General features: G+C 31.7%; 9 protein-coding genes, 2 non-coding genes and 1 pseudogene across 19 annotated transcripts in view; 4 read left to right on the top strand and 8 right to left on the bottom strand.

Annotated features, from left to right (window-relative positions):
- Positions 1-2,760: 2,760 nt before the first annotated feature.
- On the bottom strand, positions 2,761-5,696 carry LOC114191651 (protein VAPYRIN-LIKE-like). Its single transcript, XM_028080956.2, has one exon. It carries the CDS (start codon positions 4,424-4,426, stop codon positions 3,020-3,022), a length of 1,407 nt encoding a protein of 468 aa, XP_027936757.1. The 5' UTR covers positions 4,427-5,696; the 3' UTR covers positions 2,761-3,019.
- Positions 5,697-21,758: 16,062 nt separating this feature from the next.
- On the top strand, positions 21,759-25,206 carry LOC114191547 (gibberellin receptor GID1B-like). 7 transcript variants are annotated; one of them, XM_028080776.2, is made up of 4 exons: positions 21,759-22,319; positions 22,989-23,894; positions 24,009-24,046; positions 24,798-25,206. In XM_028080776.2, the coding sequence occupies exons 1-3, from the start codon at positions 22,281-22,283 to the stop codon at positions 24,024-24,026; spliced, it is 963 nt and encodes a 320-aa protein (XP_027936577.1). In that variant the 5' UTR covers positions 21,759-22,280; the 3' UTR covers positions 24,027-24,046; positions 24,798-25,206. The 7 variants fall into 7 exon arrangements, 5 of the variants coding, with proteins under 5 accessions (XP_027936577.1, XP_085532288.1, XP_027936576.1 ...); XM_085676162.1 differs by lacking the exon at positions 24,798-25,206 and adding an exon at positions 24,578-24,791; XM_028080775.2 differs by lacking the exon at positions 24,798-25,206 and adding an exon at positions 24,236-24,470 and having other exon boundaries at positions 21,760-22,319.
- A 3,925-nt stretch (positions 25,207-29,131) lies between these two features.
- On the top strand, positions 29,132-35,034 carry LOC114190490 (transducin family protein / WD-40 repeat family protein). Of its 2 annotated transcripts, none has more exons than XM_028079396.2 (10): positions 29,132-29,379; positions 30,217-30,745; positions 30,815-30,934; positions 31,033-31,110; positions 31,301-31,477; positions 32,330-32,407; positions 32,716-32,891; positions 33,469-33,627; positions 33,938-33,998; positions 34,479-35,034. In XM_028079396.2, the coding sequence occupies exons 2-10, from the start codon at positions 30,317-30,319 to the stop codon at positions 34,677-34,679; spliced, it is 1,479 nt and encodes a 492-aa protein (XP_027935197.1). In that variant the 5' UTR covers positions 29,132-29,379; positions 30,217-30,316; the 3' UTR covers positions 34,680-35,034. The 2 variants fall into 2 exon arrangements, with proteins under 2 accessions (XP_027935197.1, XP_085531997.1); XM_085675871.1 differs by having other exon boundaries at positions 29,253-29,379; positions 30,258-30,745.
- A 1,687-nt stretch (positions 35,035-36,721) lies between these two features.
- On the bottom strand, positions 36,722-38,442 carry LOC114190491 (uncharacterized). Its single transcript, XM_028079397.2, has one exon. The coding sequence runs from the start codon at positions 38,185-38,187 to the stop codon at positions 36,997-36,999; it is 1,191 nt and encodes a 396-aa protein (XP_027935198.1). The 5' UTR covers positions 38,188-38,442; the 3' UTR covers positions 36,722-36,996.
- A 16,746-nt stretch (positions 38,443-55,188) lies between these two features.
- Positions 55,189-58,124, bottom strand: LOC114190595 (histidine-containing phosphotransfer protein 1-like). 2 transcript variants are annotated; one of them, XM_028079544.2, is made up of 6 exons: positions 57,879-58,124; positions 57,446-57,576; positions 57,282-57,350; positions 57,129-57,200; positions 55,571-55,643; positions 55,189-55,457 (listed from the first exon to the last, which is right to left on the bottom strand). In XM_028079544.2, exons 1-6 carry the CDS (start codon positions 57,942-57,944, stop codon positions 55,416-55,418), a joined length of 453 nt encoding a protein of 150 aa, XP_027935345.1. In that variant the 5' UTR covers positions 57,945-58,124; the 3' UTR covers positions 55,189-55,415. The 2 variants fall into 2 exon arrangements, with proteins under 2 accessions (XP_027935345.1, XP_027935346.1); XM_028079545.2 differs by having other exon boundaries at positions 55,189-55,451; positions 57,879-58,113.
- Positions 58,125-61,007: 2,883 nt separating this feature from the next.
- Positions 61,008-64,917, bottom strand: LOC114189604 (receptor-like cytosolic serine/threonine-protein kinase RBK2). The gene is made up of 7 exons (XM_028078217.2): positions 63,798-64,917; positions 63,051-63,302; positions 62,818-62,972; positions 62,480-62,559; positions 62,256-62,391; positions 62,013-62,162; positions 61,008-61,609 (listed from the first exon to the last, which is right to left on the bottom strand). The coding sequence occupies exons 1-7, from the start codon at positions 64,147-64,149 to the stop codon at positions 61,502-61,504; spliced, it is 1,233 nt and encodes a 410-aa protein (XP_027934018.2). The 5' UTR covers positions 64,150-64,917; the 3' UTR covers positions 61,008-61,501.
- A 10,063-nt stretch (positions 64,918-74,980) lies between these two features.
- Positions 74,981-75,783, top strand: LOC146884751 (uncharacterized; annotated as a pseudogene).
- A 15,677-nt stretch (positions 75,784-91,460) lies between these two features.
- Positions 91,461-94,262, top strand: LOC114191944 (putative LRR receptor-like serine/threonine-protein kinase RKF3). Its single transcript, XM_028081410.2, has one exon. The coding sequence runs from the start codon at positions 91,799-91,801 to the stop codon at positions 93,671-93,673; it is 1,875 nt and encodes a 624-aa protein (XP_027937211.2). The 5' UTR covers positions 91,461-91,798; the 3' UTR covers positions 93,674-94,262.
- An 18,314-nt stretch (positions 94,263-112,576) lies between these two features.
- TRNAH-GUG (transfer RNA histidin (anticodon GUG)) lies at positions 112,577-112,648 on the bottom strand. Its single transcript has one exon. It is a non-coding gene; the product is annotated as a tRNA-His (tRNA).
- Positions 112,649-113,164: 516 nt separating this feature from the next.
- Positions 113,165-117,400, bottom strand: LOC114192132 (uncharacterized). Its single transcript, XM_028081741.2, has 4 exons — positions 115,734-117,400; positions 113,966-114,173; positions 113,750-113,879; positions 113,165-113,659 (listed from the first exon to the last, which is right to left on the bottom strand). The coding sequence occupies exons 1-4, from the start codon at positions 116,531-116,533 to the stop codon at positions 113,397-113,399; spliced, it is 1,401 nt and encodes a 466-aa protein (XP_027937542.1). The 5' UTR covers positions 116,534-117,400; the 3' UTR covers positions 113,165-113,396.
- A 9,429-nt stretch (positions 117,401-126,829) lies between these two features.
- TRNAS-UGA (transfer RNA serine (anticodon UGA)) lies at positions 126,830-126,911 on the bottom strand. The gene has a single exon. It is a non-coding gene; the product is annotated as a tRNA-Ser (tRNA).
- A 7,831-nt stretch (positions 126,912-134,742) lies between these two features.
- The window catches only part of LOC114192006 (putative E3 ubiquitin-protein ligase RF298), a 4,413-nt gene continuing 199 nt past the window's right edge, over positions 134,743-138,956 (bottom strand). Inside the window, exons 1-4 of the mRNA XM_028081511.2 lie at positions 138,928-138,956; positions 138,607-138,655; positions 136,427-138,344; positions 134,743-135,509 (exon numbers count right to left, since the gene is read on the bottom strand). The exon at positions 138,928-138,956 is cut by the window's right edge and continues 199 nt beyond it. Of these exons, the coding sequence (XP_027937312.1) occupies positions 134,970-135,509; positions 136,427-138,344; positions 138,607-138,655; positions 138,928-138,949 (2,529 nt within the window). The 5' untranslated portion in view covers positions 138,950-138,956 and the 3' untranslated portion in view covers positions 134,743-134,969. The remainder of the gene's footprint in view (positions 135,510-136,426; positions 138,345-138,606; positions 138,656-138,927) is intronic.

Raw genomic sequence — 138,956 nt, 5'->3', positions numbered from 1 at the left:
TTAAAAGTTGTTGTTATGTCATGATCTACTGTGCAAGCATAAATTGTTCTTTTTTCCAATGCATCCTGACAATCAAATTATTATATTTAAAGTTTTTAGTAAAAATGTCAATGAAATTGAAAAATTGACATATGAGAATGAGAGACAAATATATTAGAAACTTAATTACTCATGATATTATCTCTTTTGACTTTGTCAGGTTAGAAAGAAATGTTGCAGATCTGCTTATCAAAAGGTTGATGCATCAACAACAAATATTTGAGTCGTCGAGGGGAATGAGATTATAGCCCATAAATTAGTTGCAACAATGGACACTCATCTCCACATGAATGGCGATCCCATGGAATGGAGTTCAATGGGTAACAACAAAGTTGTTGTTGACTAAAGTACACCAAATAATTTGATTAAATTTTATGTCTCATTTCTATGGCGAGGTGTACTATAAATTGTGGCAATAATAAGGTTGAGGTATGTGCATTAATATGCTTATTTTATAAAATACCTTTTAATAAACCCAATGGTTGAGGTATGTGCATTATTATGCTAGTTTTATAAAATACCTCTTAATAAACCCAATGACAATTATTGTAGGGGTGTGAGTCACAAACCACCCTTTGAGGGTTTACCTAGTGAGTGTGATGGTGGGGCCGCCATTGTGAGACATGGGCAAGTCTCTAAGTGACACTCATGAAACAAGATACATGCACAAGGCTGTAACGTGCACCCACTGATTAGAACCTATAATGAACACTGATATTGTATGTATTATTTACTAAAACCCGGCCATAGGGGATGTAGGTCAAGACAATCAAGTCTCTACATTTTCTCGGGTGAAAGTTTATAAGAACTAGGTGTAAGGGTCAGACCCGGAAGGTTCCTTACACTAAACTACAATATTTTGTTTAAAAAGATAATATATTTTTTATTTTATTTTATTTTTTAAATTATGTGGGGATTGTTAGAAATATTTTAATATAATTTAAAAAATAAATAATTAAAATAAAAATTCTACTGTTACTCATGTTTTTATAGACCTTTAATTTATGGGTTAATGTTTTTTATGGCTAACAACTATATTCTTATTACTATTTACTTCTTTGTCTCCCTTTACTACCTATAAATACCACCTAGGTGCATGAGGAAAGACACAACAACAGGGACAACAAACACTAGAGTTTTTCTCCAAAAGTGTTCTTCTTTTCTTATCTATATTATTTTTAAGGCAGTGGTGTTCATAAGGTTCGGAGATCCTTCGCTGCACTCGATCGATCTGACGAGTTGTTGTATCTTGAAAGAGAAACGCATATGATTTGAAACACATATGAGTGTGTATTTGTTTAGCCCTGTGCAGTAGGAGCATTTTCTCTCTAAAGATAACACTATGCGTGCCTCAACCTAGGATATTTCTACTCCTTACCTTTTATCTTTTATTTATTATTGTTATTATAATTGTTGATCTTTGATTAATATTAATTGATTTATATATATGTCTTAGTATTATTATTGATTTAATAATTATTATTATATCATTTTATATTTTTATTAGTACTAGTGTTATTTGAGTAATATATATATATATATATATATATATATATATATATATTTTGTTAAAATACGATTTATAAAACATTACAAAAATATATAAGAGTGAACTAATTATTAAAGATGTAATAATCAATATATTATTAATATATGTATAATAATTTAAGTCTACCCAAAATTATTAATTTTATCAATCATGGATATATAATTATTGACTTTTTATTCATATGACAAAGTAATTTCCTATAAATGTCATTGGATAGTAGTAACTGGTATGATATGATATTGACTTTTACCACCAAATACTTTTGTTCATATGACTTATTATTTATATATAGAATTTAGAAACTCGGTGAAATCCTTAACTTATCACACAATACATGAACAACTTGGTAGTACCTCCCTAGTTACTACATGTTTATTAGTTAGAATGATGTCACTTTTGTCATTATTTACCAACATTACAACATGTTAAATCTACTACATAATGCACATTTAATTTAAAGCAACTAATTTAAAGAAAGAGGAATAACACTTTAGATGTGAGTATGTTGCTTAGGTAACAACTCACATTACTTGAGCGATAAAGTTTTCTCTTAAAGATACAATATATTGTTTGAACTTTATTTGAGTGCTTGAGTGATACATTTATGGAAAACAAAATTGAGTAATCCTCTACCTCACTTAAGGGATTAACCAACATTTGATTACTCAAGTTTCTCATGGAGAGAGAATCAATACTTAATCTATGTGTGCATCAGGTCACTGAGTCCCAAAATCTACACACAAACTCTGTTTTTTCATTATTCGAGTGACCAATCTCATTTCAGTAACGAGAGTTCAAAAGGAAAGAAAATTGTTGTAGTGTATCTTTTGCTAAGATTTGAAGCTTGAGTAGGGAGCTTATTGCTCAGATGAAAGTAAACCCTAATAAAAAGTTGGACCAAATAATATAACTTTCTTAGTTAATGAAGCTTGTAAAACTCTAGTATACTCGCACGCAGTATGAGTAGAAAAAGAATAAAATATTTAAAGTAAAAAAAATATATATAGAAATTAGTGAAGTGTAACGGCAAGCCATTTAAGAACTCGATAACCTTTTACAAGCTTCATACTCGGCTGTGTGGCTAATGTGCCCAATGAAACGAAAATCTTAAGAAGTTGCTCAAACCATAGAAGGCTTATTCGGCAATGTGATATGAAAATGATACGGTGAAATGAAAATGTAATCAACACTTCATTTAACACAAAATCTTCTGGTCTAAATACTCAACCCAAATCTACATTGCTTCTCCAAATACACTTACCAAAATAAACATAAATGAATGATATTAGATTATCAATTTCGTTTATCGTTATTGTTGAATTGGATTTGTACAGTTTTTTTTCTCACATCTCATATATCATTTCATCAAGAAGCAATCACCAAGGACATTCCACACTACACATTATATATACAGAAAACAGAGATTTGGATTCAGTGATACATTAGTGTGTTAGATTTAGAAGGAAGAGAAACCTGATTTTGAAAAGAGTCGAACAAGTTAAGAGGGTGAGCAGCAAGATAGGGAAAGGACTTGAGATGTGATTGAGAAGCACCGTGAGCGATGAAGAAGAGTGCAAGTTGCAAATGCCCTGCCTCTGCAGCACAATGCAAGGGAGTGTAGCCAGCATCATCCACAGTATCAACCTCAGCACCGTGTTCAAGCAGCACCTTCACGCTCTTTATTCGACCCTTGAACGCAGCCCAATGCAGTGGGCTCCACCCGTTCTGGTCCCTCCCGTTCACACTCGCCCCTTCCCCCAAACACCTCTTCACGCCCTGAACATCGTCGACCCTCGCCGCACGCATCAGCGCGTCGCCCAACCCCAGCAAATCCACCAAACGCCGGCGCGCGTGGGACTCTTCACTCTCCGCCGCAACACACAACGCCGTTCTCCCCTCCCTGTCCTTCACGCACTTCACGTTTGAGCATTCTAACAAACACTCCACGGCCTTCACGTGTCCCTTCCACGCCGCGTAATGGAGCGGGGTCCTCCCCTTATAGTCCACGCGATTAGGGTTTCCTCCCATCGAGACGCAGAACTCGATAACCCTCACGTGCCCCTCCCTCGCCGCCACGTGAATCGGAGTCCTCCCCTCCGAGTCCACCGAATCCACCTCCAACTCCTCGTCGCAACGCTCCAACAGAAACTCCATCACGTCGATTCGGTCCGTCGCCGCGGCCTCGTGCAGAACTGACTCCTCGATCTTGCAACCCGAAGCTTCCAGAAGCTTCACCACGTCGAGGCTCCCGGACCTGATTGCCGGTGGCATGAGGGACTCTGTCGTCGCGGTGGCGTCCGCGCCGGCGTCAAGCAAGTAGGCGACGGCGTCTGCGCTGCCGTTTTCGACGGCGGGTTTGAGCAGTCCCGTGAGCTGCGATCTCGTGCACGCGGATATGGCTTTGGTGAAGAGGTTGTGGGATTGGGGTTTATGGGAGATGAGGTATTCGGCGACGTGGGGTCCGACTAGGGAGATGGTTAAGACGGCGTCGCGGAAGACGTGGGGGCCGGGTTTGGAGAAGAGGCGGCGGAGATGGTCGACGGTGGCCTTTCCGGTGGGGAGCATGGTGGCTCGGACGGTGATGGCATCGGGAGGATCGGAAAGAGGGGGTTGGTCGGAGGTGTGGGAGAGGTGAAGGGTGTATGATGCAGAAGAGAGTGGTGGAATTGTGGAAAAGTGTTTGTTGATGGAGAATAGAGATGGGTTTGTGGTGGTTAGAGACACTGCCACTGACATGGTGTGCATGAGATTCGTTAGCTTGAAGGAGGAGCTGCACTTTTGTCCCTTTAAGAACATCACCTCGACTTCCTTTGCTTCTGCTTTCACTAGCCTGTCCATCTTCAATCTGGTTGATTGATGGATTGATTCTGACTTTGAACTTTAAAGGATGCTTGCTTGAACGAAGGTGATTGATTCTTTCGCTGTCTATTTAGTCTATGTTTTTTGGAATTAATTACTAGACACTGATCTGTTAATTAATATATGTGTGGCATGCTTGTTGGTTGGGGTGTGACCGTGACAGGGAAGGAGGGAGACGTTGACCATGACTGCTTGAAACAATGGAGAAGGGTGGAATAGTACTGCGGCGCTTTTGAATGTGTTGAAGCATTTTTAGCCACGACTCGAGACTCAAGAATGCTATTCTTATTCAATTGCATAAGACGCGGACAATAGTTGCCTGATTTGAAGAATTTGCCAGTAAGTTCATCTATTCTGGTTAAAATATTTATTTTTTAATGAAAAATTCAATTTCAATAAAAATTTAGATCGGAAATATTTTTAGGAAAAGCCTCCGATCGAGTTAGTTAGTGATTATGAGTAGGTCTATGAGGATCATCGGTTTGAGTTTGAACGAGTCATTCAATATCATCGTTGCTGTGTTTAAACGGGTAACTTAATATCATTGTCCGCGTACTTTTGCGAACTAGATACACTTTTAATACATTGTTTCTTATCAAACTGGACCACTAAGATAGATAGTGGCCCTCGGATAGATAGGGTGTCAGGCAACCTGCTTTAGAAACCAAGCATATCCAATGTGCGGGATCTACTACCTAAAAACTTTGTTAGAACAATAATGGTCTCATCATCTATAAATGAATATATTAGAATTGATTTGGGTTGTTTGTTACTCAATAATTCAAATGATCGAGTACTAGACAAACAACCAAAAGTCAGTATTCAAGTGTGTTTATTTACTGCCAAGTATATTTTCTATTATTTAACCTTATTATGGAGGCCCTAAAGCCTGTAAATCTTCTGCACGAGGATTTTCTTTTGGTCTTTGTCAACTAATCAAAGCTTATTGTCAAGGAGTCTACGAGTTTGCAAAGGAGACTTCGTCTTTGCATACCTCGATTGCAGTGACGCATTTCCTTCTGAGAAGAACACAACTCATTATGAATGCTATGTTTTGGAGTCCCCCAATAATTTTGAACTTGAACATTTTAGAGCCAATTGTTGGATAGGTAAAACTTTTCCTACTTCTGCAAATTCAAACAATGAGGAATCAAACTAGTGCCACTCCGTTGGAGGATGATGGCGAGACTTCCACCTTGCAGCGAGTCATGTCAGCCATGAATGACCTACGACAATTTAACGAAAAAAAGACAAAAAAAGAGCAGAGGCAACCTGACAAGCAGAAGAAGCACTCCTTAGGGAAGCGTAGGAGTCTCGCCTCCATGTAAAAGAAGCTTTGGAGGCTCATGAGCAACTGATCACATCTTCGTAAGATGCTAAAAAAGGCAAGGCGGGGACATCAGTGTTCTGGTGAAGAAAGAAATCGCATCTAGTCTTTACACTCCTATGACAACCCCACATTAATACTCTGATCCAAATATTTGAGGGAAATATTGGCTTGAAACTATGGACATCAGGTTGTCTAATTCGAGTAATCCAAAATTGTCATTAACTATGACATCTACCATTTTTACTGTTGAGGGAAGAATCAATAAAGTCAACTAAGCTTGCCTTGATTGATTTTCACCTCAGCATAGACTAAGTAACAAACACTACAAACTAAAAGTGACAAATTGACATATATCTCTACCTATATATAAAGAGGATTCTCCTCTTTTGTATACACAATTCATATTCTTATTTTACCTTTTATAATATAATTATTGTTAATCGTCTTTTTAAGAATAATCGCAATTTTAAAATTTGTTGAATAAAATTGTCATTTTTTTTCTTTTTTGTTTCTTCATCATATTTGTCAAGATATATATAACTTTGATGACAAATAAAATTTTACTTTACATATTAACTTAATCAATTTACAAATATTAATAACTTAAGTTATAATACAAATACTTAAAAATTGCTGACACACAGTTGCGACAACACCTGTGTTTCCACTAGTAATAATTAATGAAGACTAAGAAGACCTAGAGTTATATCAGACCTCATGGTCCCTACAACTTTTGCCTTTGCAATTCAATAGATGGTTATCATGAACATTGCGGACTTGATTCACGATTTGAAAGTTGTCCCATGTGTACGACAGACAAGCTACTAACTCAGGCAAATTCATGGTGTGACTCGGAACCCTAACACTTATTAACAAGTTAATTTTGTAGGATTGAGTTAGGTTTAAAGATCACTTTTTAACATGGTATCAAAGCCATGTATGTTTATTCTAGCGAAGTTTGTTGTTTGTTGGAAATATTGTTCTACCGATTGTCGGACCATTATCTGACCACCCATTAATGTTTAGTCCCAACTCAAGATGTATATATATGCCTTGAACATAAGGGAGTGTGTTGGAAGTCTCATATGAACTAGTGATAAGGTTAATTTGCAATATTTAAGTAGGTGCAAACTTGATCTTATAAGCCAGTTTAATAAGGTTGAGTTAGACTTAAAATCTACTTAACAAATCCCTTAAATTTTCAGATTTGGGTATCAAAATGGCTTGTCGTACAAAGTGTAAAGACCAAAAGCTATTTCTTAGTTCACCAAAACACTTACACCTCTGCGTTGGACTTTTGAGATCTGCAATAGCTTTACAACAATTATCAAAGGAAACTTAGACCTAAAGGCAATCTGACAAAGAAAATGATGAAACTTTTTAATTGAGTTGTTACCAAATTTAGATTTCTCTAATGTCTAATTGTTCCTAGAGTATTATGTGAGTATTGAAATTCCAAGAAGGAGGGGAGGTTAGGCTGATTGAATTGGCTAATTAAAAACTTAGGTAACTTTTGAAACCTTAAAACACCTTTAACTTGAATCAGATCAACCACGAAATGAGGATGCAAAAGCTACTGGATTGCACACTTTTAATCGATCAAAAATAGGGACAGTCGGCTAATTTCATTAAACAGTTAACAGTGCTTAGTAAATCAACATATCAAAACATCAAATCAGTCGACTGAAAAACTAGGAAATTTGCAGAAATTTGAATTTGCAGTTTAAACCAAAAAGAGCATGAAAGACTTATCAAGATTGATTCAAATGAGTAATACAAATATGAGTCAAGCTTCAGATCATGCTAGAACACACAAGAACAATTACAAGATGGTTCAATTCAAATTTCTTGAAACTTTAAAGTACAAAGCAAGAGAGAAGAGTTAGAGGCAAGCACAAGAACACAAGATTTTTATACTAGTTCACTCAAATTTGAGCTACATCCAGTTTGTCAAGGCAACCTAAGCCTAACTTGTAGTATTTCAAAAGATTTACAAAATCCACAAGATTACACTTTCAAAATATACAAAAATACAACCTAAGACCCTTGAATCCCACAAGTATCAATACAAGTACAGCAAGACCACCCTTGCATACCTGGAAAACCACCAGGAACTACCCAGAAACTTGAGAAAGACCAAACCTGGATGAAATCTCTCCTTAGCCAACCAAATCTTTTTCTTCAAGTTCCAAAACTAAGCAAAATTGCTCCAAAAAAAGATCCAAGATCAATCTCTAATGGTTGCACTTCTCTATGATCAAAAGAGAGTTTTCCACATAATATCCAATGATTTCACGGTCAAAATGGTAAGTCTTACCCCTCGCTCGAGAAAAACAAAACTTATAGTCAATCTGTTAACAAATTCAACAGGTTGATTTTTCATTCAATTGTTGATTTCACATTACGTGAAATCAGTCGATTAAAAAATAAATCAACTGATAGAATACGTAAGTCATTCAACAGATTAAAAGAAACCATTTAACTAGTTGAAAAACAATTCAAAAGATTAAAAGACACCAATAAGACCCTATACATCTATAGAATGGTAAATGGTCTACACTATGAGCACCAATCTTCAAGCTTGTTTTCTTCATGAGTAATCTAGATATAGCACACACACGAGGCTTGAACAACACGTGAAACATCAAATCTTCACAGCATCATCAATTTAATCATGTCTCCAACATGTTCCAATGCAATGAATTTATGTATCTTCATCAAATCTTCAAACACCAAATCATCAAGATCATTTGTGCTAACTATCCTAATATATTTTAGGAATTTAAAAAAGGAGTACAATGCATATTATATGTCTAATAAAATAGCAACTATGAAGGCATTCTTTCATTTTGATACTAATGTCAAAGTGGACATTACATAAATCAAGCTCAATAATACGATGGATCTTAGGTTTTCAACAAACACTCACTAAGACAACTATAATGTTCGTTTTGCGCAGAAGACAATGTCCTGACCTGAAAACCTTGTGTGAATACGACAGAATCTTGATGTGGTTTTAGATGAACACTCTTGGCTACGTGTTGTTGAGTTAGCTTCTAGTGGGAGTCCACAATACTTTATATATATGAGTGAGAACACAAGAAACATAGACATCCCTACAACACAACGACAACTTCGATGACAAGGAGGAGGTGTTCAAACAAATTGAAAGGATTTGGGTGTTCCTAGGATGGACTTTTAGAGACAAAATATGGAAATGTTTGTCGAAGTAGAAATTGATAAAAGAAACAAGTAGCAACCCTTTGGTAGAAGTGAAGTAATCTCTTTCTCCGCAAAAGTTTGAGCCTCATTATGGTGTTGTTTCTTGTGCCTTAAACCTCTCCAAGCATTACAAAATATTTGCGAATCATAGTTTGTCATATGTACATGTGTAAAACCATCTGCAGTGAACAATGTGACATTTCCTTACCCATCACGCCACAACTAATGACCTTGTGTCCCGTTACAATGAATGTTCTAGAACTAGTCTCCCACCATTTCGCTCCCTTAGACAAGTTTGGACTAGGTTAGTTGGAGCTTATCCAGTCTTCTCGTCACATTTTCTCGAGACTGAGGGTTGTTTACCCTTAGGAAAACTCTTATAGACAAATTCCAACTAGGTAGTCAAATTCAATCACTTTGTTACCTAGGCTCTAGATTGAGGGTTTGTGAACCCTCTGGAAAACCCTCTGGCAAATTGTGACTAGGTTAGTCGACACTTGTCGATTATAAGTCAATCTTTCAGGCTCATTGATTGTCTTTGAGAGAGCACTCAGAACCAGTTTACAAACTACACAAACTCTTGATACCAGTTGCGAACCAAACATATCGAACATGCGAATTCACTACCTAAAAAGTTGCTTAGATACCAACATCTATAAATAAATGGAAAATTAGTATAATAAGTCATTGTGAATGATCTGATCTGATCTGAAGTTGTACTGTAGTTATTTGGTCTTCACGAGGGATATTCACATGAAATTCAAGAATTCCGATAATATCTTTCACGATCAAGCAAATCCTTATTTACCATTAAATGATAATTACGAAGTGAATATGGACTATTAATGAGTTTCTTATTCATGTCATCGTTTTAAGAATATTTTATTAAGACAATAAAATCAATATAATAAAACTATATTTTTAGGGAAATTAGGAGTGACAAATTCCTTATTATTGTGACTTAATTACACACCCAAAAAAGAAAACTTTATTTTAAATATGGGAGATTCCAGACCCAAGAGTTCAAGACTCTAAGATCGAATGTTCTAACTTAAAGGGTCTCCTGAGTTTTTAACTAGAACCAAAAGTTAGCCAGCAAAGTTTGATCTAGAACACGTTCGGTTTTCGAAACGTTGGGCACGGGTGAGGAGAAGAAAAATAAAGCTCTTGATTAGTTGGATTGGATTGTCATACTACTAGTACTGTGCCCTCTGAAAGTGAAAACAGGGCATCCGTGTAAACCGTCAAACAATATTCTCTACAGACAGTTTTTGGCCGCATCTGAAGGCAACTACCAACTTGATTAGTAGTTAATAGAATAATGCAGTGGTTGCAACCTCAAGGATCTTATTTTTTTTCTTTTTAATACAATTATGTCATTCTCAGCAGCCTTGTGTCAATTCTTTTTATTATTTTTAAAGACATAAAAAATCAGTGCACCAATGGAATATGTGAGAATTTCCTCCGACGTGATGCAAGTTTTTGCGACATTCGAAAAATGAATTCCCACGAATATTGTCAGCGTAAAAGGCATCTCTTTTAAACAGTTGACCCGGCAATCCTTTGGATTTATGAAGTCTGTTAACCTTGCTTGGTGAAGCATAATTTGTGGTTCATTTCTATTTTGATGAGCATCTTATTATTAAACCTTTCTTTATGTTGATTAAATATAATATTGAAAATGCACAAAAGCACAGATATTTGTATTTATTCTCACATTGTGAGGCCCTTAAATTTGGACAAACTGCGGCCTGAGTTTATATACTATACTGTCAACACTCAGGAAATCAACTTCTTTACATGTCTGTCGTAATGGTCCTACGGGGTTCATTTTTTTAGCATTATTTTTTTTCTTCTGTTGAAGAAGCTTTTATTTTGGGATTAAATTGAACTTTGTATACTTGGGATCGGAAACTACGTAGTAAATTCAGCCGATACATAGTCGTGTTATCTTTTCGGCTGCATCCCTTCATAACGGGACAATCGTATGCGTGGCATACATCACTCTGATTCATCTACTAGCATGGCACGCAGCATATTCAGCAAATAGTCTATTGAATACAGATATTCACAACACTAACCTTTGTTGTACGGCCATGTTCGAGAGTTTGCCACAAATCTAGCAGGTAATGTCATGTATTGCCATTAAGTGTTTTTAGAATTTGAACTTTTGATCTTGGCTTTCAAGCAAAGGTTGGATAGCAGAGAAAACCTGTAGATACATTATAAAGGCCTCTTGGATATGTTACTTCTCATGAAGCTTCTGAAATAAAGTACCAAGCTTCTCTTGGTATGTGAATGCTGGCTAGACTATTTTCAGACTATGTACTGGATTTATAACAAATTTGGTACTTACATGCCTTTGCTATCTCTTGAAGAAACATATCATGCATCAACATGACTAAGTAACCCATTCATTTACAATTTTTCTCCGATATTTTCGGACACCAGTTAAAATTAGCGCCTTCAGCTGTTTGTCGGGGTAACTGGATTTTGTTTATTTGCAAGTGATCGGTGTGAAATTTTTTTATTCGACAGATAATTTTTATAGTTGTGAAGTGTTAAACCGTTTCTAATGACTGCACTTCATTGTCTCTAGGTTCCAAACCCTTTCACTTTATTGCCTTTTCGACATAATTTGCCTGGCCAAATCAATGTGTCAAGTGCCAATTTGCAGATCCCAATAGCTGCATTGGGATGAATAAATCAGACGTGGTAATTTAAGTAGTTATGTTTTCTTTAATTAGTTATGAACAAATTTGCAGATCCCATATGTTTCATTTAAATGAAATGGAAACTGAATGAATCTGTACGAAGAATACATCCGATGCGGTAATTTTATAATTAGTAAAATATATTTTCTATCCATCAACTTTCATTAAAAATTGAAATTAGTCCTCTTTTAAATCTTTGAATCAATTTGGTTCTTTAATCCTGTAAATTCGTAGACTTAATTATTTTAATCAAATTGTATTAAGTTGACGTTTTAAGCTTATTTCATTATAGTATTTTAAGTTGTTTACACTGTTTGACATTTTTTCGCTTTAATGTTAGTTGAGAAAGGCGTTTGAAAGGTCATATAAACTTAAAATAAGTTAGTTTAAATGATTAAGATCACACATTTATAAAGATAAGAGACTAAATTGATTGAAGATTTTGAAGATGGATTAATTTTAATTTTCACTAAAAGTTGAAGGACAAAAAACATATTTAATTCTTCTACAATTAGTTAGTGTTATATCATCCAATGATGTTATTTTTTCAAATATTGTAATATTTACTTTAAAACATCTATCGAAAATCACTTATTATCAAATTTTATTTTATAAAATTCACATATTTAGAAAGATGAGAAACTAAATTGATTGAAGGTTTTAAAGATGGACTGTTGAAGGACCAAAATCATATTCAACATTTTTATAATTAGTGTTATATTATCCAATGATGTTATTTTTCCAAACCTTTCTATAATTAGTGTTATATTATCCAATGATGTTATTTTTCCAAATATTGTAATATTTACTTTAAAACATCAACCATCTGAGTGAATATCACTTATTGTCAAACGTTTTCTCATTGAAAAATTCGGGAAATTAATGAACTTCGGTTAATAAAGAAATAGTGAGGACGCCAGTAGCTCAGTTTTATTATCATATTAGTCATTAATTATTTTTTCTAGGGCATGTTGTTGTTTAACCTTACGAGGTTTTAATTGAAATGTTATTCCCACACATGAGTCGAAATATGTTTGGTGGTTTCTTTTTATATTTTCGGAATTTTTAGAATTTTGAAAGTAAAAGAAAAATAAAAATATAATGGAAGTTGGAGCGGAGTTAAATAATAATTTTCATGTGAAATAACTTTTTACCACATTAACATGGAATAAAAAGTATTCAAAATAATGGACTACAACTTTTCCAAAAGTAAATATTTAGAAATATTTTTTGTAACATCCTAAGAAACTTGAATATTTACAATTTTCATCCCAAACCGTCATAAATTACAATGAAATATATCTAAAAGTTCCTTTAGAATAATGAATTAAAATATACCTGAGATTAATTCCACTTCTAGCTTAACTTTGTCTATCTTTCAGAAATTGATCAGTGTCTATGGTAATGGATTAAACTAGACTTACTTCTTAATTATATGCTATGAGCATTATAATATATTATCAACATATACATATTAATAATCGTTAATGAATGAATTTTATTTATATATCTTTGAAAATATTAAAGAAATAAAAAAAATATTAGTAAAAGAAATATCACCATTAAAAATTACATACAATTTAATTTTATATTTTATTTAAGCATGTGAAATTAAATTGTTTTAAAATAATTAATTGAAAACTTGTCTTTATAATCCAATTTATTTAAATTTGTGTCTTAGTGTAACACCCTATTTAATTTATAATCATGATTAAAGGAAGTGTCACACGGATAATACAAAAACACAGTCCTGGAGTTTAAACACTACTCCATACAATAACCAAGACACACAACTATGTCACAACTAAACCAGATACAATGTTCATCAGTAATCAAAATAGAAAATTAAAAGACAGACTAGTACATGGGCCCTAGCCCCAAAAAAAGAAAGTCCAAAGCAGTAGAATGTAGTCCAAATGGCTAAGCAGCGGAATCATCTCTTCCTTGTTGACCTCGAGTACCTCTCACATATGCTCCCATCAATAAATTGATGATCATCGCAAAAGTAGAAGAACAACATACAAAGCAATAAAACAAACAAAGGGTAAGCTAGAGTAGAAACAATTTATCAAGTCATTACATGCTATTACACAATCCAAACAATATTCATCAACCAATCATGTTATGACTTCTCAAGCAATACACTAGACTCAGACTCAACTCATCCGGATTACATATAATTTGGTTGGATTCAGCTAATGCTTTGCGGTGGATACCTCTGCTCACCCCCGAGCTATGTGTTACAAGTGTTACAATGAATCAATCCCCCACACACAAGGTTAGCCCTTAATAAGTTTCAGGCCTCCTGCTACTCTTACCACAGGAGTTAGTCTACTCTAAGTGAGACTAACTGACTCCTTAGAGGGTCAGGATGCAACCTTACCTTGAATACTTACCAAATTATATAGATGGGACACCATCATGAATCCCCACTAATAGGGGTCATGAAATTACGTCCCGACCACTGAAGCACGATCAAGAAGTCTCACCTAGAGACTCGTGGATTTACGTATTGACAACATACCAATCACATTCCAAACAAACAAATAATATTGATCATGCATTTAACATCTCACGCTATCCTTTGTAACCCATCCTCATTCATATTCCATGTTGATTTCATACCATCCCATTCTTCCCAATTTGGGGATATAGAACTTTACCTCATACCAATACCATGCCATCAATGTAACATTATTGTTCATAACGAATTCATGACCATATATATAACCAACCATTTCATTGAAATCACATACCGAGATTTATCCAAGTTCATCATTCACAATCCATGAATCACATCACTCATGTAAATTCATTCATCTCATACTTTATAAATGCATACCAAGACATACATATATCACAAAATAGTATTCATCCCAAATAAATGAGTGCCAACATTTAAGTACCTGTAATTCCATACAATCAAACATAACCCACAACCATAATTCTTACACCAAAAATCCTAAGAAAATTTATTATCACAAAACCAAAATAATTGCAGTAATGCGTGACACATTTCTCAAGTTACAGACATCTAATCGACGATCCAACCGGTCAAACCATAAAATAGCATGTTATGAACCAAATGTCAAAATGTGAGCTCAATCCAACGGTTAATGAGTCGGGAAAGTCAATTTTACTAAAACTGCGCATATCAGAAAAATACACAGTCGTCCAGCGACCAAGTCAACTCGCCCAGCGACTGCACGACGCATCCAGAATACAAAAAATAACGTCAAATATCACAGTTTCATGAATATTTGAACCCCTAACTCAGAAATATACCAAAAACTAGCGTTTTTCCCAATCTTTTCTCATATTTCACAAAACATTACTCGCATAAAATAGAAATAAAAACCCTAGCTTCCTTTACTTGGAAATAAGCTAGCGGGAAGTTCCGACACTTAAGCGAATGAGCACTACAGCTCCAGGAGCAGGTTTAAGAGCTGAAAATCTCAATACAGAGGGAGCACGAGATTATTACGAGGAACCCTACCGACGAAAGAAAGAGGTTAAACTCAGTTTAACTTGGATAGATCCCAAACCCTAGCAGAGCGTTTTGTTGAGAAGGAGAGAGTGTAAGGGAACTGTGTTTGCAAGAATGCAGCAGTGAGAGGGGGTTTGACTGCCTTAGGGACCTTGGACACCTTATGGACGAGCCCTTATGCCCATTAGATTAGGGGTAACCCTTTAAAATTATGGCAGAATAAAAAAAAGAGGGTTTTACACTAAGAAAAATCAACTGTATTTACACTAATTTTTTATTATCAAATTTTATTTTAATTATACTTTAAAATTAATTTTTATCAAAAATTTTATTTTAAAGCATTGCTTTAAAAAAATTATTTTGGATTAAAAAATGAAAAAAAATTGTAAATATCTTTTTGTGATACCTTATAATTAAGAGGTTAAACAATGAGATAGAGAGTGAATATGACTTATATCAAGAGTTGTCAACTTGACTTGATGTTTCATGTGAGTCCTAATCTATCCTTGAAAAACTTTTCGTTTAGGTAGTCCTCAATTTAGGGACCAAAAGTCTTAGCCTCCAAAGTTTACTTGAAAGTGGGTTTAATCCCACTACAAAACTTTAATTATTTTTTAAAGACAATACCTTAGGTTCGAATCAAATATTAAAATAGGCTAATCCGAAATATATATATATATATATATATATATATATATATATTCTTATTCCTTCGGTATTAACAAATATAATACACAACAATGAGTCTTAACTAAAGTAGTAAAATCTGATAAAAATAAAATAAATTTTTACCGCAAATTTGAGAAATTTTTGATTACTTTTAACACTTAATCTTAACCTATAACTGGTGCCTACAACATACAAGTGTTTTTTTTTTCTTTTTCTATAAAATTAAAATAATTGAATATGTTTTCAAATAAATGAGTTTTAAATTTGTTTTAATAATAATAATATATAGGTATGATGAAGAAAAAAAACATGATAACATAATAAAATTAATAATTTATTCATTAAAAAGGAAGATTTACTAAAAACATATATATATATATATATATATATATATATATATATATATATAAATTATTCGGTATTAAAATGAGTAATAATAATCAAATGATTATGGCTTTAGGAATTTGTTTAAAATAATACTAGGATAAATAAATATTTAAAACGAATAATTCTAGACCCATGCGGGCATACCTTTTTATTTTTCTTTTTTTGTCGTGAAAATTTTTAAAATATTTATTCATTTTTTATTAATTTGCTATATGAATTTTTTAAAATTGTATTAAAAAGTTAAAATTAAGTAATATATTTAATTATAATATTTAAATATGGCTACCAGTATTAATTTGATTATTAAATAATAAATAAGTTTTAATGTATATTATTTAAAAAATAAAATTATAAACAATAACAAATATATTAAAATATAAAATAGAATAGAAGTTAAACATAATATTTATTAAAATATAAAATAATAATAATTGTTGAAATTGAATTTCGTAAAGTTGAATATAATCCAATGATAAAATACAAATAATAAAATATATATTAAAATATAAAAAAGTAAAAAACAGATAAACATTAATTAATATTAAAAAATTTAACAACAATAATGATTGAAATTAAATATACTCATATGAAAAATATTATAGTAATTAATCTTTATTTTAATATTAGAATGGATAAAAATAAACAAAATATATCTATAAATTAAAAAATATATATCAACTATATAAAATTATAATAAAAGTAACGAAACTAAATAAAACGCTAATAGTTAATTAAATTAAAAATATGTCTATAATAAAAAATTGCAGTAAATACATATCTGTATTAAAAAGATTAAAATTAAATAAAGGTATAATAGTTATTAAAATTAAAACAATGTCAATAATATAGAATCTTAAAAAAATTAGTTAATTGTATTTTTAATAATAAAATAAATAAAAAATAAAAAATTTACAAATAAAAAAAGTATATACGTAATAAAAGTATAGAAATTAAATAACATTAATAATTATTAAAATAAAAAATCTAATTATTATATAAAATTGCAATAAAAACATATCCGTAGTATAAACATTGAAATCAAATAAAACCATAATTTTATTAAAATTAAAAATGATAGAAAATATATTATTATCCAATAATTAAGCCAATTAGAAAATACCCTCCTATAATCATGCTGATCAAAATCTATGTAATTAGAATTAACAAATATTCTCTAATTATACATAGCATTTGATAGCATTTTGTACTTGTGTATAAATAACCATCATATTGTCTATGATAGCTTTTGTTTACACTATATTCATATATCCCTAAAGTTAGAAAATTAAATTGAACCAAAACTTTAAAGATTAATTAATTTTAATTTTTACTTAAAATTAATGAAACAAAAACATATTTAAACTTTTTTTTTTCTAAGTAGGTAAAATATGGGAGTTGGAATAAGTAAGGGAATGGCTAGTTTAGGTATTATTCAAAGTCATGAAAGAAATTGGAGGTGTAAAAAGTAAAAAAAGGAATCAAATAGAAACTCCCTTGGGATTTGGTGTATAATCGGTAATTTCTTTTTCACCTTAACATTTTTCATGTTCACCTTACAAGGGTGGTTAAAAGACAAAATTGTCCACTTGGCTACCATCGTCACCCCTTTTCTGTCTTTCTTTTCCTCGTCACCGTCACCTTTGTTTATGCGTTATGTCATGAATAAACTCGATGAATTAAGTGTTCTAAATTTATAATCCAAAGGTAACTTTTATGCATAGAAAAAAAACTTTAGGATTGTGTAATATGGAAGGCAACGAGGACTTATATTAAAAAAAGTTTGACTTTGTTAAACTAAGAGAAAGAGTGAAATTGATTTTAAAGCTTTTTTTAAATAGTTTTTTTCTTTAAATAGTTCTCAGTTTTAAAAATAAGAGTGGTATAATCTTAACAATCTTTATTAATAAAAGAGTTAATATAAAGGAAGAGAAAAAGAACAAAAATTTATACCCGTTTCATATCAATCATTGATATTACATTCAATATCAATTTTTTCACTCTTAAAAAATTGGTATTACTAAAAAAAAAAAGTTTGTACACTCTATCCTATAACACAAACTTGAAACAATAACAAATAAACTCTTGACTCACTCAAGAGAATATCAAACCAAAAGGATGTCAACCCTTAATTTACTTAGGATATTAAATAAAATATACGCCTTATCCACTCTTGAATCACTTCAAGAAGATAGATGTCCTATATACTCTTGAATCATCTTAAAAGAATATTAATCTGACTCATTCTTTAATCCTAACCTTATCAATACTTGTAAAAAAAAAATACAATAAGCACTACAAACACTCTAGAATAACAACAATCCAAAAGCATTACTAGAATCCTCCAACAAATCAACAACACATGTATCAAATCTACAACATACTTTAGAAAACAAAATGAAATATTTTACCACAACAAAAGCAATATTAATCTTGAAAAATCAACACAACTTTTAAATACTTTTAGATCTTTAAAAGCACTTGAAAATTATGTAAAAACAGAAAGAATGTCAATTTGTTTCACTCTTGTATGATTGTAAAAGTTACTTAAAATATTTGAAGTTAATATTTATTTAGAGTTGACCTTTAAAAGCCTTAACGGGTTTCTCCTCTGAAAGACACAAACAAAACAAAGAAAACTAAACTTTTAAACTTGATTCTTCATTGACATCTTTAATTATCCATCAAACACTTAAATCTTCATAACATCTTCGAACATCATCAAAACAGCTTGAGACTTTAAAGGTATTTGTCTATATAAATATATTATACAATTTAAAAGTCAACAAATATTTCCAATGACATTCAGTAGCCACTTCCAAATTACACAATTCACAAAATTATTTTTATGAAAAAATGACTTTCAAATACTATTATCCAAAAGTTATTTTTCATGTGAAATATAACTTTCGACTGTATAATTTGGAATGAAAAAACAGATTGCACTATGTGAAGTAAAAAATGTTTTTAAATTACACAATTTAAAAATAAAAATTAATTTTCAGATTGTACAAATCAAAAATGATTTTTAATTATCTAAAAGTAAATTTTATAAGGTGAAAGTACATATGAAGGTTAGAAAAGTATTTTTTATTTATTTATAAAAACTATCCATTTGAAAAGAAATTATGTATTTATAAAAGTACATATGAAGGTTACAAAAGAAATGCCATGTATAACAATTTGACAAGAAAAACTATTCAAGGCCGTTAATTTTTATTTTTTTTTTAAATCGACATTCTCATTTTACACCTACATTTTCTTTGAGCAAAGAACGTCAAAATTGCAAATGAATAATATTGTATTAATTTTTTTAATAAATTATTAAAATTCTTCACTAATAAGACTATAATATTGATATGAAAATACATATTGCATGAAATACTTAATAGGTGATTTAATGAAAATCTTCAAAGTAACAAGTGATAGAGATATACATCACAAATCTATCAAAAAGATCTGTCCTGAATGAATATATATATATATAGATATATAGATTTGATAAGAAAATTGATAAAATCTTTAAAAACACGGTTTTAAATTAATTATATAAAATAGGAATTTATTTTAAACAAACAATGCACGAAATAAAATACTAATTATACTAAATTGTAGATCAAAGAACCAAACCTAACAAATATAACTAAAACAACCTTTCGCTTATGCAAGAAATTTCAGTATAAAATTTTAACGAGTAAACTATCAATTTCTTCTCAAAGAATTATTAGTTTTTCTTTAAACCATTTCTAAAATAAAAAAAAAATTCAATTTCTTAGGTATTAGTAATTATACGAAAAATACTTAACACATTGAGAAATCTTTAATCATGAAAACAAGTTATATAAATTAAGGCAAGTCATCTTTAAGAAATAATGCGTGAACATTTAATATCAAAACAATTAAATTAAATTATTTGAGATTACAATAATCTTATTTGTAGTCTATATTAATTAACAAGTAAAACACTTTGAATTTGAGATTTGATATGGTTGATTACCCTCTAATTTAAGTCATATAAGCTTTTCAGTTTTGAAGTTCAAACAAAAGTTATTCTGTTTATTTTATTTCAACATTCATAACTCGGATTTTAAAATGAATTTTACGTGTTCACGTTACTTATTTTTATTCTTTCCAATTTAAACATCTCATACACATTCAATAATTTTAATCAGAATCTCTTAAGATTTTTAGTTATATCCTGACTTTTTATAAATAAATTATTCAATAAACTATAATTATCTTATTAATGAATTAATTTAATTACAAAATTTAAGATATTTTATCCTATTATTTTATAAAATATTTTGAAAATAATGCAACCTGAGATGTCATGTTGTGTGTGAGATTTTTTCACCTCATACCACCTTTACCTATTGAACATTCATACAAGTCCTTAACTTTATTCGGAGAACATAAAACTAAATATTAAAAAAATAAGAATATAGAAATTTGAAAATTGTCTATTCATTTCTCCAATGTCTTGTGCTAGATAAGCAACCACGTTTTACTTTTTCTCGTATATTGTTCCAACAACTCATGTTAGATATGATCTTATCCTAATTAAGATATGTGTTGCATATGCTCTTAACGTAGAACTATGCATCATCAGTAATATTTCAATATTATTTCCAATTTTTAGAAACTTACGACTGTACATGATTTGAAAATTATAATGTTCAATTCAGTTATATAATTCTAAAGCAAAAAATACAAATAAGAGACAGATCATGATAAAAGAGTTTATCGAACATAAATTACTAGTCAATTTAAAATCTTATCATTTAATTGTTTTTATTAAAGACGTGGCTAAAAGCCCACCATAAAAAAGCTATACAGCACACGACAAAAAAGGGAGCAGCTCCGGAAGAGTCCTCCATAAGAAGACGAATTAGAGAAGCTTTTTTTTTTTTTTTAATTATCATCATTAAAATTAAAAAAATGCATCTAAAATTGTATTCTAAAACCAAATTGATTTTATTAACATGAAATACAACAATTCAGACTAAAAAAAAATATTTTGAATTTACTGAGTGAAATAAGTTAAAAGAACATCTTACTTTATTTTCATTACCTTTTCTTCCTAAACCAAACACTAAGAATATTGGATAATATTCTCTTTATCTGGTTGTTTATAGCAAATGCTTGGGCTTCTAAAATTGGTAACGTACACGTCCCTTGCATCTGCGAGAAAAAAAGGTATATTTTTCGATATTACAAACGTTGATAAGGTTGCTGTTGTTGTTCTTTTTTTTTAAAATAAAAAGAAAAACTTTAACAGAACAGAACAGAAGACACACGTATGTAAACAAGGCCAAAACGGGGTTGTCAATAGCCATCAAGAAAGGTTGTGTACAGAAGCTTGTACGTCACAAGTCATTTCTCCCTGGCTCTCAATACACCAGCATACAGACAAAACAGGGAAAAGGGATAAAAGAAAAATAGCGACTGAAATGATTTTTCCCAAACGCCACAACCAATTAAAAAACACCCCATTATTATTTTCTTAAGATATATACTCTTATATTTAAATGGTGGGTCCCATTTCAACAGTTTAATTCGGCCGCCAGCTTTGTCGTCTCTTTCGTCTCCGTCCATCCCCGTCGTTCCTTTGCGTTTGACTCTCTTCCTCCTTCTTCATTCTCTCTCTCTCTCTCTCTCTCTCTCTCTCTCTCTCTCTCTCCACCACCCTCCTTCTTATCGTTCTTTTCCTCTTCCTCATATTGTGATCTCTTTTCCTTCGTCACTCAGTTTTCTCTGTTTTCACACACTTCAAACTCTCCTTTTCTTTCTTTAACCGACAAATCAATCCAAAGGGACTGATAACCCGTTACTCGTTAACCCCCCACCACCGTTTATTCTTTCTTTTTTTCGCCCAAGGTCAGAGCTTTTTCTCTCTCTTCAACCGTTTTTCATTGTTATGAGGCGGCTTAAGAGGTTGGGCATCGTGACTTGAGGATCACTATTGCTTTTTTGAGTGGATTTGGTTTTTTCGTCTTCGGTGAAGAGGTAAGGGAGGTGAGAACAGAGATGACTGGCACCGATGAAGTCAACCTCAGTGAATCTAAGGTAACATAACATCTATCTGTTTTTTTTTTTTTTTCTACTTTCTATTGTATGTTTGCCTTGTTGTATATGTTTCTGCGACTTCCTTGGTTTGTTTATGTTGATTGCGTGACGAGGGGTGTTGTTGATTTTGGGGGAAAGTTTTAATCTTTGGCTTCAATTGAAAGGCCAATGACTGAAAACGTATCTCAGTTACAGGGGGAAGTCTCTGTCTCTTTTATTACCTTTCTGGGTTTGGTTAATAATCATGGTACTCGTGGGATTAGGAGGATGCTGTTTTTGGGATTGTTTAGGTTTTTTCTTGTACTTAGTATTTCGTCCATGTAGGCCTCTTGTTTCTTTTTCTGGAAAGTTGGGAAATTCGAGTTTGATTTGGTGGCGCAAGGCGAAAATTCCTCTTTTTTCCTGAAGATTTCTAAGGCTCGTACCCTTTTGTAATCGTTGTTTCTGGTCTAATTTGTCAGCTTTTCTCTTGTTGATCTGCTAACAGTGTTATGATATTTTTTTGCCTGGTGCCCGTGTTATCTAATTAGAGGGGAGAAGCTTTCAGCTTAGTGACCTAGTTACCTGAATAGGAGGAATCAATCAAGAGTCTGTTTTTAATTCTCACTACCGTGTTAGTTGATACGGATAAGGTTCTAAGTTCTAATAATATGTTCAATCTTTTTGTAGAGTGTTGTTCCACTCAATACCTGGGTGCTTATCTCCAATTTCAAGCTTGCTTACAATCTACTAAGACGTGCTGATGGAACGTTCAATCGAGAGTTGGCAGAATTCCTGGACCGCAAGGTCCCGGCCAACGCAATTCCTGTGGATGGGGTATTCTCTTTTGATCATGTTGATCGAAACACCGGTCTATTCAATAGGGTGTATCAAGTAGCTCCTCAAAAGGAAACTAGGTGCAACATAATAGAGCTGGAGAAGCCCCTGAGCACAACAGAGATCGTTCCTGTTATAATATTCTTCCATGGTGGAAGCTTCTCTCATTCATCTGCTAACAGTGCTATCTATGACACTTTCTGCCGCCGCCTTGTGAACCTTTGCAAGGCTGTGGTGGTTTCTGTAAACTACAGGCGATCGCCGGAGCACCGTTATCCATGTGCCTATGATGATGGCTGGGCTGCCCTGAAGTGGGTTAAGTCCAGGAAGTGGCTTCAGTGTGGAAAGGATTCGAAGGTTCATGTGTACTTGGCCGGCGATAGTTCTGGTGGTAACATTGCTCATCATGTGGCTGTGAGAGCTGCTGAAGAAGATATTGAAGTGCTAGGCAATATTCTTCTTCACCCACTGTTTGGTGGGGAGAAGCGAACTGAGTCAGAGAAGAAACTTGATGGAAAGTACTTTGTGAGGCTGCAAGATCGTGATTGGTATTGGAGGGCTTTTCTTCCAGAAGGGGCAGATAGAGATCATCCAGCTTGTAACCCATTTGGTCCCAATGGTAAAAATCTTGCAGGCCTCAAGTTGCCTAAGAGTCTTGTTTGTGTGGCTGGTTTGGATCTTCTCCAAGATTGGCAATTGGAATATGTGGAAGGTCTCAAGAATTGTGGCCAAGATGTCAAACTTCTTTACCTTAAGGAGGCAACTATCGGTTTCTACTTCTTGCCTAATAATGATCATTTCTATATCCTCATGGAGGAGATAAAGAACTTCGTCAATCCTAACTGTTAATATACTACTTAACCTTACTTACAGGATCCCATACATAACTAAAAGCCTGACATTTCAACTGGGTAATCTTCTTTTTTTTTTTTCTATTTTTGTATCTTATCCTTTTCTCTTTCCCTACTTTATAGTGGTGGTGTGTAGTTATTATATAGTTATGTAGTGTTACTCACTGTCATAACATCCATGGTGGTAAATCTGAGCTTTGTGTGACTGGTAGACTACTGCGTCATGTTATCTGCTCTTGTCGTTTGAAGGGTAGCATAAATCAGTCTCGGGAGATTGAAGTGGCAGAGTTCAGTTCATTAGCAAATGAACCCTATTTGACTTTTTCAACCTCAATAGCAGGAGGAGATATTGCTCGGTGATCACTTTGGTTCAGTGAATGCATTTGATTTATGTTGTATAACATATTATTGAATGGGAACTGGAGCAAATCCCATCCTGTTATGAACTTGTATGTTATATAAATGTCATGCTTGTTTTAAGTTAGATTTTGCTTTGGGAAGAAGCTATATATACTGCATCCTGTTTAATTCAAGTTAAGCAGTTTCATCTCGTTGATACCAATATCACAAGGAATGTGTTTTGGCTGACAGGTTTGCTTAAAATAAAAACTCAGGTTTTCTATTTTCTTTGTCTTTCCTTTCCTGTTCCAAGGACCATCTTCATGACCAAAGAACTATGGTAATGGCTGAATATGGAATTATCAACTAAGGTGAAGTGTAGAAGATACAAAGTGGTTTGAAAGATGAAGAGTGTGAATTATTGTGTGGATTTTATTACAATTATTTTCATTTGTGTTGGGTTGAACGTTAGATTCGCTTCCAAAAGTTGATACCAAAGTCCAAGATGGAAAAGGGAAAGGAGTTTTGTCTGGTGTGTACTTAATCATAATGAATAATGAAACGTGTAATGGAAAGAGTGGGTGGGTGGGAGGAGGACCATCCTCGGTCCTTTGATGCCTTGGCAAATCTCATTTCATCCACAAAAAGAGATGAAAACAAGAACTTTCACAAGAACTGTGGAACAATCATGCCATGAGTATGGAGACCAACAGAAATCATGACCCATGTCTGCATTGGAAAGCATTATAGTCCACGGCTTCCTGCTCCACCTCTCAACTGGTTCAATCTTTAGATGCAATTTTTTTTTATGCAATTCTATGAACTTAAATTTTTAAACTGCGAGTTTTTCATTCCACGATCAAAGAGTGTGTAATTTTTTACTTTGAATTCTACTTAAGATTTTCATTCAGCATCAATGAGGTTAGAATATGATGAATTGATATGCAGTATCACATTTTTGGTGATAATAAGATTTTTGGGTTATCACATCCTTAAGGAGCCAACGCTTAATAGATTTCTGTTTCTACTTAATAAATTAGTATTCATTTTCTCAAATTTGTACAGTAGTCTTGCTTATAAAATTAACATTTGACAAGTAAAGATATATATTTTTGGAGGGTTATGCTGATAATATATCTTCTCTATAAAATTTCCAAAGCGTGTATCAATTGATATTGGTGTTTAGAGGTTCCATAGGTATTCTTAGAAAGGTTTTTTATACCTTAAATTGTTTGGTCTTCTTTGTCAAGACATCAAACATATTTTCAATTGTTGGAGGACTTTATACTTTTGTTTGTTCTTATTTGTCAAAACATTAAATAGATTGTAAGAAGGCTGTGTTTTCTGGCAAACTGAATATATACATATTTTAAAATAAAATTAGAGGTGTAGTGTATACATAACAAATTTTCTACAAATCTAAACAATAAATATGTATTTTATGTTTATATTATTAACATATAAATAATTCATATCAATATATACTAAATATAAAAACATATAAAATATTTTTTATTTTGCATATGTTACTTCTCACTTAGTCCATATATCAATTAATGTTGTGTTTGAATTGAGGTGTGGATTTGGGAGAGTGAATTTGTGTTGATTTGGAGGACTTGTTTGAATTAGAAGAAAGATGATATGATTTGGATATGAGTGAAAAGTTTATGAAATTTGATGTATGATGTGATTGATAAAATTTAATAAATTATAATTTTTAATAAAATAAATTATATGATTACCATTTTATCTTCAATGTAAATAGAAGAAATGATACTTAAATAAAAATAAAAATATTATTTAAAATAAAAAAAATATAATTTATTCATATTATAATTAATAACTTAAGATAATTATTATTATTCTTAATTATAAATTGAAAGAATTTATAATATAGACGGTTTAATTTTAGCTCCATATTTATTTAAATATATTTTATTTTATAGAATTAATTTATTTATAAAAGATGTTTATTTGAATAATAATAATATTATTATTATTATATAATACTAATTATTATAATAATTAAAATTAAAATTATATATATAATAATAATATACGGTGTTATTAATATTCATATAATTAAATATAAGTAAATTAAATTGTTAAAAAAAAGAGACAATAAAATAATTTTAATATAATGATTTGACTTTTTCTGCACATCTCTCTATTTAAGAGAGTGTCAAATTTTGCAACTCACTTGTAATTCCGCACTCTCAAATTAGTGTAAACAAGTAGATCTGAACATACTTTCAAGTCACTTTTCATTTGTATGAAAAGTACTCATGCGAATCCAAACACAGCATAAGTGAATGAAACTTTTCTTGACTGAACTTATTAAAAATATAATTTAGGAAGATTAAAAAAAAAACTTGAAAGAAAAGTTGTTAATAAATATATCATACATATATACATATAATCACTGCAAGAAACTATTAAAATTATTACATAGTAACTAATTTTATGACGAAAAAAAATGTTTAGAGCCCAAATTAGAAATCAATTTCCTAATTATAAATTAATTTAGAGATCAATTCCTTTAGTAGTAAAAAACATATGTAATTAATGCTAGTGACTAATTTAAGAACCAATTTATAATGTAAACTATTTTAGTTATCACTTTAGATACTAATTATAATTTTTTGAAATTATTCTAATTATCAATGACTTTTAGTTTATAAATTGATATCTAAATTAGTCACTATAGTAACTAATTATTTTTTATACAATTTTGTTACTAAAATTAGTTGTTAATCAAATATTTTCTTATAATATAGCTCATTAAATATTATATTATGAAATTTTAGATTTTTGGATGAAAAGAAATAAATGTGACAATATCAAATTATAACTTTCTTTTTTTCATAATAATTTTTTTTTTTACAATCAAGTTATATTTCAAAAATCTAGTGTCTTAATTTCTGTCAATTCTGCAAATAGTATCACCGTTTCTTATCTTCATTATTATTTTCTTGTTAATTATTAATACTTGTCATTTAAAATGTAACCTACTACAACATACACGCAAGTGGGACTCATTTAAATTATTAGACCAATTCATAAGATTTAGAGGAGTTTAATTGTTTGTTTTCATTTGAAGATATATGAGAGTTTCAATTTCTTTTAGCTTTTGCTCAATCTTAATCATTTACTAGCAGAAATAATTTTTTTTTTCAAAAAAAAAAAAAACAGTGCATATATTGTATTTGTATATAATTAGTGCACACTAAAGAAAATCACTCTTATAAATTCATAATAACTCACCTATTTATTATATAAAAAAGAGATATTTAATGGATTATTATTTAGAAAATCAACCCTCCTTTAATACATTTATGGATTGATATTTGAACATTTTTTTGGTATAAATTATTTAATTTAGAATTAAAAATATTTTTAGTCCTTAAAATTTTGACACAAAATTATAATTTATTTGTTCTAAACTTTAATATAATTTGATTTCAAAATTTTTATATAGTTTAGCAAAAATTTAAAAATAAATAAATATAGTTTTTATAACATAATTTTATTATATTTTAATATGAATATTTAAATTGTTTGTACAATTTAAAGATTTAGAATTTAGGATTTGATAACTGAACTATATCAAAATTTAAAATAACAACAAATTTAAATTTTAAGTCAAAATTTATAAATTTTAAATATATTTAACCCTTTAATTTATAATAACAATAAAAATAATAATTTCCAACGTCATATTATAAATTTTTGTTTTTATATAAGTAGACTCCATGTCCTGTATGAGATATTTGCTTATTAAAAGAATAAAACATCTTGATTTAAACTCTATTTAAACAGTGCGAGAAAAGAAAAAATTGTATCTATTTCAATTAAATCTAATATTAAGATCTATGAAGGTAAAGCCTATATTCATAAAATAAAAATCAAAACATTTTCATCTTTTAATTTTCATTATTTTTCATCCACATATTTCTCTCCACGTGCTATCTTTTCCTATCTTAAACAAAAGCTCAAAGTAAATTCACGGGAAGTGCTTTATTTATAAATATTTTTCTCACAAATAAATAATGTCATTCATACATTCTAGACAATAGACAAACTCTACAATTTTGATGTTTGTCTCAATCATTAATCCGAAGATAATCGCACTTAAATCAAAATTATTTTGGAACTTTTGTCTTGATAGCTTTATTTAAAAATTTTGCACACTATTCTCACACTTTTTTACTCCCTTGATTTCAATTTTAACTAATTTGTACCACCCATATTCAATAAAAGATATTTGTTCTCTTGAAATTAGATGACACAAAACTAAAACCCTAGAACAAAATAAAATCCGCAGTAGATTGAAAAATAATAGTTTAATGAACATGTACTTAGCGCAGAAAGGAGTAGTATATTACTCATCTTTTGCAAGTTTCAGAATTTGAAATTTCTCGAAAGCTTTTAGTATAAAAAAAGAAATTTATTTTTACTATAAATACACTTTTAACCTTAATAATATATGTTTTCAATCTTTTTTTAATTTTGTTATAGTTTAACAAATAAATAATTACAAATACATGTGAATGCCTGCAAGTAACATGGATTTAATAACTTTTCTTTTCTCAAATTCATAAGCTACTGTTTACCACTGAGTTTAACTTTTATACAATGTTAGTTAAGGATTTAAAATATTGTCTTTTACCCAAAAGTTATTTATAATACAAATACTATTCCTTTTTAACTAATCATAATTAAATATGTTTGTAATATTTAAATTAAAGCGTATTGATAATAGAAATAAGAAATAAAAAAGAAAGTTGTGGATTTTTGAGTTTTGCGGCTTCTTTCTCCCTGCACATGCAAGGTAGAGAATTTTCTAACCCTTCACCCTCACTCACCCACCCACTTTATCCAATATTTAATGGTAACAGTGACATTATGCATATATCTTCGTTTGGAGGATTGATTGGATTTTATTTGTGTGCCCAAAGCAGAAAATCCCTCTAATGTTACCCTTTTGGTTGCATATATTCCTCAGAATCGTCCCTCACAAACCTTAAATCACTCTCAGCCAAAGCTCTTCAGAGGTATCACTTGTCACCATTCACTATACTATTTATTATTATGTCAAAAATCTCCACCGTGAATGCTTTCTCTAATTGATTTTTATTCATATTAATTGGGTCTCTCCATGCCACTCTACACCAATTCATTTGTTTGACGTTTCTGTTGACTTTTACTTGTTCTAATGATGATTTTACCTATTCGTGGTGGAATTTTTGTTGTTAGGGATAAGGGGAATTGGAGGATAAGTCCTAATTGATTCTGTTTTTGATTGTTTTCTCGTTAAATTTTAGTTTCTGAGGATGTCCATGATGTTTCTGGGACATGGAAAAGGGTTTTGAGTCCCGCGAGGTGGTCTTGTTTTAGTTTCGTATATACTCTTCAGAATTAGGAACGTCATGCTGTTTACGAAATTGCCTTGCTCTCTGAACCTTATATGGGTAGTGGAAAGTTTATTGGATTTTTGTCAATTTAGTGCCTCAAAACACGATAAACCCAACCAATCCAATCTATGTTGAAAAAGGTCATGTTTAGGAGAAGAAAATAAGAAAGTAAAACCAATACTTATTTTCTTATCTCATAAATTAAAATTAGTTTAGCAGAAGTTAAAATCAGTTTTTGGATAAGCTAAAGGAGAGCCTTAGCCTGGAGAGCTGTTCCAACCAAATCAATACTAACGTGTAGAAGTTTTTCTCTCAGGGAAAGAGCTTAGCTTGAGTCAACTGTAGTGTTTAACTTTCTACGGGAAAAATGAAACAGATTTATCTTTGTTTCATCTTTTTTCCTTTGCTAATAATGGTTTCTAATTATTTATATATGAAAATTAAATCTAAAAATTTACTCACTTTTTGTGGCTATAGCTTCTTTGTTTGTAGGTCTGATGAACACAGATTTTTTGAAGATTTTGCAAAAATAAGATGCTCCAGCATTACAAAGTTTTGTGTATTTCTGTGAATAGTTATGTATGCCACAGCCAGTGCACTTTACATTGACGAAATGGGTTATGCTATGAGTAGACTAGAGATAGATTCTGATCATTGTGAAGATGGAAATGCCATCCATGAAGAGTCTAGCAGTGGACAATCTAAAAGACCATCGGCATTTCTGGACAATGAAATTGCTCAGATAACAAAGCTGAAGTCAAACCCCCATCAACAATTAGTCCAAGTTGGAACTGGAAGGCCGCAGTTGCCTGTTTCTCCTGTGAAGATGTTGGCAGGTCGGGAATCAAATTATTCAGGACGGGGAAGGTTTTCTTCAGCCGATCGCTGCCATCTTTTGAGCAGATATTTACCTGTAAATGGTCCCTGGCTTATTGACCAAATGTCTAGTCGGGCATATGTATCCCAGTTTTCAGCTGATGGTTCTCTTTTTATTGCTGGGTTCCAGGTAAAATGTTTTCAGCTTCAACCTGAAAATGCATGCTATAGTTTTGATTACATTTAAATCACTTTGCAGGGAAGTCATATAAGAATATACAATGTGGACAGAGGTTGGAAAGTTCAGAAGAACATTTTAGCTAAAAGTTTGAGATGGACAATCACTGATACATGTCTTTCACCTGATCAACGCTACTTGGTAAGTTAATAGGTTCTACGTCCTTTTAGTCCTTTTGTTTTCTGTGAAGGTACTATTATCCGGCTTTTTCTTATGGCATCTGCACTCTTCAATTTCAGGCTTATGCCAGTATGTCACCCATTGTACACATTGTAAATGCCGGATCTTCTGAAACAGAGTCCTTAGCCAATGTTACAGTATTCACATCTAACACTACTCCTTTTTTAGAATTTCATAAATAGTGCAATTCTTTTAGAATGCTATAAAATATTACAGAGTAATAGATAATGAAAAATTGGATTTCAGTGTATCTATTGGTGTATGGATTCTGTTTAGTAATATTCCTTTTCCTATTTGTAATATACTTTCATTTCTTCTAATATGCAGGAGATACACGATGGTTTAGATTTTTCATCAAATGATTATGGAGGGTACTCATTTGGAATTTTCTGTGTGAAATTCTCGAAGGATGGAAGAGAAATAGTTGCTGGAAGTAGTGATAATTCTATATATGTGTATGATCTTGAAGCAAATAAGATCTCACTTCGAATTTTAGCACACACGGTATTGCTACTAGGCACAACTGTATTTATTTAGTTTCATATGGTTTGGGCTATTGTTTGATATCTATTGGTTTATGAAGTTATGTTGCTGAAATAATTAAGTTTCCTGATTCATAATATAATTGCAGTCTCGACAGATAGAATTGATTGTGTATTCTGTACGGTGGATTGCTCTACTGGTTATAAACCATTTTATGTATTGGCAGTGCCTTTACGGTAGTGCCTGTGAAATTCTATTTGAGGTTTTCTGTCAATGATGTATTCGTAAATAGATCATAAAATTTACAAAAAATGTGGAGAATGTGGGTAGACTTTTGTATCCTAAGGTGGAACCTCAATTTCATTCCTAACTTATTTTTGAGCATTCAATTCTACTTGTTTTCTTCGCTGGCTTAAGTTCAGAACTCAAGATCGTTTGAGAGAATAAGCTTGATTATAAAATATGGAATTACCTCTTGTAATGCCTAAGTTCCTGCACTATCGTTTTGGCTGAGGGATTTAAGGTCTAATAATCCTCTATTTAACTTTGAAATATATGGAAGACTAACAAATATGATTCACTATGTTGGTGTAGAAGAAAAGAAATAGATAATCCAGAGATGGTACGGATGATATGGCTGGATAACCACACTTATTCTTAGTATCCCTACCTTCTCCAAGCTATAAAAAACAATAGAAAAAAAATGTCCAAGTCAAAAGAAGAATCGGATTGGACTTATGTGATATGTCTTTCTTCTTTTTTTGGTTTTGGTTTTTGTATCGAAATTATTTTCCTGTTGCTCTGATCTCTGATGGTTCAAAAATATTAACCATCATAGAGGTTCTAACATTTGGTTTTCATTTTATGTTGCAGTCTGATGTGAACACTGTATGTTTTGCTGATGAAACTAGCCATCTTATTTACTCCGGGAGTGATGATAGTTTTTGTAAGGTTTGTTCAACACCATACGATGGTTTTTTCCTGTCAATATATTATGTTCTTTGTCCTTGAATATCCACATCTTTTTATTTTAAATGGAAGTGGTGGCACCTTTTTACACAGGAAGTCATTCTCATAGTCATAGTCATACAAGGTTAAATAAATAATGAACCTGAAAGTTGTTTCTAGTTAAGTGCGGTAGTTCTTCTCTTTGGCCATAGTCACTAATTGCAGAAATTCCATGAATAATCACTAGAGTTGTTTTAGTTTGTCTTCTGATTGTTGGTGAAGAACAAATTGTAATGTACAAATTTGGTTAGGTCTGGGATCGGCGTTGCTTAAATGCTAAAGCCAAGCCAGCAGGGGTACTGATGGGACACCTTGAGGGCATTACATTTATTGATACTCGTGGAGATGGGCGTTATTTCATTTCAAATGGTAAAGATCAAACCATCAAGCTCTGGGATATACGCAAAATGTCATCCAATGTTACCAGGTATGCTCCCCACCCACCAATCCACCTCTAATATTCTGATGTGCACATTTCTTCTTAACACGTGTGTGGAATAAAAAACATGACTTAAGGTCATACTAGGATAATACTAGCTGATGAGTTTTGCAATGCTGGTGATGTTTAACAAGATACAGATTCGGTTATACCAACATTTCCTTAAGGTATCATGTTGGAGTTTGATTTTATTTAATTCTTAAAAGAATATATAAGTTAATTATGATATATTATCTGATTATAAGGCTGATTTTTTTTTTTTTGAATTATCTATGAAGCATTCTCACTACATTTTTTTCAATGCAAAATACTGGAAGTTTTATATAATTTTGTTATAGAATGACGTGTCATGTTGGACTCATGCTTCTGTCTCTATTTGTGTTTGCATACTTGTGTGGGTAATTGGAGCTCTTAGAATGATTTTCAGAATTCAGTCTTGCATGTGATATTTATAGATTTTTAACCTAGCTAACGATATCTGTTCCTCTCCGGGATTATGATGTTTCTTGATGAAATTGTTGTTAATTCATTGACGTACTATAACAGAATTTTCTTTCTATTCCAGCAATCCTGGGTATAGAAGTTATGAATGGGATTACAGGTGGATGGATTATCCACCCCAAGCAAAAGACTTGACTCACCCTTGTGATCAATCAGTAGCTACTTATAGAGGTCATTCAGTCTTGCGCACTCTTATCCGCTGCTATTTCTCACCAGCTTTTAGGTGAGCACTAAGGTGGCCTTGCTCTGTAATTCTTCTTCACTTTCTTGTCATGGTCCTCTTTTGATCTTTTTCTTAAAGCTTCAATTATTTGTCATAGTCAACCAAACTGTTTGTAAAAGTGTGCTTGGTTTTTTGAGGGGGAAGAATAAAACAAGTTCCGTCAGGTTCATATTTGGACCAGCATGCAGCTTTCTTAACATATTAATTATTTTTCTTTTAAACTGGTTTTCTTTAGCAATATCTTTTGGCTTCTATATCGTTAGGGGATTTGATTAAAGTTGTTAGACTGATATTATCCTTAAATTTACAGCACTGGGCAGAAGTACATCTATACTGGATCACACAACGCATGTGTTTACATATATGATTTGGTATGTAATTTAATTTCTTCTGCTCTAGCATTATATCCATGTTGTATGATTGGCACAACATTATTTAGTTACAAGTTAACAAAAAGTATATTTCATAACCAATTTGATGACATTAATATCTATTATATTAAACGGTAATCCACCCATTTTATGTCAATCCTTGTTAATTTTTTGAAGCTAAAAAATTATTATGTATTTGAACATGAGTGATAATACTAAGGTTTGATTCTTCATTGCCCGTAAATGGCTTGCCTAAAACGATACAGATCACGTGAACACCCTTTCGTACTCCACTACATGGCTACTGTTAATGAATTTGATGGGGAAGAGCGGTGTAACGTGATGTATATTTTCTTGGGCACTATGCATGAACAAACTATATCAGATTGAACTGCTGTTTGCTTATTTTACAAAGAAACAACACGGACAAAAAGTTCAAGCTGGTTCTCTTTTGATGGTAATTTTGATAATTTACTACAGGTGAGCGGAGCTCAAGTTGCGACACTGAAGCACCATAAATCACCTGTGAGAGATTGTAGTTGGCACCCCTTCAACACCATGCTTGTCAGCTCCTCTTGGGATGGAGATGTAGTGAAATGGGAATTTGCTGGGAGTGGTGATAGACCAGCCTCTTTGAATAAGAGGGTATGGACACGACACTTCTATGATGAATACATGTGATGTCCGTCGAATTAGTTATGGAATGCTCTGGGGATGCATACCCTGTTGTTAATGAACATGTATAGGACGTTTCGACATAATAAGGCATGACATGAACAGCCAGAAGGTCTTGGTACATAAATAACCATGTAAATTAAGATTGGAATTGATTCATTAGTACGCTATGCCTGGAACAAATTATTAGTATTGTACAATGTGTCATTAATTGGTGCGGTCTTCTTGTGGTGAACCTAGACTCCTGTCCTGCATGGTTCTTTGGCTGAATCATTTACACGTACACTGTACCCCTAATTATTGGGGTTCGCCTTTTGTATATATCAGGAATAAAGCTAATAATGCTTATGGTTTCTTCCAAGTTAGGCCGTTCTCCTTCAGATAGCTGTAAAGCAATAGAAAAACAGTGACAGCATATATTTGCCCAAACGCCACTGCCAAGATGCCAATATCACTGTGGTTGTGCCGTTGTGGATATCATGGGAATCTTAACTTGGTTTCATCCTTTGTTTGTCTTGTCTTGGTGATTTATCTAATTATTTTGTTTGTCATGATAACTTGGTTCCTTGATTTTGATAGAGCTCATAATAATTGTTATAGAGGAGCAGGTTGATTTATTTATGCCTGCCTTTTAAAAGCAAAAGTGTTCCAAAAGTTATGAGTCTTAACCTTTCAAAGAATAGAGAAATTTCTCATGTTATTGGCCTTAGATAGCTTTTTCTTCCAAAGGGCCACACTTCCGAAGGCGCTATCTTAACAAATGGTAAAACTACGGGGGACCCTCTCTCTGCTGTCTGGTTATTGGTAAAGCAAAGATGTTATTCTAAGCCACAAACAAATTATAAAATGATAAAACGTGAGATTCCACAAAGGAAACGAGTGAGATGTCGAGTGAATTAAGTACACCCAGTACGATGAATGCAACAAAACATAGAAGGATTGGGTTGGGGCCTCCAGCACAAAAGGGCTACATGTTTCCATTTGTTTTTGGCGACAACGGTCTGATACAATTTTAACAAATAATTTATTATTTATAGGCAAATTGCAAAAGATTGTTATTTACTATTCCCCAGAAGGTTTTGCATGTGAAGATTAGAGTACCGAGAAAATTCTCGGACGATTGGCTTCAAAAAGTAGAAGTTGAACTTGATAATAGATTTAATCATATATTAGCAGATATAGACATGCATTATGCCAACGTATTTGACGTATTACCCGAACATCCAATCTAATTAGGCAACAACACGAGACAGACAGTTAGATATATATAATTGGCTGTGGGTTAGGTTTTGTTATTAGTGTTAGGTTGTTTTTCTCCTTGTTTTCATTCACATTTATTTAGCTTTTTTTATTATGCTTTGACATTAGCTGCTTCAACCCTACCTATTCTCAGTTCTTTTTTCTTGTTTTTTCACATTTGCTTTTTACCGTGATGATTCCTTTGTCGCCACACTCGCACACACAGGGAGGAAAAAGAGAAATAGTGTCAGTCCAGACAGAAGGCTCAAAAGGCTTACAATTGCAATGCAAAAAAGATATCCCCAAAATGGTTGTCGTCCCTACAACCATTTTCCATTGAAGGGAGCAGCGACTCGTGCCCATGGAAAGCTTAAAAAGCTGAAGAAACGGTAATTGCACCGAATGGCCACCACTCCACTTCCCCCAAAAAAGGATAGATACAATCTGAAATTTGTGATCATGAGTCACACAACTCTTCTAAAAATAAACAACAAAAAATGATGGAACAATAACCAATTGGCATTGGTATACATGCATCACACCAAATTTTACATCTCCACTGTGATCAAATATGTACCAAAATTATGAATAGACAGGTGCCAATGCCATACCATTATGTAATCATTAGAAGCTTCCACCACGACACTAGCAAGCAGCATTTTAAATGAGCATAAAAGAATGAAAAAAAAACAAAACCTTTCCCAATGGCAAGATACCAGTGATGACAATAAAACTAAAAAAGATAATGCAAATATTAAGTCACAGTAGATGGCATAATAGAGCTTTAATTGATCGAAATAACCTGATAATAATAATCAATAATTTTTGCTTTGTTTTTCATAATGGACTAATCATATTACATTAGTAATATAGATAATGATCATAACATATATGATTTGAGAAGCTCCTGGAGCAAAAAAGCTAAATTATCTAAATCTAATCCAAAAATATTCACAATATTCTCATTATTCATCCCCGAATAACTACCACAAAATTAAATAATAATGAATCAGAAAGGCAAGAAGAGAAATAAGGAAGAAGAAAAGAGGTAAGAAATTGACTTGATGGGTCGGGTCGGGTCGGATCAGGTTTTCAACTGGTTGCATTGCGCAGTAGGCCTAGTTTTCTGCTTGCCAGCCCTCAAGGGGCAGGGTGTCTCAACGGGCGGGACCATGCAATTATACTGCAGACACAGGGAGCTTCTCTCTGGAATCACCGCCGTTGGGCTTATCTCAATCCCCGTCAGATAGTTATGCTGCAAGTAAAGTATCTGAATGCTCGCGTCCAGCAACCGCTCCACGAAGCTAGCCGGTACCCGACCCGAAAATCGGTTGTTATTCAGGTACAGGTACTGCACGCTCGCCAGCATTGGCGATATCTGACCGGACAACCGGTTGTAACTAAGATCAACGGTCGGGATGGACACCTGCTCAACGGGCTGGACCAGACCCGAGAACTGGTTCCTCTCCAGCTGCAGATTCGTGAGCGGGAAGGAGAAGATCCGGTCCGGGATTGGGCCCGTGAACTGGTTGAGACTGAGGTCCAAATAGTTAAGCTGGTCGAGGCGGCCCAGGAGGCGGTCCATTGGGCCGGTGAGCTGGTTCCAGGCCAGGGAGAGGTACTGCAGAGAGGGAGGGAGCGAGTTGGGAGGGAGCGAACCGGAGAGAGAGTTATGCTTTAGGTCGAGCCGTGTTAAAGTGTGCGACTCGAACCGGGGGAGCGAACCGGAGAGGCGGTTATGGCAGAGGATCAGGTTAGTCAGCTCCGGTAGGGATCCCACGGTTGGAGGAATGCGTCCGGTGAGTTGGTTGTAGCTGAGATCGATGGTTCTGAGGCTGCGTAACCCGCCGAGCTTGGTCGGAATTTCGCCGGAGATGAAGTTGCGGTTGACGCCGAGGAACCTGAGGTTCTTCAAATCGGAGAGGGATTCTGGTAGAGGACCGTAGATTCTGCCGGGGACAACGGTGAACTCCGCGAGCGAGGAGAGCTTGCCGAGGGCGGGGTCGAGGCGGCCGGTGAGTCCGGGAGAGCCCGCCCTGGGATCGCCGAGGTTGAGGGAGATGACCCTGTCGGAGTCGCAGTAAACCCCGGCGAAGTTGCATGGGTCTGCGGTGAAATCCCAGGAGGAGAAGAAATGGGAACCAGGCATGTCTTCGAGGGCTTTACGAATGGATTGCAGAGCGAGGAAATCGGCAGGGTCTAAAATAGCCTCCACGTGTAGAAAAGAGAAGAAAATGAAAAGGAGAACAGCACCAACATTTTTGTAGGTGGCCATTGAAGCCCCGGTGAAGGAAGAAGCAGAAAATAGGGTTTTATAGAGAAAAGAGGAAGCTGACTGAAGAAGAGATTTTTTTGTGGTTGAATGGAACTGGAACTGGAACAACCAACATCTAATAGTCAAAGGCCTTATTTAAAGAGGGCGATTAGGCTTGCAAGAAAAGCAACTCTCACTGCACCACACCACTGTATCAGAATGAATGAAGAAATGAATCTTTTTGTGTTGGCTTCTCAGAGAAGGAGCAATGTGATGGCAATGGTAATCACTACCAAAAGCTCCTGCTTTTTGCTTTCTTGTACTTCCTACACTTTCTCTTCCAACCAACCAAACCTCCGATTAATCAATAATATTTCTTTTTTATTATTTTTTCTTTCTCGGGAACAGTTACATCAAACGGTTGTCCGAGCCTATCTGGCCTCCGAGCCTCAGCCTCGCCTCCCACGTCATCCTCTCCGCGCCTTTGCTTCGGCTCTTGTCTCTTCCGAACCATTAGCTATAGCAGCTGTCAAAATGATTGGATCGCTTCGACACGTGTTTCTCCAACCAAAGATTATGTGAGAAGGGACGCTGCAAGTCTTTTGCTAATATATTAAAAACACACAATTCTTTCATAAAATAGTCATTTATTAAAGATAAAATTAAACATAAGCATTAATATTTTTCTTTAATTTCTTTGAGAGAAACTAGTCGTATATATGAAGAAAATTAATTTTCTTTTTAAACAAGAGCAAACAAAAGACTAATATTTTTTCCTATGTCCTTTTTGGGGTTTCCTTGCCGTCTACTCCATTAATTTTTTTTACACTAAAATAATTACCAATGTAGAAGTGAGCCAAAAAGGCCAAAAGCTGGGGGCAAGGAAAGTGTGGGGCTTTCGAGTGAGTGACAGCTAAGCTATGAAGTTAGGATTATTTAATTTCACCCAATTCTTCTTCAAAGCTTCTTCTATACAGTTTCCTTCACTTTACTTCATCATAAAAATAATAAATGTGTATTCCTTTGTTTTGCTTCCATCTCTGTGTTCATTTCATTTCACGTACCGCAAAATACGATTCTTTCAATACATCAGGATTCAGGAGTTTCATTTCATACACTTGATGCGTAGCAGCATAAATGTCATTAACTAGACACTGAATTTACCCTGATCATTAAGTCTTCCTACCCCAATCTGCATAACATTAAAAATCAAGCTAATTTCACAAAATAGCCATGACTAGAAAGAAACAATTTTTCTATTCTCTTTTCCTTTTAACTTTGTTGTGATATGTGTACAGTGTGGAAATAAACCAACAAACACTTTTTACCCCTTTTTCTCTGTTTCCCTTTGATCAAAGGAGGTGGTTTGAAGGTGAAGTAAGCCAAGTCAAACACATTTTTGGTCAAAGATATGCATGCTCCAAAGCTTGTTTCGCAATTCACCAATTACCGTGTACAACGATGAATTTATTCCCCCTTTTTATTTTTGGGTACAGAATTTAAGTCAACATAACAGAACCAATGCAGCTATTTCATGTGCTAGGGAAAGTTTGTTTCGTTTTCCTAAATTGTTCACCTTTTCTTCCTTCCTTATATTTTCACTATCCTTTCCTTTGCTAAAACTATCTCAGCTCTATTTGCGTGGGTCAAAAGCTATACAGCTGTAAAATCAAGTTACACTTTTAACTCCCCCAAAAAAAATTGAAAGCAACCCCAAATATGGCTATTTGAGGTTGCACTAGAAGTAGATACAAAACATATGGTGAAGTTTGTCAAAAGTCTCGAAATCAGTTTTCATTTTTCACCACCAGATTAACTACTCTGACTCAGATATATTAATTATTCCAGCAACAATGTTCCTAACCATTACCCTGTGACTAATGGTTGGAGAGTTAGTTTAATAACATACCCAACTAAAAACTCTGAATTCTGAATTTTACCCCTGTTTTATCTTTTCTACTACACATTTTTTCGTCAAGAGCAAGTTTTGTCCCAACCCACAAGAAAGTTGTATGAACTTTTTGAAATCGGTGAAAAAATGTTATCTCAAACAAAAAACATAGATGTATGTAGCAAAACACAACCTGTCTAGATATTAATATTGTCGATAAAAATGTGCTCCTCAAACTCAAATCCAGCCAAACAACATAGAGACAAATTAGAAAGAATTTTTATTTTACGAAATGTAAGAGAATAATGTCTGTGATGAATTTGGTCCCAAGAAAATGCCAGAATTCATATATATGCGTGTAGGTGTCCAATTAAAACCACACGACATCAATTATTTAACATATAATATGGTGAGAGGCAGCTCTGAGAAAAAAAGAAAAAAATCCACATGACCCCAAATGGTCCTGTTTGAAGTTTCGCACACCAACCACAACAACCAAAACACCTACTTATTCTGGTACATGTAGTGTCTAATTTAAGGACTTTGAGGCTGTGCCTTTTGAGACTTGCGTGGTGATTACTCCACTCTAGTGTGTTCATCCCGCATGCTTATTAATGTAACTTTCTAGTACTGTCTTTTTCTTCCAGCTCTCTCCTTTCATCCCACTAGCTTAGTTTTAACCCTATTAATTCTCAATCATGTTACTTTTCCTACTCAACATTGGTAAGTTTAGTTCGATGTACATCACGAAAAAGTTTGAAGGAACCTTGATGGTATAACTTAAGTGTTGTTATTACATTGGATATGTGTTTGGTTTCACAATTGAAACTTTTAATGTCTAAGTTTCGACTGTAAAATGGAGAAGTTGTTTAAAATATTTATAGTTTGATTCAACATGTAATACATCTTAATTACTGTCCAAGATTTAGATTGCATTATTTCTATATTGACAACTATTATAGATTTGAGAATCTATTTAATATTTTTCTTTTATGTGGATCAGATATCCTTTTGATAATAGTGAGAGACTAATCATTTTATGACAGGGATTAGTCATGAGTTTTGTCCCCTCCCTCAAAATATCTATCATAATCAAGAATTTTAGTTCTTTAGATACTTAAAAAGGTTAACTATTTACTAAATGTCTTAGCTTATTTTATTTGACTTTTTTAAAATAACTTTCTTGTCAGTCAACTCTGACACTTCAGGCTTGATGATAAATATTTGTAACCAAATGATTAAAATTTTTAGATAAATAAGACTAGAAAAGATAAATGGGAAAACAAAAAATAAAGAAAATTTAAATTAAAAATATAAATAACTTTCATAACTTTAATTTTCTTTTATCAGTCACTTTAACTTTTCACTCTCATTTATTTATTTATTATTTATTATATTTTTCTTTCCTAAATGTAATATTCCATTTAATATAATAAACAACTAAATAAAATATTATATGTTTTGATAAAACAAAACAAATAGTTACGAGAATATAGAATATTTGTACAATTATCCAAAAGAAATAACTATAAAATATAATATATAGAAACTAAATCAAAACAACTCAGTTTAAAAAAAGGGAACTAGCTATACATAAGGACTCCCCGCTACTCGATAGGCTCATTGCTATCTATTAAAGAGGTATCTTCACCTGCTTCCTCTTCTATTCACATCATTTGGTGATCAAACAAAGTCAACACTACAACCACAACACATGGTAAGCTAGTGTATTAAAGAAATATTCATATACTTATATTAATTCATGCAAAAAACATACAAACACAATATAAATCACATCAATGTCTAATTTCACACAAGCAGTTGACATTATACTTAATTATCCAGATACATGCCATAGATATAAAATTTACCGGAAGTATGCACCTATGATGGTTCCTACACTCTGCAGAGTCTAACCTCAAGGGGTTATCACTCAACCATACACAAGTTCAATTCTATATGCATAGGGCCAAATATGTTCCAAGAATAGGATCTTCTATTACTCTCATCACATATATCGAGTGTAGACATTTAATTTATATTTATATACAAATATCAAAATTCGTTTATATATGTACTAGCAAGGCATGATAAGGCTTCTGTGTTAGCATTTTTTTATTTTCATAGAAATTGAAGTTAAGATCAATAAAGAATATATAATTAATTTTTAAAATAGTTGTTAAATGTAAAATTCAAAAAATAAAATATGTACCCAAAAGAAGTTTTTAAAATAATAGTTAAACACGAAAGATATTTTTAGAATAACGGTTAAAGATAAATTATTTAAAAAATAACTAATTTTTAAAATAATAATTAAAGTTTAAAACTAAAAAAATGAAATGTGAACCAGAGGATATCTTTATATATATATATTATTTAAAATAAACGAATTTGCTGCATTTATCAACTAAAGAGTAAACATGACAACTTAAAATTAAAATTTGTCAATATTTATTTAAATTTTGTTTAATGGATATTGTATATGAATCTTTGATTCCGGAAAGTATACCTCCAAAGTTGTGATCTTGATGTATTTTTCCAATTTGACGATAGATATTTTTAAGAGAGAGGGTATAATGGAAACTCATGTGAGAGGCTGCAGCATGGCCAGTGGTAAGATTCAATCTTGTTGTTGATTTTGTAAAAAAATAAACAATAGTAAAAATGTGTATAGGTATGATATTTTTTAATTTGTAAATAGTAATTTTAATTGGACTTGTATTTGTAATCTGTTTGGGCTTTCATGGCCCAATTCTCTGTTATGACTTTTCTTTGGACCGATCAGCAGCGTTATTGTTGGGCCAGGTCACCGCAGCAAATGGGGTGCTTCTTCCCGCACCTCTCTATTTTTCATGGGCTATACTATGCAGCCGCAATCGTGTCATCCTCCTTGGACCAGTCTGTAACCGTCAGCAACCCAATGTGCAGTTTTGTTCTTCTTGGGCTATTCTATGCAGCTATACAAACAAGCCATTAACTTGGCCTGTTTGATCTTGTTCTAGGAGGGCCAACATGATTGTGGCCATTTCTTCTAGCACTCCTTTTCTACCTGCACCCCTAACATTTATAATACCCCTTGTGCCCTCATACAAATTAAAAACCCTAATTATTTTCTCTCTCTATCTTTTCTTTCTCATTATCGTTAACATTCAATTTCGTCTTACTTAATAAAAATCTTTCAAAAAAAAAAAAATATAACAAATAATAATAATAATAACAAATAAGTAATAGTAAAAATAAAATAGAGTTAATAAAAATAATCAAATAAAAGTTGCTTCGAAAATTTTAAATTTCTTTTAAAAAATAAATATAATAATAATAATAATACTCTCACATCACACTGTCTCTGCCACGTGACACAATGTCAGATTGACACGTGATAATTTTAAAAAAAAATTATAAAAAAATTAAAAAAACCACGTGTCGTGACACATAGTTAACACCATCAGTTTACTACTAATGGAAAAAAACCTGATTGTAACGATTTTTTCAAAATAGGGACTTCATTGAGTCAAATAAAAATGAGGAGACCTACTTACAATTTCGCTACAAAAATGGGAACCTCTGAAATGATTTAACCTAATAAATAAATAAGTTTTGGTTTAATTTGACCCAATTCTTCTTCAACATTTTCAATCTCTCATTTTGTATTTTTCTTGTACACTTTGATTCTTATTTTTGCAGCCCAATATATTTTATCTACCCACACCACCATTTTTTTTTTGCAATTAATAATAGTTCAATGTTTTATATTCTCACCCCACTCTTTGCTCTAACACCTTTATTCCAGATAAAGAAAGTAGTGATATGATCCTAATAATTAGGAACAGTATATCTCTTATAATAATTATAATCAATTTTCCTGACCACGTTTGATTTTGTGCTATGAGTTTGTGATACATCAATTCCACATAAAGAAAGTAGTGATATGATTCTAATAATTAGGAGAAATATATGTTCTAATATTTAGAATCAATTTTTATTTGATACTCTGATTCTACTGCGATTTGATTCCCATAATGTGATAATATCACGACCAATCCTTTCCTTTTAGAGTTTTTTATAATAAGGGCTGACTTTATTGTGAGATTACTTTATATTTATGGTATTCTCTATATAAACACATCAAGCTAAGGAAAGAAAAAGTTTTTTTTATAGACCTCTATCTTAACCTAAATACATTTGCTTTTTTTTCAGTAACCCTCGCATATTGAAACCCACTCACCATTCACACAAACCACGCCTCCTTTTTCATTGCATCGCAACATCGAAACCTTAGATCGTTGCTACCTTCTCTCTTAAAGACTCTTGGAGACGCGACAATCCTTGTCAGTTCCGTTTCAAGTATTTTGAAGCCTCACTTATGCTTTGTTTTGTTTTTGAGATTAAATCGATGTGATTTAAATAGATTTTGTGTTGTTTTGTGGCTGAGTTGAATGTTTTTTTTTATTTATCTTCTTGTCCACTTGGTTGGAAGGGTAATGTGGACTTATGCCTACTATGATTGCAAAGTACATACAAAGTAAGGGCTAGTACATCCATAAAGATCTCCCACTCTTCCTTACAAGCCAGATGATGTAGATATTGCTCAAAATACCCTTGTGTAAGCCCCTGCACCTGGTTTCACCAACCTATTTTCCAACTCTTTAAGATGCAACTTCATAATGTTCGCAATACTGGAAACAGACACATGGCGCCCCAAGTGTTGGTAATGGGTCGTGCCCTCTAGTGGTAGGTCCAAGATCTATTCAAACTCCTCTACAGTTGGGTCCAACTAGAAGTCTTGAAATGTAAAGCATCTGAGTAGGGAGTCATAATGCTGTGATGGTAGAAAATTGTACATTCACCTCCATCAAGTTCAACAAATTTCCATATCTCTTCCTGAAAGCTTCCCTCTAATAGTCTTCAATTTCCTTCCCAAATTTACCAAACCTACTAGGTTCCCTCATTGAATCATTAAACATGGTTTTTTCCTTAATATGGAAGGATCAAATTGTTGTATACTCTCAGATCCCATATTAATTTCCATCTTTTATTATATTGACCGAATAACCCTATGATTACACCTAAGCTACCAAGCCAACAAATGATGAATGTTTATAATGGATGAAGATATGGAGACATAACATAGTGTACAAAGTAAAATGATATTATTCACAAGAAAAATAGGTGGAAATAGGTGTGAAAATACTAATGAAGAGAACAGACTTTGGTTGGGGTTCTCATGATAGCCAAACACGAAGTATGTCTCAAGTGGCCCCTCTAATTCTAAGTTACACTCGGACTAAGGTATAGGGTCCCACTCATGATATGCATAATGTATGTGTGTGAATGGAGAATGAAATGCATACCCAAACCTCCACCTGCAAACAATAAGTAAAATCCAGGTAGATATATATAACAATGTCGTCTATCATAGGATTGAATATTCAGGCATACAAATAAGTAATATAAACAAATATTTCAATCATAAAAAATGGACAATAAATAAATAAAAATAAATAAAAAATAAAAAAAGCATACAAAAGAACAAAAAAGGGAAAGAAAACATTTGAAACAACTACATAAATTTTATACATTTAATTAAATGACCTGACTCTCCAAGTTCTCCACTGAAGTCGCCATCCATCGCAACCAAAATCGCGAGGGACTATGAACAAAAAGGTTAAATATACATATATACATTATAACTTATAACCACATAATGGGGGCCCACCGTATCATGCTTATTTCTAATTTGATTTTGACGTATGATAAGCTACAAGCATATACAATGAAGCTCCAAATTGAAACTTATAAAATCAAACATGACATAATATAAAAGGAAAATAATTTTTTGACAACTAAATTTTGACAACTTTCTCTTACAACCTAAGATAACATCTTTTAAGTGGTTTCCCATTTTTCCATTTTAACATTTCTCTATATTCCAAAACCAATTAGAAGATGTCACCTTAAGTTGTGAGAGAAAGTTATTAAAATTTAATTGTCAAAATATCATTGTCCAATATAAAAAGTAAATAAATTGAACCCCAATCAAAACCACATCCAAAGGACTAAACTACCAAAAAAAAAAAAAACTAACCACAATGACAATTAAACATTAATATACCATCACTAATCACAATTAAACCTCAATACCTCAATATTTAATCATTCAAACCAAACACAATAACTCCTTTAACAAATCACATATCATGACTCCCAAAGTGCAATCACAATGAACATAAGTCAACATTACCCTTCCAACCACGTGGACAAGAAGCATAATCTAGTAAATAAATAAAAACAAACATTTAACTCAGCCACAAACAACATAAAATCTATTTAAATCTCATTGATCAAATCTCAAAAACAAAACAAGGCATAAGTGAGGTTTCAAAATACCCATGATGAAACTGGTAAGGAACGTCGCGACTAGAAGAGTCTTCAACAGAGAAAGTAGAAACGATCTAAGTAGGGATGTCAACGGGGCGGGTAGGGTACGAGCAGTAGGTCCCTCGTACCCTACCCGCTGGATAAATATTCAACCCGTACCAGTACCTATATCTGTCAGGTATCCGTTATGCGGGTACCCGCCTATTTTTTTCATATCCGCGGATATCTACGGGTACCCGTGGATATTTGCAAAATTATTTAAAAAACAAATATTTAATCATAAATTCAAATAAAATATATCACTGTTATAAATTTTAAATAAAGTTCAAATAAACTCAAGTTTATACAAGCCCAAATAATTGTAAAAGTAAATATAAAATGACGTTCAACACAATAGAAATTTTTTAGTTAGTGCTTTGATCAACAAACTCACTTTCTTCAATTGATTCCTGACAAATAAACAAATAATAAACCTCAATTGTCACGTGTCAAGTATTCTTATTTTGATTCCATCATTTGACAACAAGCATACCATAAACGTCATTGTCTATATAAGGTTTGATGTATATGTCCAATTTCAAAGAAAGGAAAGAGAAGAATGTCAAGGGGTGTAAGTTTAGCAGATACGAGTATCCACGGGTACGGATACTATGATACCCGTACCCGCCCCATTAACATGCGGGTATCAAAAATACTCGTACCCGTGGGTAGCGGATATCCATTTTTAATATCCGTTTTCTACCTGTTGCGGGTTTTATCTGCGGATACCCCCGTGGATACGGATTTTTTTGACATCCCTATATCTAAGGTTCTGACTAGGGATCTCAACGGGACAGGTAGGGGTAGTAGCTCCCCCGTACCCTACCCACTGGATAAATATCCGCCATGTACTCGTTACCATATCCATTGGGTATCCGTTATGTGAGTAACCACATAATTTTTTAATATCCACCGGTACCCGTAGGTATTTACAAAAAATAAAAATAAATATTTATCAACATTTTTTAATCGTAAATTCAAGTAAAATACAATACATAACATTCATAAATTTTAAACAAAATCCAAATATTATGGTACCCGTACCCGCCCCGTTAACATGCAGATATTAAAAATACCCGTATCCGTTACCCATGGGTATCCATTTACAATATCCATTTCTTACCCGTTGCAAGTTTTATCCGCGAATACCCGCATATACGGATTTTGTTGACATCCCTAGTTTTGACGCAGCTATACATTGAAAAAGGAGGCGTGGTTTGTGTGAATTATGAGTGAGATTTTAGTATCCGAATGTTATCTAAAAGAGCAACTATATTTGGGTTAAGAGAGGTATCTAAAAAAAATCTTTTTTTCTCAGCTTGATGTGTTCATATAGAGAGTATCATAAATCTAATAATCTCACAATAAAGCCATAGTTGATTACAAAATACTCTAAAAGATAAGAATTTGACCTAATATTATTATATTATGAGAATCAAATTATAGAAAAATCAAAACATAAAATCAAACGTGATAAAAAATTGATTTTAAATATTAGAAGAGATATTTGCGGGTCTATATCAATAGCTCAAATCTCACGAATTCGGTAATTATATCTGAGGTCCAAACTAGATAATCTGAAATGTGCTCAAATCTGGAACATATTCTCAAATCCGGAACATGAATGCATAATGTTAAAACTACCTCAGATCGCTACCTCTCATCGGCGTCAACGTCAAGGATTTTCCCCCTATGCAAGGACCTTTCCATGGCCGCTTCACCTTTCCATGGCCGCTAGAGACATTGTCGCCATCGATACCAACCACCACCAAAGGTATCACTGACTTCGTCCTTCAACCATCAGCCTCCATGTATTCTTCCATGCAAAAACTCAGAGAGAAGTAGTCACTGCCAACCATTGCTGCTCCAGCAACGTAACCAGATCATCATCACCAACGTCACTTTCGTCACCATCATTGGGTGCTACCAGCACCATCGTCGCCGACAGTTTCTCTTCAGCTAGATTGCTTGCGATCTTTGTCTTCTTTCTTTAAACGCAAATCCCTCCGTTGTCGCCCTAGGGTAGTGGCTACCGCACCTCCTCGCCACCGCCATTAGATAAAGTCGTCATCGATGACAATATCGGATTCAGGATTGTCTTCTGAATTACCCAATTCAAAATTCAAAATTCACCGGTACATATCAGATTAAGTAATCCAGAATAATCTCCAAGATCTGGTACCACATACCATATTGGCCAATCCACAAAGCACATATGCATATCATTAAGTAATCCTGAAAATTATGAACATGATTTAGTTAATGGATTTGTTGTGAGAGTTGTTTGCAGTGGCGAACACCATCACCCCCTCCGATTCATCACCATCTTCAAACCATCACCATCTCCTTTTTTATATTGTATAAGTCTAAACTACTTTACACCATTTATCTCTATGTTGTTTTGCTACAAAGGTGTCTTGTAATTCATTAACACGAGGGATGACCAAACGACACTGAGAGAAGAGGCAACCAATGCAGCTCTAGCAATCCATGGGGGTATGCGAAATCTAATGGAGTAAAGAATGTTTGCTACTAATGCATATATAAACCATGGAGAGAGTGTTGTTTCCAGCTATGTGGAGCTTCTTTCTCCTCAAATAGGTCCCTACTTTGTAGTTGTCGGCATAATTTTAGTATATCACTAGTGCAAAAATGGGATATTAGATCAGGCATATTAGATCGGTTGTGCAGGAACCGATCTAACGATTCACGCGATGACAATTTTGAAAATAACTTCATTTACATTAGATCGGTTGTGTGGAGAAACCGATCTAACATGTATACATTAAATCGGTTTAGTGGGGAACCGATCTAACCTTCTTTTTTTAAATTAAAAAATACATACGCTTTTTAATATTAGATCGGTTAGCATTATAACCGATATAATGTTTTCTGCATAAACCTGCGAAATTCTTTCTTCTCTTTCGCACCTCACTATGCATTTGCTTCCACTGTTCATCTTCTCCATTTTTATCCACTGTGCATCATCGTGCCTCACACACATTTGTTTTTTTCTTCGTTTGTTGCACCACGAAACCCTCTCCATTTTGCTATACTAGCCTCCACGCCACGAACTACCACCTCCGCGCCACAAATTGCCACCACCTCCACGCCACGAACTGCCGTTGTTGCCGCACCACGAGCCTCCGCTGTCGTCACACCACGAACCACCATTGTCACCGTGCCACGAACCATCGTTTGTCGCACCACGAACCACCGTTCGTCGCACCACGAACCACCGTTCGCCGCACCATGAACCGTCGTTGTGGACAAAAATCCCTGTCTCGTGTGGAAGCTGTCGCACCTTGATTTCGTCGATGTCGCTGCACCTTCGTTGAAGTTGCTTTAGCTCCTAGCAGCGCTGTTTGACGTTCTACCTCCATTTTGAAGTTGCTTGACCGTTTGCCGCACCATGAACCGCCGTTGTGGACAAAAATCCCTGTCTCACGTGGAAGTTGTCGCACCTTGATGTCGTCGATGTCGCTGCACCTTCGTTGAAGTTGCTTTAGCTCCTGGCGGCGCTGTTTGACGTTCTACCTCCATTTTGAAGTTGTTTGAGCTATTGCCACCGTCGCTTTATTTGTTCTATTTTTCGATGCCTCTCTTACCTCCATTAGAATATTACCATCACTTGCATCGATAAAAGTCAGTTCCTCCAAACTTCATTCATTACATTGAAATTGTTGGTTGCCTTTTTAGGATTTGAATCTTGTTCAATGCATTAAATTGGTTCTTGGAATTTTGGTGCACATAAAACTGGTCAGTTCCTTAAAACAATTTACATTGAAATTCAAAGCATAAGAGTGGATTTTTTGCTTGTGGCTAGTTTTATGAACTTGATCTTTTATCAAGTTCATTCATTTATCTATTTGCAGAAGCAGTTAAGTGTACCGGTTGAGTCACTAAATATAATAAAAGTATTTATCACATCAATGATATTTATTTAAACCAACTTCTCATGTCGTGTAGTAATGGATCGAAGTTGGATGAATGCAATTCGAATTAGTGATGTCTATGAGAATGGCGTTGAAGAGTTTCTAAAATTTGCTGAATGACACAGGACTGCCTTGAATGAAAAATATTTTTGTCCCTGTGTTAATTGTTTGAACGGGAGACGACAAGAAGTTAAGTTGATACGAGAACATCTTTTATGTGATGGTATCCTAAAGAGTTATACAACGTGGACCTGGCATGGCGAAGTTGTACATCTTCCAACCTTATCTCAAAGTCAAGAGTTTAATCCATATTGTGAGGATCACATGGAAGATATGATTGAAGATATTGGACAAGGAAATTTTTGTACAACACACGTGTATGATTCATTGAAAGATGAATCATGAAAGACTTTATATCCTGGTTGTACGAGTTTCACTTGTTTGTCAGCGACACTAAGATTATTTAACATTAAAGCCAAAAATGGGTGGACTGATAAAAGTTTTAGTGAGTTACTAGAACTGTTGCATCTAATGCTCCCGAAAGGTAATACATTGTCAACTCGTCATTATGAGGCAAAAAAGATATTATGTCCGATGGGTATGGAGTACTAGAAAATTCATGCTTGTCTCAATGACTGTATTCTTTATAGAAAAGAGTTCAAAACATTAACTAAGTGTCCCAGATGTGGAGTATCACAATACAAAGTTAAGGATGATGATGACGATGAAGATAACATGAAGAAGGGTCCTCATGCAAAAGTGTTATGGTATCTTCCAATCATACCTCGATTTAAGCATTTATTTGCTAATGTTGATGATGCTAAAAACCTTATGTGGCATGCAAATGGAAGAAAAAGTGATGGATTGTTACACCATGTAGCTGATTCACCCCAATGGAAGAAAATTGATACTCTCTACCCACAGTTTGGGAGTGATCCAAGAAATTTGAGGCTTGGTCTTGCAACTGATGGAATGAATCCTTATGGTAATTTAAGTAGCAAGCATAGTTCATGGTCGGTTTTGTTGATCATTTATAACTTGCCTTATTGGTTGGTTATGAAGAGAAAATACACTATGTTATCTATGATGATATCTGGACCAAAGCAACCTGAAAATGTTTGTATATATAAGTTGTAATTAAGTTTATTTACTAATTTAGTCTCAAATTAGAAATGACAAAATTGGATCGTTTAAAAAAATATGGGTACTAATTTGAACCAAAAATTTAAAATAGAGGACTAAATTGAAAACAAGTTTTATCACTGCCATGTGTCATGATTGTAAACTGTCATGTGGCACGACAATAACCTGACACGTGGCAAATTATAAATTTTTAGAAAAAAAAATTAAAAAATTCCACAGCTTGACACGTGTCCTATACTGACACAATGTTAACTCTAACTTAAAGGAGATGACCAAATTGAACCCTTTTAAATAATTAGGGTACTAAATTGAACCAACCAAAAATATGGAGACCAAATTAAACTAAACCAAAAATTAGGGGACCAAATCAGTAATTATACCATAATTCAATTTGCAAAGGTAATGGAAATTGACTTAAATTCAAATGTATTATAAATATTTCATTATTTTGATTGTTGATTTGTGATGGTAAAACTGTGATTGCATGATCAAATTGATTTATTGATTTTCTATGACTATGAATTCTTGATTGTTTGATCAATTGGCATGATTGTTAATTGTGAGTAGTTGAAATTTGAATGTATATCTTTCTTGATGTGTCCCGTTAGATTTGGTATGAGAATTTAGTTTGGTGAATTTGGTAATACTGACTTAGGTAAATGGTTAACATGTTTTGGTTAAATTTTGAATTGTGAGAAGCATGGAAACTTTAGTTTTGACTATTTGTAGGGATATGTGAGATCTTCGAATTGTGATAATTTGACACTATTTGAGTTAGGAATGTTAAATGAGGATTAACTCAAGAAGTGTCAAATTACTCAATTAGAACTTAGAGAGGAAGATTTCACTGTTGGTATACCACCGGAAGCCGTTGTAGTCCATTGGGAGCCATTTAGACAATGACCACTGACTTTCGCTAGGCGCCATTTTTTAACTTTCGGGCATGCTCAAATCAGGGGTTGTAGTGTTAAGCACCACTTTTCTAGCGTCGGACGCCACCCTATTTTTCTGGTTTGCGTCATATTGGAAAAAAATGGGATCCCGCTTCGTTAACTATTTGATCAAGCTGAAATTTTGACAACAAGTCTTAGACACATGAATTGTTGCTTTGACTAGTGGGATCTTTGATTAGAGGTATGTAGTTAGAAATGTTACTCTCTTATGTTTGTCCTATTTTAGGTTTTCCTTTTGAGAAAAACACTTCTTATTCATGGTTTTGGTTCGACTTGGAGTAAAAGAAGGTATATGATTGTCTATGGAATTGTTGATGGATTAATTGATGAATATGCATGTGTATAATGATGTATGAAACTGTGATGACGATGATGGGTTTGTTAATGGATATGAGCATGTATCAAAATATATAATATATGATGATTGTAATTAATCACGAACATAATAATACTTAATATGGATAAATACAAATACGAGTGATTTTTGGTATTTTGAATTTGATGTGAAATCATGTTTGTGGATGAAAGTATGAGTTTGATGTAATTCCAATAACCTTGCAGGGAGATTCTATGGTGGCATTCCTTTAGTGTATGCATTGATGCAACAGTGAGTATTAAAGGTTTATCCTAATACTCTAATACTTATTCAAAACTCATGTAAAGTAGAATGAGTTATGTGGTGAGAGAGGCAGAAGGTATTATCATTAAAGGGACTAACCTTGTGTGTATCAACTTAGGTAGAGCATGTCAAGTTGAGTAGTATTCTTTTTATTACCACAAGCGCAAAAGCCACTAAGAATCATACATCAGTGCCGAGATCTGAATACTTAAGTCTAGAGAGTCTTAAATTGTATGTTTGATTTTTCTATGAATGTTTGAAATACAATACTTTGTGATGAAATCAATTTAATTGTTATATGCTAATTTATTTTATAAACTATTTTACCCTTTCTTGTGTTTGTTGGTCTTCTTTTACAATAATCACCTTTACTGGTGTGAGTAGGTGAGGAAATATGTGTGGATTTATCTTAGGAGGAAGATGTTGATGCAACTATATATACATATAGGATCGTGAGAGCTAGGTTTAGCTCCTATCTTTTGAGAGTTTTGAAAGTGGTTGTAGTTATGTGGTTAAGTTTTAGTTCCTCTAAGTAGGTTGATGTAAAACCTTTTATATGCTAGTACAAATTTTGGATAATCAGTGATGTAAACTTTTATTTAGTAGTATTGCCCTATTAAATGGAATGTTGCACGAAATGATCTTATCAAAATCATTTTGATATTTGAATGCGCATAATTTTTTTTACATATATAATAAATTTAATTTAATTTTCTAGTTTCATAAAATTAATTTATCCATTTTAAGATAATATTAAAAAATTATATAAGATAACTAATATATATATATATATATATATATATATATATATATATATATATATATATTAAAAACTACAACTGTAATAAAAGACAAATATCAATGTCATTTAAAATCAAATGATCCTTCTATTAATATATATATATATATATATATATGGTTTTATAAAAGAACAAATATCTTTAATTATATAATAAGTTGCATTAAAAATTATCATATTTATAAATTTAATTAGACATATTTTGATATGTACAATGAGGAACATAGTTTTTATCTGTGTAATATATTGTGAAAAAAGTTATAAAAAAATTAAATTAAAATTACTATAAAATAATATTTTAAATATAAGAATTTAAGTCAAATATCCATAAATTAAATAATAATATTTTAAATATAAGAATTTAAGCCAAATATCTATAAAATTATAGATTAAATTTTATATGACAGTGAAATAAAATAATATATAAAATTAAAATAATTAAAAATGAATAAAATATATAATTTAATAATATTTTAAAATTTTCTTTCTAAATTCATAAAAAATAAAAGATTATACTACAATAATACTAGAAGATAAATATCAAAGTATTTTAAATTAGTCATTCTCTTAATTCAATAAAAAAATCCTATATTCATATTATTTATCCATATATTTTATTTTATATATAATTTTATAAATATGAATAACTTTAATTATATAATAGGTTGTAGTAAAATATTTTATATTTAATTAAATGTATTTTTTAATATGTATAGAATGGGAAAAAGAATTCATATTTATGCAATATATTGTAAAAAAATTAAATTAAAAGTATTATCAAATTATATTTTGAATATAGTAATTTAGGTTAAATATTCATATACTAAATGACAATTTTATATATTATAAAAGTAACTTTTAAAGATTTTAGTTTATATGACAGCAGAATAAAATAATATATAAAATTAAAATAGTTAACAAGTAAAATATCCAATTTTATATTTTAAAATTTTCTTTCTAAATTTATAGTCATTAAAGGATAATATTTCTATTATATATATATATATATATATATATATATATATATATATATATATATATATATATATATATATATATATTTAAAATAAACAAAGTTTACTGCTGCATTTATTATAACATAAAAATTAAACATGCAAACTTATTTGAAGGATTTTTGTACATACATAAAAGTTAATATAAAAAATATATATTTTTTAAATTTTATTATATAGAGTCTTCTAAAAATTTTATACTTTTATGAATAAAATTTTGACATTCAATGAATATACCAAACTTTAACCATGGCAACTAAAATTTATCTAACATGATTAGAAAAGAATCTTATAGTGTATATATGAGACAAACTAGGCAAGAAATGTTATTCATATCACCACTGTCCCATGGTTCAAACTTTCGACGTAATTGCGAACTAATAGTCCAGAAAATGAGAAAAAAAAAAAGAAAAACTCAATTACTCCATGAAAAACTTCACTTCGATATATTTTCATTGGTTGTGACAATTATCTCTGCATTATGAGAAAGAACCTCCACCAGCTTTAATATCTTTCTGCAGCTACAATAATCAATAAAAAAAAACTTAATTAAATATATTAGAACTTAAAAAATTCACGAAATTCAGGTTATCTGTCTTCAGATAAAATTATAATGAAATATTATCGCAGTTACCCTGAATAAATACTGAAGACCGTTTTTCAGTAGAGAATATTCCTGTTGTAATTGTTGCAGACATCTCATACACCTACACCAACACCATTTTCTTTATAATAAAACACATATCAATTATATTTTAAGATTTTAAGACTCAACGAACAATATATACATTATAAGTCTTCAGCCGTCAACCTATTTTCCCACATAGATTAATTTTATAAAAAGATTAATTCTATGTCCAGATATGAAAAACAGCTCACATTCACTATTACGAAACATTATTGTCACATAAATATTGAACTAAGAAATTAAAAGGTCTAGTAGAAAATATGAAGCATGTAATAGATTATCCTCCTTCATCAAAACAGAGACAGTTAAAGATCTATGAGCTGTAAGAGTAGCTGCATCTTCTATCTGACGCAGTATAATCATGCCAACATAAACTGACGACTCAATCATTTTAAATATGAGTATGAACAAGATTATAGATGAAAATATTCTCAAATCTTTCTGTCTCATTAATTTAATAGAAACTTTTAAATTTCTACAATTATCTAACAGCAAATTTGTTCTTCGGACTACAAGATTTGATGGAGAAAACAAGTCTTCAGTGACAATATGTCCAGCTTAATTTGACTTCAATGATTAAGATGACACCTAGGAATCAAACCACTGTACACGAAATTTTGTTCACTGACTAAAGTCTTTTCGTTTACCTTTACAAATACAAGGGCTTTCAAATAATTTATTTTCGATCAAGTATTTCAGAAAACATCTTCATAATAGACAAGATCTAACTTTTCAACTGTAAAAAAAAAAAATATATTATTACCATTCTTAAATTAAATAATTTAATATGACAATGTATTAAAAAAAATTAGTTAAAATAATACATTACTCTTTTATTTTCAAAATATTTATATCAATATTTCTAACACTAAACCGATCTAAATCATGTTTAAGAATCACAATTTACTAAAGTCGCGATTAGGTATGAAAGAAAAATTGGTTAATGCCTTTTCTTTCTTTAAAAGCATTTATATATTATTGTATCTATATTTTAAAATCATTTTATATTACTACAAATTTAGACAAACCACAATTAAATTTTCCCATTATTACAAACATTTTCTCTTTATTCACAGATTTAGACAATAATTCTCTGTTCATTTTTGTATGTCTTTAAAAGTTTACTAAGTGTGTTAGTATAAATTTTTTAAAATCATCAAACAAGGAAAAGTTAAAATCAAAACAGGTAGATGTTTTCTACTCTTGCAATCAATATCACAGAATTCGGTCATTCAAATTTTTTTAAGTTTTTTAAGGAATTTTAAAAGCCACTGTCACACCGATTTAAGAGGATTTCTATCAGTAGATCTCTGAAACTTTTAACAAAATCTCAGAAATCACATGTAAGTTTTTTTATTGATTTCGATCACCGAATAAATCCAAGAACATAGGAATAAATGCCCAAATCAAAGAGATAATTCACATGACATAAGATATGACTTATGGAGGACTGCGTGAGATGCACGGTCAAATATTGAAGAGGAATATGTAAGAACACACTCACCCGTCCAGGTTTTTAGTCTCACAGAAAGGCCTGAAAGTAGCGCAAACATTTTTAACTCTGGCAGCACCAACACTGTTGAAAAACTAAATTATCACACATGAAAAGAAAAACTTTCACAGTTAATACATAAAAAAATCAGAAATAGCATGACACCTGGCACTGCTTCCCTTATACTGATGGGCATAAGCATCTATTTGTTTGAAATCAGCTGGAACTTGTTCCCTACATAACAAGTCAAACCCAATCATCATTCACAATATTCATATACATAAACAAAATCACTAAATTACTAAATTACACAATTACACAGTACTTACAGACAACGTGCCATATTTTTTAGGATACTCTCAGAATCATCAAAGAACATGGTGACAACCTCAAGCACAAAATCTGGAGTACTCTCATCCTGCAGTTTCTGAAGCTGGCTAAATTGATCGTCCAAGAACCCCTTCTCCACGCCAACAAAAACAAATTCAAAATCACCAATCAAATGATACAAATTGAAAACGGCAGTAATAATCAGGGTTTTGACCAGATTTGTGATTAAAATAATAATCATAATTACAATTTAAATCTTTTTCTTATTATTAAAAAAAAAAAAAAAAGAGGGTTTAGTTTTGTGGACGGAAAATGACTTGGCAGTGGTATAAGAAACAAACATGGGACCATATATTTGAGAGAAGAATGAACAGTATCAATGAAAAAGCAAAATCATTAGAGTGAAAGAGAGAGAAGAGATAGGAAACGAACCTGATGAAACATGGCGGATTGGTGTTCGCACAGCTTGGCTTGCAACTGATTAACATCCATGGTCATTCTTTATGGTGTCAGATCTTGCGTTGAAGTTGAAGATTGAAGGAAAATTGTGTGTCTCTGAGAATGAAAATTGGTGAACCCTGTTTTCGGAATTTGACCTGCTCACTACTACACCTTCTTCCTTTGCTCGCAAATGCTTCTCTCTCTTTCAGGGATACCTTTTTTATTCGTGACAGTTATAAATAGCCGTGTCTATTAGTTTTAAATGTAAATAAATGCACTTAAATTTCTTTTTAATTCTTTTCAATTGCTTTTATTATTTTTTCTTTCTTATTCAAAATACTATCTATTGTTCTTTACTACTATTTGTGCTTAACGCATGGAATTTAAACAAAAAAATAACATATGCTTATTTTATAAATTTAAATTCATAAAAATATAACTAAAATTTAATATAAATATTTACTTTATAAACTGAATAATGATAGTTTATTATTTTTATTACAGAATGTTAGAATTGATGCTCCAATATTTCACAACCAAGAGAGGGTTGAATTAGTATTAACAAATTTTGTCCAGTTTTAGCACTTTTGAAATTGTTTTGATAATAACCTTTGCTTTTGAATCAATTGAAATATTATGGTTTGATGCTTAATGTATGGAGCATTTATACTAAGACAAGATAAAGAGAGAAAGAGATAAAACACACAGAATTTTTATATTGGTTCGATTCTTAAGAATCTACATCCATTTCATCTAGCAAACCACAGCTAGATATATTCACTATATCACAAGAATTTCAAGATTTACAAATACACTTGATAAATCTAAATTCTAAGATAAAGGAACACAAATGCAAGGCATCCACACACTTGCACAACCACACAACAGCAAGGTTATCACACACACTTGCTTTAGACAGAAAACAACAAAAACAAACAGTTTCAAACTGTATCAAAATACAAGAACAAAGCCTACAAAATGGATTGAGTACACCTTTTCCAAGACTGAAATTTCTTCTTCTTGCCAAGTCAAAATTGAATGTGTCTTGATAGAATTCTTCAAGAGGACCTTCCAAGATAGCTCCAAGAACATGTTTCACACTTCTCTTTCTTTCTTTTGGTTGAACAGGTTATTCTTGAGAAAGTGCATAATCTGTTTTTATATAACAGCTGCAATCAGGCACGAACCTAGTAGACTACATTAGTTGGCTAGTCGACTATCGGGAAGTGCAGAAACTATTTTTATATAACAGCTGCTATCAGGCACGAACCTAGTCGACTACATTAGTTGGCTAGTCGACTATTGGGACAGCAGATTAACATTTTCAGATTATCACACACATGTCATGTTAACCATTATCATGCTATTATGGACATCATCAAAAACATTTCAAATACACTTAGCAACACAGAAATGTATTTAAGCTATGTATATATCTTTTTAATAAAATGTACTTTATTATATAACTATTTGTGATAGTTAAATCAATCAAACTAAAAGTTAAAAAAGTAAAAAATAAAAAAATTAAATATAAATGAAACAATAGTTAATAATTTCACTTGTGTACCTTAACTTAAAAAGATTTACAGGTATTCATAATAAATAATAGAACTAACTATATATTAATTATAATAAATAATTCAATATTTATTCATAATAAATAATGTAACATTTTAAATAAATTTAATAGTTGAAAATCATATATAAATATTATTAGTAATTTGAAATATTTTATTTAAATTTATTATTATATAATTAAGACTCTAAACAGTTATAAATAATTTGTAAAGATTTATAAAGTTCATAAATGTACATTATTACACTCATTTAAGTGCATCACATTCAATTAATTTTGTTATATAAATTTAAATTTTGTTGTGATTAAAAGGAAAATATTTGTTTTTCTACTTTTATAAGAAAATTGCAATATATTTATTATATAATTTTATGCTTAACATATCAGTATAATATATTTATTATATAAAATTTTAATATATTTACTAAATATGATGTTGATTAAAATTTATTTTTATAAAATAAAATACTAAATAATATGTAAACAAAGAGGAATATAATTATGTGTAAAATATTTTGCAGATCCTGTTGTTACATGGATACGAGTGATGTTATACTATTTAATATTTGTCATCTTGTTATAAATGATAATAAAATTTATTGTTAAAATTAATAAAAAGGCAATAGATTGTATATTTGAAAATCATTAAAATTTCTTTTTAGTCTTTTTCAATTATTTTGTACTTTTCATGATCTAAATGTACTTTTTAATATATATTTTACAAAATCAATGTCATAGTTTAGAAAAGTATTGCAACCACATAAACTCCAAATATAATATATACCTACGGATGGATCAATTATTTGAAAAAAAAAAACTATATATATATATATATATTTATTGATAAAGTTATTGAATATTACTTTAAAAAATATAATATAACAATAAATAAAAATAAAATATAGTTGAATAATAATGGGCATTAAAATGTGTAAGTGTAGATTAATATTATTAATAAAGATCTGATTTTGGTGTTGATGAAAGAAGGGAGAATAATATCTGGAGGACCAATTCTACCAGCCACACGTGGTTGTGGGGATTCATATCATTTTTCTGTTTCACTCCTTCAACAACTACCTTCCACATTATACCTGTCATCTCATCCTCCCTCGCCACTTTTTTATCCCAACCCAAATACAATGCTTCTTTGTCGGCTATTTTTGGTCAAATTTATACTACTTCTATTCCATTCTTTCAACATTTTTCAATTTTACTATTTTTTCATTAATAATTTTGTTAACAATAATAATAATATTTATATAGATTATTTACAAGCGAAACTGTAACTAATACTATTGAATATACAAAACTATATGTGTACTCAATCCATTCCAAAACATTAATATTTAAGATTATGGTATGTTGATTTCTAGAAAAAAATCATGATAATAAAAGCAAAAGTATATATGTGATGACTATTTAATAAGAATTGTGCGGCCTCAATTCATTTAGAATATATTGATGTCTGTTTGCAATGTGATGCATTTGATTGGTATGCACATTCCAAGAGCTACTAACAATTATTGAAGATTATGCACTTCCACTTATCTGCAACACAAATCAAATTTTTCGATCAAATGCTTCCAAGAGACCCAAATCTTAAAACAGATTTTGTTTACATACGAAAGTCTCTAGTGGCTTTCTTTTTGTGCTTTCCACCTAATGACCTTTTTCCACCTATTTGTAAGAATTATGATGAAAAGGAAGGGAGAGAAAAGGTATTTGTTTCTATTCAATAAATAATTTAGGTAGATCCTATTTGAAAGGGAACGAGAAATTAGATTCAATGAGTTAAGGCTCACAGGTAATACAATATTTCTTTCTTTCATGTAACTATGGCTAATACCATTTTCTATAAAGAATCTATTATGTACAGAGGTTGAAGGGTATAGAAACATGCTGTTTTTTAGAACTAGGCAAAGTGCAAAATTTTGAGTTTGATGAGGCAATTTTTATATGCAGAAACTCCATCAGAAAGAAGGGATGATGATAGTGACCAGCTTCACCCTTGATGATAGTGAGTCTATGTTCAGTTCAACTATTCTGAATCATGAAGTTCTTCTCGGAAGACTCTTCTGAAAAACGGCATTCGGGTTTTCTTCATGCCCTTAAAGCAGCTAAGGTTGCCGTTAAGAAGCTGTACAACCTGCACCAAAGGGTCACATGCTTCATAAAGGGTTTTGTCATAGTCACATGCTTCATAATGGAACTTGTCATACATGTTAAGGTACACAGACACAGAAGAGTTAGTGGGTTGACTCGCAGATGTTCTGCCACTACAAAAGTGGACCACATTACATGTGGAACACATCAGTACTGGATGACATGTCATAATCATAAAACATCATTTCTTATTATCCTCAATCTTAAAGTAATCAGTCAAATTATCCTAATTACAGTTTAAGAATTTGTTTGTATACGAACAATACTTATAAATATGTAAAAAGTAAATGAAGTATTTCAAAGCAAAGTTTGGTTAAGAAAATTAAACAAACAGTTTGGCTGCAAAAAATTCACCGTTGAGATTTGAAAAGATAGAGACAAGGTACCTGTCTTGTAGAGGGCCGACGAATCGATGACTGTTCTATGCACAAAGAAGCAGCTAAGAGCATAAGATTCATTTGTCTGGAGTCGAAGTCACCTAATAGTGAAGGATCAATCAGCTCCATGGCATCATTTTTTTTCAGCAATGGTTTTGCCTGAAAATTTGTTAGAATAAAAATAAAATCAAAATTTGGAGAGAAGAGGATGAAATTTGTGTGTAAAAAAGAGTAAATAGTAAGATACTATACCCACAACACAAGACTTTGCTGTGAATAATCAAGTGCACGACGCCCACTCACTAATTCCAATAGCAACACACCAAAAGCAAATATGTCTGTTTTCTCGTCCACTATGCCATGCAGCAAGTATTCAGGTGCAAGGTAACTGTGGCAGTAAAAATTGGAACCAGAGTTAATAAGAAGCAGAAAAGTTTTTTTTTTTTTACCAGGAACTAATTGAGAAGGTCACAAACCCGAAAGTTCCTTCAAATTTTGAAACTGTGTGATGAGTCCAATTTTCTGGCAGCCATTTTGCTAGTCCGAAATCACAAATCTGTCCAAAAAATTCATAACGTTTCAATTTGTTCCTGAAAGATTTTTAAATGCATTCTAACGTACATAACATGGAAATTGATGTGACAGAAGGGAAGTTTCGTCCATCACGTAATGGAGAATCTTCCAAAAATTGTTTGTCTATAAGGTAAATTCAATAAATTCAAAATCCGAAAGACAAAAGGTATTTGTTGTGATGAGTTATAGAATCAAACACAGAACTGAATCCTAAGCCTTCATTTGTGCATCCTTATCATACCTGAGGCTCAAAGTCCTCCGTGAGCAAGATATTGGCTGCTTTTATATCTCTGTGGATAATTCTTCTTTGACAACCCTCATGAAGATATAGTATACCCTTAGCTATTCCTAATGCAATTTTGTGCCTTGTACACCATGGTAGTTTCTCCTTGGAACCTAATGACCAACCAAATGATAATTTTGAACAAATATTGACTCTAAAAAATGTAAAGGGAAAAAATGAACTACCATTACCATAAAGAACTGAAGCTAGGCTTCCTTTTTCAGACAACTCAAGAACCAGATACATTCCACCATCCACTCCATAGCCAACCAGCTTAGCAGTATTGGGATGGTTTACATGAGCCATTACACCAAGTTCTGATAAGAAATCCCCTATGATTTCATCGGCTGTTCCTCTTGTTAATCGTTTAATTGCTACTAGCTGACCATTTGGCAAACACCCTTTGTAAACTTCAGCATAGCCACCTTTCCCAATCAAATTTTCTGCACCAACCAACATAAAATTAACAATTTAACTCAATTACACTAACAGTATAAAGTGCACCAACCAACATAAATTTAGAATTTAATCCAAGTACACTAATAATATAGAGTGCACCTACCAACATAAATTTTGAATTTAATTCAAATACAGTAACAATACAACGTTTTTTATTCACATTATCATCTAACAGTCTATTTGGAATCGCGTTAAAAACACATCATGCGCCTAAATAGCATGGAATTGGCAAAGGTTACATGAAGTTGATTCGCCATTAATGTGAAAATTTGAAAACTGATACAAAAGGGAACACACTGCAGTGGAAGACAAATATATATGATATAACTCAGTGATTTCTAATTCCTATTCACAAAAAACGCTGATTTGTATTTACTTGAGAACATTGTAAAATTAGAGTGAAAATTTAAACGAAGCAAAGAAATCCAATCATGTGGTGTTCCTTGATGAGAAATCTAATTCTGTAGCACGATGCATACCTTGGCTAAATGAATTGGTTGCAACCTGAATCTCATGATGAGTAAAGATCTTCCACGGTGACCTGCAAGGGGATGCATTTGCATCCAAGAAGCAACTTGGGAGAATGGTCTCCCTCATGCTAGTGCTCATTCTTTTGGAGAGCTTCAGGGCACTGAGAGGGTGCAACGTGTTCGTATGTTTCTTCGACCCATTTCTAAACAAGTGAAGAAATGCATGCCACCTAGAAGCATGTTTTGAAAGGTCTTGAGATTCAGAATCCACTGCAGGCTCTTTGGAAGAACTTGATTCTGAATCCGAGCTCCTGAAATAGTCTTCCAGAACTGTAACTGGGGAATCCACCTTTTCCTTCATTTTTTTTTTTTTTTTGTGACCAACGAGCACAGAAACCCTCAAGTAAAAGAAAAGATATCACACACCCACCAGGAAAGTGAGAAATTTCATGATGAGGGCTAACTTATGGAACACAAAAAAATGGATTTTTTTCTCCCTCTGGTAACAAAATGTTTCTCTACAGAATAAATATAAATTACAACACGATAAATCAAGAACAACCCATCAAATGAAATTAGGAGAGTAAAATATGAAACGGAAGGACATTGCCCAAAACTATTGTATCCCAGAAAAATAAATAATGGAATTTGTATCTTAATTTTTTCTCTCTAGAAAACCAATTAGGTAAAAACAAGGGAAAGACAAGGAAAGCTTCCTGAAGTGTAAGAATCAAAGAAGCCCAAGGGATAAGCCAAAGCGACAGAGAAAACCATATTTTGAAGAGACCCAAAACATACGTATCAGAGACAGAAAGATCAGCGACACAGCATCTTGGAAACTCGCTAGGTGAATCGCAAAGAAACTTGGATGATACAATACAGTGAAAGGGGAAGAGTAAAATACAAGTTAGGCAGCTGAATAGCACAGAGGAAAAAAAAATCCAATATTGTTTTCAACTCAAAGAAGAAACAGAGGAAAGCAGAGGAAGGGACAGTGGAGAGAACAGAGACAGAAGCATCAGAGGTTGTTTGGTTTACTTGGCCACCCCGCTTCAACAAACCACTATCATTGCCCTTTTCAATCTTGTCCCGCTACTAGTCACAATGTTTCTTTTGAATTTCGCATATAAAAAAAATAGTATATCTTGCGGCCTGAAAAAAAACCAATAGACGGTAGTTAAATAATATTTTGGAGTCTAAACTCGTTACGCAGATTTTCGTGCCATAAATAAATAATTATTATTATCATAGGTTGTGGATTTTCATTAGGCACCTTTCGAGATAAGAAACAAAGTTGAGGTGAGGATTATGATTATGCTATTTGGAGTTTGGATTGTAGAAGAAGATAGAAGAGTTGGCAAAGAAAAGATGGCTTTGGCCATGCATGCCAAATGACTTTTACATATTTAATTTTTGTATACTTTTTGTTTGACAAAAATTATTAAAAAGTTGTCTCAATATTTTATTATGTAACAAAATTATAGTAATGATATAAAAAAACGATGATTAAAAAACATCTTCCTTATCATGGTCAGAGTCAGAGACGCCTATGTTGTGTGTACACTTCTTGGTCTCTTCAAGGATACGGCACGTGCAAAATGGTGTTTCTTTATTTTATTCTCAAACATGGATTCGTTGTCCAAGTTGCTATATATAATCAGATAATTGCATTAATATTTAGTAAAAGTTATAAACTCAGAATTTATTTCATACAAATGAAAGAAAGAGCTAGAAAGAAAAATAATAAACATGATATAAAAGGAATAAAGAAAAGTCAAAGGTGGGTTTAATGTATGGAAAATTCTACTTATAATTCTAAAATAATATTTTATACCATTAGAATATACTCACGGAGAATAAATAAAAAGAGAAAAAAAATGAAAGAAAGAAAAGATGTTGTTACATCAACCCTATCAAATACGCCACATTCCGTCACACTTCATTCAAATGCATAGAACTTTGTTTCTTCATTTTTAATTATTAAAGACAAGAAGTTAGTTATAGGTGTGCCCACACCATAATTATCGTCATTATTATTGACATTATATGAACACATCTTCCACTGGTAGGTTTATGCTTGGCATTTATTGTTTATTTAAGAAGCCAAAAACAAATTAATTAAGTGGATCTGGTAATGAAGTGTGAGTTGCTTGGTGATGAATGAAAATGTTGTCTGGAAACAACGTAACGTTGTACCAATTCTGCAAGAGTATAAATATTATACTCGATTCGCTATCATTTCAGCGTAATTAACACAATCACTACGCACAAGCCAAACCCCTCAGCCAAGAAACTCAACCACAACACTCAACTTCTTATTATTATTACTCATCTTTCTTCACTACCAAATTATCTCCCAGGCTCCACCCTCAATCATTTCACCGTATTAAACTATTTTTTTATCTGTTTCAATGTTCCAAATATCAGTTTTTCTTTTTAAAGAAAAATAATAGCTAGTGATTGTGTTTTTTTTCGAATCTGTAGAAGGATATGAGTGAATCTATTTTCGTACCTTGAATTCGCGATTGATTGAGGTTTAAGGTGTGTCCAAATTGACTTCGTCAAGACAAAAAAAAAAAAACTGGCTACGTACTTCTCTCATCCAAAATTTCAATTTTTTTTCTCACAAAAAATGTAACCATCGTGTTATTATTATTAATAAAATTAATAGGTTCATCCTAATTTGATTCGGTCTAACATGACAAAAATAGGTTGAGTTGAATTAATCTACTAATGAAAAACAAAAAGACGAATAAATCTTAGCTTTTTCTATCCAAGTGGAGTAGATATAAAGCGCATCCCAAAAAAAAAAAAAATTTAATTAAATATGAAATTCTTACAAATTTAGTTAATTTTCGGTATTAAATTTTTTTAATATTAGCCAAATATAATTTATAAACTAAACTAACAATTATAATCATGTATATTATAACTTTTTAAAACAACAAAATCTTAAGAATTATATAATAAAATCATGATAAATATTAGGATCAGATAAAAGATATAAATATATTTTTTTAAAGAAACAAAAAAAATTATAGTACCAAATTTTTAGTTAGATTAATTTTGTTTAAATTTTATTCATAATTAAAATGATTAAACACATATTATTATATATATTTATTGGAAAAAAATTAATTCTAAATATATTGAATGAACTTATTAACAAAAATAAATTTCTGTGTTGATATTATAATTCTTTTATTATACTATTTTTTATTTAAAAATAAATAAGAGGACACACATTTGGAAAACACCGGAACAATTGAAGGTGATGTTTTGTAGTGGTCACATCATGGCCTTTCCATATGTTTCTTGCGCACCATTTGGTGAATAACTTTTATATCCATTTATTTCCAAAACTAGAGTCCACAGTGATCACAGTCACACGATCGAGTTCAAACAAAACCGATTAATAAATTATGTCAGTTCAGTACAACATATATATTAAATACGATAATATTGAACTAAATCGAATATCATAACATCTTTACTTTAATGTTTTGTTAGTAAGAAGGAAAAAGATGAAATGGATTAAAAAAATGATGAATAGATCATAAAGTAAGAACAAAAAAAAGGTTTGGTTATAAATCAATAAAGAAAAGACAAGAAATAGTAGATGGGATATAGTAGAATTAATCCTAATAATATTACAACTTTTCCTTTTTAAATATACTAAAATAAATAATTCATTTATATTAATCTAAACAATTTTTCTTATTCGCTAAATCATATTTTTCTAACCAAAAGGTTCAGAGTCCGATCAGTTAAAGCACTTAAAATAGTCTTTTTCTTCTCTCGAAGTTCTTTTTTATGTCTATTTTTCTAACCCTTTAGACAGTTAAAGATCATATCGACCCTAACACTACATAGCCCTCCAGCCTTAGCTTTTATAAAGCTTAAGGCTAAATGAAAATATTTACCTTAGCCAAAAGCAATTAATTTCTAATATCTTCCTAGTGGCCTTTAAAGGCACTGATCCAAAAAAATTAAGATGACCTTTCAAGACACCTAGTGACCTTTCAAGGCACTTGATGAGCTTTGAAGGCACTGAATCAAAAACTTAAGGTGAACTTTCAAGACGCCTAGTGACTTTCAAGGCACTAAACCCAAAAATTAAGGTGACCTCTCAAGGCACCTAATGATCTATCAAGACACTAAAAAATATTGGTGACTTTTTAAGGCACCCAAGAAATAATGACGACTTTTCAAAGCGCTTGAAGAAAATGAAAGGTGACCTGAAGATACCCGAAAATGACCTTTCAAGGTATCATCCTAAGATGATCAAGTATCATCATATCCATAAAAAGATTATCAGGTATGATCGTAAGATGATCAAGTATCATCAGATGTATAAAAAGATTACCAAGTATCATCATATGCATAAAAAGATGATCAGGTGTCATCCTAAATGAGAAAGATTCATCTAATCGAAAAAAAAAGATTATTAGGTATTGTAGTGTTAGACCCAATGTCGATTGGGTTATTAGGCCTAAAGCTGATTTGACATCGGATCTAGTACCAGTACTGATGAGTGAGAAAGGTTAGGTCGAAAGTGGAGAAGATGCGAAGAAGACTTCATAATATAAGGAAGAGATCGAAATTGGGAGATCACTATTGATTGCTTCTAGCTAATCAGTGTTTGTAGTTTTTGGCTAGCACAAGATAAATAGGGTATAAGTGTGATGGTGAATATTTTTATTTATCCTTAAGCTTTATAAAAGCTAAGGGTTGGGGGCTATGTAGTGTTAGGGCCCATCTAGTCTTTAACTAACCAAAGATTGATATGGTCTTTAACTACGCAGAGCACAATCAATCTGGTCTTTAACTGTTAAAAGGTTGATTTGGTCTTTAACTGTCAAAAGGTCGATCTAGTTATTAGTCCTAAGACTGAATTTAGTTGTTAGATCAATACCAGTGGGATTTCTAAGACAAGAGTATGAGGTAGTAAATGAGGAGATTAGTGTTGATAACTCAAACAACTATCATGAACATTGAATAAGAGGGGAATCCAAGGATCAAAAAGATAAGCATAAAAGAGAAACTCGAGGGAGAAGAAGAAAGATACTTTGAATGCTCCAGACTATGAAGCTTTTGGCTAAAACAATTGTCTTTCACAACATGGAATCTTAGGTGTGTGTCATGTTCACTTGAGGACAATACTCACAATTTTCTTTCGTAAAATTTTATATTTTTTCATTAGGTATAATTTTTTTTTTTGAGTTAATATGATAATAAACTTGTGTTCAAGTACAAAGGAGTATGGTTATAACAGAGGAATATTTTCACATATTTGTGAATTTTAAGTAGAAGGAAAAACAAAATTTGACATTAAATTTATCGCAGTGATTGTGGAAATATGAAGAGGATTTGAAGAATTTGTAATAGTATGAACAATTTGTCAAATAATAGTAAGCTTACTATTTATAATTATTTGGATTCATTTTATAAGAAAGAAAGAAAAAACAGTATTTAGAAGTAAGAAGTGTGATTGAGATTAAAATACCGAACACACACACATATATCTTTAAATAGTATATATATATATATATATATATAAAATTTAAAGTATTTACTTTTAATTTCTTACCCTTTCTCTATTTCTAGTATCTCATGTCTATTATTATTTATCTATTTTAGATTAAGCTATTTTGTTCTTGGGAAATGATTTCATTTTCTTTTCCAATATCAATCGACATATCCAAAACCAATATATTCAAGATGATCTATATAACTATGTATTGCAAATGTTATTATCCTTCTTTGCTTTTAAACCTTTTATAACCCAACACGTGTTTATTACTTTGATGTTTTAACAATTGTTTACTTAAGATAACTTTTCTAGTTATCTTATACTTTTCATGAGTTAGAGAAAGTTACAATTCTAATTATTAGAATCAATACCATAGATACTATATCAATAATATTATTCTAATATCCCTAATATTATGCCCGTGTATTATTTTTCATGTGTGCAGTCATCATTATTAATTATTTCTTGTATTGTTTATTGTATTCAATGATGGCTTTATTATAGAGATTATGATTGTATTGTATTGTGTTTATATAAATACAACATCTGTCTTCTTGGCTTGGTTTTAGAGTTCTTAAGCTTTAAGGCTCTCGATCCAATTATGTCTTCTGCAGCCAACACAAATCACAAAAATGACCTACCCACAACTATTTCTATCAGGTTGGACAAAGATAACTATCTCCTATGGAAGTTGTAAGACCCACAAAATTTAAATAATTAAATAATTAATTATTTAATAAATGCGAGTAGGAGAAGCTTTTATGACATTAAATGCTAACTTTCGTGATGTGGAAAAGTATTAGCTCAAGTGGTTGAGAGTACTTGGTTTGTGGGAAAGGACTTGGGTCCGAGTCTTATGTATGCTTGTGTGTTATTTTATTTTATTATTTTGATATGATAATGTGATTGGAGCGTGATAATAGGATATAACCTTTGAAGTATGAATTGTATCATGAAATGTGATTGGTTGGATTGGTTATGCATTTGAAATTAAATTGTGTGGTGATGGGTTCAAACCTTGGTTTGGACAAAACCATAGACTTTCTTTTTATCAATTTTATTTTTGGTAAGAATGTGAAGGGGCGAGAGAACGTTCCTATGATTGTTTGATGTTGTATTTTATTCGTTATTGACTGGATCGTGATGTATGAGGGAATGGGGATTGTTATTTTCGTGAAAATCAGAATGAAAATCGGGTTTCTGGGATTTTTCTGCCTGGCGGGTCGCGCGTGACCACTAGGCGACGCACGCACCAGCACAGTTTCTGGGTATCAACGATGAACCGCCAGGCGGCACGAACCCAGTTTCACTATTTTTGGTTATATTTTGATGTTTTGGAATACCTGTGGTGTGGTTGTGATGTCTGTATGTTCTGGTGTGAATTTTGATGTTGATAGACTCTGCGTATGTTGATTTTGCTGCAAGATACTATTTCTGATATGAAATTGGGAGGCTAGGGTTTATGTGGAGGGTTGGAAACAATTGTGCATGATATAAATTCGTGATTTGACATGATGTTACAAAAATCCGATTATTTTATGATTTACAGATGTTTGTTGATGAGTATGAATCTGTGAAATGGTGTATCATGGGTTCGATTTGATGTTTTGTTGAGTTCTAACTATGATTTCATGCCAAGAGAAGTATGGGAAATAAACAGAGGGAATATCTCAAGTGAGAACAGTATGAAGGGAGGAACTTTTATCACAGATTATAGGGTGGGTATGCATGAGGGGTAATTAAGGGGAAAAAGAAGAGTGAGTTAGCTAAATGAGTATATGTTGGTATATACTGAAAAGTTTAAGAGGTATATGACTATGTGTTAAATGTTGATAAAAGGGTAGGTGTGGAATGTGTGATATTGCATGTTGGTATCATGTGTTAAAAGTCGATAAAAGTGGGAATGATATGAAAGATATTGTATGTGTGGTATATATGTTTCATTAAGGAGTGAAAGTGTTTTGTGATAATATGTTGAATTATGTTGGCAAGAAAACTGTTGTGGTATGAATCTTATAGGTAGTAAATGATAGGACCAAAAGACTGTGAGCTTGTATACATGAAGTTGAGCAAATTGGTTGTGTTGTGAATAGTATAATGTAAATTAGTTAAAGGTTTGTGTTTGGAAAATCATACCGTGATGAAATTCTCTGTGTTGAATGTTTTGGTATCCCTTAGGACCAATTATAGTGCCATAAAACCAGTAGCATTGTGCTACTGGTATAGTGCCTGGCGGCGTGAGCGAGCCACCAGGCGGACGAGAGTTAAATCAGGGACAGTAGTCACAGCGGAAGCGATGCGCCTGGCGGCGGACGATGGTTGCGCCAGGCGGCGACGGCGGAACAGGGCGCTTGGCGGCGTGGTGGTGTCCGCCAGGCGATGGCGGTACTGTGAGGGTACTGTGGGCGCGTGGCGCCTAGCGGTGTGTGATGCCCGCCAGGCGGTCTGGAGCTAAGTTCCGCCTAGCGACGTGAGATGCGCGCCAGGCGGTTTTGGTCCAGTGATGGTGCGCGAGGAAAGTTTTCTACACTGCTTTAGGGGATGTTCATGATGCGATGCTTTGGCTGGGGGCCCAATTACGAGTGCATCTTGTATTGGGGTAACACGTGACCACTCTAGGTTGTAGCCTGGTGGTTTACGAAGTCCAGTGGAGTGTGCGGGTTGTGGCTCGTATGGCGAGGTTTCAGATGATTGCCCTCTTCAGTGGATTCTGATAAGGTTTTGGTAGTCTGGAAACAACTACAAACTTAGGTTTGTTTTGGGGAACTCCACTTGGTGTCACGGTGAGATGTTGTGACAAGGTTATTCCCACGTGTGGACTATCAGGTGGTGGCCTGTAGTCGAAGGGGTGAGTGGACACTCGTACAGCAAAGATCGATCATAGACCTCGCCTAAAGGGTATAGAAATGATAGACGTCTAAAGGCAAGTGTTGGGTATGACGGAGTAAAAGAAAAGGGAAGTGTGCTAACCCGGGTTTAAATTTATTAATGTGGTATTCAATAATATATTGTTTGATTTTATTTAAATGAGCTCACCCTATCTGTATGTGTGTGGCGATGATCATGTAACTTGTTACATGGGAGCAGATGTTGATGCAGGTGGACAGACTGAGACATAGAGACGAAGAGGGGACCCTATGGGAGTTTACTGATTTTTATTTTGTTATGACATCCCTAAGGAATATTACTGATATAAAATACATAAAATTCGAATTTCATTAAAGTCCACACTGATTATGAACTATTTCCCAAAAACACGGGAAAATTTAAAACTTTAACAATTAAAATCCGTAAATCCAAGAATCCATGATTCATAAAAACTAGAATAACAGTCAACGGCTCCAGCCGGATTTACATAATATTCTCAAAAACAAAACAGTAAAAGTGTACATATGTATCTACAAAATTATCCCATGATAGCCCCCGCTCCGTGTCTACGCATCTCCTGACCCACCTGTCACATCATCTGCTCCCGGATAACAAGTTATCCGATCATCGCCACACACACACAGATAGGGTGAGTTATGCAAAATAAAACATAACAGATATATATGAAGTATATATGCTTCCCCACCCAAAACAATATAAGTACAAAACTCATAATTTCCAAAACACCCAACCATGACCTCATAGTCCTTCATGAGTCATATGCATGAACTAGGTCTTGGGACTTCCCTTTGCTCCCACGAAACTGACTCATTCGTGGTCCAACCCTATGAGCCTATCTCGTTCATAGTCCTGCCCCACAGACTCCTCGTCTGTAGTAAAAACATCCAAGTCTCACACTTGGACCCTGGCACGCACGCAATCACCATACTATGGACTCCTCGCCCAATAGTAGCCGACGGGAACATCACAGTTCCTTGCCCATCGTGCGCCCGACACATGTAATCACCATACTAAGGACTCCTCGCCCAATAGTAGCCGACGGGAACTCAACCAGTTCCATGCCCATCATGTGTCCCACCATCGAGCACATCCCAAACCCCTAATGGACTTAGTCCTTCAAGCCCAACACACCACAACACATGCATATACAATCTAACCATAGTATAACAACCAAACACACTCGCAAGCACATAAAAACGTAGTTAATCACATAAACTCGCTTAGGCTAGGGACCCCTCGCCCAAACTAAGCCCTCTGCTTCGCTTAGGCTAGTTCGCCTCGCCTGGGCGAGCTTAAAACAACCACAACTACACGTTATCTCACTTAGGCGAGATTCCCTCGCCTGGGCGAGTTGCACCATCGCTCAAAGCAACACCCTTACCTCGCCTAGACGAGGAACCACTTAACCATGTCATTTCACATCGCGACCTCGCTCAGGCGAATGTCTCTCGCCTGAGCGAGACAGAGTCGCTCAAAACACTGATACTTCTCGCCTGGGTGAGGTATCGCGCTCAAAAGCGCTCAAGTCACCTCGCGACCTTGCTTAGGCGAGCTGTCCCTCGCCTGAGCGAGACTAAGTCGCTCAACACCAAACCAAGGTCGCATGGGCGAGCAACGCGACCCCAAATCAGACGAGAGGTTCTGCAACTCTCGCCTAGACGAGATAGACTCGCTTGGGCGAGACTTACAGAGTTCCCTCACTGTCACACACGAATTTTACCCAAAATAGTGTCAAACCATCCAAAAAAGCATACTACAAAACATGCAATCAATACCAATGTATTTGTAATGGCAATTAGAACCCAGAACCATAATTTTCTCACAAAATTGACAATCACATTGGAACATATAATGATCAATAACCAGAATGGTCAAAACCCTTCTCCCACAACACGTTACCCATACATGTTCATGCATCAAAACTCAAATACCCCTTTTCCCAATCACAATACATCAGGTACGAATTTTTCCCAATCAAACAGGACTCAATTGGAACCTCAAATTCATAACACAGAACAGATTATTGACATACGTAAAGTATAGCTCCCCTAACCTGGTTTGATTGCTCAACAATTGTGAAGGCAGAACCCCCTTGACTCAAAACCCTTTCTTGCTTCAACCCTTGCACCTCAAAACTCAGTTCACCCTTTCCAACTCGTGCTCCTCTCCCAAACCAATTCCAGTAGTGCCAAAACCCTTCCCTTTACCTAATTTTTGGCTTTTATAGGTGCCTTTAAAATAGGTATTAAAAATAAAACGAGTTTTGGGCCTTTAATTTCCTCTTCAATATTACTTATTTGATAAATTCTCAGCCCCCTTGGGGGCCCATTCTAGGCTTTTCTTTACCCCTTCACATTCATATCACCACTATTAGTTAGCAAAAATAAAGCTTTTTATTTGCCCACCAAGGTTTGAACCCGTGACCTTCCACTCATAAAGCCATATCACAACCACTATACCAAACCACATTTGGTGATACTCACAAATCAACAATATCTTACAATACTAATCACATACTCATACATATCCTTAAAAATCAATAACAAAAATAATCACACATAATTGGCATACATAGGATTCGAACCCAAGTCCTCTCACACAATCAAAGTACTCTCAACCACATGAGCTAGTACTTTTCCACATCACATTATACAGCAATTAATGTCATAAAGGCGCCCTCCTCCCGCATTTATTAATTAATTAATTAATTTTTCCTGGGTCTTACAACACTCGCAACAGAGAAATGAAGATGGATCAATATCTTCTGAAAATGAAGAAATTTGCTGATAAATTAAAGCTGGTAGGATCACCAATCTCCAACTCAAAGTTGATGGTTCAAACGCTGAATGGACTGAATGTTGATTACAATCTAGTGGTGGTCAAATTATCTGATCAAATCAACCTTATTTAGGTTTATCTACAAGCTCAACTATTGACTTTTGAAAGCAGAATAGAACAGTTGAACAATTTCAATAATCTTTTGATGAATACTTCAGCAAACCTTGCAACCAAATCTGATTTCAGAAGCAACAATTCAGGGACACAAGGTAATTGGAGGGGCTCTAACTTTAGAGGAGGTAGAGGAATAGGTAGATCTAAACCAATATGTCAGGTATGTAACAAGATCAAACACATAGCAGTGAATTGTTTTTATCGCTATAATAAGTCATACACAAGTTCAAATCATAATGTTGCAAATAATAAGAGAGAAAATGACAGTGCTTTCATAGCCTCCCCCTACCATAGTCCAGGCTATGAATGGTACTTTGATAGTGGAGCTAGCAATCATGTGACCCATCAAAATGAGAAACTTCAAGATCTCAATGAAATCAATAGTATGACTTCTTCTCTCTTAGTTGGAAATGGTGAAAGATTGAAAATATTGGCCTCGGACACAACTAAATTGAATAACCTCAACTTGCATAATGTTCTATATGTTCTAGAAATAACAAAAAAATTGTTGAGTGTATCTAAGCTAATTGTCGAAAATAATGTCATTGTTGAATTTGATGCAAACTATTGTTATATGAATGACAAATTGACAAGGAAAATACTACTAAGAGGAAAACTTAGAGATGGATTATACCAACTTTCAAGTGTCAACTCTCAAATCAATAAGGATCCATGTGTCTACATGTCGCTAAAGGAGAATTGGCATAGAAAGCTTGGACATCCCAATAATAAAGTCATAAAAAAGGTGCTGAAGAATTGTAATGTCAAGACATCATCGCGTGATCAATTTTCATTTAGTGAAGCTTGTCAATTTGGAAAACTTCACTTATTACCATTTAAATCCTCTTCCTCTCATGCTAAGGAACCTTTAGAATTGATTCACAGTGATGTATGGGGACCTGCCCCAATTTTATCTCCCTCTAAGTACTATGTTCTTTTCATTGATGATTACAAACAGGTTCACTTGGATTTTTCCTTTAAAACAAAAATCAGAAACAATACATGTTTTCACTCAATTTAAAAGCCTAGTTGAAAACCAATTTAACAAGAAGATAAAAGCTCTTTAATATGACGGTGGAGGTGAGTTTAAACCTATCCAGAAAATAGCCATTGAATCGGGAATTCAATTTAGAATGTCTTGCCCATATACCTCTCAGCAAAATGGTAGAGCTGAAAGGAAACACAGACATGTGACTAAACTAGGGCTCACACTTTTGGTACATGCTAAAATGTCTTTACATTACTAGTGGGAAACTTTCTCTACTTCAGTTTATCTCATCAAAAAGTTGCCTTCATCAGTTAACCCAAATGAAAGTCCATTTTCATTGTTATTTGGAAAGAAACTTGATTATGATGCTCTAAAGTCATTTTGTTGTGCCTGCTATCCTTGCCTTAAACCATACAATCAACACAAACTTCAATTCCACACTACACAGTGTATATTCTTGGGATGCAACAAATCTCACAGGGGTTATAAGTGCCTCAACTCTCATGGCAAAATTTTCATCTGAAGACATGTGGTCTTTAATGAGAATCACTTTCATTTCCATGATGACTTTCTTGACACAAGAAAATCATTAAAAACACTAACTGGAACAATCCCTATTGTTCTTCTTTATTGTCTTGCAGGTACCACTACAAGCCACATAGTTGAATCAACTCACAAGGAGGTGAATCATCAAGAAGGTAACTTAGTTTCCAATGAAGAGTAACCAACTCTCGATGACTTAGTTGTCAATGATGATCAACCAACATTCAATGATATCTCTATTCATGCAAATGAGGCAACCTCACATGTAAATGACACACCAAAAAAGAATAACTAACAGAGTCAGTAGGACAACACGCACTGGATGCAAACCAGAAGCAAGACAGGGATCTACAAGCCAAAACTGCCCTATATAGGGCTGTTAGAAACAAACACAGAAGACAAGGAACCAGGAAATGTTAATGAAGCTCTATTCAATCCAAAATGGAAAGCAGCCATGGATGCATAATTTAAAGCTCTACCAGCTAATCAAACTTGGACTTTGGTACCATTTTAGGGGCAAAATAACATCATAGACTCCAAATGGGTCTTTAAAACTAAATACAAGGCAGATGGCTTAATTGAGCTAAGGAAAGAAAGATTGGTCGCCAAAGGTTTTCAACAAACTGCAGGGCTCGACTATGATGAAACCTTCAGTCCAGTGGCCAAGTCCAGCACGATAAGAATTGTCATATCCATTGCAGTACATTTAAATTGGGAGGTTAGGCAATTAGACATAAATAATGCATTCTAGAATGGCAATCTCAAAGAAAATGTGTTCATGCATCAACATGAAGGATATACAAATTCAACCAAGCCTGGCCACATATGACAAGTTGAAAGACACTTTATTGAGATGAGACTTTCAAAACACCAAGAGTGATTCGTCACGACTTGTTCTTAGAAAAAAATGATCATATCATACTCCTTCTCATATATGTTGATGACATAATAATTATAGGGAGCAACAATAAGTCTTTAGAGACTTTCATTACTCAATTAAAAATTGGTTTCTCTTTCAAAGACCTTGGCCTTCTACACTACTTCTTGGGAATTAAAGTACACAGAGATGCTAGTGGAATGTACCTTAAGCAAACAAAGTACATTAGAGATCTACTCAAGAAGTTCAATATGAAAAAGCTTCATCTTGCCCTACATCAATGGTAATAGAAAAACAATTCACTACTAAAGGAGAACTTATTGCTAACCCTACACTATATAGACAAGCTATAAGAGCCATACAATATATAACCAACACTCGACCAGACATAACATTTTCTATCAACAAACTCAGCCAATATATAAGTTCTCCAATTATAGATCACTGGCAAGGAATCAAGAGAATACTGAGATATCTCCATGGCACAACAAATTTTTCTCTTCATATCAAACCCTCAAACGATCTTGATATAGCTGGATTCTCTTATACAGATTGGGCCACTAGCATAGATGATAGGAAATCCATAGCAAGGTAGTGTTTAAACATGTTGAGATAGATGTTCACTACATTTGTGATCAAGTGCTTCAGAATCAAGTCACAATAACCTATGTGCCCACATCAAATCAAATTGCATATTGTTTAACCAAACCTCTCACACACACAAGGTTCAACATTTTGAGAGACAAACTTTGGATGACTGAGTCACCTCAGTTTCAGAGAGGAAGTTAGAGAAAGTTACGATTCTAATTATTAGAATCAATACCAGAGATATTATGTCAATAATATGCCCGTGTATTATTTCTCATGTGTGTTGTGTGCAACCATCATTATCAATTATTTCCTATATTGTTTATTGTATTCAATGATGACTTTATTATAGAGATTATAATTATATTGTATTGTGTTTATATAAACACAACATCTGGAATACAAAAACCCTACAATATTTCTCCATTTTATCTTTCCATGTGCGGATTTACTATGATCAAGATTTGCAAGAAATAATTGATTTGCGGGATAAACTATTGATACCATCTCATTATTTTGGAAGATTTGTGGATGACAAAGAGTATTTTACAATATTATCCCTATGTGAAGGTCATGTGTAGTTGATAATTTCACGTGTTACAGCATAACTTAATTAATTCAAAAGAAATATTGTTATTATTATTGTGTTGTTCATAATTATATTCAATCATTATTGTCTATATTATTTTTTAATTCTATTTTTATTAATAAAAAAGTAATCATTTATATCAACTACATAACTTTAACAATTATTATTAAAAAAGTAATACAACATGTCTTTGTCAATAAAATAGAAAAACACAATAATATTTAATATCTAATTATTTAACAATTATATTTATACCAAATACATTGTATTTTTCATTTTTTTTCAATTCATAATTTTTTATTTTCAAAATTATTCATGAACATCTAGTTTAGAAAAAAATTATTTCAACTAATCCAAAAACTATTTTATATTACTTTTAACAATAGGGACAATTTTGTAATCTTTTTTTTAATCTATTAAAACATTTTCTTTTATTTATCACATAAGTCAAATCACTTATAAGCTTTCACAAACTTTACTTCTAAATTCATCAATTTTTACTTCTGAATTCCTTAGAAGAAACAACCTACTATACCTCCAAATCCACCAAAGTTCATCCACACATTCATCCTCAAATCCATCGTCTTAGAGGAAAACACCCTTTGACTCAACTTAACCTTATTATTGTGTTTTAAGTGCATGGATTCAAACCAAAACTAATATAGGTCAATTAAAAATTTATGTCAAAGTTCATAAAATACTTTTACTAACTAAAAATATATTTATTCAAAACACAACATTTCATAAAAATTTAAGATTATGAATTTCAATAACTATTTTACGTCTTATCAAGAAATTTAGTAAACTTGTAATTAGAAAATTAATTTTACTTCAAGCTTCATTACTCAGATGGTCCAAACTTTCGTGGAAGTGTGTAAACTTGGTCTTTGCTTTTAAAATTTTTTAAATTGCATCTCAAATTTTGAAAAAATATCTAAATTAGGTCTTTTTGTTTGAATTACTAACGACGTTAATGACATGTCACATGTTAATTTGTGGTTTTTTTAATTTTTTTTTTGCAAAAAAATTTGTTATGTGTTACCTCTGGTGTGACATGTGACATTGTTAGTGTCATGTGGCAGGGTAAGTTTCATTGTTTTGATTTCAATTTAGTCCTTGTATATGTCTGTTTGGTTCAATTTAATCCCTACTTATGTCTTTCTTATTCAATTTAGTCCCAATTTTTTTTCTTCAAAATAGAGCATTATTGTCTCTCCACTTTGAGTCAAAATTATTATTTTATATAAATGTTATAGTGATATTTTTTTGTTAAAAAGGACTTTTTAAAATACTATATTATTGTATCTTATTAACGCATGTTTTGTTAATCATGACTTTTGCCACTAAATTTTAATACATTATCAATACTTAATTTTCTAAAAATATTTATACTTAATTAGTTTTAATCTTATAAAAAAAACATGGATTAAACAAACATATTTTAATTATTAATCAATGTTTTATTAATCCATGTTTTTTTATAAGATTAAAACTAATTAAGTATAAATATGTTTACAAAATTAAGTATTGATATTTATATTAAGATTTAATGGTAAAAGTCATGATTAATAAAACATAGATTATTAATTAAGAAAAATTTAATATGTTAAAACATCTTAATAAAAAAATTCAGTATAACATTTATAAAAATAATAAATTTGGTCTCAATTTGGAGAGGACAATATTGCTATATTTTGAAAAAAAAAATCGGGACTAAATTGAATCTAAGAGATATATGTAGGGACTAAATTGAATCAAAGAGACATATATAAAGACTAAATCAAAATCAAGACAATGACACTTGACACTCTCACTAACACATGGTAGTGTCCTGTCACATGACACAGAGAGTGTGTGTCACATGTCATACTAGGAACCTGAAATGTGACAACAAAACAACTTTTGCAAAAAAAAAAACAATAAAAAAATACACGTGACATATCGTTTACGTTGTTAGTAACTTATTTTAAAATAAATTAATTGAGACACTTTTTCAAAAGTTATAACAATTTGTTTTAGTAGCGGGATTAATCAAGCCTAAGCCTGTTAACATATAATTTTCTTATAAAATTCTATTCAAATGAATACATTAGTTTCAATATAATAGTAGTCGAAAAAAATTAATAAAGAATTTATCTTTTGACAGTCAAGAAAATAGAAAAAAAACAAAGATTTGGGGCTGCAATAACTAATGAGTTAAAATAATTTTTTGTTGACCTTCATGTAATATGATATTTAGCTTACCTTTTTAAACTATTTACAACACCATAATTCAACCAATGTACTTAGACTTAAAAAATGGTAGAGTCTTATACATAATATAAAAATAAAACATAGATAATAGAAAACATATTTAATTAATAATTTAGTTTCTACATTTAGATTTTTAATTTGTTTTGATCTTTTTAATTTTTTTTATTCAACTAATTTCTTATTCTTTTAAAAGAGATTAAATGTGACCTAGGTACATGTAAATAATTTAGATCGTCTTTTACCTTTTTGTTTTTTTCTTTTTTTTATTCCCTTCACCTTCTTCCTCATCCCACGACCTTTCCTTCACCTTCTTCCACCTTCATTCACATCCAACCACTAACCATACAGAAGGTTAGGCCTCTTCACAAAATCAGAAAAGCTCCAAATGGAAGGTTAATTTAACTACACATCATAGGCTAGGGTCATAATAAAAATGTAACCTATAAAATTGCATGGTATTTTGGCAATTTCTTAGAAGGCATAAAAGTGCAGTCTATACTTTGACAACTAAGGTTAATTTTAAAATCTTTTACTTGGCTCACACACACATAACATTGTTGTCTCCTATCATTGCGAACACCTTCATTTCCAGATTTTCTCTTTCGTTTTCTCTCTCATTTTCTCTCTGTCGTTCTCTCATTTTCCTCCTTGTTTTCTATCTTCGTTCACAGATTTGCTATTGTGATGTTTTAAGAACTCTTGTTCTCCATTCAAGTTCATTTTAAGAGTTATTTCTTTGTTGTCTCTATTCACCATTTATTGCTTGACCACATTGTTTGGGTGTTTTTCCACACTAACCACCATTGTTGGCACCTTGTTTGCTCCATGAGACTCAATTATCGTCCAAGCACTATGTTTGCATTCCTCTCATCTAGAGATGACAAATAAACTCGTACCTGTGGGTATCACCCGAATCTGTTCCCATTTTGACGGGGAATCCCCGTATTGACTAGGTATCAATATAGTTATGGGCAATACCCCATTCCCGTTTAAATTACTATAATATCTATAATTTATTAATCTAACATATATATATATATATATATATATAAACATATATATATATATATATATATATAAACATATATATATATATATATATATATATATATATATATATTTATGCATATACATATAATATATAGACATAATAATATATATTTAATGACATCACAACAATCATTTATGGCTCCACATACCTAACTGCCTACATCTTTTTCCCAAAGATTTGTGAGATCAAGCTTGCAATAAATGATTGGGTTAAATCTACCGAGACAACCATTCAAAATATGGCAATACAAATGTTAAAGAAATTTGAAAGTTACTAGAGTGTTATTCATGATATATTGGCAATTGCTTCAGTTTTAGATCCATTGTACAAGATGGACATGTTAGAATATTATTTTTATAAATTGTATGGTATTGATTTTGATCTAAAACTTTGTATGATTCGTCAAATGCCCTATGATTTGGTTTTGGAATATCAATCAAAAAAGAATGAAATTTCTTCTTATAGAGCTATATCGTTGGAGTTGGGAAAGGTTGTTGATAATGATGCAAATGAATTTTAGAGTTTATGGAAAAAAAGAAAAAAATATAAAACTACAGTTATGAAAACAAAGTTGGATTATTATTTAGAAGAAGATAATTTCCCAATTACACAAGAATTTGATATTCTATCATGGTTCAAAACAAATGGGTTAAAGTTTCCAACCCTTCAAGCAATTGCAAAGAATGTTTTAGCTATTCCAATAACAACTATAGTTTCTCAATCTGCTTTTAGTATTGGTTGTCAAATATTAATTTCTCACCGTAGTCGACTTCGTCATATTACTATAGAGGCTTTGATGTGTACAAGTTGGATATGGAACTCAAACCATTTAGGTAAGTTACTCAAATTTATTAATATTTATTGTTAGTATTTTTTTTATGAATTCTCATTTAATATTCTACATTTGGTGTTTGTAGGTGTTAAAAATTTAAAAAAATATATGTTCTCATGAGTGAAAATGAATTTAATAAAGAAGGTACATTATATTCTAGTAATTAAAATTTTTAATTTCAATTATTATATCATATCTAATTTTTCATTTTTTTTTCTAGTGTAGGTGGATTGAACGCAAATGAAACCACTGATCGTTTGTAAAATTAATAAATATTTTTGTTATTATAAAATTTTAGTGATGTATAATTGTTTAGTTTTTATATAATTATTTGAATTTTCTCTAGTTATTTGATACTTTAACTTGAGATTTATACTACTATAGTATTTTCTTAATATTTGACATCATGAAAAGAAAAAAAGAGTATTTTATTTTAATATTGAATATTTTGATAGTATCATGATTCCTTTGGTGTGATTTTTAAATTTTTTTATAAAAATTATTTAATCTATATTTGAAATATACTCGTTACCCAGTGGGGATGGGATGTGTCAAAAGTTGTATATCGTTGAGTTTGGGGATAGGGATGAGGATGGAGATGAATTTTTATTATGGAAATGGGGATGGGATCATGATACCCGTATCCACCCCGTCCCATTGTCATCCCTACTCTCATCACCCTAAACCCTAAAAAATCATGTGATGATTTTTGTTGTATGTATCATGATAATTTTAGAAGGTGATGAACCCTAAATTTTGTATATATGGAAGTATGACAAACGTAAAATGTAAAAGAATGAAAAGTCTCTCATTAGAACCATAAAACACCAAAAAAAATATTACTTTCTAAAGAGCATAAGTAGTTGAAATAAACATAGGAGATGTAGAAAAATCGGTGCAAAATTACTAAAAAATAATAGAAAAGAAATAGTAAACAGTAAAATTTTGTGAATTTTTTAGGAAAACTTCCTTCGTTATCATTTTCATTGGTTGGCAATCATCTTTATATTATGAGAAAGAACAACTACCGGTCTGGATATCTTTATTTAGCTTTTATAATCAATACAAGGAACATATTTGAACATTATTATATTTAGATTCAAGCATCGTACATGACACAATTCATGCAAGAAATCATAAGAATACAAACTATGAAATTAAGGTTGTTTATCTCTAGATATAATTAGAATGAAATAATATCATATTTACATTGAATAAGTATTGAAGATTGTTTTTCAGTAGAGAGTAATCATTTTGTAATTGTTGTCGTCATCTCCAACCTGAACCAACACAACTTTCCTTAGAAAAGTCATATCAACTTACATAATTTAGTGTGAACTGCTTGTAAAGAAGTACATAATTTTTTTGTATACATGAAATTATGACAAACATAAAATGTAAAAGAATGAAAAGTCTCTAATTATTATTAGAAGCACCACAAAAAATTTTAGAAGAGTATAGCCAAGTGAAATGAATGTATGAGATGTAGAAAAATTAGGGTAAAAATACTAAATAAATAGAAAAGAGATAGTAAAACAATGCAATTTTGAAAATTTTGGAGGTCCAACTAACTTCGTTATCATTTTAAATGGTTGGCAATCATCTTTGCATTATGAGAAAGAACCACCACCAACCTTGATATCTTTCGACAACTGAATTCACATCAATTTACGTCAAATACTATCAAGTTTGATGTTAAAAATTTTACAATGGATAAAAAAGCTATAATGAATTGAGCACTTTTGAACTTATTTGAGTTTAACATGTTGCATTTCAAATAAAGAATTTCAATAAAGTTAAAGAAGAGTTGGTGAATAGATTAGTCAAATTTAAGACAAAGGTTAAGCCACTTGAAAAGTAGATTGAATTGTAGATATTCAAGGGTATTCAATACCCTTAAATCTATTCAATTCAATCTTCTTTCTTGGTAAGTCAAATTCTGTAATAAGTTTGACTTCTTTGCTCACTAACTCTTTTTTAACTTTATCAAAAAATCTCTCATTTAATACCAATACCCTAATCTAAAACAAGTTTAGAAATTTTTTCAGTGATATCCACTATTGAATAAACAACTAAAAATAATTGTAATAGTTATTTGTGTCCACTTGTATGAAAGCTTAAAAGAAAAGAAAAAAACAAAAGTTTGAAATTAATAACTTATCTAGCTAAAATTAAGAAAGAGTCCATATTTAACCTATTAGGAATTCCTTTTTCATTACATGTAAAAAGAAAAAAAAAAAAACTTAAAAAACGTGTATCATTAGAAATGTGAACGAGAGTGGACACTTATATACGACGAATCATCGAAGGCATTGTGGTTTGTTTTACGTCAGATTTATATTTGGTGGGTGATGCTTATTCATTAAATAAGTCACTTTTTTTAATTAATTGGTTAGTCAATTAAAAAAATCAAGTCACATATAAAATTTTATGATTATGACAGATTTTAAGTAGTTATAAATAATAATAGTTTAATCTATTACGACTATTATTATATAAAAGTAATTTTTTAATATTTCGAGATTATAAAATTATTCTATTTTTATTCATATCCTTATTAGTATTCTTAAATGCTTATTCCTATATAATATCCCAAAAAATAATCTATCAACTATCCTATCAATTCGCAAAAAGAAAAATAATAATAAATATATAATAACCTAAAATACACAAATATATATATATATATATATATATATATATATATATATATAATATTTATACATAGTTAAATCAAATAAAAGTGTTATCTCTATTATCATCCAAAGATTCTGTATGTAGTTGTGTTTACATACGTTTATGTAAATAGTACAAACATCTATTCACAACATAAACGACACTTTTATATATATATATATATATATATATATATATATATATATATATATATATATATATATATATATATATATATATATATATATATATATATAAAGATACATTAATTAATAAATTACAACAATTCATTTAGTTTAAAATCCAACATACAACAATCACATCATAAATTTATATATTAAAAATATTCAACAAGTTAAATATCAACTATATATTACGTGAGACATGTTTTAAGTAAATCTTATTAGAGAATAATATCTGATCTAATACCCAAGACTTAGATTCAAGGTTAAATTACTCTTTTGGTCCCTCTATTTGTCATAAAATTTCAGTTTGGTCCTTAAGTTTTTTGTTGTTTCAATTTGGTCATTTTCTCTTAAAAATGACTTAATTTGGTCCTCACCGTTAGTTTGACCAGACGGTGTTAAAGTCAACGCCACGTGTCAATTTCTGGTTTTTTTGAATTTTTTTAATTTTTTTTAAATTTAATGACAAATAGAGGGACCAAAAGAGTAATTTAACCTAGATTTAAAAACGAATATAATAGCATGAATCATGGTAAGTTTAATACAATCCAAGTCGTACATCTACATGTGTCACAATTAGGGATGACAACGGGTCGGGTCGGGTACGGATAGTGCCTACCCGCAAAAAAATTCGTTCGTTACCCGCCCGTTTACCATTCGGGTACCCACTTAAAAGTTATCTACGGATTTTTTTGAAATCTGCGGGTACCCGTGGATACCCGCATACCCACAAATATTTTTAAAAAATATATATTTTATAAATTTTTTAAAATAAAATAAAGTATAATTAAATTAAACCTAGTAAAATATAATTTTAATTTTAATTTTAATTAAATTTAACTTAATAAAATATAAATTAAATTTTAATTTTAATGTTTTACGGGTAACGGGTACCCGCGGGTATGAATAGTATGATACCCATATCCGACCAGTTTATAAGCGAGTATTAAAATACCCACTACCCGCTGGTACTAACTACCCATCGTGGATTTTATCCGCAGATATCTATGGATGCGGGTAGGGATTTCAACGGGGCGGGTAGGGTACGGGTAGTAGCTTCCCCGTACCCTACCTGCTGGATAAATATCCGCCCCGTACCCATATCTATATTCGTTAGGTATCCGTTATGCGGGTACCCGCCTATTTTTTTCATATCCGCGGGTATCCACGGGTACCCGTGGGTATTTACAAAATTATTTAAAAAATAAATATTTAATCATAAATTCAAATAAAATAAAATACATCATTGTCATAAATTTTAAATAAAGTTCAAATAAACTCAAGTTCATACAAGTCCAAATAAGTATAAAAAGAAATATAAAATGACGTTCAACACAATAGAAATTCTTTATTTAGTGTTTTGATCAACAAGCTCACTCTATCCGATTGATTCCTGCAAAATAAACAAGATTAACAAATAATAAACTTCAATTGTCACGTGCCAAGTATTTTTATTTTGATTTCATCATTTGACAATAAGCATACCATAAACGTTACTATTTATATAAGGTTTGATGTATATATCCAATTTCAAAGAAAGGAAATAAAAGAATGTATATCTCCAATTTCAAAATGATAATTTTTTTTAAACTTAATATATATATATATATATATATATATATAATTAAAAACTTTTATAATTTTGTATAATATAATTAATATATATAATATATATATATATATATAATATAATTAAATACATATAAAAATTAAAATTGAAGACCTTTGGGGAAGTCATGGCTCCCCTTAGTCATAAGGATGTTCCGCCAATGTTTATGAGAATATTTTTGTGAATTAAAGTTTAGCGAGTATGGGTATCCACGAGTATGGATACTATGATACCCGTACCCATCCCGTTAACATGCAGGTATCAAAAATACCCGTATCTACGAGTAACGGGTATCCATTTTTAATATATGTTTCTTACCCGTTGGAGGTTTTATCCGCGGATACCCGCAGGTACGAATTTTTTTGACATCTCTAGATGCGGATATTTTTGTCATTCCTAGTCAAGAACTCATTTATCATCTTCTCACCACCTATGTAACTTAGACACAAAATTATGAGATATTTGTTACAACATATATGTCAATACTTAATATTCAAATCAAATAACAATTCACACATCATTTTAAATCACTACAAACTCACACAATACTCATCAATTTCGATAACTATATCCATATAATATGCAAATTTCATCAATCTCAATAAACATTATTATACTATATAACTTATTTAAATAAAACCCTAAATTAATATTCAATTTGTATTCATAAAAAGATTTACATTTAATGACCAAAATAATTATTTTTAACTTGTGCAAAGATATTTTCGCTTGAGAAAAAATATGTTTGCTTAACCAAAAATTGGACAAAATCAGGATTGAAATGTAGTGATATTTTTCTTTTTTCACTTAAGCGAAAATAGGATAGAGAATAAAATCTAAGTCTTTAATCTATTTTCATTTAAACAAAAATCTCTCTTTTAAGCAAAATATATATATATATATATATATATATATATATATATATATATATATATATATATATATATATATATATATATATATATATATATATATATATATATATATATATAAAAGTCTCAACAGCAAAATCAAACTATATTTTATGAATTTCAAAATCATTTTAATAAAACTTTTAAATAATTCACATAATTAATCGAAACATTGATTTGGTCAAACTTAATTCTTTACTCATTTCATATAAATTAGCTTCAAGTATGCATGTTAGGCTCATATCAATTTCATAATTGTCATAAAAATACATATAAAAATATATTATACTTATTAAAATTATATTCAAAACTCAATTAAAAAAATTTTATACTTCACATGCATAATCTAATAATCTTATCAACGTATCAATAAAATAACAAATTTAAAACATTTTAAATAATATTTCAACAAACAAAACTCAACAAAGACTGAAGTTCAAACATTTACAGAAATTCTCAATCAAATCATAATCTCTAAATAGAAATCAAAATCTAAAATTTTAAATATTTAGGTTAGATAAACTTCAATTTATGCCAACTTAAGAATACCAAACAGAAGTACACAACAATTATATTATACTCCTCTCATGTTTTCTGATAAATTTAAAAAAATTGATTTTTTGAAAAAAATAAAATAAAAGATCAAATTTAACATATAAAAATTAAAGGACTGAAAGTATAAATTTAACCAAATTTAAATTATATAGCGGTGCTCTTACAATGAAAAATAATTACTAACTTGTGAAACGTAAAATTATAATAAAAATATGAACAAAAGTAATTATTTTTCTCTTTTATTTGTCCATATATTTTTTTAATTATAGAAAAATGCATGTCTTTTACTTATTTGTCTTATTTTTAATTTCTTAAACAAATAAACATACAGAGTAAAACAAGAGTTAATTCCATAATTATCTATGAAAACAGTTAAACTAATAATAAATAATAGTTTATTTTATGAATAAAAATTAGGTTAAATTATTTTTTGTGTCTCTGTTTTGTAGGAAAATATTAATTTGGTCCCTTTTTTTTATTTGTTTCAATTTGGTCCTTAATTTTAAAAATTTTATGCGATCAAGTCCTCTCGGTTAATATTATACTAACAACGTTCAAGATGTGTTACATGTCAATTGGTATTTTTTTTTAAATAAAAATTTGTCACATATCAAACTGACATCGTGACAGTGACAGGAGAGGTGTCATCTCCTCATCTCAATTTGATATGTGTATCCTTATTTTTGTCTTAATTTAGTCATAATTTTTGTAAAAATGGAACAATTTTGTTCCTCTCCATATTGAAACCAAATTTATTTTTTATGTAAATGGTATACAAATATTTTAATTAAATTTGATAATTTTATTAAATATTTTTAAAAAGATTAAGTTTATTTAAATTTATATTTTATATTAAATTTCATTTGAAATTGTTTTAAAGTTGTTAATAGAAAAAAATTAAAAATTAAGCTAACAAATATGTTACACTTGTTTATTAATTACATTTCACAAAATGAAATAAATTTATCAAATTTTTAATTTTTTTTAAATTTATATTTTAGGTTAAACTTTATTTGTATTGATATTGTATTACATCATACTTTGATATTGATTTTTTATTTGAATTTATATTTTAAATAATTATATATTTTTAAAATATGTAAAGTTCAATAATTTCTACATAAATATTGGAGTTGAGTTAAAAATAACATTAATATAAAGTTAAATGTAAAATTTTGAAAATATTTTAAATTTTTTTATAACAATTTAAAATTTAAAAATAATTTTAAATAAAATTGAATGTGAAATAAAAATTTAAATAAATTTAATTTTGTTAAAAATATATAATGAAAATTTATTTTGAATAAAAATATTAGTATAACATCATTTTTTTTATTTTGGAAAGAGACAAAATTGTTACATTTAAAAAAAAATAAACTAAATCAAGATAAAATTAAAATACAGTAAACAAATTAAAATTGAGAAAATGACACATAACGTGACAATGACACGATATGTTATTATTATCACATTACGTCATCATTGTCATGTGACGCAATATCACCTTAACATGAGATATATTTTTAACTTTTTAATTTTATTAAAAAAATAAATAGTTATTTTAAAAAATTAAAAATTAAAAAATTCAGGTTCATCTCTTTGACATTATTAATAGAATACTAATGGAGAGAGAATTGCATAAAATCTTCTAAAATAAAAACCAAATTAAAATAAATAAAGAAATTAAATTAATATTTGCTTACGAAAAAATAAAAAATAATATAACCTAAAAAGTCTGTTATCTGTAGTAATTAGTAATTATTTTTCTTTTCACAAACAACTATTTCTATCTATCTTAATGTCCCTTCCATGTGTGGGCAAGCTGACACAAGTTTAGATTTTGCAGAATCACGTGAACTGAATTTTTCGAAGTTTTTTGCTTAAAAGAAAGCATTATGAATCTTGTAACCTTGAACTGGGATGTGAAGGAGGGAATGTTAATATCACTTCAATCATATGATCAATTGGGAAGGACACAGCAAGTAAATAAAATTTTTAAAAGCAAACCTTCACTTTTTATGTGGGAAAAAGAAATTAAAGATAAGATTTATCTGTTCTTCTTTCTATTCTCCCCTTCAAAGGACATAACAGGGAACCCAATTACCCCTGTTTATTGACTGCATCACTTCCTCCGTGTCATAAATGGAATCGAAAAACATATAACACTTGCATGCACATAACACAAAAATTGAAGAACGAAAAAACACCTTACCTTCTTTCTTTCAATACTTGGAAATACCATCCAACATTTTACGAGAAAACAACAACTAAGTCTCCGCATCACCGGAAATTTACTGTTGTATGATTGCGTACTCTCCTGGAGATAAACCAATCCAAAGGTTGACTTTGTATCATCATTTAATGTCGTGTAGTACTAGTCAGTAATAAGGTCCAATATATTATACAAACATAAATATTTATGTTTGTACATTATGTCTGGTGTTAGGAAAAAAAAAGGGAAATTAGAAAAGCTTTTGCTTTTCTTTGAGTTAAGTGATAGATAAAAAATGCGTTCTTTCTTCAAAAAAATGAGGCAAGTAGGATTGCTACGATGGTTGTGATTGTGCAACTTATTATGTTGGTGTGTTAGTGACGTGTAGATTTGATGCAGGGGCAGTGGGCAATTACAATTTTGGTTAGTGGCTTCTAGACGTTGAAAAAGGTGTTGAAAGGGAAGAAGGTAGGAATGGATGGATAGGGATGAAGAGTGAAGAGAAAAGATCAACGATAGGGGATGAAGGATCAATGATTGTGTGTGGATGAGTGTGTAGTGGAAGAAGTAGTAGAAGAAGAAGTAGTTTGAGTTGAGTTCGCGGAAGCACCCTCACCCTGTGTCAGTGTCTGCTATTACTGTTGAGTATTGAGTAAAGAGTAAAGAATGAAGAGGAACATGGTCAAAAAATATCAGAACACCAACCCCTCTTACCTTTCTTCCCATTCCAACTCCCACATCGCTAACCCACCAACCCCTCCATTTCCATGACTCCTCTCAGCCCCTTCATCTTCTTCTTCTTCTTCCTTTCTCTTCCGTTCTCCTCCTTATCCGCCACCTGTCCCCTGGACTTCACCGTCCTCGGCAAGACCAAGCCCTCCTCCTTCGACTCCTCCCGGTGCCAGGTCATCAGCCAGGCCCTCCGCCTCGTCCAGTCGGACTACCTCCGGCGCAGCGGCTTCTTCCTGGCTCCCTCCAACGCCTCCGACTCCTGCTGGCAAAGCTTCCAGTCCTACGTTAACCTCTTCGACCCCACCTACAACATTCGCTCCTCCTGCGGCTACCAAACCTCGTGGATCTCCCAAGGCTGCATCAACGTCACCACCAGACAAGAGTTTGAAGCCCTGGTTCCCCAAACCGCGCTTCAGACCTTAGTAAAAAACTGCAACCAATCGCTCGAGAATAACGCCCCCTGCGCCCTCTGCACCTCCTCCTTCTCCGGTATCCCACACTTGGGACGCTCCGTCGGCAACCTGACCAGCTGCACTGACTACTCTTCTATCTACGCCGCCGCCTTCGCCAACTCCCCCGGCCCCTCCGACTCCGGCACCCGCAAGTGCTTGTTCGCCCTCGAATTTCCCTCCGCCGGCTCCTCCGCCTCCAAAAGAAGAAAGCTTCTTTTTGGGCTTGTTTCTGTTGTCTGTGTCTTGGTCTTCTGCCTGCTGGCTCTCGGCTTTTGGGCTTATCGCAAGTTTGAAAAGAAGGCGGCTCGGGATAGGGATGTTCGTGTTGCGGAAACCGTTTTGGTTTCTGGGTTGGACTCCATGGACCAGAGCACCACTTTGATCAGGTTCACTTTCGATGATATTAAGAAAGCTACTAAGAATTTCTCCCGGGATAACATAGTTGGAAGAGGGGGTTACGGGAATGTGTACAAAGGGTTGCTTCCTGATGGGAGTGAGGTTGCGTTTAAGAGGTTCAAGAATTGTTCGGCTGCTGGTGATGCCAGCTTTACTCATGAGGTTGAGGTTATTGCTAGCGTGAGGCATGTTAACCTTGTTACCCTGCGAGGTTATTGTTCTGTGACCACTCGTTTAGAGGGTTACCAGAGGATCATTGTGTGTGATATGGTGAAAAACGGGAGTCTCCACGACCATTTGTTTGGTTCCAATGGGGTGAAACTGAGTTGGCCAATTCGTCAGCAGATTGCTCTAGGCACCGCTAGAGGGCTGGCTTATTTGCATTATGGGGCTCAGCCTGCAATCATTCATAGGGATATTAAAGCAAGTAATATACTTTTGGATGATAAATTTGAAGCCAAGGTTGCAGATTTTGGACTGGCGAAGTTCAACCCTGAGGGAATGACGCATATGAGCACTAGGGTGGCTGGAACCATGGGGTATGTTGCTCCGGAATATGCTTTGTATGGACAGTTGACAGAGAGAAGTGATGTGTTCAGTTATGGCGTTGTGCTTCTTGAGCTTTTGAGTGGGAGGAAAGCGCTTCAGATGAACAATGATGGTCAACCATCTGCTTTAACCGATTGGGCATGGTCATTGGTTAGAACGGGAAAGGCTTTGGATGTAATTGAAGATGGCATGCCACAACCTGGTTCACCGCAAGTTCTTGAGAAGTATGTGTTAATTGCTGTGCTTTGTTCTCATCCACAGTTGTATGCTAGGCCAACAATGGATCAGGTTGTTAAAATGATGGAGACTGATGAATCAGTGCCCTCAATACCTGAACGCCCAATCCCTTTTGTTGCTGGGAGGCTCGATATTGATAGGTCTGTGAGCAGTAGTGGCTCTGGTCAGCTCTCTAGTCCAACGGGTTATCAAGCATATACTCTTGAAAGTGATAGCCAGGTAACTAATTCTAGGGAAGAAAGAAGCTCCAGCTCCAGGGTTTTGTGTACAGATTGAGATTTTCAGTATCAGGATAAATTGTTTGTAGATTTAGATTATGCAATACTGTTTTGTTTTGTTTCTTCAAGTGGTTTCTGTTACAAAGCCAAATTGGATGTACAAATTTTGGTTCTTGCTAGAGTTTGCATAATGGGATCAGAGGAGTATGATGAAGTGAGTCAGTGTTGTATCAGAAGCAACTTCCAATTCATTTTAAGAATCTTCAAGTGCCAGAAGTAGAGGAGTATTATTACCATTTGTTTTTGTCAACTCAGTGGGAAAGTTGATGTAAGAGTGAAACAATCCCAAAAAGAGAAGCTGGCACAAATGTCTCTCAAAAGCTAAGTGCACATGTTCCCTCTATTTGTGGGTTAATCAGGCTGCTTATATCTAGGAACATGCCAAAAAGGTTTGACTTTTATTTTCAGATATAATATTATTATGCTACCGGGCCTGAACTTCTTCAATCATTAGTGTAATGGAGTTAGCAATTATTAATGTCAGAGAAATGTGCAGATAGCTTAGGTTTGCAACACACAACTCATGCAGTCTATGTTTTTCTTTGGCAGATGAACACAATAAATGATAACTAATCTTTGAGATTTTATTGGTTGTGGTGTATTATTCTCTTTTTTCTTATTTATTTGATGGGGTGGTGCATTATTCTGGAATAGTTGACAATACCAAAACATCTAATTTTGTGGCCGAATTTGTTGAAATATAAGAAAATGAAGAGCATCATGTTTTTGTTAAAGTAATGGCCTAATGGAGAATATTTTTGTTTCTTCAAATGACATCTTCACTGTTTTTTTCTCTTGGGTCGCGGGAGAGGCTGCTGAGGGAATTGAGATCTGGTGATCTTGCGATGCAGTGATTTGAAGCAGAAGGGATAGTTTGACCTTTAAAACTTAAGCACCTCTCTCAAAGTAAAGGAATCAAGTACCATTAAATGAACCTCATTCAAGTTATTTAAGTATATAGCTTTTGAATTTATATAAGAATTTTGTTAAATATAAATGCAAAATACACATCATCCTAGAGAATAATACAAAATAGCTTTTAAAACTTATACATGGAGGTTTGAACATTTGCGTTGTGCAGAGATCCTGAATCTTGTGTCATAAATCTTTTACCACAACCATATTCACTTGTTCCTTCTAATGACAGTGCTGTACAAAATGGTTTGATTTTAATAATTACTTGTTTCTTTGTTTTCATTTTTGTCATAAACTTTGTTTTCCATTTTACGTAAAATTGTTGTTTTTTTGGTTACTGATAGGGGAGGTATTTGATAGAATCTCTTTTCCAAATATTGCTGCTAGTTCCTTGATACTATTTGATTAGACCAGTGAGTTAAATGGAAAAATAAACACACAATTTTTTTTTTTTAATTTATTTCTTTTTTCTCTTTATTTCCATTGACAATGCAACAAATCTCATTTTTAATTATGCTTTGGCTGCTTCTAGATATGAACATTCTTGGAGTTTTCTCTCTGAGTCCAAAACTCCATCTTATATAGAAGTTGCGGAAGTTTCAGTCTAATTTAAATAAGAAAATATAATATAATATTTATTTATACTTTTGCTTTTTTAATTTCTAAATAAGGCCTAGTTAAACATCTTTTGTTTTTTTAATTTAAAATGTATATGATTTATGTTTTCTTAAATACTTCCTACTGTCAAATTTCATTTAAATTCTTTATTTTTATCTTTCAAAGTGTCAAAATAAACTGTTAATAGTTCTAAACTAATTAACTATAACCTATGATGCACGGATACGATACGTTTATCGAATATGACACATATCTGATATATTAATACGTTTATTTTTTAAAATAGTAAGATACGATACGTGATGGATACGTGAAATATAAATATTCGAAAATGTATAATAATTCTTAAAAACATAATAAATATATAATTGTTATTGTGTGAATGCAAATTAAAACTATATGTAATAAAGTTGTCAACATAAAAAATATAAATTATTGTCATCATAAAAGTACCACTATAAGAAAATGACCAATTTTAGTAATAAAAATTATGTTAGAGACCAATTTCTTACTTAGAGACTAATTATTTTGGTATACAAGACCTTGATAGCTAATGTTAGTGACAAATTTAAAAACTAATTCAATAATTATCAATTTAGAGACCAATTATAATTTTTTGTAACTATTTTAGTTGTCAATAACTTTTAGTTTTTAAATTGGTACCTAAATTGATCACTATATAGTAACTAATTATTTTTTGTCATTAAAATTGGTTATTATTCAAACATTTTCTTATTTTCTTGTAGTGTACTATGGCTTTATAGATGAGATACTTCATTAATAAGTATCAATAAAGTATCAGATACGGATACGTGACCTCCTAAATTGAAATATCGATGTATCATAGACTATAACACTTAATAGTAACAAAAGCATAATTTTAGTGCATCTTTGATTTCAGTTTAGATATACCCAAAATTAATTCTTAAAATCAAGTCATGTTAATAAATTGTTTGGAGGCACCCAAAATCAATTTTTAAAATTAATTATAGTTAAAAAAATTCACATCAAAGAGAAGCAACTCCTTCTAGCTTCTCCATTAACTAAAATTGATTTTTCCACATCAAATAGAATCAATTTTCTCAAAATTTTCCATACATACCCTTAATCTTTGTAGTAAGACTTACCAATGTGTTTATTGATTGTAATTTTTAAAATAAGAGAGGAACAATTAACATAATTTATATACATTTCAAACTCTTTATTTTTATTTTATTCTTTCATTATTTGGACTTTTCCGTAATCCAACACTTATCTTTAATTCTTTTACTTGAGACATCCACAAATAATATCAAATGTCTACATTTCGTTAATATTAATTTCTAATTTGAGAAATGGCCATACAATTATTATTTTATTTTAAAATATAAAAAGTAAAGTATTAGTGTTATAACGATAAATTGACTATTAATCCCATAGTCCATGTACAATTGAGTTTTGTTCATACTAGATTTAGTTCAGCAGTTTTTGAGTGAGCTTACCTGATTATTACGTATATGTAACTGAAATCTGAATCATCAGGACAGAAGTTCACATGCAAAGATTTTTCGACCTTTAAGAAAAATTGGATAAATATTTGTGAGTAAAAACAATTACGAGATTGATTGGACTCCTAGAATAACATAACATGTCTTTATAATTTTGAAGCCTATCAATTGGTTATATTATTATTATTATTAATAAATTATTTTTATATCATAAATAATATTATATATCTCACAAATAATATTCATCGCGTTAGAAAAAGTAATATATTATAATATATTATATGAATCTCGTTCTCAGACTTATGCTTAATAGATCATTTTGGACCTAAAAAACTAATAATATTATAAATATGAAACGAGTAGTTACACGTCTTAACTAAAATATTAGTGGTTTCTGTTAGGAACAAGGCAATAAAGGAAAGAATAAAGGAGAGAAGAATAGACACAGAGAATTTAACGTGGTTCGGCGTACAATGTGTATGCCTACGTCCACGACTACACTAGGAAGTATTTGTATTTCTGGTGTATCTTAAAGCTTTACATAGAGTCTCTTATATAGTAAAATAGAGAACCACATCTCACTATTCTAAGCGATGTGGGACTAAATCAAGCACCATAATTCTAACAATTCTCCCACTTGGGGTTTGATTTACATTACCACCTAGTGTAGTGCCTTCATCATCAATTTTCTCGAAGGCCAGTTGAGGCAATGCAAAGCCTCAACTTAGTTGTTGTGACAGTCTTGGTTAACATATCAGCTGGATTCTCTGCACCTGGAATCTTCAACAAAATCAAATCTCCATCATTTATCAAGTTTCTGATAAAATGATACTTCAATTCAATGTGTTTGCATCTGGAGTGAAGAATTGGATTTTTAGCAAGACAAATGGCACTTTGACTGTCACTGAACAATGAAGGTTCATCTTGCCCTTTTCCTAATTCTTTTAGAAGATTCTTCAACCATATCATCTCTTTTGCTGTTTCTGAGATAGCTATATATTCAGCTTCAGTGGTTGAAAGGGAGACTCTTCCTTGAAGTTTGGACTTCCAACTGATAGCTGTGCCACCCAACGTAAAAATATAACCTGTTGTGCTCTTTCTACCATCCAAATCACCTCCCAAATCTGCATCAGAAAACCCCTGTAAAGTGAGATTACTTCTTTTAAAGGACAAATGCATTTTTGAAGTGCCCTTCAAATATCTCAATATCCACTTCACGCCTTCCCAATGCTCATTTCCGGGATTGGATAAAAACCTGCTCACAACTCCCACTGCATGTGCTATATCAGGTCTGGTGCAAACCATAGCATACATCAAGCTCCCTACTGCAGATGCATATGGCACTTTAGACATGTGATTTTCTTCTTCCTCTGTCTGAGAAGATTGCCTTTTTGAGAACTTTAAGTGAGTTCCCAAAGGTGTATTCCTGGTTTTAGCATTTCCAACATTGAACCTGCTAAGCAATTTTTCAATATATTTTTCCTGAGATAAATTTAGAATACCTTTAGATCTATCCCTGGAAATTCTCATACCAAGAATTTGCTTGGCTGGACCAAGATCCTTCATTTCAAAATTTTCTGACAATTGTTTCTTCAACCTGTCAATTTCTGTCATATTAGCACCAGCAATCAACATGTCATCAACATACAAGGCAAGAATGATATAACTATCAACATATTTCTTAACATAACAACAATGATCTTCTTCACATCTGTGAAATCCTGAGTTTCTCATAAACTCATTAAACTTCTTATACCATTGTCGCGGTGCTTGTTTCAACCCATACAAACTTTTATGAAGCTTGCATACAAGATTCTCTTTGCCTTGTACTTCAAAACCTTTTGGTTGTGCCATAAAGATTTCTTCCTCAAGATCTCCATGTAGGAATGCAGTTTTCACATCTAACTGCTCCAGATGAAGATTTTCTGCAGCTACTATACTCAAGATAACTCTGATGGTAGTCATCTTGACAACAGGAGAGAAAATTTCTGTGAAGTCAATTCCTTGTCTCTGTTGGAACCCTTTCACTACGAGTCTGGCCTTATATCGTTTGCTGCCATCTGGTTCTTCTTTTAACCGATAGACCCACCTGTTTTGCAAAACCTTCTTTCCTTCTGGAAGCTTGGTTAAAGACCATGTCTTATTCTTCTGAAGAGACTTTATCTCATCTTCCATTGCTAGCTCCCACTTAATAGATTCATCTCCCTGCATAGCCTCAGCAAAATGCTCTGGCTCACCAGCATCAGTCAACAACAAGTAATGCAATGAAGGAGAGTACCTTTGTGGTGCTATAATTGTTCTGCTAGACCTTCTAGTCGGTAATTCAGGAGTTACTGACTCTACTATCTGTTCAGGTTCTGACCCAAACTCTGACTCGGGCTCTGACTCAGGCTCTACTTCTGTATTCTGCCTTCTGTTGGCTACATCACTTTCTGAAACTTCTTCTAATGATACCTGCTCTGGCTTTTTATTTGCATTTGCAAATTCTGCAGTCCTGTCCTTATAGAACATGTTTTCATTAAAAGTAACATTTCTACTTCTGATAATTTTCTTGTTTTGGTCATCCCAAAACCTGTAGCCATACATGTCAGATCCATAGCCAATGAAATAGCATCGCTTTGCCTTAGGGTCCAATTTATCTCTACTATTAGAGTTCAACAAAATATATGAAGCACAACCAAAAACTTTCAGATGTGAAAGGTTTACCTCATTTCCAGACCATACTTCTTCAGGTAACTGATAGCCTAAAGGAACTGATGGTCCTCTGTTTATGAGATAGGCTGCTGTGCTTATTGCATCTGCCCAAAATACCTTGGGTAATCCTGACTGGATTCTCATACATCTTGCTCTCTCATTCAAGGTTCTATTCATTCTTTCTGCCACACCGTTTTGTTCTGGTGTTCCTGGAACCGTCTTGATCATTCTGATCCCATTCTCAGAACAAAACTCCTTGAATTGATTACTGTCATATTCTCCACCATTATCAGACTTCAAACATTTAATCTTTAAACCTGTTTGAGTCTCAACCTCCTGTTTCCACCTTTTAAACACAGAAAACACATCAGATTTATTTTTAAGAAAATAAACCCATACCTTTCTTGTAGAGTCATCAATGAAGGTTACGTAATACTGTGAACCTCCAAGAGATTTCACTGGAGCTGGCCCCCAAACATCTGTATGCACTAGTGCTAGTCTTTCAACTTTAGACGACTTACTTGTTTTGGAGAAGCTAACCTTCTTCTGCTTTCCAAAGATACAATGTTCGCAAGGTCCAACGTCAACATGCTTCAAGTTAGGTATTTTACCTTTTGAGACCATGAGCTTCATTCCTTTCTCACTCATATGCCCAAGTCTCTGATGCCACAAAGAGGAACTGTTGCCAACTTCTGCAACTGATATCATATCCTCATCTGCAATCATGTAAAGAGATCCTCGCTTCTTTCCACGAGCAACAACAAGATTACCTTTCATTACTTTCCAGTGTCCATCTCCAAAGATGGTGTAATTCTAACAGTTTCTTTTTTATGTTATGCTAAAATTCTAAGAATTTGAAAGAGCCACTATGAAAAAAATAAAATCACTATAAAAAAATTAAGATCACCATCTTCTTGCTAAAAACTGGTCATGAAATGTCAACCAATTATATAACTAATGAAGAAATATAAATATCTTCTTGAAATCCAACTTGAGAAGCAATATCGTCTCGCCCCATAATTACCCAAATACATTGGATTATAGATAAAATATCGCTAATATCTTAATTAAGACCCTAATATCTTACACATTAATAAATTCTTAAGCTAATATAATGGTAATATTACACCACCAATCTTAGGACCTAATTGACAATGGATCAGCCTATATAGGTAAAAATTCACTCACAATTATATGAATATTATAAATATGTGATAATGTTACAAATTATTTTCACAATTATATGAATATTATATATGTGATAATCTTACAAATTATTTTTGTCGGTATTTTATAATCAATTCATGATAACTAAAATGAATAAGACATCTTAGCCTTTGAAGAAAAAAAATATCAATAACATATTTATGAAGACCATTTCAACCTTTATAAGAACCATTGAATATATAAGTGTTATTACTTTTTCAACTCATCATTTTATTATTTGATTAATAAAACTATACTTTTATGATAATTATTTTTGCAAACACTTCACTTTGTATTTAATTTTCGTAAATGTATCATCTTATACAAGGATAGCAAATATTAATTTTTACTATTTGTAAATATGTTGCAAAGAAAATTTAAAGATTAAACAAATTTACTACGTAAATGTTGACGTAACATTTTACATACGGAATTCAGTTATATCTTGAATACATTTTACTATTTTTTTTTAATTTTAAAAAAATTAATTTTTTAATTTTTTTAATTTTAAAAATAATTGTCAACGTGTCACGTCACAATTGTGTCACGTGTCAGTTTGTAGTTGTTTTTTTTTCAATTTAGTCTCTATATTCGTTATTTTTATTCAATTTAGTCCCATTTTTTTTTAATAAATCAATTTTATCCATTTCAAATTGACATCAAATTTAATATCTTTTATACAAATTATATTAATATTTTTTTCTAAAATTGAAATTTTTATTAATTAATTTTTAGATTCAATTATAAATTATTAAATTTAATTATAAACTGAATACAATTTTTATATTTAATTGCTTAATAGAATATAATTATTTAAAATATTATAGAAATATAATTATTAAATGGTTTTTTCTAGTATTTATATTCTAAAATACTTTTAAAATTGATATTTAAAAATATTTTAAATATTCAAAATATTTTAGAAAAGTAAACTAATATATGTAAAATTAACATTTAAATATAAAATATTTTAGATATTAATATCTAAAATGAAATAAAAATATTAAATATTTTAGATTTAAATTTCAATTTCAATTTTACAAATGCTAATATATATTTTTAATATTTTAATAATATTTTAAATAATTATATTGTATTTAACAATTGAATCTAAGAGTTATATTCAATTTATAATTAAATATAATAATTTATAATTGAATTTCAAAAATAACTTATAATAATGTCAATTTTAAAAATTAAATTGTTCCATTTTAACAAAAAAAATTGGACTAAATTAAAACAAAATAATGAATAGAGGGACTGAATTGAACAAAAATAACGAATATCGGGACTATACTGAATAAAAAGAAATAATACAATCATAAATTGACATGTGGCACAATTATGATTTGACACGTGAACAATTTTTTAGAAATTAAAAAAATTAAAAAAAATTAAAATTTAAAAAAAGTTAAAAAAAAAACCAAGACTTGACACGTGACATGTACGGTTCAAAAATATTAATCATTTAAACACCGTTAGTCAAAATGACCAAATTGACCAAAATTTGACAAAAATGAGAACCTAATTGAACACAAAACGAAAATGGGGACTGAATTAAATAAAAACCACAAAAATAAGGATCAAATGTATATTTATTATATGACACTAGTGTGAATAATAAATATAATTAAAAATAATTTATTATAATTCTTATTAAAATAAAAATAATTTCTTGCAAATTATAGAGACGAAGAAGCTAATGAAAATAAAAGTTACTTGATAAAACTATATATATGAAAATGGTGAAAAATTATGTACAGAAAAAACAATTTCTAAAACCAATTCCTATTATTTGTTTTACGTATTTTAGAAGATATTATTAATTATTTTTGTTAGAAATCTTATAACTTCAATGCAATATTTTTCTTTTCTGATCCTTTTAAATATTAGGTTAAATTACTTTTTTTCCTTTGTATTCGTCAAGTAGTATTAATTTGTTCTTCAGTTTTTTTTTTTTTCAATTTGGTCCATGTTTCTTTACAAATGATTTAATTTGGTCATTACCGTCAATTTTGATCAAATAACGTTAAAATCAACGTCATTTGTCAATTTGTGGTTATTTGGATTTTTTTCTAATATTTTTTTAAATTTTTATTTGAAATTTTTTACAAATGTTTTTTACACGTCACTTCATAATTGTATCACGTGTCAAAATGATTCAATTTGGTCCCTATATTTGTTTTTAGTTTAAATTTAGTCTCATTTTTTTGTAAAAATGAAACAATATTGTCCCTCTTTAAAATAGACTCAATTTACTTTTTGTATAAATATTATGGTGATATTCTTACTAAAATTAACATTTTTATTAAATATTTCTAGAAATATTTTTATATTAACTTTAAATTCTATACAAAACTTTAAAATTTGGTTTTGTTTTGAACTTTAAATTTAGTTCCTAAACTTATGTGTGACAAGTTATTTGATTTTTAATCTTCACTAAGTTTGTATAATATGGTACACTTGATGTCTTTATATATAATGACAAAATGGTTAATTATTGAAATTAGGTTTGGGGTTTAACTTTGTTTAATAATAAAACTAAAAAAAATTGTTTAAAAATATTTCTACAAATATTTAATAAAAAATGTCAATTTTAATAAGAATATCATCTTAAGTTTATACAAAAAGTAAGTTGAGTCTCAATTTAAGGAGAGACAATATTGTTTCATTTTTATAAAAGTTGGGACTAGATTGAAGCTAAAATCAAATATAAGGACCAAATCATTTTGATACGTGGCACAACTGTGAAGTGACATGTGTAAGCAAATATTTAAAAAATAAAATTAAATAAAATTTTAAAAAAATATAAAAATCCAAAAAACCACAAATTGACACGTGACATTGACTTTAACAACGTTTGGTCAAAATTAACGGAAAAGACTAAATTGAATCATTTAAAAAAAAGGTTTAAATAGTCATTTGATTCTAGTTTTGGTCGACTTTTTTCACTTTGGTCCTACTTTTGAAAATGTTTTCAATTTGGTCCTACCTTTCGTAATTTTTTTCAATCAACTCCTTTTTGTTAACTCTGTCTAAATCGTTACCGGAACAGTGGTTAGTGTGGTGATTTTGTGTGACGTGGATACTGTTCAGTGACATGTCTGTTTGCATTGTCATAGTCCAGATTTTAAATTGAAATTTAGGGTTTGTGTTCATTGTGGTTGTCTTCCATTAAAGTTCAGCTGAAAAAGAATGTCTCGTGGGGCATCTTCATCTTCTTGCAATAGCTGGGTTCACCGAACTTGCAATTCCTGCCATGGTGGTTCTAGGGTTTCAGGCTCACCCCCAATTTGCGATTGCGGAGACATTGCAGTGGTGTGCATAGCTAGAACTACAAAGAACTTGGGTAAAAAATTTTGGGGCTGTGCGAACTTTAAGGTTTGTTTCCCAGTGTTCGACTTTGGGTGTTTCTTTCACTTTCAGTGTTTCACTTTCATCTTCATGGTTTTTTTGTGTTGCAGAGATGTGGTGAAGATGTGTTGGGATGCAACTTGATGCATTACTAATTAAGGCTTTTAAGCCTTCCATCAAAATATCAATGATCAAAATCCAGAAATTCTTAAAGTACATCCTGATTTTCCAATTATCACATTCATAATACATAACAAAATATTCCAGAATTTCACAGAGCGACGAAAAAATCCCTAATTCGACCCCCAAATCCCCAATTTGACATAAACAACCCTAAACTCAATTTAATTCAACTTAAACCCTAAAATGAATCTGCAATTACAATTAAATGGTCAGCACAGTGCAAACGGACACGTCACTGAATAGTATCCACGTCACACAAAATCACTACAATGGCCACTGTTCCGTTAGCGATTTAGACGGAGTTAACGAAAAGGAGTTGATTGAAAAAAAATTACGAAAGGTAGGACCAAATTGAAAACATTTTCAAAAGTAGGACCAAAGTGAAAAAAGTCGACCAAAACTAGAACCAAATGACTATTTAAGCCAAAAAAAAAACAAGGACCAAATCGAGACAAAGAAAATCTTAAAGACCAATTTGACACTACTTGACAAATACAAAGATCAAAAGAGTAATTTAACTTAAAACCTAAATATTATGAGAGAGTATCTTTTTTATTAATAAACAATAAAAAAATAAAAATTGCTAATATAAGGATAAATTTTATCATCTTCCTCAGATTTCAAGCAACACTAAATTAAACCCCATATCCCAAATTAGTAATCAAAATCTTAACATGATCAGACAACAACTCTTTTTTAAATATCAAAAAAAAGATTATAACATTCTCACTATCATTACCAGAAACCAAAACCTTGCCAATTCCCCTCAAAAACATGTTTTTATAGAAAATACATCTCATAACCTTAACAAATTCACTAATCAAGCACCCAATTTCATTTTATAATCACAAAGTATTATTTTTCCATCATATAATCCAAATTTAAACACTAATCAACATATAATGTAACATCTCATTTAATAGTTATAAACTACTAAACACAATATTATAAAGTTATATGACAAAACAAATAGTAACTACAATATTAAAATATCGTTATAGTTATCCCCAAAATAATTATAGCAAATATTAAAATATATACAAACGTTTCTGTTGAGCTAAAAAGGTTACTATTCCTATACTGACAAAACTACTCTATCTACTACCACGCTTTACTGGGAAGTATCTCGCTCCCAAGAATAGGAGTATCCTCACTTGCACCTCTCTCTGCTCATACAGTTAAGTGATCATTGCAACAGAGGCAATAAGACACAACAACAACAACAAAGGGTAAGCTAATGTAAACAATGGATCATATTATCATGCAAATCAAAATCATACACATCATACCAAAACGCAACATATTTAACCACTTATATATATATATATATATATATATATACACACACACACACACACACACTAAACATTGACTCGATTATTCGGATACATGCATCTGACATCAGATCCCCTGGTGGTCTGCACCTGCGAGTGGTTTCCAAACTCTGCAGAGTTTGGCCTCAAGGGGTTATCACCCAATCATTAACAAGGTAAATCTCCTTCACATAATGGCAGATCTTGTTCAAAAAATTTAAAGGGACCAAAATAATATACTCAAATTTTATATATTTAATTATTATTACTAATATAACAAAAAGTATATATAATTTAATATTAAAATTTTTGTATGTTTTTCCTTACAAAAATTATAGTTTTAAAATTGTATTTGATATGAAACTCATTTTAAATTAGTTTTCTAATTTCATCTCTTTCTCTGGATATTCTCATATTTGAGCACATTTGCTTATAATAAGTTCTAAAGAATTAGTATGAAACATTCCTCCTATAATTCAAAAGAATTAATATGAAACTTTCCACTTATAATTCTTTGAATTTTAATAAATGGTTCTCTAATTCAACAATTGAATTCCTAGTATCATCCTTGAAAATAGGTGAAAAAGTAAATTTGTATTGTTTTTAACTTCAAGGGTATCTTCCCTTTTATCACTTTACAAAAATTGAATCTATTATTTTATTTTTCATCATTATAGCTATTTAAAAAAAAATTAAGACTAAAAAATAATTTATCAAAATCTAATAAAAAATTGAGAGATGTAATTATTAAAAAAAATGATAATCAAGTCACATTTAAGAAATGGTTATGAAAAAACTTATAGTACATAACTTTTATTTTTATAGTCATAAAAAAATAAATAAACAAAAAACTTATAAGATGAAAAAAAAAACTAAATATCAAACTAATATTTTCTTATCAAGAGAAGGAAGAGAGTTACCTTTTTTTTTTATCAGAGAATGAATTTATATCCAACTTTCTAATTCTTTTCTAAAACAAAAAACAAAAGAAGATATGTAAGAGTAATAAATGAATACAATGAGAAACTTAAAATGAGTGAGAACAAAAAATATCTCAATAAGTTTTATTATTCTTTATTATGTTTAATTTTTTATTTTATTATTTATTAATATTAAATATTATATTTTATAAAAAAATAATCAATTTAAAAAAGATTTAAAAAAAATTAAAAATGTTTTTTAAAAAGATTAAAAAATCTTGGACCTTCTAAGTTCCGCCACTGCCTTCACGCCTAGGACTTGATCTGGTCTAGTGACTAGGATCTCTTTCATCTCTTCACCACATAATCTACTTTGCTCTATTTGAGCTTGAGTAATTATTAGAAAAAGGATAACAATTCAATAATGAATCCTTATGTGGATGCATACACTAAACTTTCACACAGAATTTCTCCTTAAAATTCTTTCCATATCAACAAAATTCATACTCATACCAACTACTTAGTCCATATCATGGTAATAAAAGCTATAGAATTCAAATTAATTATACTGGATATTTTCACACAGATCAAAAATAGCAAATAGTAAAATAGGACAATCAGCACTCAACTCCATTTGCCTCGCATTTTTTAGTGCTTAGCGCCAACTCTCACCGCTTAGCGTCCATAAATTAAATCACCTCCAAACCTGTAGAGGTCCCAACACTCAGGCATCGCTCAGTCAGCGCTCAACGCCAAACGTCTCGCATTTGTGCTCAGCAATGGTGCTCAGTGCTGATCTCCTTGTATTTTTCAGCACTCAGCGCTAGATTCCAGCGTTGAGCGTCGCACTAGAAAACAACACAGTTCTGGTTTTTTAGAAATCTTATATATGTTTTCATGACTCTAATTGGTATTCCTAATGTGGCACTGATTCAAAACAGTTTTAAATAGTAGTAGGTGATACCAATTGGGGACATGACTTAGCAATTCATCCTTCTCAATTACCTCACGAACTTAAGCAATACGATCAAAATTCAAGTCAAGCATAAACATAAAAAAATCATCAATTCACAACAACCAGATGATCAATTCTAATTAAAACACAAAAATGTAAAATACATTAATCAAATCTAGCAATAATTAACTTCCCTTACCTGATAAAAATTCCTAATTCCAACAACGACCTAAAACCCCCTTGTCGCTACCGAACGTGTAAATCAACCTATAAATAACTCAGACAAGATCATGGTACACCATCAAAACCACTAATCAGAGGTGTCAACACCCAATTTCGTTTGGGTGAATAAATTTATTTTCGAAAAAAATAAAAAAAATAATAAAAAAAGGGTTTTTTAGTTAATGGAAAATATAAAAAATGTGAAACAAAATTTTCTTCAAAAAGATTTTCAAACATCAACTTTAGCAAAAAAAAAAAAAAAAAAAAGAAAAAAGAGAGAAAAAAAAAGAAGAAAAAAAAGGAGGAAGAGCCCAATTTGTTATTAATTTTCATGAGCCCAATAACTCAAATATTTTCTACCTTTGTTCCTGATAGAGAAATTAATTATATGATAATAATTAGAAGCAATATCTCTTCAAATGGTAAGAATTAATATTATTAATTGGGATTAATTTTGTGCTCTGATTTGTTATTGATGATGATTGATTTTGTGCTCTAATTTGCTGCGATTTGATACTCATAATTTGTTACTATCATGAACAATTCATTCCTTATATTGTTCGTTACAATTAAGGCTGATATTGCATTGACATTGCAAGTATTACTATTAAATGTATGCATGTGTGATGTGCTATGTTTTTTATGATGCCCATAATAGATTTACATTGTTAATTTGACATAGATGTGATATCCTAAAAATATCAATTTGTTGCCACGTTAGTTGACTAGGTTGCTAATACAGTTAACTACGCATATTCTGGAACTTGATGTTTGGACTCTGTCATAATATAGTTGACTAGCCAACTAATGTAGTCGACTAAGTTCGTGCCTGTAGCAGTTGTTATATAAAAACAGTTTCTGCACTTCCCGATAATCGACTAGCCAACTAATGTAGTCGACTAGGTTCGTGGCTGATTGCATCTGTTATATAAAAACAATTTCTGCAATTTCTAAGGGGAGATCTGAAAAACCAGAAGAAAGAAAGAGAAGTGCGAAACAGATTCTTGGAGCTATCTTGGAAGGTCCTCTTGAAGATTTCTATCAAGACACATTCATTTTTGACTTGGCAAGATGAAGAAATTTCAATCTTGGGAAAGGTGTACTCAATCCATTTTGTAGTCTTTGTTTTTGTGTTTTGATACAATTCTGAAACTGTTTGTTTCTGTTTTTCTGTCCTAAGCAAGTGTGTGTTTGCCTTGCTGTTGTGTGGTTGTGCAAGTGTGTGGATGCCTTGCTTTTGTGTTCCTTTGTCTTAGAATTTAGATTTATCAAGTGTATTTGTAAATCTTGAAATTCTTGTGATATAGTGAATATATCTAGCTGTGGTTTGCTAGATGAACTGGATGTAGATTCGTAAGAATCGAACCAGTATAAAAACTCTGTGTGTTTTATCTCTTTCTCTCTATATCTTGTCATAGTATAAATGCTCCACACATTAAGCATCAAACCATACTATTTCAATTGATTCAAAAGCAAAGGTTTTTATCAAAGCAATATCAAAAGTGCTAAAACTGAGAAAGATTTGTTAATACCAATTCACCCCCCTCCCCCTCTTGGTTGTGAAATATTGGAGCATCAATTTTAACAGCAAGTTGTGAATATAAATACACACTCTGTCATGACCAGAAAAAAAATTCTCTACACTACTCTAATTCTTTCCCATCACCACTCCCACATACACACCTCTTTTTAATCTCTCTTAAAAAAAAAAAACATATTGAAGGAGGTAGAAAAAAGAAAAAAAAACATTCTCTACACTATCTCTTTCTCTCATTACCACCCACATAGACACCTCTCATCTTTATCTCTCTAGAAAAAACAAATTAGAAAAGGAGGCAAAGAATAAGAAAAAAAGAAAAGGTGAGGAGATATTGAACATTTTGTAAGGTACGTAACTGCTAGTTCATTTTTTTTTTCTTTTGATTTATTTTTATCAATTTTTTTATTATTCGTTTTAAATCATTAAAAAAAATTTCCCATTTTTTTGGTGTCTGTTCGACCGCTCGCATTGCATGACACCTATTTTAGACTTTCGTTCCTTTTTTTTCTAAAAAATATATATCAATCTAAGAATAAAATATAACTTTCTTTGTTTACTCTTTTATATATATTTGGTTGCTCATGTCGCAATGACATCAACAACTACTTTAAAATAGCTTTAAAAAAATATTAAAAATTTATAAATGATTAAAAAATAAAAAATAAAATATTAGAAAAAAGAATTTATTTCAAGTGTCTGTTCGGCCGCTCGCGTCGCGTGACACCAATTTTAAAATAATACTAAATTTAAATAAAAAGATTTTCAAAATTATAAAACAAATTAAATCATTTTCAAATAATTTTCCAAATAGATTTTTCGAAAAGAACTACGTAACCCTGATTCTCCATTTACATGGAGATACGTAGGAGCGAGGATTAATCCTCGTCGGGCCCAAAAATTCAAAAAAATATTTTAGTTTTTTTTTGTACATTCTTTTATTACTAATTTTGGGGAAAATTAAATATTTTGAAAAACCACATAACTTTTGTACATTTAATTAAAGGTACCGTCTTAGGACGGGCGTTGTGGGTGCTAATACCTTCCCCATGCGTAACCGACTTTCGGACCCAAAATCTGGTTTTTCGCAGACCTTGCTATTTTTTTATGGTTTTCCATAGTTTCCTATAATAACTATGGTGGCGACTCCAAACTTTGTTTTTTTTTTTACAAATTTTGATTTTTAGTTCGCCGTCCCGTTGCGATTTCAGTTGTGACAAGAGGAAATTCACAAGGTAACCTATACAAACGATCCATCATTGGTCACATGTAAAGGAAAGAAGAATTGACAAAGAATAAAGCAAAATATCAACTTACTCAATGGAGGAAATTTATCAGATGAATTTAGAGATATCTTCTTAGGGATCACTCTCACAGTCTCTAATCGTCAAACTAAGGAGAATATAGTGAGAAATTGTAGATAGAAGGGAAAGAAAACTTCTAGAAAGTGTTTTTACAGAAATAAAGTGTATTTAAGTAATAAGATCCTTTTATAAAATTTCTATTTATATTCAAACATTTATTTATTAAAATAGTAATAAGATCTCATTATTTTAAAACATTGTTACCCTTGAGAATTTTATAGATTCTCGCATATAACAAGACCGATACTAGCTACCCGTATCTAAATACTACATGTTTCAACTAAATCCTTCAACCTCCCTTTAAACTTTATGCTTCTTTTACACATTCCTTTTTGTTTTTCTTCAAAAATCACTCACACTTCTATTTTAACTTTAAAAACAATATTAGACTATTATTTTTGCTTTGATTTAAAATGTCTCGCCACTAATATCCAACTTCTTATTCATAGTGAAACTCTCAACCTAAAACTTTGTTTTGTATTCTATAAAATTCAATGAATAATAACAAAGAAAACAACTTGAAAATACATTCTTATATATTCATGGAATCTAATTCATTTTATACATCCTTATCCGCTATAAAGAATCTGCTTAATATATTCTTAATAATTATTTATCAAATTTTATTTCTTAAAAAAATAAATCTTGTAAATTAAATAATTAATAAACTCTTTTATCTCTTAGAAAATCTTTTAAATAAAACAACTCTTCTAAATTAATAAACAAATATATCTCTTATCATAACCTTTTAAATAAAATAAATCTCTTAAAATAATTAATAAATCATTTTATCTTTTATCATAATAAAATAACTCTTTCAAATTAAATAATTAATAAACCACCTTTATTATATATTTTAGATTATTATAATTTTCCAAATATTATACACTATTTGACAGAGAAGATCTAAACCAAATATCATCAATTTAAATTAATATTTTATCCTTTAAAATTTATAACTCAATTTGATATATTTATATCTAACATATTTAAAAATACTTCACTTTAAAATTATAATATTTAACTACAAAATCTAATTCTTTAATTAAATTAAAATCCAAAATTCATAACATCAATTAAATAAGAGCAAAAATTGCAAAACCAATTATAATATATCTGCAACACGTACTAAAACTAACATAACAACGAAAATTTAAACATTCTGCAATTCAATATATGTATTACTCTTTCTCCCTCACGTTTACACTTAAAACATCATTCTTTATATTTGAAACACTTCACATTTTTTTCCACTTTGTGATCCTTTCTGGGCTACTTTTCATATTATGGTTATGCCAGCTTTGGCAATAAATTGAAAAGGAGGCTCATCATCCTCATCCTTATCTTGGATGTAATATTAACTATATGACCTTTACAATCTTTTGAAATTAAAGAGAGTAGTATATATAATTTTCTAATATAAAATAATTTAGTGGAATTCAAATTAAAATATTATTTTTATTAATAAAAAATTCATCTAAACAACTCTTATATCTAGGAACGTGTGCTATGTGAAACAGCACAATATCTGTGAAAAAAACAACAACGTGGGGGGGCCTAGGGTGTCTTCGTCTTATCTTACTATTAAATAAATTAAAATATATTTAAAAATTACATTAACTGAATGTCCATATGGATTTGTAGAAGTTTCTTATTTAATTTTTTAAATCAAAATTTTAATTTGAGTTAAATATGATTTTGCTCCCTTGAAATTAGTCCATTTTGAAATTTTGGACCAGTTTAGTCTTTCATCTTTTGAAATATGTGAATTTAGTCATTTTAATCAAATTTTATTAAGTTTATTTGATATTTCAAGCGTATTTCATAATAGTATTTGACTCAACATTAAAGCAAAAATGTTTCAAACAATATAAACAACTCAAATACAATATTGAAATGCGTACGAAACATTGAATAAACCTAACAAAATTTAATTAAAATGACTAAATCTACATATTTCAAAAGATAAAAAATTAAATTAGTTCAAAATTTTAAAATGGACTAAAATTAGTTTTACATATGAAATTTTCATAGAGCTACCAATTAGTTTATTAAAAAAACCATTTATCTTTTTTCTAAAATTAGTTTTGGAAAGCTTTTTTAAAAAAACATCAACGGTTAAAAAGAACATCTTGTGGCTGCTGGGATTCGAGCCCAGGTCTCCACGGCCACAACGTGGAATTCTCACCACTAAACTACAGCCACTGTAGATGCCTGGAAAACTTTCACGCAGATACATATAATTATTTCATTAAAAGGAAAAATATTCGTGAAAATTAAAAGGTTGCTTCAACATCTAATGTATACTTAAAAATGATAGATTTATAAATAAAAGGGATAGATTTATAAGTTTTACATGATAAGTGATGAGAAGAAGAAATAAATAAAAATAGATATATATAATAGATGTACATAAAATGAAAGAGTATAATTCCTCTAACAAGAACAATAGATTAAACACTTATAAATGCATCTCATTTTTATGAAGTTATATAAATAATAATAATAATTCTTATTATGTTTCTTTAAATATTAATAGTGACGAACTAATTATACTTTCAATTCAAAACAGCGTATCATACTCCTGAATTTTATGAACATTGTCAGAAAAAGACAAGCAAGAAATCACACAGTAGATTTTCAAAATTCTTAAAGTCAAATCTATACAATTATTTTTTTCAAAAAAATAAAAACATCATACATAGGAACATAGTCAAGGAATGACCAGCAAGAAATCACTTCATAGATTTTTAGAGTTCTTAATCAAAATCTATACAACTATTTTGTGAAAAAATGACATACATGATCACAGAACAGACTCTTTTTTTCTCATATGCTGCTAAATCTATTTGAATAAAGCTGTGTACAGAAGCAGGAGGAACAAAACAAAATGCCCAATTCCGAAATATTATCATCATCATACTAGTCTAACCAATGGAACTCAATATAGGTCTCAATTGTGTGTTTTCCAGATACCTTTTGAGGGAGTGGATTGTGTTATTTTTACAACTCTCTGTCTTGGTTGTTGCGTATTCTTTGTCACCTTCTCTTCAGGGTTGTCATTTGCCTTCACCACATCAACTTTCACTATGTGATGATCTGAAGTCCCTTTGGAAGAAAGTACTAAATAGGAACCAGGAACAAACTTGTATGGAGAATTTGATGATGATAATATGTAATCTACCCTAGTTCCATACTTACATGTGCCTTGAACACCTGCACAATATTTGCAATTTTAGTGATCATAGTAATTAATAACAATAACTAATAACCATGTTTATTAGAGTTTGAAGATTGTGTTTGTACTTTGGCCCTTGGCAATCATGACAACAGACTCGCATTCCCCTGCATAGCCCTTTGCATCAGTGTAGTCTTTACTCTTGAGATATTTCATCACTTCAACCTTTGGTGTTGGCTTTCCCATCTCTTCATAGTACTGGACCCAGCAAAAAATTTGATTTCTACTTTTGTTACTTTTAAGATTGAGACCAAAAAGCAACACAATAATAGAGGTACTACTACCTTCACAATATCTGTCCATCTTTCTTGGGAGTAATCTGATTCATCCAGTGAATTAAGGCCTCCAGCTAAGATGTGAGGCTCATCACTAGATTGAATTATTGCATTTACCTGCTTCATTCGCCAATTCTCATCAAGATGATCAAGATGGGTACAGTAGAAGTTAAGTTCACCTACTTGAGGAACATCGATAGTGGCCTTCAGCACATTCCTGTGGATCAAAAATTAATTAATCACAATTTTGTGGATGTCATGCTCATACTTGTTGTTAAGTCATTCTCTAACCACTATACTTTCACTCTCTAGAATGCTTCGATCCTTCTAAGTAGGTTGCTTTCACGGGTTGGAATTTGGATTTCCACAATCATTTTTCAACAGATTATGCCTTTGGAGGAAAGTAACAAATTTCTCAATATAATTATGATCCAACTTGAGCAAGAAAAGTATATATTCTGACTGTTCTCCCAACCCAGACAAACAGTACCTCATATGCATCAGACAGATTTGTTTCACACCAAACTTGAATTATTTTATGCTGCACACTGTGCAAGTTTCGTTCTTCAAAAACACAAACCAGATAGAGTTACATTTTAGAGGAGTTGTTTATAGTATTCAAGGAAATAAGCCATCATTTGTATTTGGAGAATCTAAAAGTTTGTATAAAACAAGAAGAAAAATCTGAAACTGGTGTTCCTTGGTTGGAATATTCCGTGATCACTAAATTATGCATCTATAAACTTCTAAAAAAATACAGGTTGAAAATAAAATAGGAGTGTGAAGGGAACATGGATGAATGGTGACAACAGAGAATCCCAATAAGGAGTAGGTGGGGATGAATCCTGCATCGCTGCCAACAGCTATTACAGTTGGCATGTCGTGCATTTTGATCATTGCCGTTGCCACGTAGAAGAAAACAAGGAAAGAATCTAAGAGCAGTTTCAGAATTGATGTTAACGCTAAACTTTTTGCGTAAAGCTAAATGGGAAAGGTCGATCATTGCTTAAGCATTGGTTTGAAAGAGGGAGTAGTTAGTGAATGAGAAAATCTTCTGTGTGGCTTTTGGAAACTTCCCATGTGTTAGTTTAAGAATTCTTTTTTGGTTCAAAAGTGATGGAATAATGGGTCACTTTATGAGCAGAAAAGTGATTATCTTTTCATTTTATTTTTTTTTTGCAGTGACAAGCACCAAGAAGCTTCTTCGAAATACATACAAGGGCAGAAAACCAAAAGGTGTCTTAACTTTACTCCTTTTTCTTTAAAAAAATATTTTGGCGTCGTTACACTACTATATAAAAAATGAAAGGAGAATACCTGCTACATGTATTTATTTAATGATAAGCTTTTCAGACTCTGCAGGTACTGTTAGAATGAAGTGTAGAAATCAATTATTGGAAGATAAGTTAATTCTCGTGTTTAAATATGCAATCAAAGATAAAATACAATGAAATGTAATAAATAAATAAATCTCGTGTTTAATTTCTATGACCAATGAGAAACAATTATTAAAAAAAATAAATCATCAAACTAAAAGTTTAGTTGAGTTGAGATGACAGTTTACCAATGGAAGAACTAAATTAAAATAAGTAAATAATCGGAAGTTCCATTGGAGTTTTGTTTGAAGAATTAAAAACTACTGTTTCTTCATTTTCGAGTTCAGTCCTGTTCCATTCCAGTGACCCAAAAAGCTTAACATAAACAAAGAAACTGCAGAAACAGCAATGGAGAAGAAGTGCAGCATTAAAATGAAAAGTTAGTTAAAAAAAAAACTGACCTGAAATCAGTGTGATCGAAGATTTGGTGAGAGACGCAGCGTTTGATGGGCCATTTGGACAAGACAGCATTGCCGTACTCAGGTGCCCAGCTTTCGGCGAAGACGTAGTTCATTCCCAGCGCCGCAGCCAAATCAGACAAAGGCTTCATCCCATTCTCTTCCTCAGCCTTCACATCTTGCAGACCCAAAACATCCGCGTCCACTTCCTTCAGAACCTCAACAACCGTTCTGTTACTCACGTGGGCCCCACCTCCCCCCACCGACCACGCCTTCAGCCCCTCCTTGTCGTGTTCCGAGAAGCTCGATTGTCGGCTTCGCAGCAGCGAAATCTCGTTGTCTGGTAAATTTATGGAAACCCTCATCTTCTGTCTGCTGCCAACGTTCTCCTCTGCTCTGTTCCTCACTGATTGCGACTGCGATGGCGAATGCTTCAGTATGCTTCTCGGCCGCGAATTCGCCTTCGGAGCGACGCCGTTTTGCTCCCCCAACTCGCGGGCAGCTTTCGGGAGCGCCGGGGCCATGGAGAATAGCGCGGCGTTGAACGTGGCGATCCGGATTGGCTTCGGAGTACCCAATTGCGCGTTAGGATGAACAGCCGCGGAAAGGTTTGGGCTTGGCTCAGTTTGGGCCTTTGGGGCGTTCTTTCCGAGCTTGCTGATCACTACCACTTTGGGCTTCGAGCGGCGGCGAATTGGCCACCGGAGACGGCGGAGGAAGCGGCGGATGTTCTTGTTGAGGAGCTTGAGCATGGTGGAGAAGCCGGCCTGTGAAAAAAGAGGATCTTGCCTTGGAGAAATCATAAGATGTGGAGTTAATTAATTGCAGAGTTGTGAGGTTTAACTCTGTCAGATGATTACGTTTGGCGAGACATGTATTTTGTGTGAGAATGGAAGGACTAGTTGGATAATATACAGTGACTTGGAAGGAAAAACGAAGAAACCAAAAACTAAGTATATAAAAATAAGTATTGAGGTGGATTAGATTAGGAACTAGTTGAAGGCTTGCTTTGCTTTCCGTTCAGAATTGAGTAGAAAAGGGGAAGGAGTCTTCAAGGAAATGGGTTGGTGCCATTTGGCATTTGTGAATAAAATGTTAGAAAAATGGAATCGTTATTTGGAAATGATGCCATAATTCAACACATAGACAAGAAAAAAGAGAAACAAAGAAGATGCCTATGGGTATGGTATGGTGAGTGTGATGCTCATCCCCAACTGCTACCAAAAAAGAAAAGATTATTGGTCTGCTTTTAGTTGTGTAGTGGACACAACACACGCAAAGGCAATATCGTTTATAGGGCATGTAAAATTTGCTGATGTAGTTTAATAAACTGGTTGATTTTTATTGATCATTTTGAATAGGAAAAAGTTAACCTGATCATAAACATTAGAATTGCGAAGTTCACACAGCATTGTTATAACTTACAAGGCAGGTATGGGTTTTCATATTTTTATTGTTTTTCTTGTTTGACTAAGACAGAGAAGCAAGTGAATTAAGCGAAGGAAAAGAATACTAAATGGTAATAATGAAAGTAAATTAAATGAAGAAAGAAGTGGAGGTGGTGGTGACGGTGGACATGGAAGTGAGATTCTTATTTGGAACTCCACGTCACAGGAAACCCGGCGTACCCATCTCCCATGAACCTAACCTTCCATTACCATTACCATTTTACAAGTTTACAAAATAATCTAAAGAGTAAAGACAGGAGTTGTGACTGTTGACTCTGACTCACTGCACCTAAATATGAGAACTTCTAAAAAATAATCACAGATGCAATACAATACAGTGTGAGCTGGACTGGGGACACAATTTCTTCAACTTAGGAAGTTTCAATGGACTTAAATCAAACACCTTAAGAGCAAAAATCAAGGTGGAATACCGGGGGTCCTTCCACACTCAAAAAGTTTTACATTTTATCAATTTCTTTACAAAGACCACAGAAAATATTATTTTTTTATACATATTTGGCTTAGAATCCGATAATCTTTTGCCTGCAAAAATTGATTTTGTGTGAACGATATTCATCATATGTGTAGAGGTCCACCAATTTTGCGGAGGGACATAAAAATGGTAATGTCGTATGTGAAAACAATAGAAGATTGAAATGGAACGTGCCTGAATATATTATTTATAGAAAACAATATAGTGAAAACAGGGAAGGTCTGTTTCACAGTGTACCCTACAGGCTTAATGCTCAACAGTTAAGACTGGCATAGGAATATATGTGTTTGCCATATATAATGTAAAACTAATCATCACGTATAGTCACTTTCTAAAGGAAAAGAAGCACCAGAACAAGAATTCTGAAAGAGAATGGCAGAGTAAAACTACCAAATTTGTTCTTAAAATAATGAAATACTTGAATAGCTTGTAAAATAGGTTGAGTTAGATGATGATAATAATTTTATAACATATATACGTCTTGGAGTTATACCAGAATGAGTGATTAACGATAAATTGACTATGCATAATAGTGTAAGTGATTTTAGAAAATGTAGGGAAATAAATGGTATCCACATGTAAGAAAAAAAAAAAAAAAAAAAAAAAAAAAACATGTGTTGGGTTGGGTATTTTGAATAGGTAGATATGTTTGACATTGTTTGGTGTAGTATGAATGTTGTTTGTAGTTAATAATGTGGTCTAACTGAGAGACATGGACTCGTGAATATGACGATATTAGATTTGTGGACTTGATGTGAAGATTTGCCGATTCTTCTTCCTAAATCTACAATATTAGACTTCAACCATTTTTTTGTTCACAACATATAGTTTTGATACTTCGGGTTTTTTGCGCTTCCGGTTCTACTTGCTTTAGTACTTACGGATATTTAAAAAAGAAAATTGCCAAAAGATAAATCGTGTGTTTTGAAGAATTCATGCTTTAAATTAATTTTTTTTAAAATAAAACTAATAATTTAAATACATTTAGGTATTTATAATTTATTTTTTGTTTACTTTTTAGTTTATTAAGCATTTAAAATTTTTATATTTTCTAATTAAGTTTATGTCGTTTAATTCTTTTTATTAATCAAATAGTATTATTGTTATATATCTTATCATCTTACTTACTTGTCTTATCTATTAAGAAATGTAATATTATGTAATTAATATAAATAAGTTATAAGAACAAACAATCTAATCGGTTCCTTAATACATAAGTAATGATGTGGAAGTTATTAATAAAAAATAATAATAATAGAACAATAAAGTTATTAGTAGTTTAACATTTATATCACTCAATTAATAAAAATATTAATAATAAAAATAATTTAATTAAAAATTTAAAAATTTTAAGTGCTAGACAAACCACACAAAAATCACATTAAAAACACGCATAATTATTACTCAATTAAAACTTAATTAAACTTTTCTGAAAATACAAAGTGAAGTTTTAATTTAAGATAGGATTATATATATATATATATATATATATATATATATATATATATATATATATATATATATATATATATATATATATATATATATAATAGAATGGACACATAAAGTAATTTTAAGATACATGATACAATGTAGACAACCCAAATTTTAAATCACAAAAAAGCTTATTTTTTCATTGCAAATTTAAGCATAAAAAAAGGTGGAACCATTAATAATGTGGTGGTGTGCAAATTTTTAAACCTACTCTCATTTTCTCTCATACCATCTCTCTTCTTTTATTAATATTAAAATTTAGGTTAAATTACTCGGTTCTTCTATTTTTCAAATAATATTAGTTTAGTTCTCAATTTTTCTTTTGTTTCAATTTTGGTCTTCATTTTCTTAAATGATTTAATATAGTCTTTACCGTTAGTTTGACCAAACGATGTTAAAGTCAATGTCACATGTCAATTTCTATTTTTTTATTTTATTTTTTTAATTTTTTAATTTTTTTATTTTTCACACGTATCCCTTCACAATTGTGTCAAATGATTCAATTTGGTCCCTTTATTTATTTTTTTGTTTTAATTTAGTTCCATTTTTTTGTAAAAATGAAGCAATATTGTCCCTCCTTAAATTGACACTCAATTACTTTTTTATAAATCTTATGTTGATATTCTTTCTAAAATTAATGTTTTTATTAAATATTTATAGAAATATTTTAAATTAACTTTAAATTCTATACAAAATATTAAACTTTGATTTTGTTTTAAACTTTAAATTTAGTTCCAAAACTTATGTGTGACAAGTTATTTGATTTTTAATCTTTACTAAGTTTATATAATATGATACACTTGATGTATTTATATATGATGAAAAAATTGTTAATTGTTGAAATTAAGTTTGGAGTTTAACTTTGTTTAATAATAAAACTAAAAAAAAAATCTTGTTTAAAAATATTTCTACAAATATTTAATAAAACTGTCAATTTTAGAAAGAATATCATCATAAGATTTATACAAAAACTAAATTGAGTGTAAATTTAAGGAGGGACAATATTGCTTCATTTTTACAAAAAATTGAGACTACATTGAAACTAAAAACAAATAGGGATCAAATTGAATCATTTTGACACGTGGCACAATTATTGAGTGACACACATTAAACATAAAATTAAAATTAAAAAAATATAAAAAATATAAAATATTCAAAAAACCAAAAATTGACACGTGGCATTAACTTTAACACGCATTAACTTTAACACCGTTTGGTCAAAATCAACAGTAAGGACCAAATTGAATCATTTTTAAGAAAATTAGGACCAAATTGAGACAGAAAAAAAAGCTTTAGGATCACACTAATATTACTTGACAAATAGAATGACCAAAAGAGTAATTTAACCTAAAATTTAATTTCTCTTTCCACAATCCTTATATTTCTCTAAGACTTATGTAAGACTATGCGCTTTTGGAGGTAATTAATGTTCAAAGGAGATAGGAAACATCGATTTAAAAGATTTTTCGTGTTCTTTTTAGTAGAATGGAAAGTGATGGGGAAAACAACAACAAACAATATACCAGAGAATGCAGCGGATATAATTTCCCCTAACTTGCAAGAATCTATGAGGAGCAATAATCAAAGAGCAACAATAATAAATCACCAAAAGCACAAATAAAGGCACCAAGATTTTTAACGTGGAAAACCCCTCAAATCAAGGGTAAAAACCACGACTCGTCCAGACCAAAGAAATAGCTTCACTATGATCAACAAGAGTACAAAAGAGTCTCAATCAATAGCACAAATTAGTGCCAACACCCAACCAAATAACAAAGCAACAAAGTTTTCAAAATAGGGAAGAACAAGAGAGGAAAACCTCTACAAATCACTGCTGCAGTGCGAAATTAATATCTCCCAACTTAGACCTCTTATCAAAGATCCGACCGGTCAGAATGAAGAGCAATGAGTTCCGAACCTACTGTAAAAGTTTCAGCTCAATCCAACGGTGAACGAATCCGCAGCGCCGATTCTACTGTGACAGCTTTGTGAAAAACGTGAACAAAATTTTCCCTCTACCTCTCCCTCTATGTGTTAGGGCTTTCAGTGTGCTCTGACTCTATTGTTCTGCCTCTCTCTTTATTTTATATCCCCCTCTCCACTAGGTTAAGTGAGACATGGACTTCTCAAATTTTGGGCCTTTTCTCCACATAGGAAGGGAGCCCAATACCCAACAAAAAGCAAGGCAAAGAGCTCATTTGTGAGATCATTCTCCATTTTGCATCCCACATGAGATTTGAGAGTGATTTTAAGTATTTTACTATTATACCCTCATTTTTTTATTACAATAAACAAATCCAACACATTGCACTACTCAAGGTTTGTAATGAAGAGTGATTCCTAATGCATACAGTAGAGATTCCTAATGCATAAACAAGATAGATTCCTAACTTGTTTGACCGTGCATTGTGTATTGTTCAATGTCTTGAATGAACCATTGAATTACCATTAAGAAGGCAGTTGATTTATTTTATTACATGAGTTGGAAAGAAGGAAGGTTCTCCATTCTCCATCGTTAGGCTAAGAGACTATCGACATGCCTGAGCTCTAACAGGTGAGTTGTATGTCGTGCTTGTTCCACCATACTATGGTTCTTTTTATTTTGTGATGTGACCTACCACTCTCGTTTTGTTTGATGTTTCATGTTCCCTACCACTTCCCTACCTCTCCATTGTTGTTCGTTGAGGAGAGGCACGGTGATGAAGATAGCACAACGGCAGAGTGGCGGAACTAGGTCTATTTTGGCTGAAACTAAATCTATTTTAGTTGGAATTGGATTTGTTATTGAAGAAGCAAATGGAATCGGTTTTGTTTTACTTGGATCTGATTTCAACTTCATTAACTTTTCATGCATGTTTCATTTAACAAGATAACTTTTCATGGAACCTAATCCATTTGCAAATTCGTGAGTGTGTGGCAGGAACTTGTTGGTGTCTTCGACGTTGAAGGACTTCACATTAGAGTGGAATGAGGATGACGCGTTGACGTTGCTGGTGGCAGTTGTTCTTGGTGTCTTCGACGTTAACAGTCGACGTGATTTAGTGGGTTCTTTTAGGTTGTCTGTGGTGGTGTAGTGCTTCATAATTTTTCTGATTTCAATGTGATATAAATACACATTGGTATGTTTGGTTTTCTAGGTGATTTCTTGGAAGGAGGTGATGGAGGTGTTGTGGCTATTGGTTGTTGTACCCAATATTTAGAAGTTTGTGGGTGTTTGTTGTTTTGGACGTCGTGATCTAGTTGAATTAGTTTCTTGTTGTTTGCTATTATTAAACTTAATTATAACATATATATATATATACATGTTAAAATATGTTTTAAAATTTATTCGTCAAATTACTCCACTTAAATATTGAATTAATTTTATTTTTTAATTTAATTTAAAAAAATTAAATTTATAATTTTTTTAAAATATTAAAAATGTAAGTCTAAAGTTCTTATGTTAATATTTGATATAATTACATAAATTTATTTTTTTGTTAGCTTATTTATAATTTTTATTAATAAATTTATTAGTAAATTAAAAAATGTATAGTTTAAATTTATAAATAAAATAATAAAGGGAAATAAAATTTTATAATTATTTCATATATTAAAATTTAAAAGTTACAATAACAATTTTGCCTTTACACTTTAATATTTTAAAAATAAATCTAAGTTTAAAATAGATATTTTTTAAATTTAAAAAAAAAATTAATTTTAATATTTAGATGAAGTGATTTGATATATAATTTTTTTAAAAATATTTTGACATATATACACATATAAATTATAATTAAATTTAATTATTAATTAAGTCTCCTTTTAGACAAAGAAAACTTATTTTTTTTTAAAATATTGAAATGAGAAATAAATAAATAAATATAACAATTGAATCAAATACAATATATTATTTCTTTATACGTGATGCTGACATTGTTAAGTGTAACATCCCATTTAATAGTCCTTTAAGTTACTAAACAAAATATCATATTATGATATTGCAAAGCAGATAGTCAGAAAAGTCATACAAGAGTTTAATACAGTCATCCCAAGTAACCTGTTTTAAATTTTCAACTACTCAGAGAACCTATGTTAAGGAAAGATATAACATGTACATCCCAAAATGCTCTATTCTGAAAGCACGAACCAAAATGCAATATAAACACCAAAAGTCGCAGATCAGATCCAGTCCAATGGAGGAGTACCATCACTTGGATCCTTCTCTGCTCACACCAAGTCGTAGGTGGTCATCGCAAAAGAAGACATTCATAAGAAAAACAAGCCAGGCAAGAAGGGTAAGTTAACCAAACATACATTAAGAGGTGAAGTCATGAATATAAGTAAATAAATAATTTCACACCCATCAGAATTTAAATCAAGTCACCACTACAAGAAACACAAGTACCCGACTCTAACTCAATATCCGGATTATGTAAGCACATTGGATCTCTTGGTAGCTTGCACCTGTGAAGGTTCCCAAACTCTGCAGAGTTTAGGCTCAAGGGGTTATCACCCAACCACTCCCAAGGTAAGTCCCCTTCGCGTCTATGATTGATCGGGTCCATAAACTAGGACCTCCTACTACTCCTCACGACATAACCATCACACTCTACATGAGTCTTAATGGATTATTAGAGCGTCAGGATGCCAACCAAATCTGAGTCCTTAAGTGCTTAAACACACTAAGTACTTTTCCATCTCATCCCTTCACCATCTCATTCCTCAAACTTTCATCATACAATTATGTGCATATACTACAAATCATTATTATCCAGCATACTATAAGCAAACATCACATTATCTCACTAAATAAAGCTATTGTGCATTTAAAACAAAGAAGAAAACATAACTCTGTAGTGAAATTCGCTTAAGCTAGAGAATCTCGCCTAGGCTAGGGAGTAATCTCGCTTAGGCGGACTACTCTCGCCTGGGCGAGACCCCTTACAGTGGGCAACTCGAAAACCTGAGCGAGTTCTCGCTCAGGCTAGGCTGGTTTGCTTAGACGAGAGGATCTCTCGCTCAAGCGACCCCAGCTCGCCTAGGCGAGACTTCGCGCAGCAACAGAGGTAACTCTCCGATACTTTCGCTCAGGCGAGAGCTACTCGCCTGGGCGAAATTATCAGGATTTCCAAACTGTTCTTCACATGCCGCATTCCAATTTCACACCACAAGTAGTTCCAAATGGCAATTAAGCAAAGAATCATACCATCCAAGCACACAAAGACTCTAATTACTCGAAAATTAAGTGAAGGTTAGCTTCCCTTACCTCTTTTGCTAAGATTTGAGCTTGGTGAGGTTTAAATTGGTACCAAGGAGGCAGAGATCTTAAATTAACCGAGGAGGGAGGGAGCTGAGGGATGAAGCACCAAAGGGTTCAATTGAGTCTATTCTTCCAGAATCTGGTCACAGAATGCAAGGAATTTGGTGAGGGAACTGATCAAATAGGAGAAGTCTAGAGGAGAATTTGATAGTAGAGGGGGAGGGTGGAAGTAGCTGTGTTTTTGGATTCTTACAGAGAGAGAAAATAGATGGTTTAATTAAGGGGGTTTCACATTAAGTTACACAATACGAACTTGATATGTAAGAAAAAAATTAAAAATAAAATCAAAATAAAAATATTATGAACTTACATGTAATTACATGATTTATACAAATCTAAAAAGAATAACTAATTTGAATCGATTTAATACAAAATAAAATTTAATTAAGAAAATAATAAAAGATCAAATTGAATAGTTTAAATAAAAATAGAGAAAAAAATGATTTTAACCAAGTAAACATTTTACTTTATATATAACACATAATTAACTAGGGATGGCAACGGGTCGGGTCGGGCACGAATAGTGCCTACCCGTAACCCGACCCGTCCAAAAAAAATCCGCCCGCTACCCACCTGTTTACCCGCCGGGTATCCGCTTAAAAAATACCCGCGGATATTTTTAAAACCTGCGGGTACCCGTGGATACCCGATACTCGCAAATATTTAAAAAATATTTATTTTATAAATTTTTAATATAAAATTATAAAAATAAAATATAAATTAAATTAAATTTTAATTATAATTAAATTTGACATAATAAAATATACTGTTAATTTTAATTTTAATTAAATTTAACTTATTAAAATATAAATTAAATTTTAATTTTAATTTTTTGCGGGTAACGGATACCCGCGGATACGGATAGTATGATACCCGTACCTGACTCATTTATAAGCGGGTATTAAAATACTCGCTACCCGTTACCCGCGGATAATAACTATCCGCCGCAGATTTTATCTGCAAATATTTGCAGGTGCGAATATTTTTGTCATCCTATAATTAACCATCGATGCAATTCTACTAATGAATGTATGTTATTCGTAATTAGAATTTGAATAATATCAATATGTGAACTTTAATTTCAAATAAATACTTTTAATAATTGTACGAAAAATCAATGCTCACAATGACAGAATTAATTCTGCACTCCTAAAGCATTCTTCTACGTTAAATTCTCACATCATATTACTGTCGATGCACTTCATTCAATACTCAATATCAATCTACAGTTGATATCAAAATACTAATTTCAAACCATAACTTACATTCTTACATAATGAGGTACAAATAATTTTAAATAAAATTATATGAATGCAATTTTAATCCAAGATTTATTTTATTTTTTTGTTATTTTTTAACTTCTTATTCGTACTTTCTAATTTTTCCTACTTTAAGAGAATGCAAAATAAACTATATGAGAAATAAAATATTTAAGTAATACATAAAATGTAATAATGTCCTGGCGTGTGAATTTTAATAAGAAAATATAAATAGTAATATAATGCCCTAGCATGTGAATTTTTAATAGAAAAATAAAAACCAATATAATGTCATAACATGTGAACTATTAATAAAAAAAAGTACTATAAAGTAATAAAGGCCAAGTGTGTTATTATAATTATACCTATTAAAATTATTTCAATTTAGTCTTCACTCCTATCTTTTCATTTGAAATTTTTATTATGATTTATTTATTTTAATTGGTGTGAGGAAATGTTTGTCACTTGATTTACAATTAATTATTTAAATGCATCAAATTTTAAAAGTTAGATAATTTTTAACATGATTTTTAATTTTATAAATAATAACATCTTAATTAATCATGTTTTTAGTTTAATTCATATTTAATTTTTTTAAAATTAACTAATGATATTTTGGTAAATCACAATATTATCTAATTAATATTAAATTTGTGTATAGAAAAAAAGGGAGTAAATGATGGAAAGTAATGTAATTTGGTTTAATGGTGAGATATTGGATAGGAATAAAAGTTTAGTTATACATGTAGCTGGTTGTCTTAGTTCTTTATTTGAGTAGAAATTAATATTTTAAAAGAATTTGAACCAGAAGCTCGATTTTAGTTTGGTTTAGAAAAAAAAAAAAAAAAACTCTACTGAAATGTATATAAGAACAATCTCACTTTTACTTTTTATAAAAAAAATAATAATATAATGAAACTGTATGTCAATGCTTTAAAATAAAATACAATTTTTGTAGATATAATCATAATACAAGAAACTCGTCGTTAGAAGCACAATTATACTTTAGAGAAATGAAAATCATGTTTAGTTCAAAATAAAGATATATTAAGAACACAGTTTTATCGTAAAAATCAGAAAAATTAAAAAATGCGAAAAATTAACGTCGACAGCAGGGTTCGAACCTGCGCGGGCGAAGCCCAACAGATTTCAAGTCTGTCTCCTTAACCACTCGGACATATCGACAATTTGAAATTATCACTAACATGCAAATATAAGTTTTAAAATAATGTCCGTTTTACATTTTTACTCTACCAAAAAAACATAATTACAATTAATAGTTAAACACACTACATTTAAAGTAATATATTTTAATTTCAAAGAAAATAAATTAAATAACATGTTTCTAGAGATGAAGAAGATGAAATGAAAATAGATTAAAAAAAGGATGAATTATCCAAAGTAACACTCGAGCTTGTTCTACACTATATATTATAGATCAAAGTTCACAATGATTTTTGTAGTTTTGAGGTTGAAGAGGAAGGAGGAGAGTTTAAGTTTATACTCTAAGAAATAAAGGATAAACACTTATATATTATTATTTTAAGATTATTTAGTACACTTATATTAAAAAGAACAATTGATGCACCCGTATATCCATATTTTAATCATGTTATTCTATTTTGTTGAATTAAAAAATAAATAAATGTCTGCATCAATGTTAATTTTATGTTTTTTAAAATCATTTTTATGTATAAAATCTCATTTTTTGTTACTTTATTACTATATGTATGAGATTTGAATATATTATTTTTATTATGTTTGAATTACATTTTTTCTGAATTAATTAGTTTCTTTAATGAAATGTTGCAAAGTGGTTTTCAAATTCCTTTTAATTTAGTTCACATCATGACTCAAAAGATCGATTTTGAAATCTAGAATCATAATTTTTAGTGGTAAAATTAAAAGGTAAAAAGGTGAAATAAATAAATGAAAATCACGTTGAAAAACATTATATACTTTTGGATTGAATCAATCTAGTTGGTTATTTAGAATGATGTGCTCTTCTTGTAGTTTTGAAATTCTTATAGATGCACTTTTATTAATTAATTAAAATGATTTTATGAAAATGTATATATACAGTAAATACATTTCACAGTTAAAAATAATGCACACTCCTATGCTCATGAAATAAAAAGAAGAAGCACATGTGAGATAAATGAAACCATCTTCAAGATGACTTATTTTTCTTATAGTTTGTAATTAGTTTTTTTCTTAAGAATAACATGTTGTTCAAATAATTTGTGATACGTATTTATTTAAATTTGTTTTCATAATAGATATAATTTATCATGTTTCGTAAAATGTAATTTTTATTATAAGTTTAATGTGGTTTTTTATGTATATTTTTATTCTATTTTTTAGTAAATTTTAATGTAATAACAAACTAGTAACAAGTTTTGAGATTTTAACTGAAATTTCAAAATTTATACAATTGCTTGATGCACCGATATTTCAATTTGGGTCACGTGTCCGTGTCCGACACGTATCGTGTCCGATACTTTAGGATACTTTAACAATACTTATCAATGAAGAATCTACTTTATAAAATTGTAGTACACTACAATAAAATTTTTGAATAGTGATCAATTTTAGTGACAAAAAATAATTAGTCATTATATAGTAACCAAATTGACAACTAAAATAGTTTCAAAAAATTATAATTGGTCTCTAAATTGATAATTAAAATAACTTCAATTATGAATTGATTTTTAAATTGGTCACTAACATTAGCTATCAGGTTTTGGCTACCAAAATAATTGGTCTCTAATTATAAATTTTAGATTTACACAATAACAATGATATATTTATTATATTTGTAAGAATTATTATGTATTTTTCAATATTCATATATCGTGTATCTATCACCGTATTCTATTATTTTGAAAATAAACGTATCGACGTGTCAAATGCATGTCATATCCGATACACGTATCATATCTGTGCATCATAACTTCTTTATAATATTTACTTTTCTTGTAGTTTGTAATTTATCTCGGTTCAAAATACATACATGTGTAAAAGTTAAAAGAAAAAATAAAAAAAGAAAAAACTACCTGTGCAGGAAATATTCAACAAATAATATATGGGCTCATGGTAAAGAAAACGGCGCCAACAAAACGTTTGCAACATAGATGAAACAATTTCTTGAAATTGAATTTCTCTTGTAATTCATATTGGCATAAAATACTTATCTTATCAACAATGTTTTTAACGATTTGAGGTAAACAGTTTCTTATTTTGTTATTTAATTAATAAATTGGTACAGTTTCATTTACGAAGAAGTGTATATCAAAAGAAGACAACTTAATTAACTCCAGTATAGATTCATTCTCGATTTCACATCCTAATTATTCTATGATAATAGATTTTAGCACAACTAAAGATAAATTTAGGTGTGTTCGTTCATGAATTTGAGAGAGTGAATGGATATATTTGAGTGAATTTGAATGAATTTAAGTGAATGAACTTTAGTTGTTTCTTTTAATAGATTTTTAAGTAAAATAAGTGAATTTGAGGGTGAAGTTTATGAAAGTTTGTGAATTATATGATAAATAAATAAAATATTTTAATAGATTAAAATATAAATTACTATTTTACTCTCATAGTTAAAATTAACATATTATTTTTATTTAATAATATTATTATTACTATTATTAAATATTATTATTATTATATTATATTATTACTATTATTTAATCATAGGAAATGAATATATATATATATATATATATAAAGATAATCGAAAATGTGGTATGGAATAGGATATTATGGTAAAATATCAATTTGTCTATGTAAATCTCTTTATTTTGATGAGATCATGATCACGCATATCATCTCCCTCACTTGCTAACAAATCCTTGCAAACAAACAACTTTCATCTTTGTAAATCTACGCTCTTAGATCTGTTTGCATACTACATCTGCACATCTCAACTTGTTTATATTTGTTTCCAATGTAAATAGCTTTTGTATTTATTATCTTAATTATAAATAGAAGGATAGTTAAAGAAAAAAAAATTAAAAGGACTATTATTTTAGAAATTAAAAAGACTACTATTTCTTTAAAAAGAATAGTATATATATTTTGTATGGTATTCATGTTTGTTCATGCGGAAACAATAATAGAATATTAGGGAGCACAAATTAAATCTTACCCAATCCTTGACTCTTTGGAATGGATACTTCTCTACTCCTCGACTATGTCCTTGTGATGTAGGCAGACTGAACATTTTGGGGATTACTTGCGAAAAAAACTCTGACGATCAAGTCAGCAAAAACCTCTAAAAAATCAAATCACAAATTAGTGAATTAATGGATTTCGTACCTCTGATTGTTGGAGTCCACCTACATTTATAGAGCATTAATCACAATTTACCTTATTCACGGGCTGGGCCCTTATTGGTCTTACTGGGCTTCTTTTGGGCCTGCGTGGGCCTGACTAAGATCCAGTACCAGACTTGGGACTTGACTCTAGGAGTTTAACCACTATTTCCTAAGTTGAGTAGGCGGGACTTGTTCGTATGTTGCCTTGGCCGCTATGTATACATGATCATTTTATATAGTTAGCCTATATTATTTTTAGTCTAGGACTATAAATTGGCGTTTGGGATCGGGTAGTTGGCTATACCGATCCTAAGTGCCTATATAGTACAATATTAAAGACTTCTTTTATGTTCCCCATATTACACTAATTTTATTGGTATTATGAAGCTAAATATGTGATAAAGCACTATTTAAGCATTTGAACTATAGGATTAATTAAGTTAATCTAAATTTATTCAAATAAAAAGTATTAAAATATGATAAATAATAGGGTTAAATATGTTTTTTGTCCCTCAAGTTTTAGTGAAATTTGGAATTAGTCCATCTTCAAAACTTTCGATCAATTTAGTCCCCATCTTTAAAAATATGTGAATTTAGTCATTTTAACCAAAATTTGTTATGTTTATCTAACGTTTCAAACACATTTCATGATAGTATTTTAATTGTTTACACCGTTTGACACATTTTCGCTTTAATGTTAACTCAAATATTATCATAAAATGCGTTTAAAATGTCAAACTTAACAAAAATTGGTAAGAAGGACTAAATCCATGCATGTCTAAAAATGAAAGACTAAATTGGTATAAAGTTTCGAAGAGGAACTAATTTCAAAATTCACTTAAACTTAAGGGATAAAAACATATAAATAATTTTTAGATTGGAGAATTAGAAGAGAGAGAAAATTTAGTTAAAGAAAACGTATTGATCCTATAAGAACATCTTGACTCATTACAACAAAAGCTTTACTTACTTAAAAAAAGAAGATCAAGTCTAATATCACTTGAAACAATAATCTATTAATACCATCCAGTTCATCTTATAAATTTTACAATATTTTTTAAAATTTGTTATTCTATTACTTTTTTTTTTAAATTACTTAAATCTTTTTTGAAATTCGAACACTATTACTTTTCTTACTTAAAATCTTTCGTCCATATTTTTCTCTCAAAATGATTTTAATTGATTAAACCTTCTCTCACTAATCTTACCAAGCAAAATATACCATGCCATTAAAAAAGTCAATTCACATCAAATAAAAATGTCAAAAAAATAAAAATCTTTTGCATACCCTATTAACTCCTTTAAATTTTATGAAAGAAAAATACTAACTATTAAATTACAATTCTTTAAATATATTATGTATTCCAAATTCTTAATAAATCTCCAAATATTTTAATAGAAAATGAGATTTAAAATTTTCTTAAGAAAAAGAAAATGAGTTTGATATGTCAACATAAAATATTTGACATTATCAGTGTAAGGCCCAGTTTTCTTTTTCTACCCTAATGTTTAAGGGCTGGTTTTAATCTGTTGGGCCTAAGGGCTGACCCTCAGGGTGTTAAGGCCTCTAAAGCTGTTAGGGTCTCCCATTCAGCCTCATTCTTGCAAACAGTACCTAAAATGTTGTCTCTCTTCCTTTCAGAACGCTCTGCTAGGGTTACTCACGGCTCTTGGTCAAGCTAACTCTAAGCTTAACTCGTCTTCACGTAAGTTAAACCTCAACCCCTACTGGTTCATTTCAAAGTTCTTTTGTTTTTTTTTTCCGCTAGAGGTCCACTTTAGTAACCTCGTTCCTGTTATGTGCTACTGGTTCCAGTTCTTAGATCTGCTCTTGGAGCTGCTGGTCCCGTTGGTTTAAGAGTCGAAGCCCGATATCAGCTCCTTTCCAGGTAAGGGAAGCTAGGGATTTCATGTCAATTCGTTTCTTGCTTATTCGGTCAATGTTTGCATGATTGTGTGGTTAAGGTACTATTGTAAGCGTTTGAATGGAATGACATTGTTGTTTGGACATGAGTGTGTGACTGTTGCAAGGGGAACAGTGGTGAGACTCGACATTCTCGCCCAAGCGACCCTGTCTCGCCTAGGCGAGACTTGCAGAAACAAACCCTAGCTCGCGCTCAAGCGAAGGGTCTTCGTTTTGAGCGAGGTACTATCTCGCTCAAGCGAGAGATGCTCGCCTAAGTGAGAACGCGTGGGATCTCAAGGGTCTTCACCTTTGAGCGAGGAGTGGGCTCGCTCAGGCGAGGGAGGGGTCGCCTAAGCGAGTGTGCGAAAAACCTCTCAGGGCCTCTGTCACGATCTCGCCTAAGCGAGGGCCTGCAGCTTGAGCGAGGGGACTCCCCTCACCTGAGCGAGGGCTCCTAGCTTGAGCGAGACCCGCTGGGGCCTCGCTGTTCTTTTCACTTGACTGTTATGGATTGTTTGGGTTGATTGAATTTTATATTTAAAGTATGAAGTTGATAAAGACATGAAATATATGTAGTTATGAATTGAATTGGTATGTTGGTGTGATCTTGGCATGTAAAATGAATGAGAAGGTTGGTATTAAAGTGGCAATGGTATTGTTATGAGATGAAACTATATATTCATGGATTTTGGGAAGGATGAGTTGTTATTGATTCAACATGGGGTACGAACGAGGAATGATCACAAGGGTTGGCATGAGAATTATATGTGCGATAAATATCACTTGTTTGTTGTATATGATTGGTATGTGGTCAGTACGTAATCCCTTGAAATCTCTAGGTGAGATTTCAGGATTGTGCTTCAGTGGTCGGGACGTAATTCCATGACCCCTGTTAGTGGGAGTTCATGGTGGTGCCCCATTTATATAGTCTGGTAAGGATTCAAGATAAGGTTGCATCCTGACACTCTAAGGAGTCAGTTAGTCTCACTTAGAGCGGACTGACTCTTGTGGTGAGAGTAGCAGGAGGCCTGAAACTCATTAAGGGCTAACCTTGTGTGTGGGAGATTTAAACATCGTAACACTTGTAACACTTAGCTCGGGGGTGAGCAGAGGTATCCACCACAAGTGCGAGCATCCGCTGAATCCGACTAGACTACATGTATTCGGATGAGTCGAGTCAAAGTCTAGTGTATTGTTTGAGAAGTCATAACATGTTTGGATGATCTATATACTGCTTGGATTGTGTAATAACATGTGACTGCTTGATAAACTATTTCTGCTCTAGCTTACCATGTTTGCTTGTTTGGTTGTCTTGTATGTAATTTTTCTTCTTTTGCGATGATCATCAATTTATTGATGTGAGTAGATGCGAGAGATACTCGAGGTCAACATGGAAGGGATGATCCCGCTGCGTAGTCTGCCTGGACTGTTTCTTCTGCTTTGGGTTTATTTATAGGGCTATGGCCCATGTATTGCTTGGCATTTACATTTAATTTCATTTATCGTTGAACCTTGTATTCTGTTACGTTTTGGCATCGTGGTGTGCCTTGAATATTGTAAGGAGCAAGGTTTAATATCCTGGATCGCGTTTCTACTTTATTTTGTGTACCTTGTATTCTGTTACGTTTTGGCATCATGGTGTGCCTTGAATATTGTAAGGAGTAAGGTTTAATATCCTGAACCGCGTTTCTACTTTATTTTGTGTGACGCTTCCTTTAATTAGCTTTATTAATTAAATTGGGTGTGAATAGAAATGACCCTAAATATGATTTTTAAAATATTCAGTACAAAATTATATAATTGTTCATACATGAGAATTCATATAGTTAAGTGAAAGTGTAAAATACATTTATACCGATATCAATAACTCTAATTAAATTAAGAAAAGAGAATTGATTTATTTAATTTTAAATTTAAAGAAACTTGATTTACTAAAAAAGTAACTAAAATTACGTATAGTTAAAATTAGAGGCGGCAAAATAATGAATAAAACTTTAATATCTCTTAGAAAATTCTTGTGTCATGCAAGAACAATTTTCTGCTTTCTAAGATGGGGACGCGAACTACATGGGTAGAGAGAATGAGATTTTCTATGAACATCTTTAAGTAAGAAAAATATATAAATAAAAAATAACAATATCTTTTAATAAACTTAAATTAATTTGTATACAAATTAAAAATATTAGTTTAAAGAATTGATAAGAATTTCTACAAACTAACTTAGTAATATGAGAATTTTCCCATCATTAAAAAAAAATCTCTTTTTAGAAGTGAGTGGGAAACGTTATCCAAAATAAAACTACAATGGAAAAAATTTGAAAAAAAAAAATAATAGTAAAATACGAGGGGGAAAACTTGATTTTAAAATGCGTGAAAAATTAAAAATTCGACTTTAAAATAGCAGTAAACAACTTAAATGGTAAAATGCAATTACCAATGCAATTAACCGAGTGATTTAAGGAATTTGGATTATCTGTTGAATTTTTTTATACTGTTTCTCTATTGTTCCTTTGTGATACACTGATTATTACTAATTTTGACGTTTTAAAATATATTAAAAAAATATTTAAAATATCAATACATTGTAATTTTAATGCTCAGCAAATGACAACATTAAAAAAATCAGGAGAATAAGGAATAGATTGTCCAAATCAAAATAATTTGATGCACTTGAAGAGGCCAAAATGGATGGAACCTCACATACCTGCAGGAGAACAGAAAGCACAAGTAGATATTGGAGATGAAAAGGAATGACTCCAATAACTCAGTGAAAGAAGACCTAATATAATTCAAGATACTCCTATTATATAAAAACTCATTGTGCTGATTTATGTTTCGAAATGTAAAAGCATAAACGGTCTTTACACTCAACTGTCCCTTGGGAAAGTTCTTTCTTTGTCTATTCTGTTTTTCTTTCTTGTTTATTTCCTTTTGGTTTCGGAAGGGAAGGAGGAAGTACACTGTATTTCTTCTTCAAGATTCCCATTCATTCAGGAAAATCTATACTACGATCTAACGCCGAGCAAATCTAGCACGAATCCTACGTTGGATTGGGGTCCTACAAGAAGGGCACTCTTTCATCCCTTGCTTCTCATGGAGTTCATTGCATTCAGCACACACCACCTGATGCGAACATGGCAGAAAAACTACTGACATCTCCTCTGATAGGCACATCACACACTCCTGCTCACGCCTCAAACTTCCAGCAGCCAAGTTGTCTTGGCAACTCACCATTGTTTGAGACTCATCTGATTTCTTGTTTCCCTTCATGTTTGGAGCACTCTTTGTTCTTGAGAAGCTATCATTCCTTTCATCAACACATCTGCGGAGTGCTGCTATTTTTTCAGAGTCAGATTTTAGTTTCAAGTCAATCAACTCTTTCTCCACCTTTCCAATATCTTCCACATATTTCTGCAGATCCCTAGCAGCCTTCCTTCTAATCATATCCTCTTCAGATTTCATGTGCAGCTCACGTTGTTCTCTATCCTTTTTAATGGATGCAGCCTGAGAAAGGAGCTTTTCTTTCGCAGCTCTCTCTTTTGCCAATCTACCCTGTAACATTTCCACCCATTGTAGTATAGCAGTAGAATAATAAGCTATTTGAGTATCCATTTTAAAAAAATGGGGACATGAATACAACAGAAAAGCTATTATTTAAACACGGTACTAGTATATATATCATATATGTACGAATACAAAGGAGGTGTATTATTTAAAAGCCTATTTCTATACAAGAGGAGCACATCTTAGCTGTGCAACTAAACATTGACGTCCAAGGGATTATTAAGAGACCTAGTCACACAAGACAAGACCACTTAAAAAGTCACATAAATTCAATTTTATTTTGACCATTATTGACAAGATTTAATGCTAATATTTGTCTCTTACTCTTAATAAAAACTAACCCTCTCATTCTACAAAATCTCCTCTAAGTGTGACACACCAAAAAAAAAACTTGCAAGGACATAGATTATTGAATGCGCACTATTACTATACTTTTGTTTAATCTGATTCTAAATTGAATGAAATAAACCAATTAACTTTATCGAGTGAAACAATCAAGTGAACAAATGAAAAGGAATTCAAAGCGTGGCTGAATTCTTTTAATTGATTGAGGTAATAAAATTAGAGAAACATTTTAATGTGATTTAAGATTTGTGCTTCTAAGCAGAAGACTAAAGAAACATACTTCAGATACACAACTTAGCACCTCTCCCATGTTGCTACTACATGGCTATAATTGTCAACCACCTATACGTAGAGAAAAAAGTGTGTATATATTTATTTCCAAGTTCAAGGTGCCTAAACATGTCCAATAGAGGTGCATAAGGTTCAGAGTAGGACTGTCAAAGTAGAGAGGCAAAGACACTCAAGATAGATGTTGACAATACATATAAGTAAACTCCACAGATTTTTTCAGACATATCTTGATATATTTGGCACTAAGTAGTTTCGTATTTGTCACATACCTCAATCTTGGCTTGATGATTTTTCTCTTTGTGTAGCTCCTGTTGCAGATTAAATAATTTGTGCTTCTCTTTCTCAAGGTCATCTCGAAGCAAACTATTATGGCTTTCCCATGACTGGGCCTGTTTAAGTGCCGTCTGCTCACTCTCCAGTGCTTGTTGATGGCTTGCCATTGACTTTACAACCCACAACTTAGCATCATCCAACTCCTTCTTTAGCAAGGAGTTTTCTGCCTCTAGCACGAGAGTAGCAGAAGCAGCACTCTCAATTTGCTTTTTCGTATTTTCCATGGCATTCTCCATTTCAGATATCCTCTTCACAGCAGTCTCCTGCGCCAGCTTCTTTTCCTTTTTCAACAGTTCAGCATCTTGCTTTTCCTTCCTCAGAGTTTTAAACTCTGGCTGTAGTTTGCCAAGCCTGTTCGTAACCTGCATAACCTTCTGATTTGTCCAGTTGTTCCAACCTAGTAGCTCATCATGTAATTCTTGCAGTCGAGCAAATAATTTCAAAATGAGCTCATCCTTCTCATCTCGCGCGACATACTTACCCGAAGCCTCATCAAACGGAATATCAGCACAGTAATCAAGAATCTTGACAGAACAGCTTAGCTCAGATTTTGGTTTGGATGTACTGTCACGTGTTGAAGTTTTTGCATTCACCATGGGAGAAGAAGATATTGTATTCTTTGTAGGTAATGTTCCAGAGTTACCTTCTGCAGGTAAAACAGATGCATCACAGGTTGAAACATGGCATGTTATATTTGCAGAATAAACTCCTTTTGAGCTTAGCAAATTTGAGGAGCCACATTTCATTTGCTGATTAGGAATTTCAGATGGTGACTTGAGTCTTTTTTCAACAACCAAACTACCAACACTTGTAATCTTTCCTGATTTAAATCCCGCTTTTCCACAATTCCTGTAAGTTTTCTCCATGTGAAAGAACTTCTGCCTAAGTGCTGCTATTTCTTTTCTGGTATGCCTCTTAGAACACGATCCAGATTTACATTCATGGGCAGGAAACCCTGATGTTCCGGAGGATTTCTCTGCAGTAATTGGCAATGAAACATTCTCTGCCTTAAGTTTTACCCCTCCTGTAGCTTGAGAATTTTGGTTGTTGGGTGAATTGGGGAAACTTCCAAACTTAGGTTCTCCAGACCTTTGATTCTGGTGATTGGAGGACAAATCCTTCTGGAGAGTTGGTGAACTGCAATTTGAAATTATATCAGAGCTTTGGACCTCCGACTTAGATTGGAGACTGGAAGAACTGGCAGAGCTTTCCCCATTACCAACAACACCCGGGCAATCTTGCATTGCACAAGCCAGTGAAAGATTCAAGTCAGATATCAGTAAAACCCACATTGCATCACCAACTGTCAAGGAGGGTTTGACTTCACGAACTACACTGATCATCTCCACCATGGTGTAATGCAGCAGATGCTGGAAGCTCTCAAAAACAAAATCTGTAGCATCTTCTTTCCCCTTCAAAACATTCACCGTCCGATCTACAATATTTGTGACAGGATCTCCTTCCTCAATGTACAGGGCCTTCCTTGCAAGGGACATTTCAACCAATTTTTCATCGAAACCTAATTCAACAACCTGCTTGAGTGCACACGTGAAAATCGCTTGCAAATTAGACAGCAGCAATTCCTCAAGCTGGCTTGCAATAGGATCACTCCAATCCGAAAGCTCACGCATTTGCAGTTCGTTTTCTTTACTAAGAAACTCTGACCACCACTGTGATGGACTAAATTCATTTGAGCCACTTTGTGAAGCCGGTAACTCATACCGAGGGAAGTCAAACAGAGACAACGGTAAACTAGCAGGAAGTATAGAAGGATGAGCTAATTTTCTCTTGTTCTTACATCCTTTATCCTGTCTGTCCTCTCCACCCGTTTTATCCATTTCAGGAACAACTGCACTGAAACCCACAAAACCTTTCCGTGTCAATTCTATATCTACAAATAAACAAACCATAGGTCCAAAAAATGCGTAAACAAAGGATTAAGTAATTGGTAATGGGGTCGGGAGAGGGGGAATTCAAAGAAAACATAAACACGGTAAAATTCGGAAAAAATCCAGACAGAATTAAAACCAATTCAAAATTAAACCTTTTAAAACAACTCTCACATAAAAGAAAACAAGGCACCCCAATCTAACAAGAGAAGGCCAAGAAACCATACCTTGGGCAGGAGCCGCAAGACTGAGAGCAAAATGAGGAATTTCCTGTATCTAAGACCCAGAAAGAAGACCTAGTTAGAATTGAAACTCTTTAAACAAACAGCTTGTGGGCAGGACTTAAATACTTCAAGCAGAAACAGGGAATGGAAGCCAAGTGCACCCACATACCAATAAAACATTGCCAACCCATCACACAAAAAAAGAAAACGGATGGATGCCCTCCAACAAGGCACACACAACAGGGTCATTGAAAACAGAAACAAAAAATAAATAAAAAAAATCAAGAAACTTTAACTTAGAATCAGCAAAGGAAGCAAATGTACCTGACGCATGCATTGTCTTCATAGGAACC

This window comes from Vigna unguiculata, chromosome 7, assembly GCF_037176805.1.
Source record: "Vigna unguiculata cultivar grain cowpea cultivar isolate G323 ecotype 2 chromosome 7, ASM3717680v1, whole genome shotgun sequence".
Lineage (NCBI taxonomy): Eukaryota > Viridiplantae > Streptophyta > Magnoliopsida > Fabales > Fabaceae > Vigna > Vigna unguiculata.
The sequence above is the reverse complement of the archived record's forward strand: the minus strand, read 5'-3'. Positions and strand labels throughout refer to the sequence as shown.

Excerpts from the sequence above, each read along its gene's own strand:
- LOC114191547 (XM_028080772.2), top strand. The coding sequence starts at position 22,281 with ATGACTGGCACCGATGAAGTCAACCTCAGTGAATCTAAG. Across the intron at positions 22,320-22,988 it reads TCAACCTCAGTGAATCTAAG|AGTGTTGTTCCACTCAATAC; the intron begins GTAACATAACAT and ends ATCTTTTTGTAG.
- LOC114191944 (XM_028081410.2), top strand. The coding sequence starts at position 91,799 with ATGACTCCTCTCAGCCCCTTCATCTTCTTCTTCTTCTTCCTTTCTCTT.
- LOC114190595 (XM_028079544.2), bottom strand. The coding sequence starts at position 57,944 with ATGACCATGGATGTTAATCAGTTGCAAGCCAAGCTGTGCGAACACCAA. Across the intron at positions 57,577-57,878 it reads AATCCGCCATGTTTCATCAG|GGGTTCTTGGACGATCAATT; the intron begins GTTCGTTTCCTA and ends GGCGTGGAGAAG. Across the intron at positions 57,351-57,445 it reads AAAAATATGGCACGTTGTCT|GGAACAAGTTCCAGCTGATT; the intron begins GTAAGTACTGTG and ends CTTGTTATGTAG.
- LOC114192132 (XM_028081741.2), bottom strand. The coding sequence starts at position 116,533 with ATGATTTCTCCAAGGCAAGATCCTCTTTTTTCACAGGCCGGCTTCTCC. Across the intron at positions 113,880-113,965 it reads GATGGACAGATATTGTGAAG|TACTATGAAGAGATGGGAAA; the intron begins GTAGTAGTACCT and ends TGCTGGGTCCAG. Across the intron at positions 113,660-113,749 it reads CATGATTGCCAAGGGCCAAA|GTGTTCAAGGCACATGTAAG; the intron begins GTACAAACACAA and ends AATATTGTGCAG.
- LOC114190491 (XM_028079397.2), bottom strand. The coding sequence starts at position 38,187 with ATGGCCACCTACAAAAATGTTGGTGCTGTTCTCCTTTTCATTTTCTTC.
- LOC114189604 (XM_028078217.2), bottom strand. The coding sequence starts at position 64,149 with ATGAAGGAAAAGGTGGATTCCCCAGTTACAGTTCTGGAAGACTATTTC. Across the intron at positions 62,560-62,817 it reads CGGAGGACTTTGAGCCTCAG|ATTTGTGATTTCGGACTAGC; the intron begins GTATGATAAGGA and ends TTTTTTGGACAG. Across the intron at positions 62,163-62,255 it reads AGCAAAGTCTTGTGTTGTGG|GCAAAACCATTGCTGAAAAA; the intron begins GTATAGTATCTT and ends ACAAATTTTCAG.
- LOC114191651 (XM_028080956.2), bottom strand. The coding sequence starts at position 4,426 with ATGGACAGGCTAGTGAAAGCAGAAGCAAAGGAAGTCGAGGTGATGTTC.
- LOC114190490 (XM_028079396.2), top strand. The coding sequence starts at position 30,317 with ATGTATGCCACAGCCAGTGCACTTTACATTGACGAAATGGGTTATGCT. Across the intron at positions 31,111-31,300 it reads AGTCCTTAGCCAATGTTACA|GAGATACACGATGGTTTAGA; the intron begins GTATTCACATCT and ends TCTAATATGCAG. Across the intron at positions 33,999-34,478 it reads GTGTTTACATATATGATTTG|GTGAGCGGAGCTCAAGTTGC; the intron begins GTATGTAATTTA and ends AATTTACTACAG.